We start from the raw sequence: 112,427 nt of genomic DNA, 5'->3' as shown, positions 1-112,427 counted from the left end.
GATTTAAAAAAAAATAGAGCTGAGAGGCTGGGGCCAGTGCTCGCATGAAGAGCCAGGTACGTGTTCCTGACAGATAGTAGAGGTTTTTAAAGTAAATCATTGCTCTTCAGGCAAAGAAAGGTGAGACTACCATTCCAGTCCAAGGAAACAGCAGGAGAAAATGCACAGATGGTGAATTGCCTGTTTTTCTGGACCTAGAGAAGTACCCTAGGGGACTTCCATGGCGGTCCAGTGGTTAGGACTCCAGGCTTCCACTGCACGGGGCACGGGTTCCATCCCTGGCCCGGGAGGATCCCACATGGCCGGTGGCCGAACTGAATAAATAAACCATTAAAAAAAAAAAAAAAAAAGAAGCGCGCTAGTATAAGGCAGGGAATGGAGAGGTGGGCAAAGAGGCCACATCACCTGAGCCCTGCTAAGAATCTTATTTGTTTGAACATATGGACACCAAGGGGGAAAGTGGCGGGTGTGTGGTGGTGGTGGTGGGATGAACTGGGAGACTGGGATTAACATATATACACTAATATGTATAAAATGGATAACTAATAAGAACCTGCTGTATAAAAAGATAAATAAAATAAAAAATCTTTTAAAAGACTAAAAATGTACAAAAAAAAAGAACCTTATTTGTTTGGTTTTGGTTTTGGTAGTGAGGAAACAGGAACATGGACAGACTTGTATTTCAGGAAATCACTGAGCCTGTGGGGAAGTGACCACCATATCCAATAACACAGAAGCTTTTAATTAAGCTTTTAAAAAAAATCACAAAAGTTGCCATCCTTAGTTATCCACTGTAGGTCTCTAGTTAGGTTTCTGCATTCTGAAAACCCACCAACTTCCCTTGCTTGCTTTTCCCTGTCCCCTCCTGCTTCCCCTTTCCTACTCTACAACTGATCTGATTTAAAAAACCCTCCCTGAGGCAGAGGAATTACGACATCAAATGGAATTCACCTGATCATTTTATCTTTCTGTTGCTTATGTAAGTCCCTTAATCCAACTGGCTAATCACTTTTAACACAAACATACAGGAGTTGTCTGACTATAAAGGCAGAAAGAATAAAATAAGTATGGATACATATATATATATTTAATATAGGTATATAAGTGTAACTACCTGCATACACATACATATGGTGTCAAGCAGCCCTAAGGAGCACAGCGCTGCTTTCCTTTCAAAAAGCTTCTGATACCGTAGATCTTTTTTTTTTTTCAAGCAAGGGATACTTTATTTTATTTATTTTATTTTTGTCTGCGTTGGGTCTTTGTTGCTGCACAGGCTTCTTATTGCGGTGGCTTCTCTTGTTGTGGAGCACAGGCTCTAGGCACGCGGGCTTCAGTACTTGTGGCACACGGGCTCAGTACTTATGGCTCGTGGGCTCTAGAGAGCAGGTTCAGTAGTTGCGCACGGGCTTAGTTGCTCCACAGCATGTGGGATCTTCCCGGACCAGGGCTCGAACCCGTGTCCCCTGCATTGGCAGGGGGATTCTTAACCACTGTGCCACAAGGGAAGCCCCTTTTTTTTTTCTTTTAAATATTTATTTGGCTGCGCCGGGTCTTAGTCTTTAGTGATGGCATGCAAACTCTTAGTTGTGGCACGTGGGATCTAGTTCCCTGACCAGGGATTGAGCCCAGGCTCATTGGGAGCCCGGAGCCTTAGCCACAGAACCACCAGGGAAGTCCCAATACTGTAGATCTTATGACACCCACTGCTTGGAACGGTAAAGTTTATATGGTAAGAAATGCAAAAATCCCGAAAAACAACCTTACTGGTGAAGGAAACCAGATTATGTCACCCCCAAATATGCCTCTTTGACATACTGTTTTGAGCCGAAGGCAATTAGGAGCAGCGAAAACAGGAAAAGCTCTCTCTACCCTCCTCCTTTCTGCCTAAAGACAAAATATAAATTGCCTTTGCTGGAGGTTCTAGACTGTTAGCCCAGAGATGACACCAAACAAACCTCACTGTTAGTTTCCCCCAATATATTACATTCCCACAGTTTCCCGCCCTTGGAAGCCTTAAAACGCTTTCCTTTGTCCCGTCATTTCTATACAAATTTATTTTTTCTTTGTTAAAATGCTATATACACCCAAGTTCTAGCCATCCCTTTGAGTTACTCATCCCTGAGTTTCTCCCGTGCATTTGAGATATACATATTAATAAACTTCTGTTCATTTTTCTGTTTTTTGTTGACAGAGACCCAAGCTGAGGACCCAGAAGAGTAGAAGAAAAGAAATTTTTTTTCTTTCTCTACACTGGGTAACTTTAAGATGTATAATATAATAAATATTGTGCATCTCCCTTTGAAATGATTCTGACTTTCTGTCAAAGGAAGTCACACTGTCTCAAAGTAAGGGTCTCAGTGGACTGTCCTTTTGAGGATGAAGTCATTCTTCCTTGATGATCATCATTTATTGAAAGGTAGTGATGGGCTTCCCTGGTGGCGCAGTGGTTGAGAGTCCGCCTGCCGATGCAGGGGACGCAGGTTCGTGCCCCGGTCCGGGAGGGTCCCACATGCCGCAGAGCGGCTGGGTCCATGAGCCATGGCCGCTGAGCCTGTGCATCCGGAGCCTGTGCTCCGCAGCGGGAGGGACCACAACAGTGAGAGGCCCGCGTACCGCAAAAAACAAAAAAAAGAAAGAAAGAAAGGTAGTGTTGTTCTGATCTAAATAATCCTCACACCAAAGCTCAGGTATCATCCCCTTCTCATGGATGAGGAGACTGAAGCTCAAGGTCATGCAGCTAATGAACAGAGGTGCAGAATTTGAATCCAGGTCTATCTGACTCAAAAGCCTGTAACCCTAATAACCATTGTAAGGACTGTCTCACTCTTCTAATTCCTCAAACTCCAGAATTACAGAAGGAAACTCCTTAAAATATATAGTTATCTAGGACTTCCCTGGTGGCATAGTGGTTAAGAATCCGCCTGCCAATGCCGGGGACATGGGTTCAAGCCCTGGTCCAGGAAGATCCCACATGCCGTGGAGCAACTAAGCCAGTGCGCCACAACTACTGAGCCTGCGCTCTAGAGCCTGTGAGCCACAACTACTGAGCCCACATGCCACAACTACTGAAGCCCGTGCACCTAGAGCCTGCACTCTGCAACAAGAGAAGCCACCGCAATGAGAAGCCCACGCACCGCAACGAAGAGTAGCCCCCGCCCACCGCAACTAGACTGTACACAGCAATGAAGACCCAACACAGCCAAAAATAAAATAAATAAATAAAAACAAATAAATAATATATATAGTTATTATTAAATTTTTGTATATGTATATTTATGCATGGATATATTATGCATTTTGAAAAACTTACCCAATATATAATAACAACTGAGAAGCATCCATAATTCCCTGACAATAAGTCAACTTTCTCAATTTTCTAATTTCTGTTTGGCTTTTTCTCATAGGAATATTCAAAATCAAATCGTAGTTGCAAATTTGTAGCTTGTTTTTTTTTTTTTTTTCTTTTTTCTTTTTTTTTTGCGGTACGCGGGCCTCTCACTGTCGTGGCCTCTCCCATTGCGGAGCACAGGCTCCGGAGGCGCAGGCTCAGCGGCCATGGCTCACGGGCCCAGACACTACGTGGCATGTGGGATCTTCCCGGACGGGGGCACGAACCCGTGTCCCCTGCATCGGCAGGCGGACTCCCAACCACTGCGCCACCAGGGGAGCCCATAGCTTGATTATTTTTATGTATCAAATATCTATTCCATGTTGTTACAATCTTCGAGTTACCACTTTTACTCTGTATTCATCCATTGAATTAATGAACTATAATTTGTTTCACTGCCCCCAATGTTAAACACTTATGCTCATCCAGATAGTTCTCTATTTTAAATAACATTCTACAAACACTTCAATTTTTTCTGCTTTTCTTTTTCCTGTCCTTTTCACACATAGGATTGCTCTGTCAAAGGACAATACAAATATTTTAAAATCCCTGTTAACATTCTAAATTATATAAAAGTACTGTACCAATTTCATTGCTTCGATAACCTCACTGTTGCAGTTTCATCATGTATCACCTCCATTTCTGTATTCTTAGTGTTATCTACTACAGTAGCTATAAAACACTGCTTGCGGTATTAACTTATACTTGCTTTCAGAGCTATAGCTCCTTTATTTCATTGTTGTGATAGATCACAAGTTACCCAGTGCAGCACCCATTTTCCCTTCCTCCTTAGTAGTAAATTCCCAATTTAGAGTGGACACATTCTGCCCCATACAAAAGGATCAGATTTCTCACCTTCCCTTGCAGCTAGGGGCAGCCATGTGATGGTTCAGACCTACAGCATGTAATAAGAATCCTTGGGCTTCCCTGGTGGCGCAGTGGTTGAGAGTCCGCCTGCCAATGCAGGGGACATGGGTCCATGCCCTGATCCGGGAAGATCCCACATGCCACGGAGCGGCTGGGCCCGTGAGCCATGGCCGCTGAGCCTGCGTGTCCGGAGCCTGTGCTCCGCAACGGGAGAGGCCACAACAGTGAGAGGCCCATGTACTGCAAAAAAAAAAAGAATCCTTATGTGATATAAGAAGGCTGCTTAAGGGAAAATGACTTGCAACATAATGGGATGGCAGGACTCCAGCAGCCATATTGGAGTATGAAGTCACAAATTTGAGGAGAAAGGCTCTAAGTGAGGACGGTGGAACAAAAAGGTGGTGGCCTAGTCCCTACTGATCATGGAGCTGCTGGGGCAGCCCTGGATCACCTAGCTCTGGGCTTCCTTTATGTGAAAGAGAAATAAACTTCCATCTTACTTAAACACTATTATTTGGGTAGTTTTCAATACAGTTGACCCTTACGCCATCCCCCACCCCCAGTGGAAAATCTTATAACTTTATTAGTTGGTCCTCTGTATTTGTGGTTCTTCATCAGCAGATTCAACCAATCTTGGATCATGTAGTACTGCATCACATATATATTGAAAAAAAAAATCCGTGTATATGTGGACTGGTACAGTTTAAACTCATGTTTGTTCAAGGGTCAACCGTACTTCCTACATTAGTTTTTTTATTGCATCCCTTTCATGATGTCTCTAAATCCCAGGTACCCAGTTGTTCAATGGGCCATATTCCTAGAAAATTGAGTATAAAGTCATTTTCCTAAATACCATCTTTAAAATACTATAATGAATGCTCTTGTAAATTATGCCATCATGTATCCCATCTGTAAATCTGGACGTGCATATGCTGAACTTGCTTAAGAGCCTTGCTTATTTCTTCTACCAGCTCATGATAATTTTACAAACTCAACCTGCCATCGTTTTGTTACCCTCTTAAAGTGTGTTTTTACATCCCTGGAGTTCCCACTTTAATACACCACATTGTTATCCTGTATTGATTATTAGACATTGTACTTGAAGAATTACTTTTAGAAATAATTTGAGGTGTTGATGATATTTCTCCAGAGAGTATTTTGTTTACTTCATGTTGGCACTGGGGACGTTTGCTATTCACCATCATGCAGACCTTATTTTATGGCTCGAGGTTTTCTATGCCACGTCCCCCCTGCCCTGCATGCGCCCCACTCCAGATACCTTGAAGCCAGACCTGCAGTGTGTATGAGAGCTGGTTATTTCTTGCTCACCCTTACTTTGGACCCACAGCCCTGGTCTCCAAGGCTTAAATCCCTTACTTAGAAGATGGTTGAAAGCGCTTTTCAGTGGCCTTTCCTCACGGGCCGATGCCCCTGACCAAATACGGTCCCAGAGCTGGGCTCACTCCTCTGGATTCTATTCTTTTTGGAGATCTTGGCCCAATAACTCCTCATCCTTTGGTTAAATCTGATGCTTTTAAGATGTTTTTATATTTCCCCAGATTTTTCAGTTGCCTGAATTTCCTAGTCCAACGTTGTTAGAAGCAGAAGCTGGGGCACTGCATTAGGTCCATTTCTTTTATGAGGATAAGTTGTCATGTTCTTGCGAAAGCAACTTTTTAAAATTCACAGTTCAGGAGCTTGGTCACTTGTCATTACTCAGCTCTTTAATTACCAGATAAGAGTACAAAAATTAGCACTGCTAATTCCATTTCCTTTACCATTCTTTACTTATTCTATGTATTTTGATTCACAGGCAATAAAAACCTCAATTATTTCTCTCTTCTAAAAGCTGCAGTATCCCCTCTCCGTGAATGTGGACTGAACTTAGTGACTTCTGAGGACTAGAGTATGGAAAGAGAAAAAAGGTATCTTTACAGAGGAGAAATCTGGCAGACAGCACCTTAACCAGATCATCAAAGTTAACATCGCCCGTAATAAACTGCTACTGTATATATTGATATAACAGGATATCATAATATGATGTGATGAGAAAGTACTTCACCTCTGTAGTATTTTCTCCAAAGCCATACCCCCCAGTCTAATTGTGAGAAAACAAGACAAACCCACATTGAAGGTCATTCTATAAAATACCTGATTGGTACTTTCAAAAGTTTCAAGGTCATGAAAGACAGAAACTCTCACAGACTAGAGGGACAAAGGTAACATGATATCTAAACGCAGTAGGGTGTCCCAGATTGGATCCTGGAACAGAAAAGGGACCTTAATGGAAAAACTAGTGAAACCTAAATTAAGCCTATAGCTTAGTTAATGGTAATATGCCAATGTTAATTTCTTAGTTTTGACAAATGTACCATGGTTACATGGTACATGTTAATATTAGCGGAAACTGGGTCAAGGTTATATGGGAATTCTCTGCTCTACCTTTGCAACTTTTCTATAAATCTAAAATTAGTCCAAAATATTTATTAAAGTTGCAGTAATATATTTACCAAAACTCAATGAGATCTCATATTTAAAATCGCATACTTCATTAGTCTCCTTTTGACAACCATACTACTTTTCTCAGTTATATTGTAGAAGCAGAGAACATACAGTATGCCTAGATGTTCCCCTAGAATGAAAGATTCCTGCTTCTTTTCCATTGTCTAGTTCTCGCTGGGAAGTGGTTCCTCAGGCAAGGACTTCCCTTCCTCCTGGCCGCATCAGGACTAGCTCTTGCCAATGGAGGTGGTGAGCCATTTCCCAGTATGGGCAGTGGGTATGCCTTCTTCACTTTCTTCTCCCATCAGCTGGCAGTATGCCAGCACCCACGATGCCCTTGGAAGCCACTTGTTATGGATAGAGACTATCAACCTGGGTCCCTGAACAACTTTGTGAAGCAAAGAACTGCACCCAAACCCCAATCCCCAGCCATTGAAAAACACTGGTTTGGGTCTTTACAGAAATGAGATACTAAAGCCTTTGAGATTTCTGGGTTTATCTGCTACAGCAGCTCACGTTTCTCAACATATACATACACTTAACTTGCCTCTCCCACCTTGTTTAACTCATCTGAACGGGATTGACTTCACATGGTAACTCTAGATTCCCAGAGAAGGTCAGGCAGAGGTTAATAAACATTGCTATGAACAGCAAACACAGGAGAGCTAAAGTGAATAAAGACGATTGTAATTCAGTACATTTATTTATTTATTTATTTTAATGTGTGGGGTTTTTTCTTTTTTGCAAATTTATTTATTTTATTTTATTTTTGGCTGCGTTGGGTCTTCGTTGCTGCACACGGGCTTTCTCTAGTTGCAGCGAGCCGGTGCTACTCTTTGTTGCAGTGCGTGGGCTTCTCATTGCAGTGGCTTCTCTTGTTGTGGAGCACGGGCTCTAGGCACGCGGGCTTCAGTAGTTGTGGCACGTGGGCTCAGTAGTTGCGGCTCGCAGGCTCTACAGCACAGGCTCAGTAGCTGTGGCTCATGGGCTTAGTTGCTCTGCGGCATGTGGGATCTTCCCGGACCAGGACTCGAACCTGTGTCCCCTGCGTTGGCAGGCGGATTCTTAACCACTGCGCCACCAGGGAAGTCCCGTAATTCAGTACATTTAAAATCAAATCAAAATAGTATACTTTTCAATGAATGGCAGGGCCTCAGGACTCATCCCACCAAAGAGGATGTCACCATGCTTCTCCTTCCAAGAGTCTCTGGAACAGTCAAGGAAATTTATGTGAACGAATGTGTGTAACCATTGCTCTGAAAAGAAAAGGGCTCACGTACTAAAGTGTACCATCTCTTTAAAAAGCACCATCTGGGACTTCACTGGTGGTCCAGTGGGTAAGACTCTGCGCTCCCAGTGCAGGGGGCCGGGGTTTGATCCCTGGTCGGGGAACTAGATCCCACATGCATGCCATAACTCAGAGTTCGCATGCCACAGCTAAGAAATCCGTATGCTGCAACGAAGATCCTGCGTGCTGCAACTACGACCCAGTGCAGCCAAAATAAATAAATAAAATTTAAAAAGCACCATGTATAATTTCTACTCTCCCTTTTACGATTCAGAAGAAACTTAAAATATGCTCGTAGGGGTAGGGGTTAAGTAGAATCTCTTTTCTATATTCCTGCTCTGGCAAAGGGGCGTTGTCATAATAGGGATGTCACAACTCCTGGTGTCAGTCACCTTTTGAGTGACCCAACCCGTGTGTGTGTGTGTGTGTGTGTGTGTGTGTGTGTGTGTGTGTGTGTGTTTATTACAGGGCAGGGATCCCTGAGCTGTGAATGGATTCTGGGCCCTGTTCCCAGGTATGGAGAGAAGTCACCTCTGTACACAAAGGCAGGAAATGTTACACAGTGAGCCAGATTTTTCTGGTGCCTAAGCTATACTCACTTGTACATAATTAACCTTTAAAGATATACTGTTTGTTTTCTTTAAATTGTTCATCTGGCACCCTTTCTTCAGGGTACTCTCCTAGAATACCTAGAAAGGGGATTCTTTCTGCTTCACTCACTGATCTATTCCCAGAGCTTGGAGCAGTGCTTTGACATAGGTGCTTAATAAATACTTGGTGAATGTATTCACCTCAGCAATGACCTTCTTCAGGAAGTCTTCCCTCTGTGCCACTCCCCTGTATCAGGAGGCATCCTGGGCTACTTCCGTTACATACTTCACAATGTAACTTTTCAGTCTACCCACTAAACTCAAAACTTTGTGAGCAGGAACTAAACCTCCTACATTTGTATCTCCAGTGCCAAGCACTGTGTTTTGTGCTGGTCTCAGCCTATCAATAATCAATGTGGTTGGACCGGCCCTTGTGGTTATTATGACTGCAAGATGCCCTTCAGCAATAACCATCAGGAAACTTTGAAAAGATAAAGTGTTATTACTTATAAGACCTGGAAATCATATAGCACACCTGTGAGGTCTAAGGGAAAAGAGAGAGAGAGAAAGAGCATGCATGGGACTGGGTTCTCCTTTTACTGGGGTGGAATAGATTACTGCAATTTAATAAATATTTTGGAGTAATTATAGATTTATACAAAAGTTGCAAAGATAGCACAGAGCAGGAATATAAATTGAAGGAAGAGAAAAAGATGAATAGTCCAAACGGTCAGTTATTAAAATCAATCAAGATCTCAAAAACAAAGGAGCTTGGCTCTTTATTTAGTCTGTGGCTGGTAGTATGTTTATTTGAGATGGCCATCTTCGGATGCCTTGGTGATCAAAGCTTAAGGCAGGGGACTTCCCTGGACGTCCAGTGGTTAAGACTCCGCACTTCCACTGCAGGGGGCGAGGGTTCAATCCCTGGCTGGGGAACTAAGATCCCGCATGCTTCATGGCATGGCCAAAAAAAAAAAGCCTGAGTCAGGCTGTTGCATTACAAAAAAGAAAAAAAAAACGGTCAGGGCTTATACTACACACTAGCACAAAATAAATGTTTATTGAAAAAATATGTACCAATGAATGCTTAATACTGATTTAATACTATTGCCTAGAGAATCTGGTCTTTATACAATCGTACATACCATCAGCACATTAGCATCTCCTAAGAGGCACTGTTAACCCCATATCACTGAGTACAGAAATCAGAAAGGCTCAGCAAAGGTTTAGAAATTCTGGCTACTCAAAGGGAGAGAAACCAGAGCACTTTGTGGGAGTGATACCTGTTCATTACAAGTTACTACAGGTTTGGGCAATGGTACCAGAAACTTCCTCAGTATCATCATATTTTCTGGCAGATGTTTTTAGGCTCCCAGGGTTAAGGAAGAAAGAACATATTTGAGAAATTTGGGGATTTCCATGATGACAATGAGAGTGAGAATTTCTTAAAAATTTTAAGAGTTCAGTTTTTCTTTCCTTCCCCTTATGAATAGTTTCGAAATTAACTTGCAAATATAGCAACTCATATGATCTGACTTTCTCAGTTTAGCTAATCTTAAATCTCTACATATATAGGGTTTTCTTAGGAGGTGCAGTTCATGCTTTAGTTGTCGTTATCTATGGAAAACTGAGGTATATGCTCATGTTGACCATGATCTCGTGAATTTATTTCTGTAGATAAAGATATTACAGGGAAGGGGGAAGAGGTTTCGTCAGCTGTTCTGATGTAAATTGAACAAGACTTGAAATTGGCTAGGAAAATGACAAAAATACCAGGTCAGCAGAAAATTGTTTGCCTCCCACCCACCTGAAAAAAAAAGTAATTTTTTTTTAGCCATACCACATGTCTTGCAGGATCTTAGCTCCCTGACCTGGGATTGAACCCTGGACCCACCGCAGTGAAAAGCACCGAGTCCTAACAACTGGACGGCCAGGGAATTCCCAAGAAGTAATTTTTTTGAAGGAGGCATTCCTTTCATAATTCTTTTACTTACTTACTAAATTAATTAATAATTAATGTTTTATTGAAGAACCAATCACCCAGGATTTGTAGTTAATTCATTCAACAAACACTGAAGATGTACAAGTTGTCAGATGTTGTGTTTTGTGTTTAAGGATACATAAAGCAAACAGTGCCTGAAATTAATGACTCCGTGTTCAAATGAACTTGGTTTGCTTGGGGGATGAAAAGTGGTCCTGGGTGACTGGAACACATGAAGATAAGGCTGGGAGATCCTGGGATGACATTGTGAAGGGATTTACATCCATATGATAGAGAGATTGGGTATAACCTGGAAGAAACCTTCAAGAAAAAGGCAAAAGTTCTGTGAGTAGGGTGGTGTCATTATCAGATTTATTCTCTGCAGGTGAAGGCTGCTGCAGGCGTTGGGTGGATGGACTAGAGATAGCAGTGGGGATTAAGGATAGGTGGGTCCTTTTAAGAAATGCTAATGACCTAATCTAAGGCATTGGACTGTGGATGGAGAAAAAATGTGGTGGCCAATTGAATGAGTGGAATAAGAGAAGAGTTGAAATGCAGTTGGTTTCCTGCTTGAGAGGCTCACTGCCTGTATTAATCATGAACTGAGCCCGGGAACAGAAGTATGATTATGAGTTTGGTTTTAGATATAACAACGGTTTAATGACTAGTTTAAGATGCTTCTAGGAAACCTAGGTGAAGCCAACTGACAGGTAGATGGAAACTGACTTAGGTGGCATCAGTGGACCAGGGCAGGGGGGTACATTATTAAAATAGGTGAGACCACCAAGGGAGTAAGTGCTGCCGTGACATCAAGCACAAGAAGGAAAAAGATTGGTTTGGGCAGATAAGCAGTCAGTGAACATCGCTACATGAAAAATGTCAGTAGCATGGTACAAACAGAAGTTAGGTTGCACTGGACTGAGGACTGAAGGCACTAGGTTTAGACTTCCGATTCTAAGAGGACAGGTAGAGAAGTACATGATTACAAAATGGGAAGATGCTCACACTGATGGGTTTGTTGCGGGAAGGAGGACCCCTTCCAGGGCCCGAGAGCAGGCTCTTGCCTAATGCTCGGAAATGAATTGTCCGAGGAGACACATGTGCTGACAAAGCAAGAGACTTTACTGGAAAGGGACGCCCAGGCGGAGAACCGCAGGGTAAGGGAACCCAGGAGGACTGCTCTGCCACGTGGCTCGAAGTCTTGGGTTTTATGGTGATGGGGTTAGTTTCTGGGTTGTCTCTGGCCAATCATTCTGACTCAGGGTCCTTACTGGTGGTGCTCGTATCACTCAGCCAAGATGGATTCCAGCGAGAAGGATTCTGAGAGGTTGGTGGGACATATGGACTGTTTCTCCTTTTGACCTTTACCGAATTCTTCCAGCTGGTAGTGGCTTGTTAGTTCTGTGTTCCTTACCAGGACCTCCTGTGGTAAAACAACTCATGCAAATGGTCACCTGGCCAGGGTGGGCGGTTTCGGCCAGTGGTTGCCCTAACAGGTTAGGACAGAGTCCAATCTGAGGACTGATTAGCAGAGGAAGTAAGTGATGAAACAAGGTCATGGAGGAGCAGGAGGAGGGAATGAACAGGAGCAAAAGTGTGTTTCATTTCCAGGAACTTTTTGAGTTTCTCAGTCTCAGTCATGTAATTTCAGTGCCTGTGCTTAGATTGGGCATAATGACACCGCACACCTCATCTCAGATGGGATTGGATCTCATCCAAAACTCAGACTGGGACTTGAACCCAAGGGCTGGGACTCCAGCCCGCTGTCTTTTTTTTTTAATTTTTAAAAAATATTTATTTATTTGGTTGCACCAGGTCTTAGTTGCAGCAGGCGGGCTCCTTAGTTGTGGCATGAGAACTCTTAGTTGCGAACTCTAGTTCCCCGGTCAGGGATCAAACCCAGGCCCCCTGCATTGGGAGTGAGGAATCCTAACCACTGGGCCACCAGGGAAGTCCCTTGAACCCATTGTCTTAATTGAAATCCTCACACATGGTCTCGGGACTTAATGAAGCTCAGGTTCTTTATGTCTCCTCACAGAAGGAACTCAGGGAGAGGCAAAGTAATAGGAAAGAAGTAGATTTATTGAGAGAGATACTCCATAGACAGAGTAGGGGCCATCTCAGAAGCTGAGAGGCCCTGAAATATGGGGGTGGTTAGTTTTTATGGGCTGGGTAATTTTATAGGCTAACGGGTGTGAGGTTTATTCCAACTATTTTCGGGAAGGGGTGGGGATTTCCAGGAATTGGGCCACGCCCACTTTTTTTTTTTTTTTTTTTTTTTTTTTTTTTTTTTTTTTGCGGTACTTGGGCCTCTCACTGCTGCGGCCTCTCCCGCTGTGGAGCACAGACTCCGGATGCGCAGGCTCAGTGGCCATGGCTCCGCGGCATGTGGGATCCTCCCGGACCAGGACACGAACCCTTGTCCCCTGCATCGGCAGGTGGACTCCCTACCACTGCGCCACCAGGGAAGCCCTACCGCCCACTTTTTGGCCTTTTATGGTCGGGACTGTCGTGGTGCCCATGGGTGTGTCATTTAGCACATGCTAATGCGTTACAATCATGAGGCTCAAGGTCTACTGGAAGTTGAAGCTTCCACCTCTTGGGCCTTATTGGTTCTAAGCAGTTTTTGTTGTGTCCTCAACAGCTATGTCATTCTTTTAAATGTTGTGCCTTCGTGCCTCCCCTGTCTCAATATCATTCAGGGGTTCTTTCTGTTGCCCAGCGCAAGTTCACATGCCCGATGCACAGTGAGGCCAAACAAACTGAAACTTTGGAGTTTGGAGCAGAGAAAGGCTTATTGCAGGGCCCTGCATGGAGACACGTGGCTCATGTTCAAGAACCTCAAACTCCTGGATGGTTTTCATGGAGAAGTTTTTATAGGTAAAATTTGAGGTTAGGGCTGCAAAGTGACTTACTTTTGATTGGTTGATGGTGAGGTAACAGAGCGGTGCTCCAGGGATCATGTGCTCACCTGAAGTTACCATCCTCCACCTGGGTGGGGGTTTTAGTTCTGCAGAAGAGCTCAAAGATATTGTGACGTGTATCCCTTCAGGAGGAAACAAGACCCTGCCCCAAGGCTGCACTATTGTTTCATGACTGCTCCTCCTTTGTTTCTGCAATCCCTTACTTCCCTGATTAGCAACTGCTGTTTGAATCTGCCCTTTGGTACTCAGGGAAGGTCTAGGAGGCTGAGACTTTTTTTCCTAAGAACAAGAAACAGGGGACAAGGACTTCCCTGGTGGCGCAGTGGTTAAGAATCTGCCTGCCAGGGCTTCTCTGGTGGCGCAGCGGTTGAGAGTCCGCCTGCCGATGCAGGGGACACGGGTTCGTGCCCCGGCCCAGGATGATCCCACATGCCGCGGAGCGGCTGGGCTCGTGAGCCATGGCCGCTGAGCCTGCGCGTCCGGAGCCTGTGCTCCGCAACAGGAGAGGCCAAGACAGTGAGAGGCCCGCATACCGCAAAAAAAAAAAAAAAAAAGAATCTGCCTGCCAATGCAGGGGACACGGGTTTGAGCCCTGGTCCGGAAGATCCCATATGCCGTGGAGCAACTAAGCCCATGAGCCACAACTACTGAGCCGGTGCACCCTAGAGCCCATGCTCCACAACAAGAGAAGCCACCAGAAGGAGAAGCCCGCGCACCGTAACGAAGAGTAGCCCCCACTCTCAGCAACTAGAGAAAGCCCGCGAGACCCGGCGCAGCCAAAAATAAATAATAAATAAATAAATAAAAGAAACAGGGGACATGAAAAGGATTTGTACACTGCTCAGTTTCATCACCATTTCCAAATCGAACATTACAATTGTTCTTACTCTATAGGGTTAAATTAGTTAATATATTTAAAATACTTAGAACAGTGTTAGGGATATAGTTAGACACACAAGAAATACTAGGCTTTATTATATTATATTATTATAATAATTATTATTTTGTTATAATATTGTCATACTACTACTAATTATTATTACTATCTTTGTTATTATCATTACTGTAAACAGATAGGTTAGGGGGTCCCTAGAGAAAGAGAACCGGGAATGGCTTTCTTGATGTTAGAGAAGCCATTTTGGCCTAAGCCTTTTTTTTTGGCCGTGCCACGTGGCGTGCGGGATCTCAGTTCCTCAATCAGGGATGGAATCTGTGCCTCCTGCAGTGGAAGCACAGAGCCTTAATCACTGGACCACCAGGGAAGTCCTGGCCTAAGCCATTTTGTGATTTAACCCTGGCCACAATGCTTGCATGATCAGGTCTCAGTAATCAATTATCTTAGGGAACAAAGGAACGGAGGAACGGTAAAAGGCAGTCAAACAATAGTGCGGCGATAAAGCAGAGTCCTAGTTCCTCCTCAAGGGATATACGCAATAATATATCTTTGAGTTCTGCAGGAACTAAGGCCCCCGCTCAGGTGGAGGAGGGAATGGTGATGTTCACCCTTCTGAATTCAATCAACTAAAGCTTGGACTCTGTCAACCTTTGCCCCAGTTCTATGCTGAACTCTCCTCTGCTCAAGCCGCCTCATGAATATGCAGGTACCCTAGCTTAAAGCTTCCTCAATATTGCTGTTCGGGGAGACTCTGCTTCGGGAAAGATCCCTGCTGTTCTCCTTACTTTGCTGCAAGTAATAAATCCTTCCTTCTCCTGATCTTTGGCTTGGTTGTGTCTATTGTCTTGATACCTACCAAGAGGTGAACCCAGTTTTGGGGTAACATTATTACTGTGGAAAGAGTTTCAAAGTCACCTTTAGAGTAAGCTCCATGATTCAGGAATGGCGTTTCTTTCCCTTGTAAATATAACCCTAAGGCCTAGCAAAGTACCTGGCACATAGTAAACCCTTGATAAAAAATATTGACTTGTTGAATCTATATGTGAGGGGAACCACTGACCGAAACTACCCACCCTGGCCAGGCCCAATAGTAACAACTTTCATGAGTTATCTTACAAAAGGAGGTCCTGGTAAGGAACGCAGAAAGAACAAGCTACCACCAACCCGAAGAATTTGGGAAAGGTCAAAAGGAGAGAGGAGACACCAGTCCATACGTCCTACCAACCTCCCAGAATCCTTCTCACTAGAATCCATCTTGGCTGAGTGATGCGTGCGCCACCAGGATGGACTCTGAGTCAAAATGATTGGCCAGAGACAACCCGGAAACTAACCCCATTACCATAAAACCCGAGACTGCGAGCCACGGGGCAGAGCATTTCTCCTGGATTTCCTTACCACCTGGTGCCTCTTCCCAATAAAGTCTCTTGCTTTGTCAGCACGTGTGTCTCCCCAGACAATTCATTTCTGAGTACTAGACAAGAGCCCACTCTTGGGCCCTGGAAGGGGTCCCCCTTCTTGCAACATATATATAGAGCAAGTTGTGGATCAATATATATGAGATGATATTTTAAATGCAATTTAATGGTGAAGTGTTTAGGGATGATGTGTACTGATCTCTGCAACTTATTTTGAAATCTGAAAAAATGGACTGATGAATGGGAATTGGCATAGCTGTTTGAATAGATATGTGAAAAAGCAAATAAGGCAATGTGCTAATAGTAGAATCTAGGTAGTAGATGAGAAGGTTCAGGGTGGGTATTGTACTTTCAATAAAAAATGCTTCAACTTTTAAAAAAAATAAATCTGCAAAAACAATTGTCTGGAAGAATATGCATCCTGTTGTTAACAATGGTTACCCCTTGGGATTGGCAACAGGGCCTTGGAGGGAAGGAGTCATTAACTTTTTACCTTATATGCTTTTATTGTTTTTATTTTTATGAGTGTGAATTGTTTTGGAACAATAAAATTTAAAGGTCAATTTGTGGGAATTCCCTGGTGGTCCAGTGGTTAGGACTCTGTGCTCTCACTGCCAAGGACCCGGGTTTGATCCCTGGTCAGGGAACTAAGATCCCACAAGCTGTGTGGCATGGCCAAAAAATAAAAATAAAATAAAATAAAGGTCAATATGCAAAAGAAAAGGCAAGAGGAAACATTCAGAGAAAAGAAACAGGATGAGAGCTATAGGAGATGTTGTCTTCTTTGACCTACTAAGTGTAATACTTTCATAATAAGAAAACCAAACTAAGATTTAGTTAAAAACAAAAAGATATTAAAATTCATAGAAATAACGCACAAAAGTAAATATTTGCTAAGCAGACATTTTTGATTCTTACCCACATTTATTAGAAATTATTTGCACGGAAAGTAATTCATTGGTAAATTTCACCAAAAAGAGAATAGTTTGACTAACGGGTTCTGTTCTTATTACACTCTTGTTACTATGATCTTTGAAGCCTCAAGGATGTGCTTGCTGGAATTGGACCTTCTTTGGAAATTATCATTGTGGGTCCTGCCACTTAGAGGTGAAATTGAAACCAAGCAAGACCCTGAAGGCCCTTCCCAGGTACAAGTCTCTCCGTGTCTCTAGCTTCTTGTCTGTAGAAAAAGCTTTAGACTTCTAGGCCTTCCCTGAGTTCCAAAGGGCAGACTCAGTTAATGATTGAGAAAATGAAGGAAAAAAGGAAAAGCAGTCAAGCAAGAAAAGTACTAATAACTTGAACAATAGAGTCACAGGACTACTAGTTCCTCCTGGAAGGATATAGATAACAATCAGATGCATATCCTTGAGTTGTTTCATAGAAACCAGGACCCCTGCTGGATAGAAACTGCTAATCAGACTTGTTGGAACCAGAAGGTTGAGGATTGAGATTTCTGAAATAATCACCTTGTTACCTCACCACCAACCAATCAGATGAATGTCCACAAGCTGATCACACACCCTGCAACCCTCACCCCTAATGTTGCCTTTAAAAACCCATGCCATCAGGGAGTTCAGGTCTTTTTAGCATTAGCTGCCTGTTCTTCTTGCTTGGTGCCCTGCAAATAAACGCTGTAATTTCCTTCACTACAACCCAGTGTCAGTAGATTGGCTTTGCTGCATGTTGAGTGAGTGAAACTGAGTTCTATTAGGTAACAAAATGTGTTGAGTATTTGTTGTCAGAATCTGTAATTTGGACAAAGGATTTAAGCAAGTTTTAGGCCCATGATTAAATCATTCATTTATTCATTTTACAAACATTTTCTGAGTCCCTTCCCTAACAGAAACCTGATGGGCATGAAGAAGGTTTGAAGACGTATGAGGAGTAGACCCTGCCCTAAAAAAGGCTTACAGTCTTGTTCAAAATACAAGTACGCACTTGAGAATTTCAATAAAAGCATGATGCAGTGTTGCATACCATAAAACCATGGCATCTCACATTTATGGAGGATCTTTTTTTATTTTTTAAATAAAAAAATTTTTTTATACAGTAGGTTCTTATATAGAGGATCTTAACCATTATTTGGTTCAACCTCATGAGATGGTTAATGTCAAATAAGGGATAGAGAATTTACAAGCAGAAGAGATCACTGACTGAGGGTCAGAGTGATTTCTGAGGTTCCAGCCTAAGAGTCTGTGAGAGTAATGGTACCATTGACAGAGGCACAGGAGGTAAAACAGGGAGGTGATTGAGGCACAAAGATGATGAGATCTGTTTTAGACACTGAATTTGAAGGAATAGGACGTTATATTGACTAGTCTCCATTTGCTCCCAGATTCATTCCCAAACCCTTTGCTGACCCCATAAATGGCTTTTCCCAGCCTCTTGCAGCTTCTGCGTGGCTGGCTTCATCCCTTCTGATAATGCCTGCATTTCTAATCCACGACTGCAACTCCTGTTGGGCAGCTCCTTTTCCACAGCTCCAGCTCTCACCAGATTCTGATAACACCATTTCCTTGAAGATATTGTTAAATATACCATTTCCTTTTAGACATTTCCTTAGAGATATTATACTTTTGCCATGGAATGAAATGGAAAAGGAGAAGAGCAGAGGGCAGAGGTCTCGTCCATGTAGTCCGGACCACCTAGAGAGGACAGGAGGACACAACCCAAAACAGGAATTTATCAAAGATACTTAAGGGGAATTCCCTGGTGGTCCAGTTAGGACTCTATGCTTCCACTGCAGGGGGCCCGGGTTTGATCCCTGGTCAGGGAACTAGGATCCCACAAGCCTCAGGGGCTGCCAAAATGAAAATTAAAAAAGATACTTGAGAAGAATCAGGGAAGTATTCTGTTCTGAATACCAAAGTAAGACAACATTTCAAGAAGGGGGTTGTTTGGGACTTCCCTGGTGGTCCAGTGGTTAGGACTCAGTGCTTTCACTGCTGAGGGCCCGGGTTCAATCCCTGGTCAGGGAACTGAGATACCCCATGCTGCATGGCACGGCCAAAGAAGGGGGTTATTGAAAATATTACCAAACAGTGTAGGATTCATTATTTCAGTGGTGTTTTATTATTTCAGAGGGCAGGGTTTTTTTTTTTTTTTTTAGCACTTGGTTTAGAGTTGAGGGTAGTTGGCTCATCAGAGAGGGCAGTTTTAATAGCAGCAAGGGTAGAAATCAGGTTGTCAGAGGTTAAGGAGGGAACTCAATTTAAGATTTGCCAAGGGATTTGAATTGACATTTCATCCAAGAAGACATACAAATGACTAATAAGCATCTGAAAAGATGCTAACATCATTAGTCATTAGGGAAAGGCAAGGAAGTACAAATCAAAACTCTACTGAGTGACTATAAATAAAATGAGAGGTCAGGGGTGGTGGTGGTGGTGGGATGAATTGGGAGATTGGGATTGACATGTATGCACTAATATGTATAAAATGGATAACTACTAAGAACTTGCTGTATAAAAAAATAAATAAAATAAAATTCAAAAATTCAAAAAAAAAAGAGAGACGGTGCCGAGTGTTGGAGAGAATGAGAGAAAACTGGAATCCTCTTGCTTTGCTCCTGAAAAGGTAAAATTGTGTAGCCACTTTGGAAAATGGTTTGGCAGTTTTTTCAAGTGTTAATGTAAACTTACCACAGAACTCAGCAATTCCGTTCCTTCATTATTTACCCAAGAGAAATGAAAACGAAAACATAAGTCCACCTGAAGATATGTGATTGTTCACAGCAGCATGACACATAATGGACCCAATCTGGAAATGATTCAAATGTCCAGTGACTGGATAAACAAAACATGGTAGGAATACAATGGAATGCTGCTCAGAATAGCAAACAAGTCCAAGAGAACTTTTTTTTTTTTTTGGCCGCTCTTTGTGGCTTGCGGGATCTTAGTTCCCTGACCATGCCCTCGGCAGTGAAAGCACAGAGTCCTAACCAGTGGACTGCCAGGGAATTCCAAAGAGAGCTTTTAGGGTTATGAAAATATTCTAAATTCTAAGTCTGGATCACGGTGATGGTTGAACAACTATAAATTTACTAAGAACATTGTTGACCTAAAATGTCTCAATTTTATGGTATGTAAATTATCTCTCGATAATGTTGGTTTTTAAAAAAATGTTAACTAGATAATATTCTAGGAAATTGAGGTAAAAGAATTAGGGCGGTAAATGGATACAGAAGCCAAAATATTGTTTCATGATTGCTCAACAGACACTGAGGTTTTGACCCATAACTTTTTATTTAATATTATTAGAGAGGAACTTATCTCAATATAAAAGAATGTTTCAGTTTTTTAAAAAAAGGAATATTTCTAGCTTATCTAGAGGAACTTCTCAGAATTAATTAGCAGTAAATCTGCACATTGTGAAGTGAAAATAAAGCCAAGAAGAATGACTTTACCCATTGACTCTAGACAAGTATGAAGTGGGTTGGGAAACATGAGCAAAACTAGTTCTGTCTCATCTCAATTGCAGTTTTAATGCAATTAAACCTGCTTTAAATTGAGGACTCAAAAAAAAAAAAAAACAAAAACAATTGAGGACTCAAAGAGGATATCAGCCCCCTAGGAAGGAATAGAACTGTCCACATTGCAAGGGAGAGAACTTAGAATGTAGCTTTTAGAGTTTTGTTTGTCTCACATGCACCTCACAATGGGGCAAGAGAGAGAAACCGGCAGCTAGTCTGTACTTGATGATAGAAGAAAAGACAAAAGAAAATAGACTTTTCTTTTTCATGAGCTTCCCTCTCTATTCACACTTAATGCTAATCATTATTAACCCTTTCCCTTGGTACCCCCTAGAGATTCTTACCATAATCATTTCCTAACCCTTTTGGCCTGAAATGTCAGAGGCATCAGTTATATTGCCTTCTACTGTGATATCTGCACTTCAGATAAACTAACTCTGGAATTTGGTGCCCTTAACTATATAGCTGGCATCACTTGGATTTATACTGTTTCCTTAAGATTGGTAACAGTCACTATAATAAATTTAGAGCATTGCCAAAGCATTGTAGCAAAATATCGGAGTAACCCCTGCCAATCTTCTAGAAGGCAGACTGTGTAAGATACAAAAGTCTTCCTATTTAATTATGCACTTAACATTGCAATGAGTTAGATAATCAGTGTTTACGGATAATCAAATACCTATGTTGAGGGACTTCCCTGGTGGCACAGTTGTTAAGAATCGCCTGCCAATGCAGGGGACACAGGTTGGATCCCTGGTCCAGGAAGATCCCACATGCCGCAGAGCAACTAAGCCCGTGCGCCACAACTACTGAGCACGCATGCCACAACTACTGAAGCCCGCATCCTAGAGCCCATGCTCCGCAACAAGAGAAGCCACTGCAAAGAGAAGCCCGATCACCACAACGAAGAGTAGCCCCCGCTCACTGCAACTAGAGAAAGCCCGCGCGCAGCAACGAAGACCCAGTGCAGCCAAAAATAAATAAATAAACAAATAAATATGTATGTTGAGTGCCCATTACTTTGGCTCTAAGGAGCAGAAAACTAAAAACCAATAAAAAAAATCATGGAGATCAGAAAGCTCCAAAGGTGTGAGGATCAGGAAATTGATACAACTTTCAAACAGAAGGGTAGGAGTTAGCTTTTGCAGGTAGGTAGATTTTGCAAAGTATATCATGGTGGGCTTGATATTGATCCTGGGAAATAGTTGGAACCTGTATTTAAATAGATAGCTCATGAGAACTTAAATGGGGAAGTATAGGAGCTGGAGCGGGGTGGGCAGAGGGAGAGAGAGAATATATATTCTTTTTGAGCAAACCTGAAACTTTCACAAAAATTGACCATGTACTAGACAACAAAGGAAGCCTCTATGAATTCCAAAGTGTCAATATCATATGAAATACATTCTTTTACCTTGTTTTGGTCAGATCGTTATTTGTAGACTAGAACATCTACTCATTGATTTAAACATAAAAAGATTCAGTTGGTTCATCCATGAACCATTAGGAGGGATGAACAAAGATTTTAGGTTGAATATGTAGGAAGTGCTCCCCAAACCTCAGCTGAACTGAGCTCCAAGGGAGCTGTGGACTCTGCCACGGTCGGAGAAGAGCAGACCAGGACATCTGCTACAGAGGCAGGAAGCCACTTCCAGCAGTGCTGGCTTCAGAACAAAATCACACCTGCACTTACTCACTGGCAAAAAACAGGTGCCCTTTGCCCAGCTTCTCACCCCATGTCACTCCCGGATTAAAATCTTCTGTGAATTCATCTTATTAGGAGAATCTAAATTACACCTGGAACCCTAGTTTCAGGGATGTGCCAGTTATCAGTTGTTGCCTCTCAGCTCCGACTTCAACCGTTCAGAACTGGCTCCGTAATACTGGACTTGGACTTGGAGTATTTCTCCTTGGCCAGTAGAGGGCGCTAGAGGCATACTGCAGGAGGAAGGGGGCGCTTCCTGATTCCAGAGGGTTGTTTTCGGTTTTTCTTTCACGTGCTGCCTGGTGGGTTATTGTACCAGTGTGTGGGGACATAGTGGTGCTCTGCCCCATCCATGAACATCCAGAGAGCCCAAGTTACCACCTTAGCCTAGGTCTGGAACCATCTTGCCTCGGTCCCCCTGATGTGGACACTGTGCGCCCCAGGCAGGGCACATGCAGTGGAGCCCCACCTCCCAGAGTGCACCTGCATTCCATATTGACATTCATGCGATGCAATAAAGTTAGTACTTAGAGGGAAGCTTATAGTTTTGGAACATTTATGAAAAACAATAAACACTGAAACAACTAGCTCAAGAGCAACAGAGAAGGGAATTCCCTGGCGGTCCAGTGGTTAGGACTCCTTCCTTTCACTGCTGAAGTTCCTGGTCCGGGCGCAAAAATGCCCGCCTTGGGTGCGGACAAAAAAAAAAAAAAAAAAAAAAAAGGAAAAAATTGAGACAGACGAAAAAGTAATATACAAAATGAAACAGAGTAAATAAACATAACAGAAATTTAAAAACCTAGATGACTTGAGTACATTTCTGGAAATCCCCCAGCCAAAATGATCTAGGTCCAGATAGTTTTCAAAGTGAGTCCTACCTCAAAATTTTGGTGTGTTCTTCATAATATTATTATTATTATTATTATTATTTTTTGCGGTACGCGGGGCTCTCACTGTTGTGGCCTTTCGCGTAGCGGAGCACAGGCTCCGGACGTGCAGGCTCAGCGGCCGTGGCTCACGGGCCCAGCCGCTCCGCGGCACGTGGGATCTTCCCGGACTGGGACACGAACCCATGTCCCGTGCATCGGCAGGCAGACTCTCAACCACTGCACCACCAGGGAAGCCCCATAATATTCTTGTTTCCATTAACAACATATTGAAATTCAACTCACCAAAACTTCAATAATTCCAACTGTGTACTTGATACTTTTATCAGTTCAAAATATATACATTCATCCAATAATTTTTATCAATTGGCTACTATAGGCAAGGCACAATACTAAGGGTAGGGATATATTATGAATAAGATGGGCAAGTCTCTTGCCTTTATGATGCCTGTATGGCATCGATGAAACCTACCAAAAAAACCCACAAGTAAAAATCAAGTAAATAGAATAATGTATGGTCACACTAATGAGAAAAACATGTATATTTGTTTATGTGTACATGATATATTTGCATTCACAAAAATAAACAGTGGGCCATGTTATGTTTTGGCTCTTGGAATTCTATCAGAAGCAATAAAATTTCTTAATAATTTTGTTTTATTTGATATTTTGCAAAAAAAATTAAAAGCCTCCCTGGCTTTCTTTTTTAGGATAAAAAAAGAAAGGCATGCGGTCACTTACAACTGACCTGTGTTTTATGAACACACACTGTATACCCTGAAAGGAGGCAGGGGACAAAATTAAAGTAGGTTGTCTGACAACAAGCAAGTATTTCAAACCTAAAGCTGAAAAGTAAAGGCATTTCATAATGTGAACACTTTATTTTACTTTATTTATTTTAACAACTTTTTGCCTTGAGTAAAGCAAGGACTCAGCTAAATATAGATGTATCAGGAGTTATTTCAACTTTGCTTAATCAGCTAGTTCAAGCTCTTTGTTTAGGTTCAGTTTTCTTATCAAGCTTAAGGTAAGGCCTTCCAAATACAACATCTTTATATTCAACATTTACGTTTTGCAGGCCCAGGGCAAGAGGCTCTTCTTTGTGTAGGATTGTTTATTTTGGTTGCTCATTTTTCATCAAGACTGAGCAAAAGGTGACTCAGAGATGGATGGTGTTTTGGAGCCCAACACTTAAAGCATTCTCGTCTCCTAAGTTTCAAAACCACTGAGAATGTGGTATAGGTACAGAGAGATGGAGATCAAAGCGTCAGCTTTAGTACTGATAGAGTTAATTGGAGAATGTTGTTCACCTCCTCAGACAAGTGGGCAGCCAATACTTTCTCCCTGAATGAGACAGACTTTCTAGGCCCAGGCCCAGGCTGGGACACAGGTGCTCCTGTACTTGGCAGAGAGTGGATCAGAACTCCTGTCTCTGGCAGACAAGCTCAATTCCTTGCAACCTCACCAGTCAGGTACCTCCCTCTTCTCCTGGGATGAGGGGTGGAAAGAGACACCAGGAGTGTTAATAAAATGTTGAAAGAAAAAAGTGTATCTTGAAATGAAATATTGTCATTGCAAACCCCTTGAGACTTAAGTCCTCTGGTTTTATTCCATTATGTGGTACTGTCTAAACCCCCTCTTCTACCTGAAGGCCCTGCTAGAAATCATCTGGTGCCAAAGTAGAAATAACTGACCCGCTTTGCATGGGTTCCTGCCCGCATGACTTCCAGTACATCACATGACTTCTATCATAACAACTTTTTCTGTATTTAGTGGTTTATGTGTTTATCTCCCCAACTAGACTCTCTGGGAACAGCGGCCAGATCTAGTTCTTTTTTTTTTTTTTTTAGTTTACTTTATTTATTTATTTTTGGCTGTGTTGGGTCTTTGTTGCTGTGCACAGGCTTTCCCTAGTTGCGGCGAGCAGGGGCTACCCTTCGTTGCGGTGCGCGGGCTTCTCATTGCGGTGGCTTCTGTTGCTGCAGAGCATGGGCTCTAGGCGTGCGGTCTTCAGTAGTTGTGGCGCACAGGCTTAGTTGCTCCGCGGCATGTGGGATCCTCCCGGACCAGGGCTGGAACCCGTGTCCCCTGCATCGGCAGGCGGTTTTCTAAACACTGCGTAACCAGGGAAGCCCTAGCTCATTTTTGAATATCCAACACCAAGCACTATGCCAGGCACCGGACACTAAATACATATTTAATTAATAAATGAATGAATGAATTTAGGTTTTGGCACATTTAGCCCCCAAATTTCCTCTTTCAAACAATATGGTTAGACAGCCAGAGAGGAAAGGAGGCCCATAACAGCATCTCCTCTTAGGGCTGTGAAAAACCATGATTTCCCAATTATTGCAAATGCAGGAAGGGTTTTGTGCACCAAAACATTCGTGTCAATATAGCACCGTCTGGGGCGCGGCCTCCTTGCAGAGGCCAGCCCCGGCCCGGTCGCCCGCCCAACCCGGTTTCGAGAATCCCAGCCAGGCCGGGAGAGCCCGCGGCGCACGCGCAGTCGGGGAGGGCACTCGGCTGCCCTCCACCCCTCCGCCCTGCAGGTGGCGCTGCTGTTCCCACCGCCGCCGCCGCCGACCCCGTCTCTAGCTGGGCTAGACCGGGGCGGCGCCGGCCGCCTAGCGGGCCGCGCGACCGCCTCCGCCGCACCGAGGGCGTGGGCTCCCGGCTCCCGGAAGCGGCGGCCGCGGCGTGGAGCCGAGCGGGCGTCGATCCCCGGAGCGGCAATGCGCGGCGGCCGGAGCCTGTGACCTGAACGCGGCAGCCCGGTGGGGGCCGCGGAATGGCGGCTCGTTGAGGAGGCGGCGGCGGCGGCGGCGGCGACGTCTCCGGCCCTTCGGGCGCGGCGCGGCGTGTCGGCGGCCGGGGTGATGCTGCTCAAGCTCTTGCAGAGACAGACCTATACCTGCCTGTCCCACAGGTATGGGCTCTACGTCTGTTTCGTGGGCGTCGTTGTCACCATCGTCTCGGCCTTCCAGTTCGGAGAGGTGAGTAGAGGCGCGGGAGCCCTGGCCGGGGCGCGCTGAACCCGCACGACCCCACGGCGCCCCAGCCCCGGCGCGCTCCACTCTTGCCTCGCCATCCTCCCTGCAGCTCCGGGGACGAGCTCCAGAACCTGCCCTTTCCCCGGGGGCGCCGCGAACTCTGAGCTCCTCTCCGGGCTGCGGTTTCAGCACCTGGGCTCCAGACCTCGCTCTCCCGACGGTTTGGGGGATACGCGCTCCTTCTGCCGATTCCCTTTCCCTCCAGGTGCCTTCTTCAGGGTCCCCAAGTCATTTGACTTTCTCCCTCAGGCCTTGTTCTCCACGCACCCCTGTCCCGGGACCCAGAGTTCCTAAATTGCACTGATTTCTCAGTCCTTGCCCCACCTGCGGTTTCCTCCTCAGGTGTCACCCTTCTAATCTTTTCCCTTTGACAGAGGCACTTTATATTCTTAATCCCGTTTCTTCCCGGATCTCAAAACTTTGTCCAAGAGGGGTGTTTTCTTGGCACGTGAATTTGCAGTGGGGAGAGTGTACGGGCCCCAAATTTAAAGGACTTCCACGTGAAAAGGTGCCTTTTTTCATTTTTTTTGGTCTCTTATTTGAGACAGCTGAATATCATCAGTGAGCCCTTAGAGGCTGTACTGGTAGATGTGAAAACACTGATGTGTGTCATCTCCAAACACTTTTCTCTATCCCGAGATCAGCTGAGCCTAGGGCCCCTTCCTGTGAACAGGATGCCCATAACCGTCTTGGATTCCAGCACCCAGTCTCTTGGGAATCAGCACAAGCTCTCGGGTCATGGGATATGCTAATCATTTAGATTCCAGATCACACAAACCCAGCCTGTCTTGATCTGCTGTTAGTTAAAGCGTAAAGCATACGTATAAGCATAAAGTAATTCGTTAAGATTGTAAACCCCAGAGGGTCCAAGCAACAGGTTTGGCAGGTGGAAACACCCAGGTTTAATAGATTTTGTGCCCCTCTGGGTATGGACTTTAAATATTTTCTTGAATGAAACAGCCTTTTGATTTAGGTTGCATGGCTATTTCATGACTGACAGTCTAATACAGTATTCTTTGTCATAAACAGATGTACAAGAGACTATGAATAGGTGAGAACTGGAGTACACGTATGTGATTTTAGAGAACATCCCCTTTTAAAATGTGTCTAGGAATTGGAAGAAAGTTGTATTTTCAAGTTGTTAGAAATTCGTCTCTTTGTTTTATTATTTTTTTCTTTTTTGGGGGTAGGAGGTTGCAAAAGGTTTAAAAATTGACAGAATATTTTTCAGAAATGCCACAGTATACATTTGCTTGAAGTCTGTACCCATGCTGGATTGTGGGCTCCATAAGAGAGGGTGCTATCTTTAACCACTGTTACCAGGTGCTGTGCCAGGTACTGCCAGAGTATACAGTCTAAATATTTGTCTAATGAATATATGGCATGATTTTCAGGTTTACACTTTTAGTAGTTCTTGGTCTAGGGGCTGATGAAAATAAGTCTTATAAGTAAGGGTTGAGAAAGTGCCCCAGACTTGTAAATGTGGAATATGTACCTAATATTATACTACCTGCTGTTCTGTCTTTGTTTCATGTATTGCACCTTAATGCAGTGATTGTATCTATACATAGTTAAGTGTCTTATTGCTGATAAAAGATTTTTTTGGCCCTGAGTAATTTTAAGTTAGCTGTTTATTAACTCCCCTGCAGCGTGAAGGTGACTCAAAGGCATCAGTTGTTAGCCTGCCCTGTCCCCTAGGGCTCTGCCATCACTCCGGACGCCTCGTCTTGGTGAGGCAGGGACTGGATTAAAGGTCATTCACCTGAAAAAAAAATTTTTTTTCTTTTTATGTATTCCACGTCTGGTTATTTAGTTACTGAAAGTCTTGAAATGGCCACAGATCTTAAAGTTTGGAACAGACAAAAGAAATGAGAGGCAAAGAATGCCAGCAGGTGGCATGGGAAATGGAAACAGCTGGCTCGATACCCCTACTATATTGCCTGTAGTTAATTTCTACAGTGCAGCTGAAAAGAGGAGCTGCAGGATTAGGCAGATCTGGGTTTGAATGCTGGTGCCAGTATTAATGATCATGATCATGGCTAATACATAGGGCTTGTCAGATGTTAGGCACTCTCTTGACTGCTTTACATATATTAACTCATTGAATCCTCACAACATCATACCTGTGAGATGGGTACTAGTGTTAACCATCCCCCACCCCTGCCTCCAATACCAAAGTCTGAAGGTGATCAAGACCCTTACACTCAGCCCACCGTATCCTCCAGTTCCGCATCAGGGATACTGGAGGGCTGACTGTATACCCGTTTTACAGGTGATGAAACTGAGGCACCTGCACAAATTAATCCAGCTAGTTCATGGCGGAGCTGGGCTTCAAACCAAGGCAGTGTATGGCTCCAGAGCTGTACTCTTAAGCATGTCTCTATGGCTTCTCAGATAGTCTGGGCTGTCCCTTATATGATCTTCAGAAGGATACTTAACCTCTCTAAACTTCAGCCTCCTCATCTTCAAAAAGGAGGCAAGAATACCTTCTTTGCAGGGTTGAGCCTATTAGCTCCTGGCACATAATAGGCTCTCGTTAAGTGGTAGAACTACAGCTGCTATCATTATTGTCATCAACTATCTTATGCCCTTCGTACTTATTTTGAAACAAACCTTTGAAATAGAATATGCTCATCACACAGTTAATATTACCAACTTGTTAATAACTTCACTGATTGTAATGGGTAGAAGGGCTAAGATCATTGTTAATTGTGGGTTCATCACTATCTTTTTTCCCTCTCTCAGGATAAGTGGTATTATTGGCTGCTACCTTTTAGTAAGCTATTTGTATACTCATCCAAATACTGAGAAAGAAAAGTGGAATTGAGAGAGGGAAGTACTAAAAAAAAATTTTTTTTTATTTTCCCCTTAAGTTGAGCCAGGTCCTTTTGTAGAACCCTTGGGAACTCTGATGAAACAAAAGCAGAACCTGATCCAAACCCACAGGGAGGGCCCTCTGGATGGGGACTAATGGCCACTGAAGTGCATCGCCTTGGGTGAGGGTAGCAGGTAAACTAGTTGATTTCGGCGAGTCATGTGGCCTCCGGGAGCCTCAGTTTCCTCATCTATAAATGAATGATTATCCCTTTTAGCTCAGAAACTTCTGATTTTAAATGTTTGTCCTCTGTTAATATTGTATAGACCTTAAAGCGTGCTTTTGAAGTAAAAATCTGTTATTTGAGGGTCCTCATTATTTAGTACATTTTATATGGAAATCCACAATCCCTTATCTGAAAATTCTACTGAACTTTGGAATTAAACATCGGTATCTTGTAGTGAAACATGTATTTACACTCAGTGGGGAGAATAAAGACAATAAATAACTTCAAGTCAGTTTAGGTCAAGTTTTGCCACCAGATGAGTTCAGGTCAGGTCAGGTTTTCTTGCCAAAAAAGATCTTCAGTGTTGAGAGCTTTTTGGATTTTAGGATTGTGAATAAAGGATTGTAGATCATTACTGGGTATGTGTGTATCTGTGTGCATGTGTGTGTATAAAATACAATATATCACTTCCTTACATGTACTAAGTATGGAAACAAAGAGGTGTCCAAAAATTAACTTCAGTGAGGGAGTCAGACAAGTTCAGATAGAATCTACCCATACTGGGTAGTAACCCTGGCCTCCCTCCTCTCTTTTGCTCACCTGTCTTCTATCGCCATTTTGGATTAGTTAGATATTCAGTGAAAAAGAAGATTGAAAACTGGGTCCAGCTCCAGTTTCTCATACTGGCCCAATTTCAAGAAAGAAATTAGTTATGCTTATATTTGATTACTTTGCTCATTAAACAGATACATTTTGAGTGTGTTCTTTGCCAAAGGCAACAAATAGTCGACGTTATAGGAACCTGGCCTGAGAGCTGGGAGGCAGCCTCTGGCCTGGCTCTAGCCCCACCATAAACTGTATCCTCAGTGGTTTCCAGACTGTGTTACTCCCAGCTGCCTCCTAGGTTGGGGCAGCCACTCTTGCCTGTTTGTGTAGATTTCTTTTGGGTGTGGAGAAAACTTTCATTATTAAAAATGTTTTAAAACTTCCAGACTGGATTTCTCACACCCCCATTTTAGCTTTAATGTTCTGTGAATATACATTTATTGGATGTTTCACATGGGAAAGCATGAACTATAATGTAATGGAGTTTGTGCTACAGAGAAAATGCCGGTGGCTGCGCTGAGCCTCTTTTATTTGGCCGGGCTGCGTGGCTAGCGGGATCTCAATTCCCCAACTAGGGATTGAACCTGCGCCCTTGGCAGTGAAAGCGCAGAGTCCTAACCACTGGACCGCCAGGGAATTCCCTCACTGAGCCTCTTTAAATGGTATCTTTCTTTTGGGGGGTTTGGGAGAGATACACAGCCCAGCTAAGTGTCAAATCAGAGACATTGTCATTTTCCCTGCTATTATTAGCACCTCTAAAGTGCTTTGTACCCAGTAGGTGCCAAATAAATACTTGATGTGTGAATGAATGAATGAACTGGGGGTGATCTTAAAGAACCTCCCGTTAAGCTCATTTCCAGTAAAGATAAGTTTTCTACTCTGATGCAGCCCATCTTTACTTACCTTTTATTTCTCAGACATGATTGGTCAGGTTATACCCTGTACGGTGGAGGGTACTGTCAGATACAAAGAATTATGTACAGCTCATCCTTGGCCATCTTTGACTAGTTGAGATGAGGCCATGATATACATATGAGTAACAATACAAGCGAGTAAGTAATTGAATGCCTGAGTAGGTACACAGTAATGACTTAGAAGATCAGAGGAAGGGAAGAAAATGATGGGTTGAAACATCCTAAGGGAAGTTGAGACTTTTACAAGGAGACGGGAGCTTTTTCTTTTTGAATTATTAGTGGTTTAAAATTGTTGCTGGTATTAGCCAATGGCAGTTGGTTGCAAGTGATAGAATTCCACTTCGGACCTGGGTTAAGAAAAAAAGGCAGTTTTTTGACTCATGTAGTTGAAAAATATAGGGTGAAATTTCTGGCTGGATCAGATCGAGGTGCTCACATGATGTCATCAGGACTCCTTGTCCCTGTTCTCCAGCTCCATGGGTTTAGTTCTCAGACAAGCTCTCGCCGTATGGGAGCCAAGATTGGTGACAGCAACTCCAGCAGCTGGTCTCCCAGTTTAGTAACCTTCTCTTCCTCATTAGTGCCAGCTAGACCCAGGGCAGCCTGCCTAGCTGGGGAGTGAGTGCCCTTGTGCCTTCATTAACCACCTTGATCATTTCCGGAGCTAAGGTTATGGGTGGGACTGTCAGCCTCCACTGAACCACATGAACTGAGAGGGGTTCCCCAGAGGGAAATCAGGAGGCTGTTATCAAAGAGCCAGAGCAACAGATGTCCTAGACACTGGCTTGAGTCAAAACCCATCTTTTCCTTGGCCTTAACATTGACACATTGACACTGTGACTGTGATAGCTGTTAGCCCTTTACCTTGTTCTAGAAGATGTGAAAGTGTGTTGTTTCCATTTTCCATTTTTGATACTGTGTTTTTAAGTACTCTAATCTGTGAAACTTGTATTCTGTTTTAAAAATTTTATTTATTAACTTTTTTTTTTTCTGCATTGGGTCTTCGTTGCTGTGCGTGGGCTTTCTCTAGTTGTGGCGAGTGGGGGCTACTGTTTGTTGTGGTGCGCGGGCTTCTCATTGTGGTGGCTTCTCTTGTTGTAGAGCACGGGCTCTAGGCGCGTAGACTTCAGTAGTTGTGGCATGCGAACTCTAGAGCACAGGCTCAGTAGTTGTGGTGCATGGGCTTACCTGCTCCACGGCATGTGGGATCTTCCGGGACCAGGGCTCGAACCTGTGTCCCCTGCACTGGCAGATGGATTCTCAACCACTGTGCCACCAGGGAAGCCCCCAAAACTTGTATTCTTTTTTTTTTGGTACACGGGCCTCTCACTGTCGTGGCCTCTCCCGTTGTGGAGCACAGGCTCCGGACGCTTAGGCTCAGCGGCCATGGCTCACGGGCCCGGACCAGGGCACGAACCTGTGTCCCCTGTATCGGCAGGCGGACTCTCAACCACTGCGCCACCAGGGAAGCCCACTGAAACTTGTATTCTTGAGTGGGCGTATTAATATGGAGTTTTGCTAAACACAGTGCTAGTGTGCACTCATAAATCTTTCAGTAACGATTCAATATATATCTTTAATGGGTGATTTGATATTTGCATTTGATTTGACTTACTCTTGAGGTCTAAATAATGTTGATCTTGTTAATGAAATTAAGCAGAAAATTAAGAGAGAAAGCTTCACCTGACCTTTTTGCAGCATCTGTCACCCCATGTATGTGGGAATGCTCACTCCCTCTTTCTTCAGGAAGACCCCCTCTTTGTTCTCCTTGTCCTCACCATTACTTCTCTGTCTTAAACGCTGGGATTCTCCAGGCTTTGCTCCCTGGCTGTCTCCTCTTAGAGGGGATGTCAGGTTTCAGACCCCAGCCGGATGCTTGTGACTCCCCGGTTCCAGTGCCTTGCCAACAGGTCCTGGATGCACACCTCCTGCTGACTGCCTGCAGCACGTCCCTGCCACTGCGCCGCCCTGTGATGCAGGGGCCTCTCTCGTCACGGTGCTCTCTCCTCACCACGCGCAGACGTGACTGCAGAATAATTCTGTAACAGTTCAGCGTTCTTCCAGCTCCTGAACTCTCCCAGAAGATACAGGAAGAGTTTGCCCCAAGACCTCACCAAACCTTTCCTGGAACTGGCCCCAGCTGGATCATAGAGCCACCCCTAATAGACACCTTAAAAGGAGGAAGAGGTTTGCTTTTTGACCAGTCTGATGCCCCCGTGAAGTTGGGACCCCTCTCCTGAACATTTGTGTTATATGGAGGTGGTGTTCCACTAGGAAAGAATAGGTCGGTGTCGCTGGCGGCTACTAGCTGTACGGTTGTAGTAGCTGTACGGTCGTGTTGGTGAGCACAGCCGGGAGGACACGTAGCAGGTGTCTTTTTCTCCCACTGGCCCTTGACGTCAGCTTGTAGGGTTAGCTCTGCCTCTGCCCCTGGATGAGACACTCTTGTGGGCCTAACTCAGCCTGCTCTTGTCACTCCTGGGTAAGAAAATGTCCCGTGGTTGCTTCAGATTACAAAACACACTGTCAGTTCAGCCATGAAAGCCTTCAGTCTCATGTCACAACAGAACTTTGAGCCTGTTGAAGTTGAAGCTTCTTGCCTCTCCGGCCCAGGCCTGCTCCAAGCAGAAAGCCTGCAATTGAGGAAGGGAGCTTGGGTACGGTGGGCTGCTTCTCTCTTTCTGCCACGGAGCCTGTTTCTGACCCCTCCTGGGTTGTAGGACTGGGAAGAAGGAAAGGAAATGAGGGCAGGAAAGTCCTTCCTAAATAGGCGCTGGAGCTCTGCGATTTGCTGGTGTCAATGCTCGTTCTCTTCTGAGTGCTTTCAAAGGGCATCCTTCAGAGACCCCACCCTGAGCGCTGTCACTTGCTTTTACTCTGCTGAGAGCAAATGCCTCTTCCTCTGGGCTGGTTGCTTGCTCCTTCCTTAGCCCCTCAGTGTCTGCTCTTCTGGGGGACCATGGACCTGGTCTGAGGTGACCCTCTGCAGTGCTCTCTTGTGAATGGCCCACATCTCATCTCTTGCACAGGTGACCTGCATCCTTTGCTCTGTAAGAGAGGAAAGATACCTTTTCCTCTACTCTCCTTAGTTCTCAGCTAGGGCGCCTGTAACAGAAGACAGATTAGCAAGAGAAAAGCATACATTTATTTAATGTAAGTTTTAGGGACTTCCCTGGTGGCACAGTGGTTAAGAATGCACGTGCCAATGCAGGGGACGCGGGTTCGATCCCTGGTCCGGGAAGATCCCACATGCCGTGGAGAAGCTAAGCCTGTGCGCCACAAATACTGAGTCTGCATGCTCCAACCACTGAGCCCGCACACCACAACTACTGAAGACCGCGCACGTAGAGCCCATGCTCTGCATCAAGAGAAGCCACCGCAATGAGAAGCCTGCGCGCCACAACGAAGAGTAGCCCCTGCCCGCCGCCCCTAGTGAAAGCTCATGTGCAGCAACGAAGACCCAGTGCAGCCAAAAAATATAAATACTCTAAGTTTTACATGACCTTGGGGCCTTCATAAGGAAATGAAGACCAAAGAAGCAGTTAAACCCGAGGGTTGTAACGCTGGGCTTGATGGAGCATGGAGAACAGCGGAAAAAATGCGATGGGACAAAAAAGGGTGTGCGCTCTGGGGAGTAAGCTGGGGGAGACGCGAGGCCTGTTCATTCAGATTTCTTGCGGCATTCCTCTGTCTTTAGAGATGAGGATTTCTCCTTTCTTCCGAGCATAGAGTGGGCCTGTCTCACAGAAAGTCTTATGACCTGTTTCAGGGGAAGGTCAGAAAATCCTTTTTATGTGGTGTTTCTCAAATTCATTCAGCTTGAAATATTCAGTTTGCCAAGGTGCCGTATTTTGAGGTAGCATGTCCTGAACCCCATCAGCTCAAAGTGGGGGTGTGTGGGCTGACTCCAGCCTGGCAGTAATGTCTCCCCGTCCCCGGAGCCGATAGCCAGCCAGCCCTTTCTGTTTCTCAGGTACGAGGTGGATGTTGCATGCACCCAACTGTGTGAACCCGAGGTTGGCTCTCTCCGTGATCCTAGTTGAGTCCTTTTCCCGGACTTGAAGTTTCCTGGCGTGGGAGAGAGATTTCTACCCCTGTCCTTTCGATGAGGCAGAACGGGATTAACAGAGCGCCAGCAGCTTCCCAGAGCTCTCCTCTGACCCCTTCTGCCATGATGTGGATGAGTTTTCAACCACCTGAGGAAACGTTGCATCTTGGTCCTACATATTGCTTTGGAATGTGGTATCTGGTATATTGGTGCTTTAGAAGAAACATGTCTAGATGTACAGCTTCTCAAAGCAGGTACAAATTAATTGAGCTTGCCCAGGAGATGAAACTTATTTGCCATTTCTGTACTCAGCTCTCTGAACACAAAGATGTTGTCTTTCTTCCCTTGGAATCCCTGTGCCCCAGCAGAGCACTTAAATCATTCATTAAACTAGTAAATTTTTTGTTGTAGCACCGCCCCTGGGCTTAGAGCAGTGAACAAAGCCCACTGGTTCCTGCAGACTGAGCGTTTATATCCTGGTTGTGCAGTCAGACATTAAATGCTACTTAATTACAATTGTGAAAAATGCTAAAGGGGAGAGTGTTGTGGGAGAGACCAGCAGTGAGACCCACCCTGTAGTGGCTGCGTTGGGAGAGGCTTTCTTTTTTTCTTTCTTTTTTTTTCTAACATCTTTATTGGAGTATAATTGCTTTACAATGGTGTGTTAGTTTCTGCTTTATAACAAAGTGAATCAGTTATACATATACATATGTTCCCATATCTCTTCCCTCTTGCATCTCCCTCCCACCCTCCCTATCCCACCCCTCCAGGCGGTCACAAAGCACCGAGCTGATCGCCCTGTGCTATGCGGGTGCTTCCCACTAGCTATCTACCTTACGTTTGGTAGTGTATATATGTCCATGCCACTCTCCCGCTTTGTCCCAGCTTACCCTTCCCCCTCCCCATATCCTCAAGTCCATTCTCTAGTAGGTCTGTGTCTTTATTCCCATCTTACCCCTAGGTTCTTCATGACATTGTTTTTTCTTAAATTCCATATTCACTCTGTATGACAGACTCTAGGTCTATCCACCTCATTACAAATAGCTCAATTTCTTTTCTTTTTATGGCTGAGTAATATTCCAGAGGCTTTCTTGATGCAGTTTGAGCTCAGCTTTGAAGGGTCAGAACTACTGAGGCAGAGGGTGGAGGGAGAGCAAGTCTGCTCTAGGCGGTTGGTTCTCACCTGGGAGTGATGTTGCCGCTCAGCCTTGAGGCGTTTGGCAGTGTCTGGAGACATTTTGGATTGGCATGACTGGGGCTTGGGGTTGGTGCTGCTGGCATTAGGGATTCTGCTAAATATCCTACAGTGCCCAGAACAGTTCCCACAACGAAGAGTTGTCAGGCCCTGAATGCCAGTAGTGCCAAAAATGGGAAACCCTGAATTAGAGGAAACAAGAATGGCTGCAGGGCACTCAGTCAGGGGCCTTGCACTAGGCTGGTGGAGGGCAGATAAAGAGAAGTGGGCAGATTTGAGAGATTTAGGAGGCAAAATCATCTGGCCTTCATGTTCCATTATGTGCCAGACACTCCACTGACATCTTGGTATATAAAAGTGAACAAGACAGGTTCGTTTGTCCTCCCAGACCCTAGCGATAGGTGCTCAGTGCATATTTGTTGAATGAATACTTACAAATATTTAGTTTTGCTCACTGGTTGTGATTGAGCCTGTGAGGAAAGGTGGTTTAAATAAGATGCCTAAAGTATATAAGGTACCTTGCATAGTGCCTGGTGCAAGGTGCTGAGTAGATGCCAATTCAATGCCAAGTGCCCCATGCCAGCCCTGATCTTCCCTTGACCACAACACTCACGAAGACAACAGGGCACCTACCTTCTGGCCTGATGTCCAAGGTCACACTGAAGAGTATATTAATCTTTTCTTAGAGACAGAGTAGAAAAGTTCACAATGATTTCTTTATCTGAGTGTGCTTTATTTTGGTTGATATGAAAGCAGAGGAGGCAAGTGCCTTATTAATTTAGCACAGCCTGCACTTTGCAATAACGTATGTTATCCTGGTTCCTTCTAAACTGTAACGAACAATTGTAGCTGTGATAGGTTATGTATATTCACAATGTATCTTTTTAAGTTCTAACTGTCCTTAGATTGTTTCAATCTTGTGATCCACATGCAGTATCTTTAGCAGGTGATTAGTCAGCCTGTGTGTGATTCATACATACACTAAATTAAGCAGGGAAAAAAGTGATCTTTCAGAAATGTTACAGACTAAGTCACACTTGTGCAAGGAGAGTCAAATGCATTCTATGTATGGTCAGACTAAAAACTGTATTGTCCTTTATTTTTTAATTTTTTATTTATTTTTGGCTGTGTTGGGTCTTCTTTGCTGTGCGCAGGCTTTCTCTAGTTGCGGCGAGCGGCGCCTCTCTTCGTTGCGGTGCGCAGCCTTCTCATTGTGGTGGCTTCTCTTGTTGTGGAGCACGGGCTCTAGGTGCGTGGGCTTCAGTAGTTGCGGCACGCCGGCTCAGTACTTGTGGCGCACGGGCTCTAGAGTGCAGGCTCAGTAGTTGTGGCACACGGGCTTAGTTGGTCCGCGGCATGTGGGATCTTCCCAGACCAGGGCTTGAACCCATGTCCGCTGCATTGGCAGGCAGATTCTTAAGCACTGCGCCCCCAGGGAAGCCCTGTATTGCCCTTTAAAATTGCTTCCTAAAATTGTTTCTTCTTTTAGGTTCTAGTTTATCCCTCCTTCATTACCTCTCTCCATTAACTTCATTTCTGTTTCTGACTAATTCTAAATTGGATAAAGTTTCTTTACCAAATTTCGTAAGTTGTTCACTCAGCAGAGATCAGTGGAGGTGTTTACTCTGGGCCAGGTACTCTACTGCTTAGAGACACAAAGATGGTTCTGTATCTTTCTGCTATTGAGGAGCTCACTCTCCAGACAGACCAGCAAATAGGCAAACTTAAGATGCATTGTGATAACCGGAGTGTCCGGGGAAGTTTCTCAGGGTGACATGTGAGCTTGATCTTGAAGGAGATGGCTGAGGGAAGAAACGGGAGCCCCTCCCCCCTTGTAAGTGAAGGATGCTCTAGGTGTAAAGGTATGGGTATGAGAGGTAGCCCTCACCTTCTGGAACAGAAGTGGTTCTGAAGGGCCGCAGCAGCGTACCCAGGAGTGAAGCTGGAGAGGCAGGCGGTGGCCAGTTTAGAACTCGCCTATGGAGTGACTCCAAGGAATTTGGATTCCTCCTGAAGAAAATGGGGACCATTCAAATGGTTTTAAGCAAGAGAGTGATGAGTCAAATCTGTGTTTAGAACAGTTGCTCTGTGGTGTTGTGAACAGTGAACTGCAGACGGATAACTGGGAACAGGAGACTGTGGGGCGTAGTAGGGGTTCAGGTGAACCTGCTACACTGGGTGCAGTGCTGCACAGTCAGCAGGCTTTGCATGTTGATTTTTATAATTGTACAAAGGCCTGAAAGAACAATGTCTTTGCTTTTGGAAACTGGCATAATCTATATCTAATTAATTGCTTGACTTTTGGGGCGAGTCTCTTTATTTTAAAGTTGTCCGTACTGAATAGTATGTAAAGTAGAGTAACTTACATCAAAGTACAGTCAGCCCTCCGTAGTCACAGGTTCCATATCTGCAGATTCAACCAACCAGGGATTGAAAACATTTGGGGAGGACTTCCCTGGTGGAGCAGTGGTTAAGAGTCTGCCTGCCAATGCAGGGGACATGGGTTCGAGCCCTGGTCTGGGAAGATCCCACATGCCGCGGAGCAACTAAGCCCGTGCGCCACAACTACTGAGCCTGCGCTCTAGAGCCCACGAGCTGCAACTACCAAGCCCACGTGCCACAACTACTGAAGCCCGTGTGCCTAGAGCCTGTGCTCCGCAACAAGAGAAGCCACCGCAATGAGAAGCCTGCGCATCGCAACAAAGAGTAGCCCCCGCTCACCGCAACTAGAGAAAGCCCGCACACAGCAACGAAGACCCAACGCAGCCAAAAAAAAAAAGGGGGGGGGGATTCTAAAAAGTTCCAAAAGGCAAAACTTGCAAGTGCGCCAGCAACTATTTACATAGCATTTACATTGTATTAGGTATTATAAGTAATCTAGAGATGATTTAAAGTATATGGGAGGATGTGCTTAGTTTATATGCACATACTATGCCATTTTATATAAGGCACTTGAGCATCTGTGGATTTTGGTATCTGTGGGTTGGAAGCGGGGTAGGTGTCCTTAAGGATACCGAAGGACAGCTGTACTTCAGAATCACTGAGATTCTAGCATTTAAAAGTAAGCTATTACCCCAAGCCAGCAGTTTTCCACAGGTAGTCTGGGGACCCTATCCAGTGATCCACAAGTTCAAACTATTTACACGATAATACTAAGACATTATTTACCTTTTTTCGCTCATTCTCTTATTAGAGTACAGTGGAGTTTCCCAGAGGCTTAACAGACATGTGACATTGCAGCAGACTGAATGCAGAACACAAAGATATTCCAGTTGTCTTCTATGAAACCACGCATTAAAGAAATTTGTGAAAATTAAAAACAATGCAACTCTTCTCACTAAACTTTTTTGTTTAGGAAAACAGTTATTTTTCATGAAAATCTTTATGTTGCCCTGTAATGGGTTTATTTCTTAAATGAACAAATATTTTAAAATTTCCTCAGTTTTAATTTTAATATGGTGAATATCAGTAGACATAACCCACATAAAATTTAAAAATTTAAAAACTCTTTGGAATCTTAAATAATTTTTTTTTTTTTTTTTTTTTGCCGTACGCGGGCCTCTCACTGTTGTGGCCTCTCCCGCTGCGGAGCACAGGCTCCGGACGCGCAGGCTCAGCGGCCATGGCTCACGGGCCCAGCTGCTCCACGGCATGTGAGATCTTCCCAGACCGGGGCACGACCCCGTGTCCCCTGCATCGGTAGGTGGACTCGCAACCACTGCACCACCATGGAAGCCCTTAAATAATTTTTAAGAGTATAAAGGGGTCCTAAGACTGAAAAAGCTGAGAACCTCTGCTCCAAGAATTTAAGAATAAATATGTGGTGGGACTTCCCTGGCGGTCCAGTGATTAAGACTCCACACTTCCACTGGTGGGGGCGCAGGTTCAATCCCTGGTTGGGGAAGTAAGATCCCACGTGCCATGTGGGCCCCCCTCCAAAAAAAAGATGTGGTACCTGTGTTATGGATATTTAAACCACCATCATCTCTCACCACTATTGCTTCATTACAATCCATTCTCCACATTGCAACCAGGCTACCTTTTAAAAAATGTGAATCAGGCTACATCATGCCCATTGTACACAGTAGAAAATTCAGACTCCTTCTAATGGTCTGTATGTAAGATCCTAAATGCGCCACTTCTTTGAGCAGGTTGTGTCACGTATCCACTGTGTGTGCTGTAACTATTTCTACAAAAATGTACCCTAACAGACTACCTTCAAGTTTGCTGGCTTAAAACAGGAGCAGCAAACTACGCCTGTTTTTGTATGGCCTGCAGTCTAAGAATGGAGTTTACATTTTTAAGTGGCTTTAAAAAACTAAAAGAAGAAGAATTATTCATAACACATGAAAATTATATGAATTATAAATATCAGTGTCCATAAATAAATGTTTTATTGGAACATAGCCACGTCCATTCATTTACTGTTGTCTATGGCTGTTTTCTCAGTACAACAGCAGCATTGAATAGCTGTGGCAGAAACCATATGGCCTGAAAAGCCTAAGATGGTTACTGTTTGGCGCTTTACAGAAGAGGTTTGTCAGTCCCTGGCTTAAAATGACAGTTATTTCTTCTCTGGGATGTGCAGGTCAGGTGGGAGTTGGCTCATCTGGGTTGGACTTGGACCACATGTCTTTCGTCCTGGGACCAGCAGACCAGCCTGGACATGTTCTTCTCAAGCAGTGTTAAAGGCACAGAAAGCAAGCGGATACTTGCAAACCTGCCTGAGGTTGAGGCTCAGAATTGGTGCCTTCTTTTTGTTCCTTGACACATTAGGTTTGTGTCCGCCTTAGGACCTTTGCACTGTTGTCCCATCAGGCTGGAGAGCACTGCCCGCAGACCACCATGTGACGTGCTCCTGGTCATACAGGTCTCAGCTCAGTAATGCCGTCTCAGGTGGGCCTTCCCCACCACCCAACCTAAAGCAGCCTCTTTCACCAGGTCACTCCTTTTTCTATTCCCCTTCTTTTTAAAAGTAGTACGTAGTTTCAGTCTGAAAATATATATGTGTGTATTTAATGTCTCATTTCTCTCTCCCTCAAAATGTAAGCTCTGTGGGAGGAGCATTTCTGTCTTATTCACTACTGTATCCTCAGCCCCTAGAATAGAGCCTGGCACCAAGAGGTGGAGTGCAGAGATACTTTTTCCCTAGTATCTAAATATGGAAAGGTCACATGAGTGATCAGTTTCTAAATTGAACCTTAATACAAAAGTATACAGGTTTAGTTGATATCAGTTGACATATAATTATATTAGGGTTCTTCAGAGAAACAAAGCCAATAGGATATATGTATGTGTGTGCATACGTGCATGTGTGCACGTGTGTGTGTGTATGGAAATAGACTGATTATATGGAATTGACTTACAGGATTGTGGAGGCTTACAAGTCTCCAAGATCTGCATTTAGCAAGGCTAGCGGTCCAGGAGAGCCAATGAAGTAGCTCTAGTCTAAGTCCAAAGGCCTGAGAACCAGGAAAGCCGATGCTGTAGTTTCTGTCTGAAGGTTGGCAGCCTAGAGACCCAGGAAGAGCTGATGTTTCAGTTCAAGTTAGAAGGCAGGAAAGACTGATGTTACGGCTCAAGGCAGTCAGATCAGAGGACATTCTCCCTTACTCAGCCTTTTTGTTCTATTTAGGCCATCAACTGATTAGATGAGGCCCACCTACATTAGGGAGGGCAAGCTGCTTTACTAGTCCCAATGCAAATGTTAATTTCACTTGGAAATAGCCTGGTTGAGGAAGTTCCCTTCTGTTCCTAATTTGCTGAGAGGCTTTTATTTTTTATTTTTAAATAAAAAAATGAGTGTTAAGGGAATTCCCTGGTGGTCCAGTGGTTAGGACTCCACGCTTTCACTGCCGAGGGCCAGGGTTCTATCCCTGGTTGGGGAACTATGATCCCACAAGCCACATGGTGCAGCCAAAAAAAGAAAAAATGGGTGTTGAAGTTTGTCAAATACTTTATCTGTTGACATGATCATATGATTTTTCTTCTTTTGCCTTGAGATATGGTAGATTACATTAATTAATTTTTGAATGTTGAACCAGTTTTCAAAAATACATACCTAGAATAAATCCCACTTGGTTATGTTATATAATTCCTTTTATACATTGTTAGATTTTATTTGATAACACTTTATTGAGGATTTTCACATCCATGTTCATGAGAGTTATTGGTTTATAATTTTCCTCATAAAATGAGTTAGAAAGTGTTCCCTTTGCTTCCATTTTCTGGAAGAAATTGTAGAGAATTGGTATCATTTCTTCCTTAAATATTTGGTAGAATTCACCAGTGAACCCATCTGGGCCAGTTGCTTTCTGTTTTGGAAGGTTATTACTTATTGATCCAAATTATTTAATAGGTATAGGCTATTCAGATTATGAATTTCTCCTTGTTTGAGCTTTGGTAGTTTTTATCTGTGAAGGATTTGGTCCATTTCATCTGAGTTATCCAATCTGTGATCAGAACTGTTGATAATGTTCCTTTATTACTCTTGGGAGGAGTATTATAGTGATTTACTTCTCTTCCAAAATTTTATGGCAAAATGAAAATAACAAAATTTGCCTTTTTTTTTTTTTGGTGGTATGCGGGCCTCTCCCGTTGCGGAGCACAGGGTCTGGACGCGCAGGCTCAGCGGCCACGGTTCACGGGCCTAGCCACTTCGCGGTATGTGGGTTCTCCCCAGACTGGAGCACGAACCCGTGTCCGTTGCATCGGCAGGCAGACTCTCAACCACTGTGCCACCAGGGAAGCCCTGCCATTTAAATGATTTTTAAGTGTATAACTCAGTGGCATTAATTACATTTACGTTGTTGTGCAACCATTACCACTGTTTGCAAAACTTTTTCATCACCCCAAACAGAAGCTTGGTATTAAGCAGTAACTCTCCATTCTCCCCTTGGGCCCTGGTAACCTCTGATAACTTCCTGTCTTTATGGATTTGCTGATTCTGGACATTTCATATAATGTATATTTCATACAATATTTGTCTTTTATTTTTCTGGCAGTTTCTGCTTGTTTTTCAGTGTTTCTGAGGAGATGAGAGATTGGAGTTGCTTACTCTGCCATTTTGCTGAGGTTACATTCCAGACTGATAGTTCTGATTGTTACTTTTTTCATGTAATATTTTACCAAACACTTTACCCTTTGACTAGTCTGTATGCTCCAGAAGGAAGACATTTTGTTTTGTCCATTACTATGTCCTCAGAGTCTGGAATGGTGCCACATATTTGTTGGCTAACTGAAGTTACTAATTTTTAATAGTCGCTTAAAAACTGCATAATTTTTAATAGCTTCATAATATTTGTGTGACTGTACCTTAATTTATTTACCCGATTACCTGTTGTTTAATTTTTAAATATCTCCAGGTTTTATTTGTATAAGTAATAATGGTTATTATATTTATACAGAAGTGTTTGGGTGCACCTATGATGATTTTCTTGGCATGTATTTCTAGAGGTGGAATTAGAACAAAGACATGACCATTTCTTTGGTCCTTTGATACATATTGCTAATTGCCCCTCAGGAAAGGGGTTTTTAAATGGCTTTAAAGCTATTTAAAAATATATAGCATTCTTTTTGCCTAATTTATGACTTCTCTGCATTTGACACTCATAAAAAGAGAACTCTCCTTGGTGAATTTTAAAAAATGTTTTTGTCTAAGTAACAGTATGAGATAAAATTCATTTGTTGATGGAGGTAAGTATAGTAAGCACCACAAGCAGATATTTTGTAAAATTTTATCTCATTTCACTAAACATTTTTATGGCAATTAAATTTTACCAAAATAAAGAGAAAAAACAAAAAAACTTAGTTTGATTAGTTTTGGCTTCTGGTTTAATAGTTATAACAAATGTTTACCAACTACACTTTTATTTATACTTTGGGTATATTTTTCACATGTTATAATTGTTTGTTTCATATTTGTCTGCCCAGTAGGCTGTGAGCCTCTTGAAGGACTAAGTAAGTTCAGTGTTCTTTCATAGTCTTAATACCTTACATTTCCTGTAGTACTTCGTAGTTATTAGAATAGATGGATATATATCAGCTCACTTGATTTCTTTTATAACAGCCCCTTATGGGATAAGGAATTGTTTTGGAACTTAGAGAGCTTTAAGTGACTTGTCTAAAATCACAAAACTATTACATTTGTGCATGCTCATCCTGCCCATGCTCTCTACCTAGGGTTAGCTCACTATAGCATTTGGCCAAGAAGACCAGGTTCCCCTAAATGAATCTCAAAGATAAATATCCTCACTGCAGTACTTTGGCTTCTTCCATTAAAAAAATAACAAAAACAAAAAAACAAAACTATAGAGACCTTATCCAGAGGAAATAGGAAGAAAAGCCAGGGAATCAGAGCTGCTCTCTTGCCAGAAATGCATGTTCTGATGGGAGAAGATGGTGAAAGATATCTGTGCCAGATCCCACGCGGGAAAGAAGCTGTCTGAGATCCGAGGAAACATCCGTCTGCTAAGAGGAGCCAGCAGCCTGTTGACAAAAGTTGGGGAGGGGAGGGGGAGTCAGAACTCTTCTTCTTTTTAAAAAAAAATAAATTTATTTATTTTATTTTTATTTATTTTTGGCTGCGTTGGGTCTTCGTTGCTGCACACAGGCTTTCTCTAGTTGCAGAGAGCTGGGGCTACTCTTTGTTGCGGTGCTCGGGCTTCTCATTGCGGTGGCTTCTCTTTTTGTGGAGCATGGGCTCTAGCGCACGGGCTTCAGTAGTTGTGGCACGTGGGCTCAGTAGTTGTGGCTTGTGGGCTCTAGAGTGCAGGCTCAGTAGTTGTGGCACGCGGGCATAGTTGCTCATGTGTGATCTTTCTGGACCAGGGATTGAACCCGTGTCTCCTGCATTGGCAGGCAGATTCTGAACCAGTGCGCCACCAGGGAGGCCCAGAACTCTTCTTTTTGTGTGACTTTAGATAAGTCACTTAAACTCTTTGAGTCTCAGAGTCTCATCTGTACAATAAAGAGTTTATATTAAAAAAATAAATAAAATCACAAAACTGGGGCTGAGGTCAGGGCCTGCTTTTGTGACACGTACTTAATCTTTAGGCATTGAATAGCTGCAGCCCTGTCCAGGAGAACTCTGTGCAGTGTTGGAAATGGCCTGTAATTATGAGCTGTCCAGTACAGTAGCCACTAGCTACATGTGGCTGTTGGGCACTTCACCTGTGGCTAGTGTGACTAAGGTACTAAGTTTTAAATTTAACTTATTTAGTCTTAATTTAAATAACCACACGTGCCTAGTGGGGACGTTTTTGGACAGTGCAGATCTGTTTTTGGACCATGTTTTTGGACAGTGCAGATCTAAATTCATAGGTACAGTAACTGTTTGCAAGGACGTTCTAGCAGGGCTCACACATTGGCATTGGATTTAAAGTACTCCCTGTGTAATTCTGTGATTCTGTAAACTCTGAACTGTAGAACAACTAAACCTACATATATGTACCCAGAAAGTCAGTTTGAATACATTTGGAAACCATCTTTAGTAGTTCCCCACCACCACCTTTTCCTTTTATTCAAGTGTGGTTGAGGAGACTTTTTTTTTTTTTGGGGGGCTGCGTTGTGCAGCATGTGGGATCTTAGTTCCCCAACTGGGGAGTGAACCTGGGCCCTCCGCAGTAAAAGAGCGGAGTTCTAACCACTGGACTGCCAGGGAATTCCCTCTCTTTGCTCCTCTACTTCTTTAAAAGTCTCAGCTTTCTCTCCTAGAAAAAGGAGAGAGATTTTGTTAAGTTATTATGATTAACCCTATCCTGGATTATTCCTTTTCTCCAACAGTAATCTGTTTTAATCTGTACTCATGTAAAAGCTGAACAGTAAGTGTTCCTAAATCATTTCATGAAAGTACATGATTAGTCCTTAACAGGATGTCAGCTCCCTGGGGACAAAGCCCTGGTTCCCATTTTTTGCCCTTTAAAATGGTCATCAAATGTATGTCGTGTATCTAATTCTGTGAAGAATTCAAAGAAGGTAGACGTGGTCTAGAAAAGTATCTTTGAGTTTAATTAATGTTCAGGTAAATAGTGGTCATGCATCTTGGGTTTGGGTCATTTCCTGTGTATGAAAAGGAGAGATCAGCCCACTTTTGGTAACCATTCAATGCCTAATAAGAAATGGGTTAATCTTTTATTTTAGCCACTTCGTGTTGGGAAATGCAGTGAGCTGTTTGTGTCCTCCCAAAATTTATATGCTGAAACTATTCCGGTGTGATGCTATTAGGAGGTGAGCTCTTTGGTAGATGATTAGGTCATGAGGGTGGAACCCCCATTAGTGGGATTAGTGCCTTTATAAAACAGACCCCAGAGAGCTCCCTTGCCCCTTCCACCATGTGAGGTGACACAGCGTGAACACAGCCATCTATGGACCAGGAGGCAGGCCCTCACCAAATACCAAATCTGTCAGCACCTTGATCTTAGTCTTCCCAGTCTCCAGAACTGTGAGAAATAAATTTCTGTTGTTTTGAGCCACACAGTCTGTAGTATTCTGTCAGAGCAACCCTAATGGACTAAAGCAGGAAAACAAACATGTTTAATCAAATGTGATTAGAAAATGCTGCTGGTGATGAGATTTGACTTCCTGATTGGTATCAGGGGAGGAGGGGAATTAGCAGAAAAAGATAAAGCTTAGATTATCTTTGTCTGCCATTTAGTGGCTCTTAATGCAAAATATATTTTGTTTTCAGAAACTATGGAGAACCTGTTGTAATTTGGGAATATTATAAACTTCTGATGTGATTATCAATGTTGAAAAGCTCTGTCAGAGTTACTTAGAGTTCTTGCTGCTTGAGTTTGGAGAGCCCTGGCATCTTAAGTTTTACAAGGTAGCTCGTCACATTTATACACTTGAAACTTTGAGAAAGGGACATGTGTTTTTACAGAGAGAGTTTTGCATCCTTGTGTGCTGAGGCCTGCTGTCGTCTCTCTATACCTGTAGCCTTTAGCCTTTACATTGACTATCTGGGAGTGGATCTGAAAGCAGGAAGCTCTGGAGGGAAACCACAGAGCAGTAGGCTGTTCCAAGGTGTTTGTCTTGTAAAACTAGTAGCCGTATTCACTCATTCTAGAAAGTTTATTGATTTTGTGCCAGGCAGTGTGCAAGGTTCTAGGACTGAAAATGAGAGAGATTAAGTTCCTGGCTTTGAGTTGCTCGCAGAGGTGTAGATGATATTTAAACAGGTGAATTAATTATATTGTAGCATGTAAACGCTGTCTTTAAGAGACCTGTGAGCAGTTTGCAGTGAGTATTGTACAGCCCTATAGGATTTGCATATCTTATCAAAACAATCTTGTGAAATAGGTGGTATTAATATCCTCATTCTACAGAAGAAGAAATTGAAAATGGAGAAGTGCCCTAGATTTTATTATTGATACGTTCCAGACTTAAACTTCTGATTGTAATCTTATGATCCTTGCACTGTTCACCAGTCCTCTTCTTAATAATTACCTTCCTCCTTTCCGTAGCTGGGGAATCCCCAAAGGATTATGGGGCTTGCACCTCATTCACTGTTACTGTACCACAGGCATGCATTTGGTCCTGTTTCGGGACCATGAAGATCATCAGCAAAAGTGTGTGCCGGTTTCATAATTGAAAAAGTTTATCAACTGAAAATTTTAGCGTTTGTGCGCACAGACCAGCTGAAGGACTATCAGACATTCTAAAAATGCTGGGCCATTGAATTAAGGATGATAAACATACCAGTTTCAACTGGTTGAATGACCACATTCATGAATGTGTATTTGACAAAGCTGGCTCTGTGTAAATAAGCATCAGAAGAGCAGGCCAGGTGAAGCTGAGAGAGCCTGGGCCAAGCTAAACAGGAACGTGGGCTACGGAGTTCGGTTGATTCAAACCTCAGCCCCATCACACACACTGCAACTTGGCCTGGAGCTTCTTTTTGTGCCATCGTAGTACGTGCCTCAAAGTGGTGCCTTATTGTGGGGATTCAATGGAGGGGTGTGCCTGGCGCAGTGGTGCTTGGTGAGTGTGTGTTTGAACCCCTTCTCCTGTGATCAGCACATTAAGACTGACTTTGGCTGCAATTTTGTAAAACTAACCAACAATTGATCTTGAATACCTTGGATGCCATGATTGCTAAGATGGAGTCTTAAAAGTGATACACATTTAAAAAAAATTTTTTTTAAATTTTATTTATTTATTTTTGGTTGCACTGGGTGTTCATTGCCATGCGCGGGCTTTCTCTAGTTGCGGCGAGCGGGGGCTGCTCTTCATTGCGGTGCGCAGGCTGCTCATTGCGGTGGCTTCTCTTGTTGCGGAGCACGGGCTCTAGGTGCGTGGGCTTCAGTAGTTGCAGCATGTGGGCTCAGTAGTTGTGGCGCACGGGCTTAGTTGCTCTGCAGGATGTGGGATCTTCTCGGATCAGGGCTCGAACCCGTGTCCCCTGCATTGGCAGGCGGATTCTCAACCACTGCGCCACCAGGGAAGTCCAAAAGTGATAAACATCTTTAACTAGTAGAATAAACTACCTTTAGATGATTTTTATAATTCTTTATTAATAATACATTGTTTATGTGGTATTTGAGAGCTCATGTAGTATTTTAGTAAATAGTATTTTGTTCATTGTGTCTTAAATTTTTACCAACAAACTACCCTTAGTAACAGACAAAAGTAAGTCCTCTGAGGAGAATAATGTAGAGAGGAGGGGTGTGTGTGTGTGTGTGTGTGTGTGTGTGTGTGTGTGTGTGTGTGTGTGTGTGTGTGTGTGTGTGTATGGGGAGAATAGCTCAAAATGGCAAATAGGACATTTTTTGAAGGTCAACATTATATCTGGTATTTTTATCACATCAATATTCCATTTTTCTCCATAAAAAATTTGCATTACTACCAATAGAATGTCTTAAATGTCTTGCCGTTATAAAAATGATGGCATTTCAGAAGTTAAGCTTGTTTACCCTCGGCTTCCAGTATGCCTGGCACGCTCCCCATACCCTTTACTTGCCCACGTCATGGGAGAATCACCGTCCTACTACAGCAGCACAGCAGACCGATGAAATAGATTTAGTACTTATTTCATAGTTGAGGAAATTGAGGCCCACACATTGTAGTTTACCCAGGGTTACACAACTACGAAGCAGGAGAACTGGGAGGTTCTCTTAGAAGGCATCCCAAGTTCCCAAATCCAGCCTGCTCTTACGTCACTCCTACAGTAGTGAGGTAATATTTACTAAGAAGAAGATGGTATGTAATGTGCTGGGTATGAGTTGATAATAAGCAGAATTGTAAGTCGTTCTCTACCCTTTGAGCAGTTTGCTTGGTCTGTCAAGATGCTAACATGGGGTAAAAGGTAAATAGCAATAAAACTAAGTGATGCAAGGCATCAAGTAAGTGATAGAAGTTATCCAGAGTTCTGAGAAGGAAGCATTCAGACTGGGCTGAAGAATATGGAAAGGCTTTGTGCAAGAACAGAGACTCGATTTTACAGTAGTCAGTGTTTCTCTCACCTGTTCCTCTGGTCTTTTGTTTACTGCTGATAATGGCTGAAAACTATCTAATTGCAAGTTTAAGTCTTTTTTGGCTTCTTTGTTGTTTGGCAGGTGTTCATATTTTTACAGTTTACCCCAGAATAAACAATTTTTTAATTGCACAAGTTTTTTCTACTCTTTTCCGTCCTTGATAGTATTAAGGAAATGATCTGACACTAACCCTTAGATGAATTTTATTTGATTTACAAGTTTCCTTTTTCATTCCTCATAGAGCATATTACTCATTCATCTAGAAAAGTTTAGAAAGATTTTCATAATAGGGTTTAGTTGACAGGAATAGCAGAAAAGGGAAATGTTTCTGATGGAAGAGAATCAAGTTCAAATGTTGATGGGCTTAGGAGCAGGGACAAAAGACCCAGAGGAGGTGAAGACAGGAAGAGACACGGTGTCCTTATGGAGTTGACGTGGGGGCATGGAGGATACAGGTGAGAAACACAGTGTCAGCCCTGCAGCTGGGAGCCCCTCTTAAGTCATAGACTGTTAGGACTGGCAGGGATTTCAAAGACCCCCTGCATTTTACAGATGAAGAGACAGGCTGAAGAGGCTAAGTAACTTGCTCAGTGTCACTCATAAAAGTGACAGAGCTGGGATGAAAACCCACATCCCGAGTAATAAGCCAGCATTCCTACCACTTCCCCCAAGATCTAAGAGTGCAGAACTCTGAACTAGAGGAACGTTCCTAAATGTGGTATTTAAGGACCCTTTGCTATTGCCGTTGTTTCTAATACACCGGAGCGGTTTGGAGATGCCAAGATTAATTTATCTGATGAAGGAAGGCATGTTGTATTAACATACAGCACGTCAGCATTTCTCAGCCGTTTGTGAAGCGCACTCTCTCTGATGTTTTCTCCCCACCTTCCAGGTAGCCGTACTAGCCAAGGACAGTTATATTGAGCTTTATTTTATTTATTTATTTATTTTTATAAATTTATTTATTTTTGGCTGTGTTGGGTCTTTGTTGCTGCGCAGGGGCTTTCTCTAGTTGCAGCCAGCAAGGGCTACTCTTCGTTGTGGTGCACGGGCTTCTCATTGCAGTGGCTTCTCCTGTTGTGGAGCATGGGCTGTAGGTGCATGGGCTTCAGTAGTTGTGGCACGCAGGCTCAGGAGTTGTGGCTCGCGGGCTCTAGAGTGCAGGCTCAGTAGTTGTGGCACACGGGCTTAGTTGCTCCGCGGCATGTGGGATCTTCCCGGACCAGGGCTCGAACCCATGTCCCCTGCACTGGCAGGCGGATTCTTAACCACTGGGCCACCAGGGAAGTCCTTGATTGGGTTTGTTGTTGTTGTTGTTGAGTTGCATGAGCTGTTTATATATTTTGAAAATTAAGCCCTTGTCGGTTGCATCATTTGCAAATATTGTCTCCTAGTCTGTAGGTTGTTTTTTCATTTTGTTTTTGGTTTCTTTTGCTGTGCAAAAGCTTGTAATAAGTCTGATTAGGTCCCATTTGTTTATTTTTGCTTTTATTTCTATTGCCTTGGGAGTCCTTTAGCAATTCTTAATGAAATTAAAATGAAATGAAAGTTACATACTCTCAGTATTTGATGCAAAGAAAACATTTGTTTTTCTTTTCTTTTTTTCCCTAGGTGGTTCTGGAATGGAGCCGGGATCAATACCATGTTTTGTTTGATTCCTACAGAGACAATATTGCTGGGAAGTCCTTTCAGAATCGGTGAGAAGAGATCAGTTTTGGAGAGTAGCTTATTTGGGCTTAAATAAGCCTTGAAATCACCCATGCTTTAAGTAGAACAGTTGAAGAGGTCTTTCCAAGTTGTAGGTATGGTTTAGCTTGTTCAAGACTACTCCCATGTGAAGGTACCTTGTAATCCATCCTCACGTTTTATGGATGAAAAATTTGATTGCCAAAGAGCAATCCTGCTTTGCAGTATATTGAGTACTTTAAGTTACACGATCTCGCTTTGTCCTTGCCCCAGTTCTGTGAGCTCAAGGTAATTCCATCCCCCTGTAGGATGAGGAAGCCAGGCGGCTACTCTGCAGCCAGTTCCAAGCCCCGGCCAGTGTTCTTCTGTTGACATCACTGTGTTAACCAGAGCATCTGCTGTGGTATCCACCAGGACTGGATGCCCACATGCCCCTGTGGTCACCACATCTGGCTGCCTCGCTGTGGGGAGGAGCAAACCACCTCACAGGTTGGGTCTTTTTCTCCTTAAAGCCAAGCTTCTTGGTGCAGCCACTCCTGAATGCTGCCTTCACCCTTTTCCTTGGAGACTTTTTCGTCCTTCACAAGACAGACCCCAAAGTTAAAGCAATGTTTTCCAACATCCTCCTTCCCTTCTCACAGCTAAAATAAGTCACACACGGTCTTTTCATTTTTTTGTCTGTAAAACTGTTACTTGTATGGTTTTATATCATAAGCAATATATGTCTATGGTCAAAAACAGTTCAAACATTATAGAAAAAGAAAAACAAAAAGAAAAAGTAAAGCCTCTCTCTGTTCCATTCTGAATTTCCCCTGACCCAGAGGAACCATGGTTAATGAATTTTTGTTTCGGATTCTTCTGGTGACCGTCCTTTCAACTTAAAAAAAAAAAGCAAAAACAAAAAACGGAGTTCTCTCCTTTTTGGTTTACTCACTTTATGCAGTATCTATTAACTGCTTTCCATTGTAACGGCACACAGCTAATCACTATAGGGCAAGGAGCACGGGTGACCAAAAACAAATGTGAGGTAGCTAACAAAGGTAGTTAACCTCACAGATGGACCTTGGTCTAACTGTCAGAGGCCATAATCAGAAACTTCCCTAGATCCTGACTGTCCATTTTCCCTGGAGGATAGACACCATAAGTCCTCCTCTCTACCTTCACTGAACCAGAAAACCTAGTGAAAGTGTAACTAGTAATCGGTGTCAATTGATGCACTTGGACCATTTTCTGGGAGCCTCTAGACTGCATCAGCAGTTCTGCTGGAGCTCTTGTCCCCGCTTAGAAGCACTTCGTTGCGCCTCTATCCACTTGTTATGAGTACCTGTATGGTCCCTATCAAATAAGTAGTTTTTAAAAAAAGCTGTGCTAATTAGACATAGATGTATGCACTGTTATAGTCCTGAACCTCTCAGCGAAGAAGGGCTGTAGGATTCCTTGAGTTAGCCTAAGCTTTACTTTAAGCAAGTGAAGGGCGAAGTAGGGAAACTCTAGATCTTTCTCTTAGGATCTCTTAAAACAGCAGTTTCCAAAGAACCTGGGGGATCTGCGAAATCAGAGCTATATTTATAAGAGCGCTGAGGTGTTATTTGCCTTTTTTTACTGCGTTGACATTTGCACGAATTGTGTAAAAGCCATGGTGGGTAAAATTGCCACACCTTAGCACAAGCCACTGTAATTCACCACCGCCACATATCTGCACGGGGCAGAAAAAAGCCGGTTCGCTTAAGAATGTTCCTGAGGAAGCAGTAAAAATCGTTGATTTGATTCTACCCTGACCCCGTGAGTACACATTTTCTTAATGTTCTGTGTGATGCAACGGGAAGCACACCTCAGGCACCTGGCTGCATGGCGATTGTCTTGAGGAAAAGCCCTCTCGTGGTTGTTTGAGTTGCAGCCTGAACTCACTGTTCTGTTTCATGGATCACCATTGTTATAACTTGAAAGGACAGATGACAGTGTCATTACTCAGACTTGTTATATTTGGCAGGTATTTTCTTGACAGTAAACAAAGCGATCCTGTGTTTGAAAGGAAAGAAATGATAGTATTTGCTGCCAAAGATAAAATTTGAGCTTTGAAGTGAAAATTAGAATTTTGGAAATCTTGTTTCCACCACTGTAAGCCTAATAGCTTCACAATACTGTAAAGACTTCTCTGATTAGATTTGCAGCATTATCCAAGAAAATTGCGTTTGTTAATATTATGTAAGAAAATTAAGGAAATATGTCACATTTGGCAGAGCTGCATAACTCAGTAAGCTGTTGTTTTCCAGATGACCAATGCATTGATGTTACAGAATTTCACATGGGTGAAAGCCATTCAAAGTGCAAGAAAGACCGATGGACTTTAATGTAAAAGCACAAAAAGTTCATTAATGTAGTTTCAGATCACACATTGCAACCAATTTTTAAGAAACTTCCCCTTATTTTGGTGTAGTATCAAAGAAGAATATGCACTATTATTTGAAAAGGCTATTAAAATACGCCTCCCCTTTCCAAGTACGTATCTGTGGGCCTGGGTTTTCTTCAACCAAAAGAGCATATGGGAACAGATTGAATTCAGATGATTTGACATGCTTGCTTGCTTGCTTCTACTAAGTCATTAAAGAGATTTGGAGAAATGTAAAGTAATGCCTCTCTTCTCACTAAATTGTTTTGTTGTTTCAGAAAATACTGCTATTTTCATTTAGTTTTTATTTTATTTTATTTCTTTTAAATTTACTTATTTTTGCTGCATTGTGTCTTTGTTGCTGCACGTGGGCTTTCTCTCGTTGCGGTGAGCAGGGGCTACTCATCATTACGGTGCGCGGGCTTCTCATTTACGGTGCCTTCTCTTGTTGTGGCATGCAGGCTCAGTAGTTGTGGCTCTTGGGCTCTAGAGCGCAGGCTCAGTAGTTGTGGCGCATGAGCTTAGTTGCTCCGCGGCATGTGGAATCTTCCCTGACCAGGGCTTTAACTGTGTCCCCTTCATTCGCAGGCAGATTCTTAACCACTGTGTCACCAGGGAAGTCCTATTTTATTTTTTAAAAATATTTATTTGGTTGCACTGGGTCTTAGTTGTGGCTTACTGGCTCCTTAGTTGTGGCAGGCGGGCTCCTTAGTTGTGGCATGTGAATTCTTAGTTGTGGCATGCATGTGGGATCCTGCTTCCTGACCAGGGATCGAACCCGGGCCCCCTGCGTTGGGAGCATGGAGTCTTAACCACTGCGCCACCAGAGAAGTCCCTGCTCTTTTCATTTAAAAAGTTATTTATGTTAACCCATGAAGGGGTTTATTATTGTTTTAAAATGAATTTTCGAATGTCTGATTTATTTTTGAAAATGGCAAGTGTGAATCTTTAGAGAAATGCAGATCAAAACTACAATGAGGTATCATCTCACACCGGTCAGAATGGCCATCATCAAAAGATCTACAAACAGTAAATGTTAGAGAGGGTGTGGAGAAAGGGGAATGCTCTTGCCCTGTTGGTGGGAATGTAAATTGATTCAGCCACTATGGAGAACAGTATGGAGGTTCCTTAAAAAACTAAAAATAGAACTACCATACAACCCAGCAATCCTACTACTGGGCATATACCCTGAGAAAACCATAATTCAAAAAGAGTCATGTATCACAATGTTCATTGCAGCACTATTTACGATAGCCAGGACATGGAAGCAACCTAAGTGTCCATCGACAGATGGATGGATAAGGAAGATGTGGCACATATACACAAGGGAATATTACTCAGCCATAAAAAGAAACAAAATTGAGTTATTTGTAGTGAGGTGGATGGACCTAGAGTCTGTCATACAGAGTGAAGTAAGTCAGAAATAGAAAAACAAATACCGTATACTAACACATATATATGGAATCTAAAAAAAAAAAAATGGCTCTGATGAACCTAGGGGCAGGACAGGAATAAAGACACAGATTTAGAGAATGGACTTGAGGACACGGGGAGGGGGAAAGGTAAGCTGGGACGAAGTGAGAGAGTGGCATGGACCAAATGTAAAATAGATAGCTAGTGGGAAGCAGCCACATAGCACAGGGAGATCAGCTCAGTGCATTGTGACCACCTAGAGGGGTGGGATAGGGAGGGTGGGAGGGAGACGCAAAAGGGAGGGGATATGGGGATATATGTATATGTATAGCTGATTCACTTTGTTATAAAGCAGAAACTAACACAACATTGTAAAGCAATTATACTCCAGTAAAGATGTTAAAAAAAAAAAGTAAATTATATCCAACCACACACACACAAAAAGAAAATGGCAAGTGTAGATAGTTATAACCTAAAAACAAAAGCTTTTAGGGTTCCTTAAGAACATTTAAGAGTGTGAAGTGTCTGGACCCTAAAAAGTTTGAGAATAATTCGTTAATGTAGCAGTTCTCAAGCTTCAGTGTGCAGCAGAATTCCACAGAGGGCTTGAGAAAATACAGTTTCTCCCCATCTCCAGAGTTTCTGCATCTGTAGGTCTCAGAGGGGTGCAGAGAATTTTCATCTCTAACAAGTTCACTAGTGATACTGAAACCACTGGTCTGGTGACCACACTTTGACAACTATTGTATTAACGGATTCTTAATGAAACATAATTTTCCTCCTTCTCCAACTTTTATTTTAACAATGCTGATTTTCCTAAGAAAAGCTCAAAATGGCCTTCTTTCACTCCCAACATTTATTGAGTACTCACTCGGCCTACTGTGTCTGATGCTGTGTTGCGTGCTGGTGGTGCACAGACGCATAAATCTCTGCCTGGACGGAGCCTCAAAACTTTTAGAAGGAAAACTAGCTCAGAAAATCTAGATACTGAGGTCAGCAGTTTTAATCAAACACTCTTGTTCTCTTTCTGAAGGGTGTGGGTGTGTGTTTTAAATATTTCTTCTCTTAATTTTAGATTGCATTAAAATATAGTTTGATTTTTATGTAGGGATATTTCAAGATTATCTAATTTCGATGATGACAAGAAAATGGATCATATGTAATATCTAATATACGTAAAAAAACCATAATGTTTATAGGAAGTTTTCATTGTTTTGCTAGTGTTTCTACATGTCTTTTTAATGTTGTTTGCCCTGAATGAAGAAAAAAATCCCATTCTATATGCCAGTGACCAATGAATATGTGAACTGTCTGCTGCTGCTAATTGTGAGGGCTTGAGTCAGCCTGGGCTCAGTTTTGTCATCTCTAAATTGTAGATATTAGATGAAGTGTACAATCTCTTCCAACTTTGTTTCTAAGATACTATTCATGTTCTAAGTTTTCCTCTCTGCTTTATGTGATGTAGAACCAAGGGACTATTGAGTGCCTTCATATTCACTTAAACTAATAAAAATAAAAGGTATCACCACGGCTTTGGTTCTGAATCATAGGTAACTTTCTTAGTCTTCAGCTCTAAGTTAAAGACTTCCTTCTCATCTGGAAACTAAGCTAGTGGTCTGTGGTTAGAACAAAAGACTCACACTCACTGTGACCATGTCTAATAAGTAGAAAAACAACTGACTCACTGACCAGGGGCAGATCACACGATCTCCTCAGGGTTGTCGGTTTAACACCAGAGGATTGGATTGATCGTGTAATACAGCCTTACTAGAAGCACCAGCACATACATGCATTATTACATACTTATGCTGTTTTCCTCAGTTGAACTTGCATGGATATCTCTTGACTCTATTAAAACAATCTTTAATAGCAGATAATTACTCTTACAGAAAAGCTTTGGAATGTGCAAATTTTTGCCTCCTTTTTAAAAGCCTTTTCTTTCTAAAATATGTCACTTAAGCTTTTTTTTTTTTCCAAATTAATTTTGAGTCTGAGCATAGATAGATCACCTGTGAACTTGGGAGTGAGATGACTCTGGATAATTTACTTGCGGGTAATGTGAGGCATTTTTTTTTTTAATAGGAAAGACTAATGTTTATGTTGAGGGAATGAACTAATAGTTATTTGGACAGTAAATACATATTAAACCCCACTATGTCCCAGGCACTATTCCTAGGCATGTAGTGATGAACAAGAGGAGCTCATTGACCTCATCTAGAACTGATATTTTAGTGGGGAAGGCTTTTTTTTTTAACTTAAAAACATGAACTAAATCTACCTATAAATCAGTAGTTCTCAATGTGAGTTTTTGGACCAGCAGCATTGGCATTACTTGGGAACTTGTTAGAAATGCAGATTCTGGGGCCCCACTCCAGAACTAATGAATCAGAGACTCTGGGGACGGAGCCCAGCCATCTGTTTTGAAAGTCCTACAGGTGATTCTGATGTCTGCTAACATTTGGGAACCATCCATATAGACACACGCGGAAGAAAACCTAGATGAGGAAGCATTTGCGTATCGTTACAGTAAGGAGAGAGAGCCTGAGCCTGTACAGGAAAGAGAGGAAATAATTAATGAAGAGGGGCACAGAATGCGTGACACCATTTTTGCCTTAGAGATAGTTGATCTAGTGGAAGACAGACATCAAAAAAAATAGTACAACCAGTATGCTAAGGCTTCTTTAGAGTACAAAGTACAGTGGAAGTTGCTTCTTAAGCAGTATATTTTCTTTGTGGGAGGTGAGGGAGGAGGGCATTTGGGGAATGAGGAAGTGGTTAAAAAGAAGCATGAAAGAAAGGATATTCTAGGCAGAGGGAGAAGCATGTTCAAAGACACAGAAGCCTGCAAGTTCTTATCCTGTTTGGGTAAGGGCATACACATGGAGCGTCTAGAGCACAGGGTATAGATTATGAAGGAGTTTAGATTTTATTCTACGGGCAGTGGTGCACCTTTACGGGAGGGTTGGTAGATGCTCAGCTGTCACTTGTGTCTGAGTATGAGCTGATTGATTCTGCATTTTCCACATGAAGCTCTGGGTCCCCTGGAACCTCTTTGACCTTCATCTCCTCTTATGCTCTTCCCTTTGCTCCTGTTGTCTCTGCCACACTGGCCTCTAGTTCCTTAACCATGCCAGATAGGCAGCTGCCTCAGGGCATTTGCACATGATGTTTCCCTTCTCTGGGCTCTTCTTCCCCAGTTGCCCACATGGCCTGCTTCCTCACTTCCTTCATCTCTTTGCTGAAATGCCACCTTCCAGTAAGGCCATCTCTGCTCTCCCTGTTTAAAACTGACCCCCCACTTAGACGTACTGTGTATCCTCATTTTCTTTATAACATGGAACATCATCTGGCTTCACTTATTTGGTTTATTTCCTGTCTTCACCTTTCTAGAATGTAAGCTTCATGAAGGCATAGATTTTGTTTTTTTTTTGTTTACTGCTGAGTCCCCAGCACCTAGAACAGTGCCTAGCACATACTGAGTGCTCAGTAAATATTTATTCACCAAATGGATAAGCACTCCTTTCATCCAGTCATCTCACCTGCTTCTTTTAAGCTATAAGTGTTTGTCACTCTGTTTATTTTTTTCCTTCCATAATTTGAAAGATTTATCCACCAAACTGCATTTGTTTTCCCCTGAGATAATTAACCCTGTGGCCAAAAGTCATGTTTTGCTTAGTCTTTGGAGCCCTTCGTGCTGCTGGGGGCCTGATCCTGTGCCTGGCCTGTGAGAAAGACAAAAGGAGGGTAAGCTTTAGGTCCTTGGCCTAAAAAAAAAACCAGCAACCAAAAAAACAACTCCCCCCCCCCCAAAAAAAAAAACGAAAAAAGCAAAGAAACTGTACTGTTTCTTGGAAAAGATCAAACCTGAAACAGAAGTATCCGAATTATGTCTATGTCACTATGAACTCCCGTGTTGTAGGTCTGGAGCAGACTCTGAAAGATGGGTAGGATTATGGTAAGTTGATGAAGGAAAGGAGAAGAAAGCTTTCAGCAGGGGTAAAACCTGAACAAAAACACTGAGATGGAGCTTAGGATACTCAAGAATTAAAAGCCTGCCTGACTCCTTAGGGGTAAGATAGTAAGGGAAAAATCAAGCAGGTTCGGGAAGGTCTTCTATGCTAGTAGTGTTCAAGTAAATCATCGAGTTCCTCACGTTGCAGGCACAAATCCTAATCCGCTGGGTACTTTAGGGAACAAAACAGGTATGTTTCCTGCTGCCTTGGGGCTTACATTCTAGGGGAGGGACACATGAATTACCAGTGTATGTAACATGTTAATTATTTCATAGGTGATCATTGCTATGGAAAAAAAAAAACAGAGTAGGGCGAACAGGATGGGGAGGGGCCAGGCTTGGGGGCAGCTGGGAATGGGAAGCCTGTAGCATTAAAGAGGGCCAGGTCTTCATTGGGGACTGCTGGCTAACTCTTTTTTTTTGATAATTTTGTTTAAGCTTCTAATTTCTTTTCTATGTTTGGCTGCATTTGTATCCCAGCTTTCTCACTTGCTAAACTGAGAATGTAGCAGTTTAAAGTGAGCTTCTAAGACCTCCCCCACAGCCTTAAAACTGAAGGGACAGCAGCCTCCACTGGGTAGCTGTGATGATCAGACGATGCAAAACTGCATAAAGTGTCTAGCAGAATGCAACTCCAGAGAAGGGGCTCAGTAAATATTAGTGCCCAAGCCCCAGTTTGAAAGCATGCAAGTCTGTGGTATACGCCATGGTTGGATCACCTTTTCGCTGATTTTTTCATAACCTCTGAGTTTAAACCCTGTTATGCTCTTATTCCCAAGTATGTTGGCAACATGCACATGAGCTGGAGGACTTGTGTGTTTACCCTAGGCTCTGTCTGCCCATGCCGATCGACGTGGTTTACACCTGGGTGAATGGCACGGATCTTGAGCTACTGAAGGAACTGCAGCAAGTCAGAGAGCAGATGGAGGAGGAGCAGAAAGCAATGAGGTAAAACTGATCGTCAGAAAACAAGACACACAAAGCTCTACACTTGTAACTAATGGTACATTTCAGAAGGTAAGATGATGCTTACACTGCTGTTCAAACAACAATCTGCATCTCAAATTCATGCCGTTACAAGATTCTGGCAGTCATGCAGCCGACCCTTGTTTCTTGGCGCCCAAGGAGGACTCGGCCACTTCGGTGAGATCTTGGCCTCACTTTGTCAGGTGGCCATCTCATGAATGTGGTGTTCTAGTGACGCCTTGGTCTCCAAAGGGCCTAAAGGTGGAGGAGCCACCTAAGGGAGCCCTGGGCTTCCTGCTCATTCAGTCTGAGTCCCAGATGTGATGATAACTTCATGAAGTAAGCTTTTATCATGCAGAATTGCTACACAGTAAGATGGATTAGTCCCTTGAAAATAAAACAGGCCTACAGACATAAGTTTTTTTCCATTTGATAAAGGCAGTAAAAAGTATATTTGTTACCCTTTTTAATATCAAATAGTATACTATGGAACTAGAAACCTTGGTAATTTTTTTAAATATGGAATTTTGATTATCTTATTTATCTGGGAAAAGTACAGTGGGCTTCTGGAGAGCCTTCTGAGCTGGAGACCTGGCTGATGTAACTTCCTCCGATTCCTCAGGAGTATTTACTGAGAATTTCCCCGTTCATTTCTTTGTAAATGTTTTGGGTGCCCCCAGTTGCAGGCCTTTGGCCATGTCATACTGCAACACATTTGTCTCTCTCTCTGTGCTCCTCCCCAGTGCATGAAAATCACTTTGATAGCCTCGCCTCGTAACTATGTTTTACTAGTAAACGTAAAAGCTTATATTTTAAGTAAACTTTTGTGGTTACTGTGGGTGGTACGTGATAATATTTGTTGATCATAGCATATTAAAATGTATAATTTATTATGCATCTTAAATGTTATACACAGTACAGTACTTCTTAACTTACTGGTTGGTTCTCGTGGAGTAACCAGGAAAATCAGTGTTAAGTTCCCTCATTCACATGTAAGTCTAGCACTAGTCCATGCATATATAATGAAATCTATTTGCTTTCACTAGAGAAATCCTTGGGAAAAACACAACGGAACCAACTAAGAAGAGGTAAGCATTTTGATTTTCCTCTCAGTAATGAAAATCAAAGGAGGGAGGTGAAACGTCTAGGTTCTTCTCCCTTGCTTTTGTTGAGTACACAACAAAACAGAGTAAGTATTTTTTACTTACTCTGTTGCTCCTGTTCAGTCCCTCTGCTTTTGGTTTTTGACCCCCAAATTAAGTGCATCCGTTAGATGAGAAAACAGAGGCACAGCTGATTGAGAACTGTGGTTATTCTGGTTGTAGCTAACCAAAACTTTATCGTTTCTAGATACGTTAGGTAAGGTTTTTCTTCTTTGTCGTTTCCATTAATCGGTCTTGATGTGCTGTTCTCTTGGTTCACCTAAGTCTAACTTACACCAGTGTTTTCATTTATAGAATCTATGTCCATTGTTTAACTATGTGTTCAGTGTATATTTCCTTATCTTTAAAAGCTGTCATAGTTGTATGTCTTATATTTAAGGACTTGGGAAGGAGATTTAACCCAATGACAAGAATCAGATGATCTCTCTTGATTTGAATCATACCTGACTCTGATAGGTCCTTAAAACAAGACCGTCTCACTAACAGGCGGAAATCTCTGTTAACTGCCACTTCCCCACTGAACCATTAGACTTAAAATAGAAGAGTTATTCATAGAAATGATCCAAAAGTGCCTTCTGAATCATCTGTTAATGTTAATTATGCATATTTATTTATAAATACCTATTGCTAATACTGTTATTTTTATTTATTTTTAATTTATTTTTGGCTGCATTGGGTCTTCGTTGCTGCACATGGGCTTTCTCTAGTTGCGTTGAGCGGGGACTATACTCGTCGTTGTGCGTGGGCTTCTCATTGCGGTGGCTTATCTTGTTGCAGAGCACAGGCTCTAGGTGCACTGGCTTCAGTAGTTGTGGCTTATGGGCTCTAGAGAGCAGGCTCAGTAGTTGTGGCGCACGGGCTTAGTTGCTCCACGGCATGTAGGACCTTCCCGGACCAGGGCCCAAACCCGTGTCCCTGCATTGGCTGGCGGATTCTTAACCACTGCACCACCAGGGAAGTCCCCAAGACTGTTATTTTTAAATGACTTTTAAATTGAAGCAATGATGCAACATTACAGAAAGGTTGAGAGGAAAGACAAGAACTCACATAATTCTTTGGCCCTCACTCAACAATTATGATCATTTTCTTATTCTATTTTCATGTATGTTTTTATAGTAAATAATTTATAATCTTTGCAATTTTGTGTCCTACTTTTTATTTTATATAATCATACATATTTCTATGTTGATAAATTATTGTAATACTTCTTATCAATTTTAATATATAATATTCCATAAAGTAACTGTACTATAATTTGCTAAATGTTGGGTACTGCCGTATTTTCACTTTGTAAATATTTTGTGATACTATATTTGGGCCTATGGCATTTTCTGTGTGTGGGTTTGTTGTTTTTCCTGTTTTTGTTTCTCTTCTACTTGGACTAGATTCCTGGACATAAACTAATGAGGAAGAAACGTATGTATGTTTTCATGGGTCTGAAGAAGTATATATGTATATATAATGTAATTGCTTTTCCAAAGAGGAAATGGGGAACCCATCTGGAGGGATACCTGCAGAGTTTGCTGCCCTTGCACTAACATTGCATCATCATTTTTTGAGGGGTGCTAATTTAGTTAAAGGGTCATTGTTTTCTTTTGCATTTCTTTGAATATTAGTGAGGTTGCACAATTTCATGTAGTCTGTTAACTGGTCATAGCTCCCACCTTCTGAGTTCTCTAGCTGTGTCCTTTGCCCATTTGTTTAATTTAGGTATTTCTTATGTTTAGACAGGAATATTTCATGTAACTTCATAAAACTTTGTCACATTTGCTTTTGTTTGCATCAGTGTCCTGTCATATTCAGTGTACTTAATTGTATTCTAGTTGGAATTGGTAAACTGTTTCTGGTAAGATGATACTCTGTTAACCAGAAGTTTTCTACTTCCTAATCTGTCTGATATTGGGCTTTACTGGAATTACAAATAATGTTTAAAACAATAGTAATGAAGTGCTTAATTTCTTGTACACCTTTGAGTTAGTAAATTTTGTGGCAGTCTTATTTTATTTTTTAAATTTATTTAATTATTAATTAATTTTTTTTTTTGGCTGCGTTGGGTCTTTGTTGCTGCACACGGTCTTTTTCTAGTTGTGGTGAGGAAGGGCTACCCTTGGTTGCAGTGCATGGGCTTCTCATTGCAGTGGCTTCTCTTGTGGAGCACGGGTTCTAGGCGTGTGGGTTTTGGTAGTTGTGGCACATGGGCTCAGTAGTTGCAGCTCGTGGGCTCTAGAGAGCAGGCTCAGTAGTTGTGGTGCACGGGCTTACTTGCTCCACAGCATGTGGGATCTTCCCAGACCAGGGCTCGAACCTGTGTCCCCTGTAGTGGCAGGTGGATTCTCAACCACTGCGCCACCAGGGAAGTCTGCAGTCTTATTTTATTAACAGGAGTTTGAAAGCTCTATCTTTCGAGTTGCACTTGTTTGATAGTTTTATGCCATAGTTGCTAACTTACTAAATTTTTATATTCTTGAGATAAAATTCCTTGTTTATTGAAAGATCATGATTTTTAAACAAAATATAGAAGAAACACCTGTGAAATTTAGTAGTACCAACAAGCTTTTCAGTGTTGATTAAATTTTCAAGCATGTAGTTGTGAGCATGTTCATGTCTCTTTCCAGTGAGAAGCAGTTGGAGTGTTTGCTGACACACTGCATTAAGGTGCCAATGCTCGTCCTGGACCCAGCTCTGCCGACCAACATCACACTGAAGGACCTGCCATCTCTTTATCCTTCTTTTCATTCTGCCAGTGACATATTCAACGTTGCAAAACCAAAAAACCCTTCCACTAATGTCTCAGTTGTTGTTTTCGACAGTACAAAGAATGGTAAGATCTTCTTGTGGGTATTTTAAAATCATGTTATCATTGGATGTTGTAATAACAAAATTTTGAATGGAACAGAATTGGTTCACTTTTAAAGAAATGCCTGATAAACCAAAAATGTAAAAAGGGGAGCTACCATTGGATTTCAGCCCTGCTGTCAGAAAGGGATTGCATCTGTTTTACTCTGTGTAATACACATGCCTTCCTGTGCTGTGGTCGGGACCTTAAACCTGGTTCTCACTCAAATTTACCGTATTCTCTCGGCTGGGAGGTATTCAGGAGGCTTTATTTTTTTTCTTTTTTCTTTCAAAATTCCTCAGCAAGGTTGTTTTCTGCAGCTTGGACTGACCATACTTGGAGCATTCATACTTTAAGTTCTGAATCATGTGGTTATGCAGTTGATTTGGCCCGATAATAGAATTAAATTTGTAGTTCTTGACATAGAACTGCACCCGCATCCTTAGAGATCCCGTCCTCTCCTCGGCCACTGAGCTGCTGAGCCCCACGCCTGCGTCTCCTTCAATCATCCTTCCTTTTGTCTCATCCTTCCTCTGTGCTGAGTGACTCTCCCAGGAAGCTCTGTTTTCACTTGTGTAAAATGAAAACTGTCGCATTCTCTTTACAGCCCTGTTCTCAAGTTCCCATTCTTTCAATGCCGTACCTCCCAACCTAAATCTTTGGAACCATCTTTGACCCGTTCATACTCTAACCAGTAATCCGCCTCATCCTATGACTTGCTTTTTTGCAAAAACCTTAGGTTCTTACCTTTCATACTCATCAGATTTCTTCTACACCAGACTGAGTTTCTTCACCCAGGCCCCAGTGATAGATGCCTGTCTGCTCTGCCGGCCTCTGAAGTTCTTCTCTGATCTGTCTAGCATGAAACTGATAAAATCAGAGTTTTCCAATTTGTTTACAGTTGCTATCCCTTTGGAGAGAATAATAGTAGTATATATTTGTTTTTCACGTGGACACAAATTCCTCTTGCTGGTGTTCCAGATGGAGTTTTAATTGCCTTGGTCCTGCCCATCGGCCCTCGCATCCCTGCCCTCCTCGCATCTCCTCACAGCCGCCGGCGTCATCTCACAGGTGTGGGGCTGCCTGTCCTGAGCCTCTTCCTCTCCCAGCCCATCTCCTATTCTTTCCAGCCCCCTCTCCAGTTCTGTCTCCATGGAGATCCTGGACTAGTACATTCACAATGATTTTATTTTTCTGTATCCCTGTAGTACTTGTAACCTAACTCACAACTTAGTTTTTGAGTGCACAGGAGTTTATGGTGTTCTCATCTAATTTCTTTTTTTTTTTTTTTTTGCCGTACGCGGGGCTCTCACTGTTGTGGCCCCTCCCGTTGCGGAGCACAGGCTCCAGACGTGCAGGCTCAGAGGCCATGGCTCACGGCCCCAGCCGCTCCGCGGCATGTGGCATCTTCCCGGACCGGGGCACGAACCCGCGTCCCCTGCATCGGCAGGCGGACTCTCAACCACTGCGCCACCAGGGAAACCCTAATTTCTTTTTTTAATTCACCATTTATTTTCAGCATTTTATTTTATTTATTTATTATGTATTTATTTATTTTGGCTGCACTGGGTCTTTGTTGCGGCACGTTGGATCTTTGTTGCGGCACGTGCGGTCTTTAGTTGTGGCAGGCGGACTTCTTAGTTGCAGCACGCGAGCTCTTAGTTGCAGCATGCATGTGGGATCTAGTTCCCCAACCAAGGACTGAACCCGGGCCCCCTGCATTGGGAACGCTGTCTTACACACTGGACCACCGGGGAAGTCCCTCATCTAATTTCTTTAGGGCAGAAACCTTATCCTCACCATTTGGTGTCCTGAACAGTGTCTAACACAGTGCTCATTTCCTGGTACTTATTATTTGTGATTTGAAAGGAAACTATGACTTTTCTAAGCAAAGGTATCTCCCCTTCACACCATAGACCTGTTTCTGAACTATTTTGTATAACTAACTTTTTTTTTTTTTACTTATAATTACTATTTATTTTTATTATCATTATTATTTACAGTGAGTAATTTTTTTTAAACATCTATATTGGAGTATAATTGCTTTACAGTGGTGTGTTAGTTTCTGCTTTATAACAAAGTGAAAAATATGGAACGCTTCACGAATTTGCATGTCATCCTTGTGCAGGGGCCATGGTAATCTTCTCTGTATCATTCCAATTTTAGCTTATGTGCTGCTGAAGCAAGCACTAACTAACCTATTTTTAAAATTTAGGTTATATTTTAAAATATATAGGGAAAGTACAGGGGTAATTTTTGACAAATTTAACAAGTTATATGATTTATTGTTTTGCTAAATATAGCTTTGTTTTTATTTTCTTTCTCTTTATTTTAACATCTTTATTGGAGTATAATTGCTTTACAATGGTGTGTTAGTTTCTGCTTTATAACAAAGTGAATCAGCTTTACATATATCCCCATATCTCCTCCCTGTTGCATCTCCCTCCCACCCTCCCTATTCCACCCCTGTAGGTAGTCACAAAGCACAGAGCTGATCTCTCTGTGCTATGCGGCTGCTTCCCACTAGCTATTTTACATTTGGTAGTGTATATATGTCCATGCCACTCTCTCATTTCGTCCCAGCTTACCCTTCCCCCCTCCCTGTGTCCTCAAGTCCATTCTCTACGTCTGCGTCTTTATTCCTGTCCTGCCCCTAGGTTCTTCAGAACCTTTTTTTTTTTTTTTTTAGATTCCATATATATGTGTTAGCATACGGTATTTGTTTTCTGACTTAACTTCACTCTGTCTTTCAGTCTCTGGGTCCATCTACCTCACTACAAATAACTCAATTACGTTTCTTTTTATGGCTGAGTAATATTCCATTGTATATATATGCCACATCTTCTTTATCTTTTCATCTGTTGGTGGAAACTTAGGTTGCTTCCATGTGCTGGCTGCTGTAAATAGAGCTGCAATGAACATTGTGGTACATGACTCTTTTTGAATTATGGTTTTCTCAGGGTATATTCCCAGTAGTGGGATTGCTGGGTCATATGGTAGCTCTCTTTTCAGTTTTTTAAGGAACCTCCATACTGTTCTCCATAGTGGCTGTATGAATTTACATTCCCACCAACAGTGTGAGAGTGTTCCCTTTTCAACACAGCCTCTCCAGCATTTACTGTTTGTAGATTTTTTGATGATGGCCATTCTGACTGGTGTGAGGTGATACCTCATTGCAGTTTTGATGTGCATTTCTCTGATGATTAGTGATGTTGAGCATCCTTTCATGTGTTTGTTGGCAATCTGTGTATCTTCTTTGGAGAAATGTCTCTTTAGGTCTTCTAACCATTTTGGGATTGGGTTGTTTGTTTTTATGATATTTAGCAGCATGAGCTGCTTGCAAATTTTGGAGATTAATCCTTTGTCAATTGTTACATTTACAAATATTTTCTCCCATTCTGAGGGTTGTCTTTTCGTCTTCTTTATGTTTAAAAAATATGGAACACTTCACGAATTTGCATGTCATACTTGAACAGGGGCCATGCTAATCTTCTCTGTATTGTTCCAATTTTACTATATGTGCCTCCGAAGCGAGAGCTAGCTTTGTTTTGTTTTTTCTTTTTTTTTTAAGTTTTGAATTTTATTTATTTTTTTATACAGCAGGTTCTTATTAGTTATCCATTTTATACACATCAGTGTATACATGTCAGTCCCAATTGCCCAATTCATCACACCACCATCCCCACCCTGCCGCGGCTTCCCCCCTTGGTGTCCACATTTGTTCTATACATCTGTGTCTCAACTTCTGCCCTGCAAACTGGTTCATCTGTACCATTTTTCTAGGTTCCACATACATGCGTTAATATACGATATTTGTTTTTCTTTTTCTGATTTACTTCCCTCTGTGTGACAGTCTCTAGATCCATCCACGTCTCAACAAATGACTCAATTTTGTTCTTTTTTATGGCTGAGTAATATTCCATTCTATATATGCACCCCAACTTCTTTTTCCATTCATCTGTCGATGGGCATTTAGGTTGCTTCCATGACCTGGCTATTGTAAATAGTGCTGCAATGAACATAGGGGTGCATGTGTGTTTTTGAATTATGGTTTTCTCTGTGTATATGCCCAGTAGAGGGATTGTTGGATCATATGGTAATTCTTTTTTTCATTTTTTTAAGGAACCTCCATACTGTTCTCCATAGTTGCTGTATCAGTTTACATTCCCACCAACAGTGTAAGAAGGCTCTCTTTTCTCCACACCCTCTCCAGCATTTGTCATTTGTAGATTTTCTGATGATGCCCATTCTAACTGGTGTGAGGTGATACCTCATTGTAGTGTTGATTTGCATTTCTCTAATAATTAGTGATGTTGAGCAGCTTTTCATGTGCCTCTTGGCCATCTGTATGTCTTCTTTGGAAAAATGTCTATTTAGGTCATCTGCCCATTTTTGGATTGGGTTTTTTGTTTCTTTAATATTGAGCTGCATGAGCTGTTTATGTATCTTGGAGATTAATCTTTTGTCTGTTGATTCGTTTGCAGATATGTTCTCCCATTCTGAGGGTTGTCTTTTTGTCTTGTTTATGGTTTCCTTTGCTGTGCAAAAGCTTTGAAGTTTCATTAGGTCCCATTTGTTTATTTTTGTGTTTATTTCCATTACTCTAGGAGGTGGATCAAAAAAGATCTTGCTGTGATTTATGTCAAAGAGTGTTCTTCCTATGTTTTCCTCTAAGAGTTTTATAGTGTCTCGTCTTACATACAGGTCTCCAATCCATTTTGAGTTTACTTTTGTGTATGGTGTTAGGGAGTGTTCTAATTTCATTCTTTTACATGTAGCTGTCCAGTTTTCCCAGCACCACTTATTGAGGAGACTGTCTTTTCTCCATTGTATATCCCTGCCTCCTTTGTCATAGATTAGTTGACCATAGGTGCGTAGGTTTATCTCTAGGCTTTCTATCTTGTTGCATTGATCTATGTTTCTGTTTTTGTGCCAGTACCATATTGTCTTGATTACTGTAGCTTTGTAATATAGTCTGAAGTCAGGGAGTCTGATTCCTCCAGCTCCGTTTTTTTCCCTCAAGACTGCTTTGGCTATTCGGGGTCTTTTGTGTCTCCATACAAATTTTAAGATATTTTGTTCTAGTTCCGTGAAAAATGCCATTGGCAATTTGATAGGGATTGCATTGAATCTGTAGATTACTTTGGGTAGTATAGTCCTTTTCACAATATTGATTCCTCCAGTCCAAGAACATGGTATATCTCTCCATCTGTTGGTATCATCTTTAATTTCTCTCATCAGTGTCTTATAGTTCTCTGCATACAGGTCTTTTGTTTCCCTAGGTAGGTTTATTCTTTTTGTTGCAATGGTAAACGGCAGTGTTTCCATAATTTCTCTTTCAGATTTTTCATCATTACTGTATAGGAATGCAAGAGATTTCTGTGCATTAATTTGGTATCCTGCAACTTTACCAAATTCATTGATTAGCTCTAGTAGTTTTCTGGGGGCATCTTTAGGATTCTCTATGTATAGTATCATGTCATCTGCGAGCAGTGACAGTTTTACTTCTTTTCTATTTGTATTCCTTTTATTTCTTTTTCTTCTCTGATTGCCGTGGCTAGGACTTCCAAAGCTGTGTTTCTCTGCTCAATCCCTCCCATTAACATTAACAAATACTCTCTCAGCTTAATTCCTGAGCCTTATTTCCAAACAAACTGCTACTGTCCTATTTCTTCCTCTTAGCAGCCAAAGTTCTAGAAAGAATTATCTAAGTTTGTTGCCTCAATTTCTTCTCCTCCCATGTGTGCTTTAAGCCACTTTAAAACAACTTTGGCCCCTCTCACTAATTCAAAATGGTGATCGCTCTGAAGTGACCAGTTATCTCCGTGTTACTGAATTGAATGGATGTCCTCTGGTCCTCACCTCACTTGACTCTCAGCAACAGTCAAAACTATCGCCCACTCTTTCTTCCCTCATTCTGTCTTCCTTGGGCTTCTTCCACAGCTACACATTCTCTTGTTCCTCTTATCGTGGCAGCTTCTCAGTGCTTTGCTAGCTCTTCCTCCTCTAATGGACCTTTAGATGCTGGAGTTCCCCAGGAATTGGTTTTACTTGTTTTTTTTTTTTTTCCCTCAGTTTGCACTCTTTCTCTAAATGTTTTCATATATACATATGGCTTCAAATATCAGTTTTGCAAAGTGTGGTTCATGGGCCAGCCTGTACCAGGATCACTTGCAGAGGGTGAAGTGGGGCATGTGGCAGAGTGGGAGAAAGGAGTGTTAAAATTCAGATTCCCTGGCCCAATCCAGGGTCTACCAAATTAACTGTGGGTGGAGACTGGGAATCTGCATTTTAAATTCATTCTCCAGGTTATTCCCATACCAACTAAAGTATGGAACCACTAATTTGATTTGTCACATTAATAAGGACAGCTCAACATCTCCATCTGCTGACTTATTAAAATCATTGCCTTATTTTCTCAAATGTTAGGAAACAAAAATCAGAAAAACAGGAACAAAGTAAGGAACAAAGGAGATGAAAGAATTATCTGCCTCATGAATAATCAAGATTGGATTATGTCAGCTTTTGACTTTCCTAGCTCCAAATGGGAACTGTTCTATATTTGGGTTTTAATTTTTAATCCTTATCCAACTGAATAAAAATGTAAGAATTGGAATGACTATTTCATCACACACAGTCTCTTAAAATGCAGCATTTTATTCTTTTGTTGTTATTTCTGAGATATACATTTTAAAGTAATAACTAGAATTATGACTTATAACATTATACCAGAACATATAAGATTTTTAGAAATTTCATGTAATGTCTGAAACATTTATATTAACATATTTCCATACAAATAACCCAAAGAAAGTTTAGTATTAGTTGTTTTGTTTGTTTATTTGTTTTATACTGCAGATTCTTATTAGTCATCAATTTTATACACATCAGTGTATACATGTCAACCCCAATCGCCCAATTCACACCACCATGCCCACCCCACCACGGTTTTCCCCCCTTGGTATCCATACGTTTGTTCTCTACATCTGTCTCTAAACTTCTGCCCTGAAACCGGTTCATCTGTACCATCTTTCTAGGTTCCACATACGTGAGTTAATATACGATATTTGTTTTTCTATTTCTGACTTACTTCACTCTGTGTGACAGTCTCTATATCCGTCTACGTCTCAACAAATGACTCAATATCGTTCCTTTTTATGGCTGAGTAATATTCCATTCTATATATGTACCACATCTTCTTTATCCATTCATCTGTCAATGGACATTTAGGTTGCTTCCATGACCTGGCTATTGTAAATAGTGCTGCAGAGAACATTGGGGTGCATGTGTCTTTTTGAATTATGGTTTTCTCTGGGTATATGCCCAGGAGTGGGATTGCTGGATCATATGGTAATTCTATTTTTAGCTTTTTAAGAAACCTCCATACTGTTCTCCATAGTGGCTGTACCAATTTACATTCCCACCAACAGTGCAAGAGGGTTCCCTTTTCTCCACACCCTCTCCAGCATTTGTTGTTTGTAGATTTTCTGATAATGCCCATTCTAACTGGTGTGAGGTGATACCTCATTGATGTTTTGATTTGCATTTCTCTAATAGTGATGTTGAGCAGCTTTTCACCTGCTTCTTAACCATCTGTATGTCTTCTTCGGTGAAATGTCTATTTAGGTCTTTTGCCCATTTTTGCATTGGGTTGTTGGTTTCTTTAATATTGAGCTGCATGAGCTGTTTATATATTTTGGAGATTAATCCTTTGTCCATTGATTCATTTGCAAATATTTTCTCCGATTCTGAGGATTGTGTTTTGGTCTTGTTTATGGTTTCCTTTGCTGTGCAAAAGCTTTGAAGTTTCATTAGGTCGCATTTGTTTATTTTTGTGTTTATTTCCATTACTCTAGGAGGTGGATCAAAAAAGATCTTGCTGTGATTTATGTCAAAGAGTGTTCTTCCTGTGTTTTCCTCTAAGAGTTTTATAGTGTCTCGTCTTACATACAGGTCTCCAATCCATTTTGAGTTTACTTTTGTGTATGGTGTTAGGGAGTGTTCTAATTTCATTCTTTTACATGTAGCTGTCCAGTTTTCCCAGCACCACTTATTGAAGAGACTGTCTTTTCTCCATTGTATATCCTAGCCTCCTTTGTCATAGACTAGTTGACCATAGGTGTGTGGGTTTATCTCTAGGCTTTCTATCTTGTTCCGTTGATCTATTTTTCTGTTTTTGTGCCAGTACCATATTGTCTTGATTACTGTAGCTTTGTAGTATAGTCTGAAGTCAGGGAGTCTGATTCCTCCAGCTCCGGTTATTTCCCTAAAGACTGCTTTGGCTACTCGGGGTCTTTTGTGTCTCCATACAAATTTTAAGATGATTTGTTCTAGTTCCGTAAAAAATGCCATTGGCAATTTGATAGGAATTGCATTGAATCTGTAGATTGCTTTGGGTAGTATAGTCCTTTTCACAATATTGATTCCTCCAGTCCAAGAACATGGTGTATCTCTCCATCTGTTGGTATCATCTTTAATTTCTCTCATCAGTGTCTTATAGTTCTCTGCATACAGGTCTTTTGTTTCCCTAGGTAGGTTTATTCTTTTTGTTACAATGGTAAACGGGAGTGTTTCCATAATTTCTCTTTCAGATTTTTCATCATTACTGTATAGGAATGCAAGAGATTTCTGTGCATTAATTTGGTATCCTGCAACTTTACCAAATTCATTGATTAGCTCTAGTAGTTTTCTGGTGGCATCTTTAGGTTTCTCTATGTATAGTATCATGTCATCTGCAAACAGTGACGGTTTTACTTCTTCTTTTCTATTTGTATTCCTTTTATTTCTTTTTCTTCTATGATTGCAATGGCTAAGACTTCCAAAACTATGTTGAATAATAGTGGTGAGAGTGGACATCCTTATCTCGTTCCTGATCTTAGAGGAAATGCTTTCAGTTTTTCACTGAAAAACATCATTGAGAATCATTGAGAATGATGTTTGCCGTGGGGTTGTCGTATATGGCCTTTATTATGTTTAGGTAGGTTCCCTCTATGCCCACTTTCTGGAGAGTTTTTATCATAAATGGGTGTTGAATTTTGTCAAAAGCTTTTTCTGCATCTATTGAGATGATCATATGGTTTTTCTTCTTCAGTTTGTTAATATGGTTTATCACATTGATTGATTTGCATATATTGAAGAATCCTTGTATCCCTGGGGTAAATCCCACTTGATTATGGTGTTTGATCCTTTTGATGTGTTGTGGGGATTCTGTTTGCTAGTGTTTTATTGAGGATTTTTGCATCTATATTCATCAGTGATATTGGTCTGTAATTTTCTTTTCTTGTAGTATCTTTGTCTGGTTTTGGTATCAAGGTGATGGTGGCCTCATAGAATGAGTTTGGGAGTGTTCTTTCCTCTGTACTTTTTGGGAAGAGTTTGAGAAGGATGGGTGTTAGCTCTTCTCTAAATGTTTGATAGAATTCAGCTGTGAAGCCATCTGGTCCTGGACTTTTGTTTGTTGGAAGATTTTTAATCACAGTTTCAATTTCTACTTGTGGTTGGCCTGTTCATATTTTCTATTTCTTCCTGGTTCAGTCTTGCAAGGTTATACCTTTCAAAGAATTTGTCCATTTCTTCCAGGTTGTCCATTTTATTGGCATAGAGTTGCTTGTAGTAGTCTCTTAGGATGCTTTGTATTTCTGCGGTGTCTGTTGTAACTTCTCCGTTTTCATTTCTAACTTTATTGATTTGAGTCCTCTCCCTCTTTTTCTTGATGAGTCTGGATAATAGTTTATCAATTTTGTTTATCCTCTCAAAGAACCAGCTTTTAGTTTTATTGATCGTTGCTGTTGTTTTCTTTGTTTCTATTTCATTTATTTCTGCTCTGGTCTTTATGATTTCTTTCCTTCTGCTAACTTTGGGTTTTGTTTGTTCTTCTTTCTCTAGTTCCTTTAGGTGTAAGGTTAGATTGTTTGAGATTTTTCTTGTTTCTTGAGGTAGGCTTGTATAGCTATAAGCTTACCTCTTAGAACTGCTTTTGCTGCATCCCGTAGTTTTTGGATCATCGTGTTTTCTTTGTCATTTGCGTCTAGGTATTTTTTGATTTCCTCTTTGATTTCTTCAGTGATCTCTTGGTTATTTAGTAACGTATTGCTTAGCCTCCATGTGTTCTTGTTTTTTACGTTTTTTCCCCTGTAATTCATTTCTAATCTCATAGCGTTGTGGTCAGAAAAGGTGCTTGATATGATTTCAGTTTTCTTAAATTTACTGAGACTTGATGTGTGACCCAAGGTGTGATCTATCCTGGAGAATGTTCCGTGCGCAGTTGAGAAGGAAGTGTAATGTGCTGTTTTTGGATGCAACGTCCTAAAAATATCAATTAAATCTATCTGGTCTGTTGTGTTATTTAAAGCTTCTGTTTCCGTATTTATTTTCATTTTGGATGATCTTTCCATTGGTGTAGTGAGGTGTTAAAGTCCCCCACTGTTATTGTGTTACTGTCAATTTCCTCTTTTATACCTATTGGCAGTTGCCTTATGTATTGAGGTGCTCCTATGTTGGGTGCATATATATATTTATAATTGTTATGTCTTCTTCTTGGATTGATCCCTTGATCATTATATAGTGTCCTTCATTGTCTCTTGTAACATTCTTTATTTTAAAGTCTATTTTATCTGATATGAGTATTGCTGCTCCAGCTTTCGTTTGACTTCCATTTGCATGGAATATCTTTTTCCATCCCCTCACTTTCAGTCTGTATGTGTCCCTAGGTTTGAAGTGGGTCTCTTGTAGACAGCATATATTTGGGTCTTGTTTTTGTATCCATTCAGCAAGCCTGTGTCTTTTGGTTGGAGCATTTAATCCATTCATGTTTAAGGTAATTATTGATATGTATGTTCCTATGAGCATTTTCTTAATTGTTTGGGTTTTTTTTTGTAGGTCTTTTCCTTCTCTTGTGTTTCCCACTTAGAGAAGTTCCTTTAGCATTAGTTGTAAAGCTGGTTTGGTGGTGCTGAATTCTCTTAGCTTTTGCTTGTCTGTAAAGCTTTTGATTTCTCCATCTAATCTGAATGAGATCCTTGGTAGAGTAATCTTGGTTGTAGGTTCTTCCCTTTCATCACTTTAAGTATATCATTCCACTCCCTTCTGGCTTATAGAGTTTCTGCTGAGAAATCAGCTGTTAACCTTATGGGAGGTTCTCTTGGATGTTATTTGTCGTTTTTCCCTTGCTGCTTTCAATAATTTTTCTTTGTCTTTAATTTTTGCCGATTTGATTACTATGTGTCTCAGAATGTTTCTCCTTGTGTTTATCCTGTATGGGACTCTCTGTGCTTCCTGGACTTGGGTGACTATTTCCTTTCCCATATTAGGGAAGTTTTCAACTATAATCTCTTCACATATTTTCTCTGGTCCTTTCTCTCTCTCTTCTCCTTCTGGGACCCCTATAATGCAAATGTTGTTGTGTTTAATGTCGTCCCAGAGGCCTCTTAGGCTGTCTTCATTTCTTTTCAATCTTTTTTCTTTATTCTGTTCTTCAGCAGTGAATTCCACCATTCTGTCTTCCAGGTCACTTATCTGTTCTTCTGCCTCAGTTATTCTGCTATTGATTCCTTCTAGTGTAGTTTTCATTTCAGTTATTGTATTGTTCATCTCTGTTTGTTTGTTCTTTAATTCTTCTAGGTCTTTGTTAAACATTTCTTGCATCTTCTCGATCTTTGCCTCCATTCTCTTTCCAAGGTCCCGGATCATCTTCACTATCATTATTCTGAATACTTTTTCTGGAAGGTTGCCTATCTCCACTCCATTTAGTTGTTTTTCTGGGGTTTTATCTTGTTCCTTCATCTGGTACATAGCCCTCTGCCTTTTCAGCTTGTCTATCTTTCTGTGAATGTGGTTTTTGTTCCACAGGCTGCAGGATTGTAGTTCTTCTTGCTTCTGCTGTCTGCCCTCTGGTGGATGAGGCTATCTAAGAGGCTTGATGGGAGGGACTGGTGGTGGGTAGAGCTGACTGTTGCTCTGATGGGCAGAGCTCAGTAAAACTTTAATCCACTTGACTGTTTGGTGGGGCTGTGTTCCCTCCCTAGGACTCTTCATTTGTGAAGTGTTTACTGAGCGCATACTATGTGCCATGTACTACTCAGTGCTGAAGATGCAGCAGTGAGCAGATGGACAGAAATCTCGGCCCTTAGCAAATTTACATCTTGGGCGGCTTGCCTGGTGGCACAGTGGTTAAGAATCCGCCTGCCAGTGCAGGGGACACGGGTTCGAGCCCTGGCCTGGGAAGATCCCACATGCCGCGGAGCAACTAAGCCTGTGCGCCAAAACTACTGAGCCTGCGCTCTAGAGCTCGTGTGCCACAATTACTGAGCCTGCATGCCACAACTACTGAAGCCCACATGCCTAGAGGCTGTGCTTCACAGCAAGAGAAGCCACTGCAATGAGGCCCGTGCACCACAATGAAGAATAGCCTCTGCTCGCTGCAACCAGAGAAAGCCCACACACAGCAACAAAGACCCAACACAGCCAAAAATTTAAAAAATAAATAAATTTTAAAAAATATTTACATCTTGGCAGAGGGAGCCAGACAATTGATACAACGTACAAGTAAATTATGTAGTTTGTAGAAGATAAATGCTGTAGAGAAAAATTGAGCAGGAGAAATTGAGTGGTAGGGCAGACTCCCCAAGAAGGCGATTTTTGAGTGAAAATTTAAAGGAGGTGAGAGAGCCAGCAACATGAATATGTGGGGAAGGAGTGATTCTCCATATATTCCCTATATATAAGGTAAGTGTATATATATATATACACATATATACTTATATAAGTAAGCCAGTGCAAGGGTCCTGAGGCAGGAGGGTGTCTGACATGTTTGAAGAAGAACAGGGAGGCCAGTGTGGCTGGAATAGAGTGAACCAAGGGGGAGAAGGCAAGAGATGAGCCCAGAGAAGTCACAGAGACCAAATGGTACAGGCCTCAGTAACCACAACGGGCTTTAGCTTCCAATCACAGTGCGGTGAGGAATCAATCATTGGAGGGTTTGAGTAGAGGAGTAATGTGATCTGACTTACATTCCAGAAGGATCAGTCTGGCTGCTGTGGTGGGAATAGACTGAGGAGGGGCAAAGCTTGTAATAATTCAGGCAGGAAGGAAGGGGGCTTGGATCAGAGTGGTGGTGAGAAGTGGTTGGACTGTGGACATTTTGAAGGTCAGCTCAACAGGGTTTCCTGATGGGTTGGTATTGGGGAATGTCACCCTTCTTACTCTAAGCCTCTTCTTCTGCTTAAAAGCACAAAACTGGGATGGAAACTCTGTGTGGCCTGAGCATTACTGCCTCATACTGAACTCACTGTCCGCTAAAACTCCTAAGTCTTTTTAAAAATCTTACATGTGCTAATGCTCAAATACCCCTTTTATTTATTTTAAAAAAATGTTTTTTAAAGTACTCCTTTTAATTTTTACTTGGCTTGTTGCCAAGTTAAAGATCTTACCTTCGTTTGTAAGAGATTTTATTTTGCTAGATTTGACTGATTGCTCCAAACAGTCAAGGACTTTGGGGAACCCTTAGTCTGTTATCCAGGATAGTAGCTTCTCTGTCGGCTCGGTGTAAGCCCACACATTTCACAAGCATGCCTTCTGTATCTTCCAAAACTCTGATGGATTGTTGAGCAGACCTATAGCAGACCTCCAGAACTCCCCTCTAGGCTGACTGTGGCTTTTACAATTTTACACTCCCTGATCAGAATTGGTTATAATCCGCCTAACTTGAGATCTGGTCTCTGTGAAATCCACAAAGATGCCATGTGTTGTTTAGCTGCCTTCCTGAGATTATGTACAAATACATATTGCTCATCTATTCGAATTGTCTGATTTACCAGTATAGAATCCACCATATCAGTGGGGAGAGACAGACAGACAGACAGACGGAGGCAGAGTGAGGTGTGTATCTGATAAATTTACCCATAATGAACTCATGCTCTTAGTGCCCAGTACTTTCTTTAAAGATAAACAGTGTATTGTGAAGACTCTCTTTTCTCCAGTGCTCACCAACTGTATTTTTCTGATACATTTGAGACTCTTGCTCGGGATCAGCACCCATCTTGCAGGCTATAATCTGCAGACCCTGCTTTCTGTGCCCATTTTGAGGATCAGAATTGCAACCTTCCAACCTGTCCTGTTTTCCATGGTCCCCGAATATCAGCAGGTTTGCTGATCTCATTTGTTCCCATCACTTTAGAACTCTCTCCCCGTAGGGCTGTGTCATCACCCACCTCACCCCCAACTTAATCTGCTCTAATCACATTACCTGATGAATTTTAGGAATTCACTGTGACTCCGGAGGAACCTTAGGAGAGTCCTAAGTGGCTCCCTGCCGTTAATCTAAATGCCACTGGCCTTGCTTTCAAAGCCCCCTTCTGGTTGCCCTTTTTTTCCTAGTACCCACCACTCCCAGATGTTTTACTCTGGTCAAACAATTTTGTTTTTTAAATTAAAGATGTTGATGTTTGATGTTTGCTTCTACCTCTGTGATTTCTGTCCATCTGTCATTTCTACGTTTCTTCTGCCCACACGAGTCTCTCCTTCAGTATTGCAAAATTTAACGTTTAATTGTACAGCAATTTACATTTGTTTCCCTTTTGTTAGATGGGTTAATTTTGTCTCCCCCAACTACCTTTTCTTTGAGACCATGTATTATACTGGTTTAACAGCTCTCAAAATGCCTTGCACAGTGTCCTGCCTGACATCATAGTTAAGTATTCATTAAAAACATGCTTGTTTATTGTATTCTCTATTGTAGTTGAAGATGCCCACACTGGAATTTTTAAAGGAAACAGCAGACAGACAGTTTGGAGGGGCTATTTGGTATGTTACTTTAAATTAACTGTATTTTTGCAGTAGATTAGAATAAAAGTATGAGAAATAAAACTTTGAGAGGCTTTTTAATGTTTACTTTTCCTCTAAGCCTAGCTTTCTAGTACTAGTGAATATCGATTTAAATAATTGTAATATTCTTATTTTGAAGCTTGTGTGATGCAATAGATATTTACTAGTTTTCTCAGCTGTAAGTTTTCACCAGCCTTATGATGTGGAAAGTGAGTTGTGTTTTTCCCTTTTTTATTTCAGACAACAGATAAGGAAGTCCCTGGGTTAGTGCTAATGCAAGATTTGGCTTTCCTGAGTGGATTTCCACCTACATTCAAGGAAACAAATCAACTGAAAACAAAATTGCCAGAAAATCTTTCTTCTAAAATAAAACTGGTAAGAGCATAGAAAATAGAGCAATTAGTGTAGCACATCCCATTTCATGCGTGCCTCTTCTCTGTGGCCCCCTTTGTTATAGAATAGCCGACAGTCATAAGCAAAGAGGGTCTCAATTCTGTCACAGTGTTGTCACGAAGACAGCTCTTTATTTGTAGAAGATCCTCCCTTTTTACTCTTTATTTGGGCAAAATTCTGAGTCTTAACTTGGTTTGTTGGTTTCCCAGACAGAAGCAGGATTCATTTGTTTAACAAATGAGCTTCTACTGTGTGTCAGGTGCTGTTCTAGCTGCTGAGACTTTAGCAGTGGACAAAGCAGACAAAAGCCCTGATGGCAGTGGAAGCGTGGAAGGAGGGGATGGGGGGAAATCAGACATGTGGTGGTAGGTACACACAGGCTCCTGTGGATTTACGAAGAGCTTCCACTCACAGAGGGGGGATGCTTCAGATTTTTGGAACATTTGATAATGTGAAACCTTCATTCATTAATAGCTAGTTGAGCCACTAACATATTTAGTATTTATACTTATTAACTCTTCACGCTTGACCACCGAGGCCATTCGCGAGTTGACTTTGGAAATGGTGACATGTCTTTCCATAACATTTCCTGTTCTCAGAGCCATCTGTCTGATTCATGTAGGGCACAGTCCGTGTGGGTGTACTTTCCTTTTGACCTTATGCCAAGGTGCCTGCTTTTCTGTCAGAAACAGTCCAGGTTGTAAAACGTGAATGTTTCTTCTCTCAGACTAGAGGGCATAAAGTTCTTGGCTCAGAATTCATTAGGCTCTGCTTTTCTTGATTTTACAAAAAAAATGTTCTTTAAATTCTGCCACTGTGTTTAGCTTCCTGCTTCTCAATCCCTGCTCTTCTTGATGTCATTTAACAGTTGGGAGGTGAAAGGGTGGAGGTAGTGGCAGGGAGAGCTGTGACTCGGGGAGAGTCGGTTATTTAGTTCATGTCTGGACCATGTTTTCTCTCTGCCAGTCAAAGTTCCTGTTTAACTTGTTTCCTTTTCCCCTTAAGTGTTTCACTGTTTTAAGATACATTGTATTACCTTTGTAAATACCATGGTAATATGAATGACATTTATGCTTTTTCTTTTCTTCATATTTTCCTCCATAACTTTCTTTATGGTACCTGGAAGTATGGTGATGCCCGGCTAGATTAGAGTTGAGTAATTTCTTAATCTGCAGTTATTTTAAAATAGATATTATATTCCTCCTTCCCTGAATTATTTTCAGTATGGATTTGGGCAGATAAAACCATAGATTAGCATTCATTTCAGCCAATGTTTATTTGGCTTCTTGGCTTCCTAGCTGTTGGTTCTACGGTTATAGACATATGCGCATCTGTACGTTTGACCAGCACATGTGCTGCTAGGTGGGCGTGTCCTGCCAAAGATCACCAGCCCAAGTCGTGGTCACCCCACAGCAAACGAGTTTTTGGGCAGTGTGGAGTGGTGTGTGCCAGGAGACACTGAGGGCGCAGGAACTTGAATTGGGCAGTAGCACCACCAGGCTCGGTACATGTGGACGCCCCCTCCTCCGCCATTCACCCAGTTGGAGGTTGATCTGGATTCCCCAGAATTGTCTCTGTGGAGGCCGGCACCTCCTGGGGGTACAGCCAATTATTCACAGTGTGCATTGCAGCTCACTGTCACGATGCCAGCACCTGCGATTGGCTTCAGAGATGAGGACTTCTGATCTTTTGGAGGCTAGAGAGAAAGTGAGAAAGAGGAAGCACAGAAGGAGAGCGTCAGTATTCAAGCCTGGTTCTCCAAGGGGCTCTCTTTCCTTGGGTCCCACTTTCTGGTTCTATTATGGGCACCCGGAGAATGGAGTTTCCAGTCATTGGGTTCCCAGTCCCTTTAGTGAGCGTTGATTAAACACCTGCTGTTGTGCCAGGGACTGTGCTAAGGATAACTGAGTGACTAAAATCACTTAGTGTTTGGGTGTGATTGCTTCCAAACAAAGTGTTTATACAAAGTGCTGGGAGAACATGTGGGCTTCAGTTGTTCTGCAGGCAAAGACGGCTTTGCAGAATAGGAAACATTTTGGCTGGGGCCGTGCACAGAACAGCCGTTCTTCCAGCAGAGAAGCCAGTGGGAAAGACCTTTCCGAGAGGAGGGAGCAGCTTGAGCAGAGGGTTAGGGGCTTGCAAGTGAATGGCCTTTTCAGAGAACCGAGGCAGCTGTTCAGAGGCCAGAGCCCAGGTGGGGATTTTCCTGATGCTGAGACTGGGAAGTTAGGCAGAGGCCAGATCGAGAAAGATCCCCTGGTGAGGAGGCCGGACTTTATCCTGGAGGCAGAGCGCGTCTTGAGGAGGAGGACCCGGTTCAGGTCTGCAGAACACGGGAGCGGAAGGTGTAGCAGGTGGACATTAAACAGGAAGCCGGAGGCAGGAAAGCCAGTTCAGCCACTGCTGCCGTAGCCCAGCAAGACACTCAGGTTCCACAAGTGCCTTGGCAGTGGTGCCAGTGATGAGAGTGGTTCCAGGGCCATCTGAGAGAAACCGTCAGCACGACCTGGTGACTTATTAGCTACTGGAGCAGATGGAAGGAGAAATGAAAGGGGAAGTGGATGTGACCAGCAAAGACGGGTGTGGTGGCATTAACCACACTCAGAGCTTCATGGGAGAAGCGAGGTTTTCAGAAGGACCCTGAGAGCTCAGTTTGGGGTGTTACATTGGAGGGGCCTTGTGGCATGTGGGAGGGAGGGCCATTAGACATTGGGCTTCAGGACCTGAACAGCTGAACCTCTGTGCCCTCCCAGGCTCCTCCAGGGGGCCTTTGCCAAGGCCTGTGGACCCCAAGCCACCTAGCACTCAGTTCTGTCCCAGAGACCCTGGCCGGGCTGTGAGCATCTCAGGACAGGTACTGCCTACTCATCTTGTGCCCTAGTGATCACCTTAGGAAAATGTCTGAAATTTCAAAATACTTTTCTAGAATAAAAGCAGCTTGGATAGAAGAGATTAATTAAGATAAGGGTATTTTCCAAATAAATTTAAAATTAAATTAGGATATTAAAGTACTACGTTTATTTATCCTATAGTAGTGATTTTTGCACTCCAGGGAGCCCCTCCAAGGTTCCGTAGGAGCCACTGTGGGAGGAGAGGCTGGGGGAGGGCAGCGAGACTGTTAGGTACCCAGATAGAACAGACAGAATGTTTGCGCTGCGTGGCCCGCCTCCCATCCGTCCCCTACATAGCGAGGCAGAATAGAGACGGCAGTGAGAGCTGACCTTGGGTGAGTGCTTTGTGTATACCAGACACTGTTAAGGTGAGAGAAAGTAATCAGGAAGACAACACACGTGTGCATGTGCGCGCGCGCGCGCACACACACACACACACACACACACACACACACAATTTGCAGTAAGAGTTAATGCCTACATAATAAAAAGGGCCTACATAAACTCTACTTTTGGCCTATATAAACTCAGGAAGCTTTGCAAGATGAGCTAAGTATAGTCATGTAGCATATACAAGAGATCAGAATGAGCCCGAGTAATTGTTTGCTCTGTTTTATAAATTAAGAAAGAAGGCTAAAAAATCAAGAAAGAAATTGGCCCTATTAGAAGAGCCAGTTCAGCCAGCAGAAGGATGTTGCTGTCCTAGATGACTGGTTTTCAACCCTCTCTCTGCTTTTTAAGCTCTGAAAGCCTCTTTTCACAGGAAATTGTATGATACAGAGTTAAAACAAAATACGTATCAAGGGTGGTGTGGGCTCTGGTCAAGGTGGGGAAGCCTGCCTGTAAAACATGTTGGTGCTTGTGGTGTTCCCTCCTGGATTTATGGTTGCTTTGAAAACGTTGCCTCAAGGTGGTTTTCCTGTGGAAACACTTCAAGCAGCCAGGACACCCATCGTAGGTGTGGGCACGACAGCTGTTAGACACCTGCTGGCAGGTGTGCTCTCCACCAGTGTTCAGCGAAGTTACCTTGCAGGGCTTTCCCCAGTGTAGGCAGATGGGTAATATTCTAGAACAGAGGTCACAAACTGGGGACCAGATGCGTTTTGTTTGAATGCATGCCAATCAGAAATATTTGCGCTACCATTGAAAACCGGGAGATTTCATGTAACACTGGGGATTCTGGCCTCTCCAGAGATCTGGCAGCCTTTGTCACTATTGACTAGTGACTGCAGTTTTCAGATGGGGCCTGAGATGTCCCATTTGCCAAAGCCCCTGACTCCCTCTTTTTCTAAATACTTGGTCCATTGCATCATTTGGGAAATGTGTCTGGCCTGTTCAGGTCTTCTGTTTTTGGTGATACTGGCTTACTATTTCATACATGTATGTGAAACTTTTAATCTTTTAAATATACGTAGTATACATTTAATATGTACAATATGTAGCATATAGCAGAGTACACAATAGGTAGTATATATATGTATTGTATGTATTTAAAGATCGAGGATCAAACTGGGAAGTTTAAGGTGTCTCTTCTTTGTTGTTCAGTTTTTCCACATGTAACCCTCTTGTTATTTTATAGTTGCAGTTGTATTCAGAGGCCAGTGTAGCACTTCTAAAGTTGAATAACCCCAAAGATTTCCAAGAACTGAATAAGCAGACGAAGAAGAATATGACCATCAATGGAAAGGAACTGACCATAAGTCCTGCATATTTATTATGGGATCTGAGTGCCATCAGCCAGGTAAGGGATGCAGAGATTGTTTTAGAACCCGAGTTGAGGGCTTTGATTATTAAAGATTTATGAGTCACTGTATTAGAAGAAGGAAGAGGGCTTACAGAGAGGTCACTTGATTGGCACGTCTCTAATTTTCCCGTCACCGCCATTGGTTTATACTAATTGAAAGTGACCTAGAATCAGATCCAAGAAATTTTTCTTCAAAAAATGTGTGAAAGAAATGCTGTTTTTGTTGTGCTGTTTTAAATATGCTGAGTGTTCTGCATTTTTTGTAATGTGTAAAAGCTGGACACGGTCTTTGGAAGTTTGCTGGCGCTCCCTGAGTGCGGAAGGGACAGCTGGGAGGGGCAGGTGTGACTTAGGCGCATTTTACATCTTTCTGTGCCCCATGCTTTTCTCAGTCTAAGCAGGATGAAGACGTTTCTGCCAGCCGTTTTGAAGATAACGAAGAGCTGAGGTACTCACTGCGATCTATCGAGAGGCACGCACCATGGGTTCGGAACATTTTCATTGTCACCAATGGACAGATCCCATCCTGGCTGAACCTCGATAATCCTCGAGTGACAATAGTCACACACCAGGTAGTGACTCGCCATGTGTCACAAGGCTGCGATTTCCTGTTCTGTCTTTTGCTGTTCTTTGTCTTGTTCCTGATTTCATCCTCTTACCCATCTCACCTCCATTTCCACCTTCCTTTAATCCTTCCATGCGCCTCCCTCCCTCCCTTCTTTCCAAAAACAAAACAAAACAAAAACCTCTCATCCGCCTTCTCTCTCTTTCTCTTTTTTTTCTGTTAAAAGGATGTTTTTCGAAATCTGAGCCACTTGCCTACCTTCAGTTCACCTGCTATTGAAAGTCACATCCATCGCATCGAAGGGCTGTCCCAGAAGTTCATTTACCTGAATGATGATGTCATGTTTGGAAAGGATGTCTGGCCGGATGATTTTTACAGTCACTCCAAAGGTCAGAAGGTGAGTAGCTAAGAGATGCCTGGCTTAGAAGTCACTTAGAAGTTACAGACAGGAAATAAGGAAATCAGTCACATTTGATCAAACAAGCATTTTTGAGTGTTAAGCTCAGGAAAGTTAACAATCAGGGAGTGAGAAAACTACAGTGGGAACTTTGCTTCCCTATATTCTCACCCAGGACCCACTCTACATTTGCTACTACAACAGCAGAAATAGCAAATAACTGTGAAACACAAAATCGTGTTTACCATGTCAGCAAAATGCCCAAGATAGAAAGCTCAAAGTAGTGCTTAAAGACAGGGCTGAAATTTCATTGGGGGCAGCCGCTCTCACTCTGGCTTTGAGGGGCAGGATGGGAAAGTGGTCACGAGCACAGATATGGGTGCCAGCTGTGTAGCACTGTCGTGGGTGATGACCTGGCCTCTAGGTTTCCTGTCTGTGTATTGGGGGGAACAGGAAGACCCTGGTAGTGTTGTTAGAAGGGTACAGTGATCAGTTGGAGACTTAGCACCATGAGCTTGTAAGTTCTAGAACTCTGTCAAGCTATGGCTTGACAGGGGAGACAGACAAAACCAGTGACTGTGTACAGCAATTTCCGTGCCAGTAGGTGTGCCCTGGGTGCGAGGAGTGGGAGCGCCAGAGAGTGAAGTCACACTGGGATAGGGACTGAGATGAGCTTGGAAGAACAGGAGTTAACCAGATGAAGAAAGACCTTGCAGGTAGTTGCACCGTGCAAAGATACGGAGATTTTAAAGGGGAATGCATTTTTCAAAAATGATTTTAATTTAGAAAGCAACCATGTACCATGTCAGTTGTTTTGAAAGCAGACAGGTTCACAGCTCAGAATGCTGTGCTGGATAATTCATCACAGTACCTCGCGTATAAGGATATTGAGAGTTCGTCCGCCCCCCCTTTTCAGCCTTGAGACAAGACGGTGCATGAATCTGCTTAGGAGTTGACAACAGTGTCACAGAAAAGCAGTGACTTGTGTGCACACTTTCCACCTGCACGCTCTTGAACTCGCATTTAAGTTTGGCATGTTGCTGCTTTATTTCAAAATAGATCATTTATAAGACCATGTTGTAAGACTGACCCGTAAGTTGAGTCCTTGTCTCCTTTCCTTGAGCAACGGAAAAGAGTAAATGTGCCGGGTAAGACCCATCAGCAGGGCAGGACTGAGAAACTACCACAGGATGGCCCTGAACGCAGACCTTTTCTAGAGCCTCAATTTGTTTTGTATTTCTGTTAAAGGAATCCTAATTTAAGAATAAAAAGTGTCAGGGGACTTCCCTGGTGGCGCAGTGGATAAGACTCTGAGCTCCCAATATGGGGACCCAGGTTCGATCCCTGGTCAGGGAACTAGATCCCACATGCATGCTGCAACTAAGAGTTCGCATGCCACAACTAAGGAGCCGGGAAGCTGCAACTAAGGAGCCCGTCTTCTGCAACTAAGACCTGGCGTGCAACCAAATAAATAAATAAATATTTTTTTTAAAAGTGTCAGAAACCAGAAACCACTTTATTTTCCCTCTGGTTTTATCATAGGTTTATTTGACATGGCCTGTGCCAAACTGTGCTGAGGGCTGCCCGGGATCCTGGATTAAAGACGGCTATTGTGACAAGGCTTGTAATAATTCGGCCTGTGATTGGGATGGCGGTGATTGCTCCGGTGAGGGTGTGTTCAAATGTAACTTGTCCATGTTGACAGAATTTTTTTCATTTGTTGTCATTATCAACCAGGTACAGTGACTTAATTAAACGTTCTTCGCGTATTGAAACAATCATCGTAGACTCTTTGGAGGTGATGACTGGTGTCCCCATGTGGCCCAGTTTATACATATTGTTGGGGGCATTTTCCCACATGACCCTACACTTGAAAGTGTCTTTTATTATTCAAAATATGAAAATCAGTTATACCCTTAATTATGTGAGCTCGAGAGTAAGAATCGCTCTCACTGGTTCCTGTCGGAGCTCATGGCCAGTGGCCCCTAGAAGCACACTGCTCCAGGTCAGTGAGGGACTAAAGAGATGCAGAAGAAATAAACATCTCCTCTCCTCAGCATCTCTTCTCCCTTTCTTGTACACTAACATTTAGACTTGTTGAGGATAACAAGTTTTTACATTTCTTTATTGCCTTTCAGTTTATAAAGCATCATCCATTATCCACTTGAATTTCTCAGTCACCAAAAGAAGGAGAGTAGGTGCACAGATATTCTCATCCTACTGCATTTGAGGAAACAGGTTTGGGAAGGTGTTGGAAGAAACAAAGCTTGTGTTTCAGTCAGCTCTATCAGAGGCACTTTTGAAAAATACGAACCGCTGCAGGGAGAGAACGTAGACGTGCAGGAGAGTCTCTGCAACGCGGAGAGCTCGGGGACAGAGCAGTGACACTTGGTCACGAGCTGATTGCCAGTGTTAGGACATGTTCTTGTCAGTCCCGAGAGTCACGGTCTTCAGAATAATCTGATCCTCCATACACATCTGCATGTGCCCCCCTTGAGCACATCTGAGGCCTGTACTTCTGGGTTGCACAGATGTAAGTGCCGAGGCCTGGTCATCCCACACCCAGTCCACTGGCAACTGATGCCCCCTTTTCAGATTGTCTCTTTTTAAGCTACGTAAAATCTTCTGTTAAAGAATGGGGTGAACCTTTCCTGACTGAAATTCATGCATCGGTCTTGAAAACACAGCTGAGAAATAAGGAACTGGCTTTTTTCCAAGACTGTAAGCACAGCAGGATTCTGTTTTCCTCCTCTCCCTCCAGGTAACAGTGGTGCGGGTCGCTATGTAGGAGGAGGTGGGGGCACTGGGGGCATTGGAGTCGGACAGCCTTGGCATTTCGGTGGAGGAATAAGCGGCGTCTCTTACTGCAATCAAGGATGTGCAAATTCCTGGCTGGCTGATAAGTTCTGTGACCAAGCCTGCAATGTCTTATCCTGTGGCTTTGATGCTGGTGACTGTGGACAAGGTATATTCATTGCCATAAAAACGTATTTAGGATAAGGGGATAACAATCTTTCATAAATGGAGGGGTTTGGATCGTTTTTGTTATTTAAAGTAATAATTCTCTAGGTATCCCTTTCCCAGCCTTGCATCCAAACTAGTTGTGAGTTATAAGAGGGCACAGATCTTTAGACAACACAAGACACTGAAGCTGCATCTTTTCCTGTTACTGCTCTAGTCTGATTATTTTTTCTTTTTTTTTAGTAAGCAGATTTATCTTAGCAGATTTATCTTACGTGGTGAAGGTTTAATTTGGGAACAGTGAAAGGAGACCAATAATTCATTAAATAAGCTTGGTTTGAATACTGGATCTTGTTGATAGCTTATTAATGGCGGTCCTTTTGGTCAGAAGGTTGTCTTTTTTTCAAATGGACAAAAAGATGGAAGTTGACCATTGGAATTCGCTGTCCTGAACCGTGCCTTGTCTCTGTAGTGAGTCAGCCTCAGCATTCCATGTCGATAATAGTGATTGCTTCAGAAAGTAAAAATGAGCCCTATACTAGTAGCTTTTGTGTTAGAACTTCTGATGATTTTAAAGTCCATTTAAAGTCACTCTTAGAAAGTGAAAACTCAAACCCTAAGAATTAAAGGAAAAGGGGGGAAATGCGTAGTTTTTTAAAAATCATGTTTGTGTTTTTTTCCTCTAGATCATTTTCATGAATTGTATAAAGTAACTCTTCTCCCAAACCAGACTCACTATGTTATTCCGAAAGGTGAATGCCTGCCTTATTTCAGCTTTGCAGAAATAGCCAAAAGGGGAATCGAAGGCGCCTATAGTGACAACCCAATAATCCGACATGCTTCTATCGCCAATAAGTGGAAAACCATCCACCTCTTAATGCACAGTGGAATGAACGCGACCACAATACGTTTTAATCTCACATTTCAAAGTACAAGTGATGAAGAGTTCAGAATCCAGATAGCAGTAGAGGTTGACACAAGGGAGGAGCCCAAACGGAATTCTACGACCCAGAAGTCTTACCAAAGTTTGGTTAGCCCCTCAGCTCTTCTTCCAGAGGTGGAAATCCTGTTTGAGGATATCCCCGAAGAAAAACGCTTCCCCAAGGTCAAAAGACACGATGTTAACACAACAGGAAGTTTCCAAATGGAGGTGCAAATTCCGCTGGTCAATATTTCACTCCTTCCAAAAGAGACCCAGTTGAGCCTTAATAACTTGGATTTGCAGCTAGAACACGGAGACATCACCATGAAAGGATACAATCTATCCAAGTCAGCCCTGCTGAGGTCGTTTCTGATGAACCCACAGGATGCAAAGTTAACAAGAAATCACCCTCTGATGACAGAGCAAAGAAATGACAGTTTGGAGGCCCCACTGGAAAAACAGGCTCACAAAAGCATCTTACCCAGCAGCTTAGGAACATCTGAAAGATTCCAGGGGTTATTGCCTTTTCCAACAGTGACAATGACAGTGAATGGCCACTCCCAGAGCCAGACTCCACCCCTGGACTTAGAAACCAAAGCAAGATTCAGGTCCAAAACTGTGACCCCGAAAGTAGGAGGTGGAGGTGTGTCAAAAGAAAAGCTCTCATCTCTGATTTTCCCACTGGAAAACAGGGAGACACAAAAGGTAATCACAGGGAAAGAACAAGAGAAGAACAGAATGGAGGAAAATGCTAACAGTTACCTAGGTGGTAATGAAGTATTACCTGGAAGAAAACTGCAACATTACACAGAGAGTTACCTGGGCTTTTTGCCATGGGAGAAGAAAAAGTATTTCCAAGATCTTCTTGATGTAAGTTACATCCAGCCTTATTGTTTCCCATGCTCAGGAAAAATAAATAACCTTGTAAGTGGTAGTGATATACTAATAGCTACCATTCATTCAGTACTTCCCTGTGCCCGCCACTGGACTCAGTACTTTTCTTATGTGGTTTCATTTAATTGTCCCAATAATTCTAACAATAAAACTACCTTGTAAGGGTCTGCTATCATTGTCCCCATTTTGCAGTTTAGGAAGCAGCCTTCATGTGAATGAGTAAGGGATTTAGCCAGGGGCATACCCTGAGTCCATAGTAGAACAGGGATGGTATCTTTACTTGGCATGTTGCGATATCAGAAAACGCTTTTGAATACCCCTTGCAGTCAGATCTCATGTTTTTCAAACTTTACTAATGAAAAACCCGAGAGGCAGATAAATTCGTTAGCTTTCCCGACATCACAACAGCAGGTGAGGGTGAGCCCAGCGCTCTCCCTCCTGTACCACGGCCTCCACGGTGCCCTGGGGTCCTTTGTACATCTCACAAGCGCCGTCACTGTGCTGACTGCCGGGGAGTGCAAGATGGTGAGAACAGTTGCTTGCTGCTCTTGGAGACTCAAAGAGCAAGCTGGGAGGACAGATTTGTGGGCAGATAATTGTGGCAGTGTGATAAGTGTCTGCTGAAGTATGGACAAGGAGTCCGAAGGGAAGATTCCTTAACTCTGCCTGGAGGTATTGGGGGAGGCATACAGGAGGACATGCCCTGTGAGCTGACCTTGGAAGGGTGGGACTGGATCGTGACCAAAGCACAGCCGTGAGTGGATGTTAGGCTGGGGGAAAGTGATGAAGAGGGGCGTTGTCTCATTCCTCTCATGGTCTTCAGGAAGTATCTTGTCCCTGCCATGGTAGCATTTACTAATTGTTAAGCAAGGGGCTGCAGAGTTCTTGCCTACATTGATTTCCTCATTCTCCCCCGCTCCCTGCTTTTTAAATTGCAAAAGTACTATAGGCTAATGGTAAAAATCGCAAGCAATGCAAAAAACAAAAAAAGCAGGGGAAAAAAAAGGGAAAGGTCTGTCTCCTTCCTTCCTTAATCTCCTTACTTGAGACAGTCACTATGAATATGTAGTTTGGTGGGTATTCTTCCAGTATTTTTCTACAGATATGCAGACATACTATATAGTTTGTTTTGCAGCAGTGAAGTTATATATATTGCTCTGCAGTTGCCTTTGATGTGGTAGTATGTGGGCAAATTGCCATTGTTTATTTTTAACAGCTGTAAGTTGCGTCCAGTGTTTTTGCAAGTACAAATACCTAATGTTGCAATAAATATTCTCGTACATATATCTTACTCTTGAGGAAGTTTTATTTCTGTAGGTAGAATTGCTAGGTTAAAGGGTCTATTGCGTATAAAATTTAACTGTCTTTCTTAAATATTGCACCCCTTCCTCCTTCCACAGACAGTATGCAAGCGTGCTTGTTTCTCCACAGGACTAACCAACAGCAGTTAATAGCATCTATATTTTCATCAGTTTGAGAAGCAAAAATATTTCGTCTTCTGTAAAGTGTGTTCAGGTTCTTTGCCAATATTCTTTGCCCATTCATTCAGTTTCGCCTCTTACTGGTTTTGATAGGGTTCTTTACATTTCATAATATTAACACTATTATATGGTGAAACCAATTTTGTATTCTAGTCTTTGTGTTCAGAACTCAAGGGACTTGCTGCTTTGATGTCACCAGTAGAAATAACTTGATACTGAAAGCACTATCAAATTTATTGTAAATCAATTAAATATTGCATTGAAATTGGCTATGAAATCTCATGATCAATGACTAGTCCTTAAAGAGTACCCTAAAAGCAGACCTCCACCCCACGGCTGTTGTTCTCGAGCTGATGTTGGTGATACTTTCACTGAAATCCAGTTTGTCCTGATGTTAGGATGCTTGAGGAGACCTGTTAGTGCTCGTTTCATTTGCCCCTCAGGACAGTTAGTGACTAGTTATTACCAGGTGACATAAAGTAGTACCTCTGTCTCTTGTTAGCACAGGGCACCTGTGCACTAAACACAATGCTGTGTTGTGTGGAATTCTCTTTTCAGGAAGAAGAGTCACTGAAGACACAACTGGCATACTTTACTGAGAGCAAGCACACAGGGAGGCAACTAAAAGATACGTTCGCAGATTCCCTCCGATATGTAAACAAAATTCTAAATAGCAAGTTTGGATTCACGTCTCGGAAAGTCCCTGCACACATGCCTCACATGATCGACCGAATAGTTATGCAAGAACTGCAAGACATGTAAGTCTTGCTTGTGTTTGAGTTGTGTGTGCTCAGAGCCAAGGTTGCTTGAAGTTTACATCCTTGCTATGCTGCGTTTATGGCTCTAACACTTGATGACTAGTATGTCGAAGGTATTATCTAAATAAGTGGGAAGGAAGATTCTGACTCCACAAGTGTTAGGTACTGTATATATCTTAAATATCCAGATCTTATGATATGCTACATTTGGACAGGTTCCCTGAAGAATTTGACAAGACGTCATTTCACAAAGTGCGCCACTCTGAGGACATGCAGTTTGCCTTCTCTTATTTTTATTATCTCATGAGTGCAGTTCAGCCACTGAACATATCTCAGGTTTTTGATGAAGTTGACACAGACCAATCTGGTGTCTTATCTGACAGAGAAATCCGCACGCTGGCTACCAGAATTCACGACCTGCCTTTAAGTTTGCAGGTATTGTCATTTTTTTTTCCCCTAAACTTAATGACATTTTGAATGAAACTTTTACATTTGATACTTTCTCTCTTTCCCCTACATACTTCAATGGATGCAAGTACAAGTAATTCTTCATATTGAATGAGGGGGTTCACAACTAGTCCATTTTAAATGCCAGGATTAAAATCAAATTTGAAGTTCATATTTTATAAGATTATTTTTTGGGGGCTTTTAGTAGGGATTGTAATTGTATTGTCTGGAGACGAGGCAGACCGTACCTGCAGATAAGATTCTCGATTCTCGTGTCAAGCTCATTCAGGGCCTTCAGGTGTGGCCGAGTGGAGATCTTAGCCAGGCCCACGGTGTTGCAGAGCCCCTTCTGTCATGGCATCCTTTAGTCCCAGGAGTAGGACACTCACTAATGGAGAGCTCCAAGATGAATCCAGCTGCAGGACACCCATCTGGTGATCCCGTGGACCACCTTGTGTAAAACGGTGCCTCACAGGCCCGTATGTTCTACTTTGAGACAAAGATGAGTTATTTGTATTGTTTCATTCTGCTCTTTTTAGGGTGTCCTTAAGAATCATATAGTCAAACCCTCTTTGACGATAATGCTTAAATTTTGGTGACTTTAACATTTTTATTTTTAAAACCACAGTTGTTACTTGTAATGTATATAGGTTTATCCTTTTATTTTTGCTTTGTTAGGACTTAACAGGTCTGGAACACGTGTTAATAAATTGTTCGAAAATGCTTCCTGCTAACATCACTCAGCTAAACAACATCCCACCAACTCAGGAAGCGTACTATGATCCCAATCTGGTGAGTGCCATGGGTTCTTTTATGTAAAGTAGAACGTGTATCCTTATCGGGTGTTAGTTACATCATTTCTGTAGAGCACTTGAAAAACTAGAAGCAGGCTCTGTTTATAGGTCTTTGGTGGAAATCAGTAGCACAGATAATCCAGAATCATTCATATTTTTCTTTGGAATATCTTTTTTTCCTCCCTAATGGATGTTAAGCTAATACTGAGATTAGTTGCTTATATTCTGTAAGCAGACATCCTGTTCACTAAGGATAGCGGAAGGCAGCGCCAGAGTATACTCACTGGCTTGGGAGAACAATCCTGAGGTTAAACATCAGGCGGAATCCCATCTTTCATCAAAGCTCAGTTGCTTTGATGCTGGCATTTTCTGGATCTTACCACTAGGGGCAGTGGATGATCTATACACAAGTATATCAGAGCAGCATTTGGCTGAAATGATTGGAAGACTCTTGATATCTGTAAGATGCATCCCAGCTTCAGAGAAATGATAATGTGGAAAAAATGCATTTAGAATTGATGGACCAAGGATATAATACAGCCATTATGTGATGCTTACAGTTAATTTTTACTGATATATATGGAAGAATGTTTATAAAATAAAATTAGGTGGGGAGAAAATGGGTACTGCCATATACAGAATATGGTTTGAACTATGGAAAACTCCTGATACCTTCACACACATCCCCAAAATTGATGAAAATGACAGTAGGTTAAATTATAGGTAGTTCTTTTTCTTTTTTTTAACATCTTTATTGGAGCATAATTGCTTTACAATGGTGTGTTAGTTTCTGCTTTATCAGAAAGTGAATCAGCTATACATATACATATATCCCCATATCCCTTCCCTCTTGCATCTCCTTCCCACCCTCTGTAACCCATCCCTCTAGGTGGTCACAGAGCACCGAGCTGATCTCCCTGTGCTATGCGGCTGCTTCCCACTAGCTATCTGTTTTACATTTGGTAGTATATATATGTCCATGCCACTCTCTCACTTCATCCCAGCTTACCTTTCCCCCTCCCCGTGTCCTCAAGTCCATTCTCTACGTCTGCGTCTTTATTCCTGTCCTGCCCCTAGGTTCTTCAGACCTTTTTTTTTTTTTAGATTCCATATCTATAGGTTAGCATATGGTATTTGTTTTTCTCTTTCTGACTTCACTGTGTATGAAAGACTGTGTCCATCCACCTCACTATAGATAACTCAATTTCATTTCCTTTTTATGGCTGAGTAATAGTCTATTTGTGTGTGTGTGTGTGTGTATATGTTTTGGTTTTTTTTTTAGATCATGCAGCGTGCAGTCTTGTGTCCGGCTTTTTTTTTAATAACATAGGTAGTTTTAATATAAATTTATTTATTTTTATTTTTGGCTGCATTTGGGTCTTTGTTGCTGCGCACGGGCTTTTCTCTAGTTGCAGCCAGCAGGGGCTACTCTTTGTTGCGGTGCGCAGGCTTCTCATTGGGTAGCTTCTCTTGTTGCAGAGCATGGCCTCTAGGTGCGTGGGCTTCAGTAGTTGTGCCACTCGGGCTTCAGTAGTTGTGGCACTTGGGCTCAGTAGTTGTGGTGCAGGGGCTTAGTTGCTCTGCGGCATGTGGGATCTTCCTGGACCAGGGCTTGAACCCATGTCCCCTGCATTAGCAGGCGGATTCTTAACCACTGAGTCACCATGGGAAGCCCCATAGGTAGTTCTTAATATCGTTTTTTCACACTAGTATTTTCCATATTTTCTATAATGAATAGACTACACTTTCATAAGCATAATAACATGTATTTAAAAAAAACTGACCATCTTGCAAATGTTCAAGCCCTGTAATTAACTGCAGATGTTTGTAAATGAATGTAGAGAAGAGTAATGAATCAGTTAAAAATCTGATTCCTGAAAGAAGGCAGTCATTCCTTTGGCATTCATTGCACACGGCAGGGATGGTATTTCTCACTTGTGTTCCCGGAGGGTCCTGGGAAGCTCCCTCATGAGGAGACAGTGTGAGGGGCAGCCCAGCAGCTTTAGGAACCCGTAGACAAACTGTAAGTATTGCTGATCATGCGTTGGTTAGTTTAGCATATGACATGGGTTTGTATACAAATGTGTCACTTAAAGCCAGTTCTCTAAATATTCTAAAACTTAAAACTATGAAATCAACAAAACTGAGGTAGAGGTATAAGACCTGGTGTCAGCCCTAAGGGATTTTCCTCTAGTGGGGTAAACAGGCATGAATCAGCAGGTGGAGACTAGTCCTGGGTTGCGGGTTCTCGGGAGGCCTCGCATGGAGCTGATGCGCAGTCAGGCTGATAGGAGAATGGCAGCTTGTCTTGTGAGCTGCAGCAGCTTCTTCTGGGTCTTTGGCGCAATCCAGTAAAAATGCTTTGTCAGACCCAGAATGTTATACAGAGATGTTAGTAGTTCTTTACAAGCGTGGTCTTAATGATTAAAAAGGCACATCTGTAATCACTGTAGGTGTGTTCCCTGCCTCCACAGAGAATAGAATCAAAGTTAAAAAAAAAAAAGTAGATTGCATAGGCTAAAAGACATTCTCAGTTTTAGGACTTTTCAAACAATGATAAAGCTCTTTTCTGTTTTCCCCCAATTTGGAGTTACCCCAACAAAGCTAATATAGTCAACTCTAAATCATCCAGAGGTCAGTGTCCTGGTTTAAACATTTTTTTATGTATTTGTCCAAATAAAGTTCTACCAGTTATCAGAGATCTGGGTACACCCTTTCTCCAGGAGGGGAACAGTAAGCCGAGGGTTCCAGGCTGCCCTGACTTGTCTTTTCTGGTATCTTCTTGGTGGGCAAACCCAGAGCACTGGACAGAGGAGGAAGAAAGGAGAAAGTGTGCTGGGCTCCTAAACCATCTCCGCTCAGCCTCTCCCCTGGACCAGGCCTCTCTGGTCTTTACTGTCTTCGGGACCACGTTGTGATCGTACTGACAGGTTGCCTTAGAGGCACTGACGTCACCCCAGGTCCAGGGAGCTTTGCGAGTGGTTCAGCCTGTTTCAGTGCTCGCTCCAGACTTGTCTTTCACCATCTGTATTTCCACATCCGTCCTTTCACTTGTCTGTCTTTCCTTCTCTATAAACTTTGGTTTCCTAGTAAGATTTTACAATTACCAACCCCTTGCACTGGTAGAGAACTTAGAGAAGAGTGTTCTTTTCTAAGGAAGATGATCTATGCGTAGAAAACAGTTATTCATCTTTCCCTTTTACAGGCACGATGAAAGGTTCTTGAGGGATTTTAGGGCTTTTTTTAAAGAAATGCACACATATTCATCTATTAGAGTATTTTACTGTTTTACCAAATATCTGGCATGAGGTTTAGAATCAGCAAATATCCTTTGAACGCTAAGGATTAAGTAAGTAGGGGCTGCTTTGCTAATGGTTATAAGTTAGTCTTCAGGCTTATGCAAATAAAGCTGTTTAGAGCATAAGTACTAATTATACAGACAGCATTAGTTAACATTACTCGAGTGAACTCTTAGCCAAGGTGTTGGCTTCATTACTGTAATTAACTGTGATTACACACAGGATAAAGTATTTTCTAATTAGACTATAAGAATGACAGCTTAGCTTATGAGTATCATATAGACCACTTCATTACAGTTTATCTTGGAATTTATTTTCATTTTGAAAAAATTATAGCAATCACTTATAAGACTGTTTTAACAGTGTGTAGTAATGTGTGATTAAAATAAAACTTTATTCACAATAACAGGCAATTAGCATGCGGGCCATAGTATGCCAATTTGATTTTTAAGAATATTACATTAAAATAGTCATCTTGGGCTTCCCTGGTGGTGCAGTGGTTGAGAGTCCGCCTGCCGATGCAGGGGACACGGGTTTGTGCCCCGGTCCGGGAAGATCCCACATGCTGTGGAATGGCTGGGCCCGTGAGCCATGGCCGCTGAGCCTGCGCGTCCGGAGCCTGTGCTCCGCAACGGGAGAGGCCACAACAGTGAGAGGCCCGCGTACCGCAAAAAAAAAAAAGTCATCTTAATTACTGAGTCTTTCTGTGCCCCTTTATATTTTGCACCTGAGATGATGCTTCAGTTGCCTCACCCTAGTCTTTGCCCTGATATAATGTCTGTATTTTCTCGCAGCCACCAGTCACTAAAAGTCTAGTAACCAACTGTAAACCAGTAACTGATAGAATCCACAAAGCATATAAGGACAAAAACAAATATAGGTAAGTACTACATACATTTTCTCTTTGTTTAATTTAAGGATAATTATGAGTGGTATTTTCATAATTTTACCATAGTTTATCTATTAAGCATTCTTTGAAATTTATGTGAGATTTTCTTTAGTAATATGGAAAAATTAAGTCATTCCAAGGATGCTGATTTTTTTTAAGTTTTATACAATGCTTTTCTTATTGAAATTTTATTTTACATATCCACATAAATATTTAAACTCTTTAAATATGTTTTGATATTAGATTTGAAATCATGGGAGAAGAAGAAATTGCTTTTAAGATGATTCGTACCAATGTTTCTCATGTGGTTGGCCAGTTGGATGATATAAGAAAAAACCCCAGGTACTGTTGTTGTTGTTGTTTGTTGTCGTTGTTTTTAATTTAGAACATTTTAGGTTCACAGCGCAATTGAATAGAAAGTATGGAGGAAAAAAAGCAGTAGGACTAGAGAAACGGAAGTGGCTTATTTCTGTTTGGAGCAGACGGAAATGTCTAACGGTAGAGGTAGTGTTTGAACCGAGAGATGGGAGTTGTGAGTTGAGATCGGGCCCCGCGCGCACAGGGACTAGCACGGACATCTCAGAGTCCAGTGACAGGACTGTTCAGTGAGGCTGAGGGCTGGGCTGAGGGGCGGACAGCATCATCGGGGAGGTGAGGCCAGACGGCTGGCACTCTCAGAGCATTTCTAAAAAGGTGCTACCAGAGAAGTTGTTTTGGTGGTTAGACCTGCAATTCAAAGTAAAGTTCAAATTAGCTTCTGAGGAAAAAGGAATGCTACCATAAATGTGAAAATCCAGTAAACTGCAGTCATTCTTTGGGGATAAATTCAATGTTCAGGTTTACATAAACCTTGAAAATTTCCAGCCTGGCCCCCTAACAGTTGCCCTAGTTCGAAAAAATTGGTTAAAATCTGCATTTTTGAGTTTTGAACTTTAGTGGGAAATAGGTGTTGTTTCAGTAGTTTCTCAGAAAAAAAACCTTGGCTTATGAAATTGAATATTTTCATCTGAGTTTTTCAAATGCTTTTGGAAGTTTTCAGTTTTATCTCTTTTAAATTATGATCTTAATTATACATGATCAGAGGTATAAAATTTCCGGGCATTTTAAAGCCATGGTATTTTTTCTTAAAATTCCATTCTTGATTTTTGGGCAGGGGGGAATATGGAATTTTAAGAAAAATGAAAATATTTTTAATACTTATGTAGTATATTCATAAAATATTTCCTACAAAATAACAAATATTTCCCACAAGCTAAGCAAACAATAAGCCATAATAATTAAGAACCGCCCAGCTTGCAGCTCTTGTTGTACATGCTGTTCCCTTCCTGGAATGCCCTGCTCAAATTTTAAAAAACAAAAACAACCTTAAGAGCCAATTTCAGTGCTTGCTTCTTGCTTCCCCCATTCTATCGACGTGCTTGCTCAGTCCTTGGTGATCTGTAGTGAGACCAATTGAGAAGTTAGAGTTTTTAGTTGTACCCTATACTTTTATGTCTTGTGCCAGTTTGAAAGTTGTTGGGCGAGAGGATTCACAGACATCGTCATGATACTTAAAGGGATAGGGTTTTGCTGAAAAGACCCAAGGCAAGACAGGCTTTTCCAGCAGTGTCTGCTGGGCCTAGATACGTCCTATAACCCTGAACAGATTTTATCATTTTTAACTCTTGTTCTGTTTTACTTTGGGGGGCTGATTTTTAAGTCAGGAGTGGAAAACCAGCCTTCTGACTGACTTACACTTTAAGGACAGGTTTATCGCATTAACAGGGAATCTAGGATAGGCGGTATCTGGGCTCCGCTGCCCTTCTCCCTTCCTGCTTGTGTTGGCTTCATCCTCAGGCTGGAGATAGGGCAGCTGCAGCTGTTCCAATGTCCCTGCAGACATAGCCATGTTCTGAGGCTATAGGGGATTGTCCCTTCCTGTGTGTCGTGTGTTGTCCCCTCCCCCCATTTCTATACCAGTCGCAGTGAAGGGGAGGGATTCACTTACGCTAGTCAGAAGCTGACTCTGGGTTGGGGTGCGGTTGCCTACCTTTTGAGTCAGCTCATGGGGGAGAAATACGGAGCAAAATGCAAGTTCTCATTGGAAGGAGAGGGAGTGTTTGCTGGGCACCCAGCAAGGTCTGCTTTAGTTACCCTGTGTCTACACATACTCTTTGTCTCATACACGTACTTTCTTCTTTAACTTTTCCCAACTTATTGAAAAATTTTGAAGATACAGAAAAACTGAAAAAAGTAGTACAATAAACCCTTAGCTCAGACTTTTAAAGTTTCAGCATTTTGTTATGTCTGTCTGCTCTCTCTCTCCATCTCTCTGTATGAACACAAAAACACACAGGTTTGGTTTTTGTTTTGTTTGCTAAACCATTTGAAAATTAGTTGCAAACATCCAGACCCTTTACCCCTCATTATTTTACACGTCTTCTTCCTTTTTTGGCTGCATTGGGTCTTCGTTGCTGGGCGTGGGCTTCTCATTGCAGTGGCTTCTCTTGTTGTGGAGCACGGGCTCTAGGCGCGTGGGCTTCAGTAGTTGCGGCACGTGGGCCCAAGAGCAAGCGGGCTTCAGTAGTTGTGGTGCATGGGCTCAGTAGTTTTGCAGCACGGGCTGTAGGTGCGCAGGCTTCAGTAGTTGTGGCTCACGAGCTCTGGAGCACAGGCTCAGTAGTGTTTAGCACATCTAAACAGTCATTCTCCTTTATACCACAGGACCACTAACACATATCCAAGAACCTTAACACTGACTAAAATAGAACCATCTAATAGATGGTCTATATTCACACTTCACCAGTTGCGTCCAGATGCCCTTTACAGCTGCTGTTTGTTTTTAATCTAGGAAACAGTCAAGCCTCATGCATTGTATTTGGTTGACATAACTCTTTAATATCCTTTAATTTAAACTTCCCCAACTTTAGAGAAGAGATAGGATAATGAACTTTCACTTACTCATCACTCATCTTCAATAAGCAGAGACTTTTCTCCTCCGTTGTCTTTTATAAGCATTTATGTTTTTAACTTTGTTGGTTTGAAATGGTATCAAGTTAATTCATTGCAATTAAGTCCATAGGTTCCCCATCTCTTTTTTTTAAACCATATAAATGTTTGCATGTGTATATGAAGAAATCAGATTATATATTCTGTAGATTTCCTGAACTTTGGACTTTTCTGATTGTCTCCCAGTTGTTTAATGTGTTTCTCTGTCCCCTGTATTTCCTGTAAGTTGGTAGTAGGATCTGAGGGCTTTATTAGACTTGATAAAATTGTAAAAAAAAAAAATTAAATGTACTTCAAAAGTGGTGTTATCCCTACCTACTGTTTTAATGGGCCCTCAGTTTAGTGACTTTTGCCGGGAAGGGAACCTGAAACAAGTAGGGAAGCACCACTGTAACCTACTTTTTGCTGGAACTCTAGCATCTTACAGCCTGGTTGGAGACATAGGGAAGCACCACTGTAACCTACTTTTTGCTGGAACTCTAGCATCTTACAGCCTGGTTGGAGACATGTGAAGAAGTCGTCATCAATCTCATAAAATCTATAGCTATAAGGAACCATCTCTATCGCAATGATCTACAGGACTGTTCTTAGTAATGTAACTGTATCAGTTCAGAGAACTCAGTTGTAGGCATTTAGTAGGTTTTTCCCTGGATGCTAACAGAATGCTTCAGTCAGGGACATGCCAAATAGAAATTAAAATAATTCACTCCCATAGCTAGAAGGCACATTCAAAATTATCATCCCTAGTTCTTTTTGTTTTACAGGAGAGGAATATCTAAAGAAAAATTTTACAGAACATTATTCCCCTAGAGAATCATATCAGTAAATGCAACAGCTTGGGACATAAGTCCATTTAAAATATATTTGGAATCCACACTTCTTTCGTTAGGTAAGGATCATCCTTATGATAACCAGTAGTAACCCTGGGTCTCTCTCGTTTCCAGGAAGTTTGTTTGCCTGAATGACAACATTGACCACAATCATAAAGATGCCCAGACAGTGAAGGCTGTTCTCAGGGACTTCTACGAATCAGTGTTCCCCATCCCATCCCAGTTTGAGCTGCCAAGGGAGTATCGAAACCGTTTCCTTCATATGCATGAGCTGCAGGAATGGTAAGTTTTCCTGTTTCATGTACGTACATATGTGTATTTTTTCTTTTTTTAGAGTGATGAAATTTCTTTACTGTGTTATTTGCTTTCTTTGTAAAGTACACGCATAGTTTTTATTGAGCTCAGTGGCTGAGCACACTTTCTGAGCCTTATTTGTCATCACTGCCATCAAAGTGGCTGCCCTGTTTCTTGAGTACCCGCTGGGCAGTATATTTACTCTTTACAATGAAAGGTGCTACTCTTGTTGCCACGTTACAGGTGAGAGCACAGTAACAGAAGTGAGTGATTTGCTCAAGGTGGAGTAGCTGACAAGTGGCAAGTCCAGCCCGATTCCTGACCCTCCACACGTTCGTTCCACTGTATTCCAAAGCTGCTTTAGAATGTTTCCTTCTTTGATTTTTACTACCAACACTTCATTAGAAAGATCATTTTATCTTTCAATTTAGGGAAATTTTTGACCCCTTGCCTGCCCGCCACACCAGGCACTAGGAACAGGGGCAAAGCCTCGGAGATACTGCGGGTTCGGTTCCAGACCACTGCCGTCCCCAGTTCACATGAAAGTTATGTTCAGACTATGTCATAGTCTATTAAATGTGCACTAGCATTATATCTAAAAAAAAGTACATTCCTTAATTTAAAAATATTTGCTAAAAATGCTAACCATCATCTGAGCCTTTAGCAAGTTGTAGTAATATCAAAGGTCATTGATCGTAGATCACCGTGACAAACATAATAATGAAGAAGTTTGAAATATTGCAAGAATTACCAAGATGTGATACAGAAATACGAAGTGAGCAAATGCTGTTGGGAAAATGGTGCCGACAGACTTGCTTGACACAGGGCTGTGCAGTGCAGTAAAGTGAGGCCAAGTTAGGTGTGGTATTGCCTGTTCAAGATGGAAGGGACACTGCGCCGGCCTTCACCAGAAGCCAGCGAACCAGCCGTGACACGGAGGACGTGACTAGATAGGCTTCAGTGCTCTCAGAGTACAGAGGAGGAAGCAGCTAGTTCCATGACAGGATGGTGACATTTGGACTTGGTGTTGAATTATGAAAAGGACTTTTCCAGAAGACAGTGCTGTGGAGAGGGAAAGGAGAAATTGTGAAGGGCTGTATCTGAGTTAGACATCTTTCTTTAGAGAATAGCGGTTCCCGGGAGAGACTTTTTTAGATGTCTGTCTCATCAGAGTTCATGATTTGGAAAGATAACAGTGCTTGCGGGGTGGACTGGTGAGGAAGGCGTCTGGAGTAAGGCAGTGTTGTCTGGGAACTTGAGGCAGAGAGACAAGCAGTAAGCATTTCACTTGTCCTGGAAACAGATGGTCAAGGTGTGAACCAAGGACATGGCCCAGGGAATAAAGAGAAGCAGTAGATACAATTGGCAGAGATTTGAGAGAGGAAATTAGCAGACCTTGGCAGCTAGAGCTCTTTGGTGTCTTGCAGTTGGGTAAGTGAGACAATTAGCACGTGTATTGCTACTATGTACCTATTTTTATTTTCATAAGGAGAAGTTGTTACTAAATAACTTGTCTTCTAGCAATGGCAAGGAACGGCTTCTCGCCATTTTCACTTTGCCTTAGCTCAGAGGAAAAAGAACTTTGGACAGTTCCAGCTGTCAGTCCCCACCAATCCAGTTCATGACTAAATTCACCTTCAAGGGCCTACTGAATAAGAAAGGAGTGGGTTTAAGAGTAGCTGGAGGGGGCTTTGAGTTCTGTGTTGTACAGATGAGGTGAATCAGGTGCAGGTTGCTGATCCGGGGGCTTCCTTTTCCTCAGCCGCCCTGCTTCTGTGTCATCTCTCGCTGCTGACCCACCAATGCCGCCCTGCTTTCTGTTGGGCTGGCCAAAAAGTTCCTTCTGGTTTTTCCACATTACGGAAGAAAACCTGAACGAGCTTTTTGGCCAACCCGATAGAAACGTCTTCCTTTGCTTTCCTTTCGTGATCCTGCACTCCTGAGTCTCCGTCATCTTCCCCTGGTTTCCTGCAGTGGCTTTCTTCCTGTCCCTTTCTTGGGAAGAGCAGCTTCTGCACTTAGAGCAGTCCATGTGGTGTGCTTGTCGCTCCTTGTAGACTGTGAGCCCTCGTCGGGGCAGAGACTGGCTCTCCCTGTCCGAGTCCACTTGCATCCGTGGTGCACAGTAGGTGCTCAGTGCATGGCTGGCTGAGGGGAGCTCAGCTCCCATTACAGGGTTCTCTGGTCACTGGGGCAACTCATTAGCTGTGTCACAGCCTGTGGCTTCTTAGCTCTTCAAATTACACACAGATTCTGAATGATACTGTAGACTTAGAACTCACTGAGCTGGTTTTTGATCCTCTTAACGTAGGAAACACAGGAGGAAGAACAGTGCAGGGCAGGGTACCATTTGGAATATGTGACTCAGAGTAGAGACACCCGCTACCAGGCAGGTGTGAATAAGCCTGGAACTCAGCAGAGGCCTAAACCTGGCAGTTGTTAGCATAGCATATCTTCTAAGCCTTATGTTAAGCATTTATTTAATCTTCATAACAAATTATTATTTCCAAATTACAGGTGATGAAACTGCTGTACTCCCATTTATCTCCTAGGCCAGTTGATCCCACCCTCAGGATGTCTCTTCTGTTGCCTCATTCCTTCCATTCTCACTGCCCTAGTACAGCCCTCATTCTTTTCTCTGCCCACACTGACCGGATTGCCTGCCTCTGGCCACCTGCTTTGACATCCATCCTTCACACGGCCGCCATTTGCACCCCGATTGTGACACACACACACGCACTTCCCACAGAGTATTATGTCCAAATGCTATTGCATGGTTTTCCCGAACAGCTGCAGTTTACACCTACCTGCTTCTCCTCGGCCGAGTGTCCCTCGTGCCTCCGTGCAGACTGGGCTCAGTTGAGCAGGACGCAGCTTGCAGCGGCTGCTGACGCTCATCCCCTTTCTCAGCCACAGGCTCTCCTTCCCCACGTCAAGGCTCAAATGGAGTGTCCCCATCTCTGTGGTGCTTTCCTCATTTCACTGTTTTTCCACAAGACTCTGCTTTTGATAACAGATATTTCTGTCCACGTGTGTGATGGCTAGTTGTCTGCACGTCAGCGCCTCCCCAGGTTTGCAGATACTTTAGAGCAGGGACTTCTCCTTGTCGCCTTGCTGTATCCACAGGAGGTGTCGGTTGGGTGACTGAGCAAATACAAATGAATGGAAGAGGGGATTTTGTTTAATTTGTTAAAAATTCTTATTTTCTTTTGAAGTCCTCTCCCCTGCCTGGGTAACTTTTACTAATTCCAATATTTACTATAACAATGAAAATCTGAACTCAGGTGGGAAATGTATAATTATGTTAACATTTTAGAATTGCCTCCAGACATTGTTTTTGCTAAACTAGTAGCTTTACTAAGTAATGATAGTTAAGCCCTACACATAACTACATATTTTCCTTCTTTTCCCTCTGAACAGGAGGGTGTATCGAGACAAATTGAAGTTTTGGACTCATTGTGTGCTAGCAACATTGATTATATTTACTGTATTCTCATTTTTTGCTGAACAGGTAAGTGTTATATATTTTATGTGGATGTCAAACAGTATTTCTTGGTATCATTAATCTGATTTTAATCTGATTTTTTTAAGAAAATGATATAAATTCATAAGAAGAAAATGTTTATTTCTCCTGTTGGCTTATACTCATGTTAAATATTTCATAATATTCAGGCAACAGTCATAATCGCCTTTTTTTTTCCATTTATCCTCTAAATCTATAACCAGTATTCTTTGTACCTGGAGCTCAATAAACAGAGCTTTTCAGTTTTAGCCTGAAGTCTGCAAGTCAAACTATTTTAAACCAAAAAAACCACCTCGAATCTGCATCTGACACTAATTTTCTGTTAATCTTTCCAAACTAGTGGCCACAGCATCTTATCTTCAGGCCTCCCCCTGTTCTGCTGACGGTGCCTGGCTCGGGCACACGGCCCGTCTCCCACTTACATTTCCTTTGAGCTGCTGGGAGTTCATCCCCACACAGGCGCACACACAGCCACCTCCCAGAAGTCAGAGGGAGATTTGTGAGGTCAAAAGAAAGGGATAAGAGAGTCCTCATTAGGCCACAGCAGGTGTGAGATGCTCTGAAAAGAAAGGATTCGGAAGGAAGGGACGGGTGTCTGGGCTGACCGACTTGTGCCGGGCAGGCGAACCTGCCTCAGCCTCATTCCAGGTGACTCTCAAGTGGAGCTTTTCTGGCTGTCAGGATGGGAAGCTTACAGAGTTTACTTACAATGAGGAGGCCGGGCACCGGGCGGCGGCTGAGAACTGAGAGCTTTAGGGTAAATAGCCCTGGGCTTTGTGCTGCAGATGGAAGGAAACTCAGGAAATAAAGGTCTGACAGGCGAGGAGGACTGCAATTTAACCTTCATCCACTTCCCACGGAATAGAAACCTTCCTCTTGGTCTTGTTGCCATTGTTCTTGGCAAGTAAAAATCTTTCTTAGGAAAAAAATCTTAAACAGATTGTACCTGCTTTTAGAACGGAGGTCCAGCGAGGAACCTGAGTCAGCTGTGTGCTGGCCTGCGATGGGGGAGGAGAGGGACACTGGCTGAAAGGAGCAGCTGGCGGCCATGGAAGGAACAGGAGGGTCTTTCTCCGCTGTCGTTTATACCTGCAGAGAATAGGGGACCAGAGAGGCAGGGCGAGAGGAAGGGAAGAGTAAATCCCCTCTCCTCCCCGACACCCTGCTCTTCACCTGCCTGAATCGAATTCCTTAACTCCTGCACACTCCCACACAAGCCAGGGCTGCCTCTTCCGCTGCCCCAGAATCCCAGCTCGTCATCCAGACCAGGGTGGTCCGGGCAAAGTTCTGCTTTCACCTCAAGATGGAGCAGTAGAAATTGAAACTTTCTTATAAAGGTGGTCAGGTTTTCTATTTCAGATGTATCATGGATAAACTGTTTCTATTAGAAGTATTTATCCAAGTTCTAAGCTGCTAAGTTATAAATGAACTTTTGTATTTCAACCCATTCATGAACTTGAAAATACAGGCAATGCCCAATGATTATTGCTGTGGTCACTAAGTATAGGAAAAAAAGTGGTGATAGAATTCTTAAAATTAAAATTCCAACTTACACATGTAGTCATTTTCAAACCCAGAGACAACATCTTAATGGCTGAAGAGTCCATTTCCTTCAGTAGAAAGACTTGACAAACAGATACTGTGAAAATAAATATACGTGGTAATTGCTATGTAAAAATCTGTAGTTTTTATAGGTCTTAAAAAAATGAAACTTGGACCAAAGTAACTTTAACCAAAGCCAGACAAAATCAGTGGTTGGTTTCGTTTTGAGGGGAGGAATGATGTTTGCTGTCTGTTTTTTATGTATAGGACTGTGGAAAAGATTAAGGTCATAGGACCCTCAGAAAGAAAGTTAAAGTTTGTCAACCTGGAGAATTAAAATTTATTTTCTGTCTTTCATCCTTTAGTTAATTGCACTTAAGCGGAAGATATTTCCCAGGAGGAGGATACACAAAGAAGCCAGTCCTGACCGAATCAAGGTATAAAGGATCTTCATCTGAAAATCTACCTCAGCATTCACTGAGCATTTTAAAACTCGACATCAGAGATGTCTTCATGATGTAATGCTTAGCCAGCTTGGCCTGAAGAAGGAATACCATCCAGTGTAATACTTGGTTTCTGGAATGAATGTAGCCTACTGACCAGGAATTGCTTAACCAACACACAGGAAATGTGTGTGTTGAGCAGCTCTGGTTTTACTTTTAAAGCATCTGCTCGTGGACCGATCTTTCTTTTAATGAAAAGCCTCGCTGATGAGAGACAGCAATGGTTGCTATGGCAACTGAGCAGCTAACTAATATGAGAAGCCTCAGCCAGCTTGAGTGCTATTGCTAAGAGTCCCCAGTCTTGCATTCCAAAGCTTTTTGCTGTGGTTTTACATTTTGGGGTTTTTTTTGTTTGTTTGGTTTTTCCATTTCTCATTTCTAAAGTAAGTACATACTAAGTTAACTAAGTTATCCTTGCTTTTGCAAACAGTGAATCGGGATGTGTAAACATGTTTTTATAGATGTTATTTAACTAATGCAGCAGCAATATCATGTCCTATTGGCAGTACCTAAATTATGGATTTTATTAACATTTAAAACAATGGGATCTTAACGCACTTACCATTATTTATGAGCTCAGTGACTGACATCTGAGACTTTGTGCTTGTTTTCTTCAGCCCCTAAGAATACTGTGATTTCATGTGGAGGCCTGATTACAAAGGGCTAGAGTTAAGTAGCTGAGCTACTTGCCAGATGTAATTATGTTTTGAAGATGTACATATTCAAAAAGAAGTGCCTCATTTTAGAGACGAGTAGTGCTGGTGGTCGTGGCCCGTAACAGTGGTGTCTTCTTTAATACCCATCAGTATATTCCAGTAGCTGGCTCTCAATCAGTTTCACACAATGAAGGGTCAGGAAACTTTTTCTGTAAAAAAGCCACATGGTAAATATTTGCAGGCCACCTGTGTCTATGTTGCATATTCTTTGTTTAGTTTAGCTTTTGTTTTTAACAATCCTTTAAAAATGTCAAAACCATGTCTAAGTCGCAGATGTACAAAAACAGGCCACCAGCTGGATTCGGGCCATAGGCCATTGGTCTGTGACCACTGGGATAGAGAATTCGTATTTTTACGTGTGGGTAAGCCCTGATGTTCAGCCATGCTTTATTTATGTCATTGTACTGTGGACTTTATGTGTCCTTTTTGAACTCTGACAGGCATTTTAGATCATGATCTTAACAGTATTCTTTCAAAATGGCATACATATTTTGTAAAAAGAACTTGTAAATAACTGTGTTTGTGCTGTAAGAGTTATGTATTTCAAAAACTGAAGTCTCATAAAAACTTAAATTTTATCTGCTGCTTTGATTTTTAATCTTTGAGGAGTGAGTTCGTTATCCAGATTCAGAAATCACTTTGAGTGCTTACATGGAATGTCAGGATCTGTCCTTAACACAACTGAAATTAAGTGGAAAGCAGTGTAAGGAGAGGGTGGTAATATTACAACCTGGAGAATGTCACTGTATGGGGGAAAATAAGTTCTAAATGGGATTTATGTGGTAAAAATTTAGGGGTTATCTGGGTATCATTCTTAACATGAAGAATTCTAGAAAAGTTAAAGAAATGAATATTTGGGTGTGATGGAGATTTCTGGTCAGGTGAATACAATCCACACCTTATTCAGAGCTTAATAGATAATGAGATGGATAACAGAATCAGAATGTTCATGGAATCATTTATCTAATGATTCAGTAGAATCATTAGAACGAAAGAACCTCAGAAGTTGATGAGTCGTCAAATGGTCTTCCAGAATTTTAAAGCCTCAGAACCAATAGTCCAAATGAAACCCTCTGGAAGACCAGTATGTAACACAGAAGAGGGAAAGCTGCTCACCCTACCTGACCCCAAGGCAGTGCCTCCAAAACTCCCAGGCTTCACAGGCAGTTTCAAAGCCCCACATCTTGTATGTTATCATCGAGGACACTAGGGTCAGGAAGATTACGTGATTTGTCCAAGGTCTCACAGCCAGCTGGGGGCAGAGGTGGGCTGGAGCCCAGCTTGTCTCTTTCTCTAGTCCCCTCCAGGCCATGCCGCCTCCCCAGGACACAGTGGCATGTGCACGTGAAAAGCACACTCTCTGCGGTCCGACTTACGGGGTTTGAGTCCTCGCTCCTAGACATTGATTGCCAAGATTCAGCTTTCTCTTCTAAAACGTAGGAGGCAATACTGGTGTCTGCCTACCTCATAGGCTTCTGGTGAGGATGGAAGAAATGACATGCAACATACCCAGCACAGTGCCTGGCAAATACTCCTGCCTGATAAATGTCAGTGGTGAGGATGATAGTGAGGAAAGTATGTAAAGGATTGTTATCCAGGTCAGGGGTGAGGTTTCCAGTGTAGTCTTTAGGGTGAAATTATTACATTGCTTTTAGCTAAGAAAGTGACACATTTTCTAATTAAAAATATTTTTTGCCTACTTTTTCTTAAAGTGTTTATTTTTAAAACTGTTTCTACATATACCAAAAAGCATACAGATAATGATCAAGGGTTTAAAAGTAAAATGTGATTGCAGCTTAGGTCAGAACATTTATGGAAGGAATAGCACTAATCCCCCAGAATTCTTCCAGAGCATGGAAAACAGAAGGAAAACATTGTCTCATTTTTCCGTCAAGGTCAACACAACCCCACACCAAAGCCTGGTTCAGTTGCCACAAGAAAGGAAAAACCATAGGCCAGTCTACCTCATGGGAATCCCAAACGAAACACTAGCAAGCCACGTTAGTTCGTTCTCCAAAGGAGCAACACTTTATGATCAGGCTGGGCCCATTCCAGGATTGCAGGTTGGCCCAACACTTGAAAAGCACTGCAAATCACATCCGGGGGACCAAAAAGGGAAACTGCAAGAAGGATTCCCACGTGGTTGGGTAGGATAGGAAGAAAAACATCGGCTCGGAAACAAAACAGAACAAAACAAAAAACCCCAGAATTCCCTGGTGGTCCAGTGGTTAGGATTCCATGCTTTCACTGCCAAGGGCCCGGGTTCAATCCCTGGTCAGGGAACTAGGATCTCACAAGCTGCTCAGCACAGTTAAAAAATAAAACAGCATTGAGTCGAGACCTGTGCCCCTGAGAGGGGACTCACAGGGGAGGGGAGGGGAAATCGCAAGGGCAGAGACTTGCCCCGAGGAGTGAGTGTCTTGAGCCACAGACTGGGCCTCCCATGCAGAGGAGAGAAGCCTAGACCCCACTCGTGAGAAGTACACGGGTGCTGGCTCATCCCCAGACAGGGTGGAGAGAGGTCTGCCCTAGTGGCTGCTGTCTTACTGCACGCCCCATTTGAGCTGAATGAACACCTCACTCCACACCACAGCTGGTACTGGATCTAGCGCAGCCAGGTCCTGGGAAAAGACTTGATTTAGGATGCAGAAGTGGCTGGGAGGCCTGGGGTATGATCCAGGTGGGGTGGCAGAGGCCACTGGCATTTACTCAGACAGTGTCACAGAAGCAGCCCAGACTTCTGACAGCAGCCCAGCTGCTTCAGTGCCCACAACCAGAATGCCATGAGCCCCAGCCAAGCAAACACTTGAGCCCTGCCCATTCCACACCACAACATTGCACTAGATGTGGGACAACCACAACAAGGGAAAAGATGCGGCCTTAGGCTACATCTGAGTGGAGCTGCAGACACCTGTATAGGCAGTGCATGGAACCTCTCTAAGTACACGAGCCCCACTTACTTCTGCACTACCCTCCTTGGGGCAAAGGCCCCAATGCAGGGAGAAGGAAAAAAACACAAAGGGAGCAGAGCCAGCTCAAGCCTGACCCTCAGGGCATCCACTCCAGCCACTTGGGAGCAGGCCCTGCCCCTGCCACTGAGCAGAGAAGAAGTCCGCCTCACACCCTGTGCAGACTCTAGCTCTAGCAACACCAGACACACCCCCTATCAAAGTGGCAGTGGACAGCACACCCTGAGGAAAGATGTGGCTGACATCCACATCATATCCAGCCCTCCCATCAAAGACACTGGACACATGCAGTCTACACAGGGATGCTCCTACGTAAAAACACCCCTTCAAGACAGTAGATAACTGTTAAACCTAAATTCATAGAGACAGAGAAAGTTAAGTAAAATGAAAAGGCAGAGGAACTACTCTCAGTTGAAAGAGCAAGAGAAAACCCCTGAAAAAATAATGCAACAGAGATAATCAGTCTACCAGACAATGAATTCAAGAAGTTGGTAATAAAAATGCTAACTTAATTAAGAGAATCAGTCTAAGCACAGATCATCTTAATAAGGAACCAGAAACTTAGGACTTAATAAAAAAATAGATAATTCAATTTCTGAGATAAAAAGCACTCTAGAAGCAGTGAATAGACAACTAACTGACAGAGAAGAACACAAGTGATCTGGAAGACTGAATAATGGAAATCACCCAATCGGAAGAGCAGAGAGACAAAACAAACAAAAACAATGAAAGCAACATACAAGATCTATGGGATAGTATAAAACGTACCAACTTTCACATTATAGGGGTTCCAGAAGGAGAAGAGAGAGAGAGAAGGGGCTTGAAAATGTATTTGAAGAAATTATGGCTGAAAAATTCCCAAACCTAAAGAAGGAAACAGATATCCAGGTTCAGAAAGCACAGAAAGTCCCCAAGAAGATGAACGCAAACAGACCCACACCAAGACATATCATAATTAAAATGGCAAAAGTCAGAGAATTCTAAAGGCATCAAGAGAAAAAAAAAGAATCATATACAAGGGAATCCCCATAAAGTTATCAGCTGATTTCTCTGCAGAAACTTTGAAGGCCAAAGGGGAGTGACATGATTATTCAAAGTCCGAAAAGGGAAAAACCTGCAACCTAGGATACTCTACCCAACAAGATTATCTTTTAGGATAGCAGGAGAGAGAAAGAATCTCTCAGATAAGCAAAAATAAAGAAATCAGCAATACTAAACCTACCTTGAAAGAAGTGTGGAAGGGTCTTCTCTGAAAGGGAAAAATCCCAGTAGGAAAGGCAAATATGTAGTAAGGATTGAAGATCACTTAAATAAGCCAGTAGATAGATTTAAAATTTTTTTTAATTGAAAAGCAATTATGACTACAATAAACAGTAAAGGGATAAGCATGAAGATATAAAATATGACATGAAAAACAAAACATGGTAGAGGAGAATAAAAAATGTAGATCTTTTATGGACTTAGAGATGATCATATTAAGTAAGTCAGAAAGAGAAAGACAAATACCATATGATATCACTTATATGTGAAATCTAAAATATGACACAAATGAACCTATCTATGAAACAGAAGCAGACTCACAGACACAGAGAACAGACTTGTGGTTGCCAAGGCAGGGGGTTGGGGTGTTGGGGAGGGAAGGATTGGGAGTTTGGAGTTAGTAGATGCAAACCATTATATAGAGAATGGATAAACAACAAGGTCCTACTGTATAGCACAGGGAATTATAGTCAATATCCTGTGATAAACCATAGAGGAAAAGAATTTTTAAAAGAATGTGTATATACCTATATCTATCTATCTATATCTATATATAATCTGAATCACTTTACTATACAGCAGAAATTAACACACTAAATCAACTATACTTCAATTAAAAAGTTAAAAATTTAAATGTAGATCTTTTAGAATGTGTTTGAACTTAAATGATTATCAGTTTAAAGCAAGTAGATATAATTATGGGTCAATATATATGAACCCTATGGTAACCACAAATCAAAAACCTACAGTAGTACACAAAAACCGAGAAGAGAGGAACTTAAGCATACTACAAAAGAAAACCATCAGACCACAATGGGAGAAACAAAAAGAAGA

The 112,427-nt window shown here is 42.3% G+C and overlaps 1 protein-coding gene and 3 non-coding genes across 6 annotated transcripts; 2 read left to right on the top strand and 2 right to left on the bottom strand.

Moving 5' to 3' along the window:
* Positions 1 to 18,761: 18,761 nt before the first annotated feature.
* On the top strand, positions 18,762 to 18,834 carry TRNAE-UUC (transfer RNA glutamic acid (anticodon UUC)). Its single transcript has one exon. It is a non-coding gene; the product is annotated as a tRNA-Glu (tRNA).
* Positions 18,835 to 25,589: 6,755 nt separating this feature from the next.
* On the top strand, positions 25,590 to 109,054 carry GNPTAB (N-acetylglucosamine-1-phosphate transferase subunits alpha and beta). 3 transcript variants are annotated; one of them, XM_060025477.1, is made up of 21 exons: positions 25,590 to 25,912; positions 50,860 to 50,945; positions 59,577 to 59,696; positions 60,761 to 60,802; positions 63,493 to 63,698; positions 78,448 to 78,512; positions 78,774 to 78,908; positions 83,397 to 83,558; positions 83,954 to 84,133; positions 84,353 to 84,523; positions 86,066 to 86,189; positions 87,285 to 87,488; positions 88,171 to 89,276; positions 91,340 to 91,539; positions 91,755 to 91,974; positions 92,665 to 92,778; positions 96,874 to 96,959; positions 97,212 to 97,310; positions 100,901 to 101,068; positions 104,501 to 104,591; positions 106,511 to 109,054. In XM_060025477.1, the coding sequence occupies exons 1-21, from the start codon at positions 25,796 to 25,798 to the stop codon at positions 106,586 to 106,588; spliced, it is 3,774 nt and encodes a 1,257-aa protein (XP_059881460.1). In that variant the 5' UTR covers positions 25,590 to 25,795; the 3' UTR covers positions 106,589 to 109,054. The 3 variants fall into 3 exon arrangements, with proteins under 3 accessions (XP_059881460.1, XP_059881459.1, XP_059881461.1); XM_060025476.1 differs by having other exon boundaries at positions 86,066 to 86,195; XM_060025478.1 differs by lacking the exon at positions 50,860 to 50,945 and having other exon boundaries at positions 86,066 to 86,195.
* Positions 65,797 to 65,903, bottom strand: LOC132434667 (U6 spliceosomal RNA). Its single transcript, XR_009521383.1, has one exon. It is a non-coding gene; the product is annotated as a U6 spliceosomal RNA (small nuclear RNA).
* On the bottom strand, positions 67,145 to 67,251 carry LOC132434682 (U6 spliceosomal RNA). Its single transcript, XR_009521397.1, has one exon. It is a non-coding gene; the product is annotated as a U6 spliceosomal RNA (small nuclear RNA).
* Positions 109,055 to 112,427: the final 3,373 nt, after the last annotated feature.

Source organism: Delphinus delphis, chromosome 11, assembly GCF_949987515.2.
Source record: "Delphinus delphis chromosome 11, mDelDel1.2, whole genome shotgun sequence".
NCBI lineage: Eukaryota > Metazoa > Chordata > Mammalia > Artiodactyla > Delphinidae > Delphinus > Delphinus delphis.
The sequence above is the reverse complement of the archived record's forward strand: the minus strand, read 5'-3'. Positions and strand labels throughout refer to the sequence as shown.

What these genes read in the sequence shown, in the direction of transcription:
- GNPTAB (XM_060025476.1), top strand. Translation starts at nt 25,796, where the DNA reads ATGCTGCTCAAGCTCTTGCAGAGACAGACCTATACCTGCCTGTCCCAC. An exon ending in ATGCAAGAACTGCAAGACAT is followed by an intron (nt 91,540 to 91,754) that starts GTAAGTCTTGCT and finishes ACATTTGGACAG; the next exon opens with GTTCCCTGAAGAATTTGACA. An exon ending in ATGCATGAGCTGCAGGAATG is followed by an intron (nt 101,069 to 104,500) that starts GTAAGTTTTCCT and finishes CCCTCTGAACAG; the next exon opens with GAGGGTGTATCGAGACAAAT.